Below are 144179 nucleotides of genomic sequence, written 5' to 3' on the forward strand. Positions count from 1 at the left end.
AAGTACTTTGACCGTTGGAAAGTGCAATTTGGATCCTAATGCCGAAATGAGGGATCTACATGAAGTGGGGTATTTTTTAAAGTTTTCTAATGAAATTCTAAAAGAGGTTGCTGGATACTAAGGTATGACTGGAAGTTGAATATATTGTTTGGTTTTCTTGTCGCATTACTTAGTCTCAGAGTGCATATTTTGTATTCTTATAAGAATAAAACGGCTAATCACGTCGCTTAGAAACTTTAAATACTTTCTCATTAAGGTCATACACGAACTTTTATAAATTATATTTAAACCCTTTTCTCTGATTAACTCTTTATCCTATCTTTTTATTGAGTAAGGCTCTTCTGTTAAAAGTGGTCATCAACCTTTTAAAATCAAGATAATGAATCTTTTCCTTTTTTGTTTATCAGTCGTTCCCAGGCTACTTTACTCGTATGTATGCTAATTGTGAGTCAAGGGTTGAAGAAACTTTTCACAGCCTCATTTGGATAGTGGCCACCGACAGGCTCGGATGACCTTTATTGACGAGATTGTATATTTTAACGAAATCAATTGATGGATTATATTTTTTTGTAAAATAACTTGATAGAACTTTCTGAAACTTATAACAAGTGTTTCGAGTAGCTTCAAGGTAAGAATAACACGTATATAGGGCTTTTGTTTTCTCTCTGCTAGGCCTGTGAAAGAAAAATTGTCACCTGCTAAAAGGGTTGGGGACATAAGATGTTTTTTCGCATTTGTGCAATGCAACATGCTTCATCCCACCAACCTAAAACACTTTCTCGTGTCTCCACCCCATTTTTCTTTCTACCAATAAAAGTGAAATCTCACTTTTGTCCCAGGGACAAAATCAGTGTGTCTTTTGGGTATTTCCCTCACTTTTTGTCTCATGAAACAAAAAAAGAAACCATGGAACACGCACTTTTTTTCGAGAATGTTGCATTGCACCAACGCAAAAAAAACTTCTCGTGTCCCCAAGCCTTAGTGCTCTGTTTGGTCAGGATCGGGAATTTCATAGAATGTGTGCTTTGAGTACATGATATTTTACTTCGTCATTGCAGTAATCAACATTTCACGGTTGAGCACTATATAGCTAATTAAGGTTAAAAGTTTCACAAAAGCAACAAGCTCTAGTATTGCTAGCGTATGTCTGTTGTTTTGGTTCTGTTGTTTTCGTGGTCTTTTTTCTTTAGCTCATCTTTAGTGATGCTAGCGAATGTTTGTTGTTGATCTGATCCTATAACGACGTCGTCTTTGTTCATAAAGCTCATCAATTTTCTTTTACAGACTATCCAGTCTAGCGAAAACACATTGCTCGTTTTGATCTTTACCTTCAGTATTTGTTGCCTTGTTGTTTGTCATCCTTTTTTTGCTTGTTTTGATCTTCTCTGATAGTATTGGCGTGGCTGTGATGCATTTCGCACATTCGAATCTCCTTGCTTTGTACTGAAGGTAAATCTGTATTTGGTACGCTGGAAGCTCCGAACAGGCACAATGAACAAATCTTTGACACTTCCTACACTGCAAGACATCGTTATCCCGTATTATTTCGTTTATAAAGCATTTATTTGGGGCGCAGGATCCATATTTTGTTGGAATTTCGGTGTTGAGATTTTCAGAAGTTTTCGCCATTTTGTTGCAACTTCAGGAACACCTGAATATATTTTTTAAAATATTGAAGCAGATTTCCTAGGTTTTCATTGAGGTGATAAAATTTTGACAAATCTTTGCGTGAATAGAAAAGGAGAAGATTCAAGTTGGTGATTTTTTATGGAAGAATTTTATGGGGTACGTTTAGATCAGATGATTGATCAGTGTGATTTCTTTATCATTTCCAGGCAGGCAATTTCTTAAATAAAGTCTGTCTCAAAATAATTTGCAGGTGACACAAAAAAGGCTGTAACTTTTGATAGAATTTTAATTAAGTTGAGATTTTGTGCTCGTTGAAAAGATATTTGTGAGTGGAATATTAGCAAGCAAAAAAAAATTGAAAAAAAAAGAAAATGGATACGAAAAATGAAGAATAAAAAAATCAACTCCATGTAGAAATTTGGTATAATTACCATTTTCACAGGAGTGATTCTTCAATCTTAGATCATGATCATCACTGTAAAAATTTTTTCAAAAATATTCATTCAATCAAAAGATATGAAACAAAAATTGTTATTGGTTGATCGACAGGCTGTTTTTTGTCGTTTTTTACTACTTTATAAAGTCAATTTTTAATGCAATTTTATTCTATTGAGTAAACAATAACTTTTCTTATCATTTTTAGAGAAAATTTCATTTCATGGCGACCTTGAACGTATTTAAATTCAAATCTTTTCCCCGAGGGTACTGTTTTACATACGTTTTAACTTTTCTGTTTTTCAGTTTGCACCATATCACAATGAGACAAGGGAACAAAAGAATTTTCATCATTTTCCTGCTGCTATGCTCAACATTATTACCAGGTATGTCTTTGCTTTCTTCATTTTACGCTTCACCTTGTTGTTTCTTGAAACGATGAATGAAAAAATAGATTAAAAGGCCCTAGGCTAGTGTATTAATTTTCAATGACTATTTGAGCGAGGCGTTTACAGAATTTTTTTTTCTCAAATGAGGGGTGTTTATTGGAGAAGGAGTTTAAAGGAAAGGGTTGTCTACTCGCAGTAATACTAAGGTTAAACATACAAGGATAATCACGACGACGGACGAAAAATGTAACAGGCTAGTGAAAATACGAAATTTGATTGGTTGAAACTCACTAGCCTGTTAAATTTTCGTTCGTCGTTGTGATTTTACCAATTTACTTAACTTCACTAATAACGTATGTTAACTGAAACGCTTGTCATCAGGTCGACTGAAAGTAAAGAGAACTACCCTGAATATTACAATAATTTTCTAATGACCCATAAACTTGCTATTACCTTTAAACTAATAACATATATGTACATTAATACTTAAGCTTAAACTAGATTCATGGAGACTATTACTAATATACAATAATTTCTTAGAGAACTCAGTAGAATCACTGACAACACCACCAGTGTCGACAACAAATGCACAACCGACAACAAACTGTGTATGTACAACTTATCCAACAATTATAACTGATACAACAGTATTTACGACAACTACAACATTGACGACAACTACCACAACTGCACCAACAACTACTAATCCAGGAACAACAACCACTACTGCAGCTACTCCAACAACTACTACAGCTGCACCGACAACAACTACAGCTGCACCAACAACTACTACATCAGGAACAACAACCACTACTACAGCTGTACCAACAACCACTACAGCTGCACCAATAACTACTACACCAGGAACAACAATCACTACAGCTGTACCAACAACTACTACAGCTGTTCGAACAACTACTACAGCTGCACCAATAACTACTACACCAGGAACAACAACCACTACAGTTGTACCAACAACTACTACACCAGGAACAACAACCACTGCAGCTGGACCAACAACTACTACAGCTGTACCAACAACCACTACTACAGCTCTACCAACAACTACTACAGCTGCACCTTTAACTACTACACCAGGAACAACAACCACTGCAGCTGGACCAGCAACTACTACAGCTGTACCAACAACCACTACTACAGCTGTACCAACAACTACTACACAAGGAACAACAACCACTACTACAGCTGTACCAACAACCACTACAGCTGCACCAATAACTACTACACCAGGAACAACAATCACTACAGCTGTACCAACAACTACTACAGCTGCTCCAACAACTACTACAGCTGCACCAATAACTACTACACCAGGAACAACAACCACTACAGTTGTACCAACAACTACTACACCAGGAACAACAACCACTGCAGCTGGACCAACAACTACTACAGCTGTACCAACAACTACTACACCAGGAACAACAACCACTGCAGCTGGACCAACAACTACCACAACTGCACCAACAACTACTAATCCAGGAACAACAACCACTACTGCAGCTACTCCAACAACTACTACAGCTGCACCGACAACAACTACAGCTGCACCAACAACTACTACATCAGGAACAACAACCACTACTACAGCTGTACCAACAACCACTACAGCTGCACCAATAACTACTACACCAGGAACAACAATCACTACAGCTGTACCAACAACTACTACAGCTGTTCCAACAACTACTACAGCTGCACCAATAACTACTACACCAGGAACAACAACCACTACAGTTGTACCAACAACTACTACACCAGGAACAACAACCACTCCAGCTGGACCAACAACTACTACAGCTGTACCAACAACCACTACTACAGCTCTACCAACAACTACTACAGCTGCACCTTTAACTACTACACCAGGAACAACAACCACTGCAGCTGGACCAGCAACTACTACAGCTGTACCAACAACCACTACTACAGCTGTACCAACAACTACTACACAAGGAACAACAACCACTACTACAGCTGTACCAACAACCACTACAGCTGCACCAATAACTACTACACCAGGAACAACAATCACTACAGCTGTACCAACAACTACTACAGCTGCTCCAACAACTACTACAGCTGCACCAATAACTACTACACCAGGAACAACAACCACTACAGTTGTACCAACAACTACTACACCAGGAACAACAACCACTGCAGCTGGACCAACGACTACTACAGCTGCACCAATAACTACTACACCAGGAACAACAACTACCACTACAGCTGTACCAACAACCACTACAGCTGCAACAATAACTACTACACCAGAAACAACAACCACTACTACAGCTGTACCAACAATTACTACAGCTGCACCAATAACTACTACACCAGGAACAACAACCACTACTACAGCCGTACCAACAACCACTACAGCTGAACCAATAACTACTACACCAGGAACGACAACCACTACTACAGCTGTACCAACAACTACTACATCTGTACCAACGACTACTACATCAGGAACAACAATCACTACAGCTGTATCAACAACTACTACAACTGTTCCAACAACTACTACAGCTGCACCAATAACTACTACACCAGGAACAACAACCACTACTACAGCTGTACCAACGACTACTACAGCTGCAACAACAATCACTACAGCTGCACCAACGACTACTACAGCTGCAACAACAACTACTGCCGCTGCACCAACGACTACTACAGGTGCAACAACAACCACTACAGCCACACCAACGACTACTACAGCTGCAACAACAACTACTACAGCTGTACCAACGACTACTACAGCTGCACCAACGACTACTACAGCTACAACAACGACTACTACAGCTGCACCAACGACTACTACAGCTGCAACAACAACTACTACAGCTACAACAACAACGACTACACCAGGAACAACAATCACTACAGCTGCACCAACAACTACTACAGCTACACCAACGACTACTACAGCTGCAACAACAATCACTACAGCTGCACCAACGACTACTACAGCTGCAACAACAACTACTACAGCTGTACCAACAACCACTACAGCTGCACCAATAACTACTACACCAGGAACAACAATCACTACAGCTGTACCAACAACTACTACAACTGTTCCAACAACTACTACAGCTGCACCAATAACTACTACACCAGGAACAACAACCACTACTACAGCTGTACCAACGACTACTACAGCTGCAACAACAATCACTACAGCTGCATCAACGACTACTACAGCTGCAACAACAACTACTACAGCTACAACAACAACGACTACACCAGGAACAACAATCACTACAGCTGCACCAACAACTACTACAGCTGCAACAACCACTACTACAGCTGTACCAACAACCACTACAGCTGCACCAATAACTACTACACCAGGAACAACAATCACTACTACAGCTGTACCAACAACCACTACAGCTGCACCAATAACTACTACATCAGGAACAACAATCACTACAGCTGTACCAACAACTACTACAACTGTTCCAACAACTACTACAGCTGCACCAATAACTACTACACCAGGAACAACAACCACTACTGCAGCTGTACCAACAACCACTACAGCTGCACCAATAACTACTACACCAGGAACAACAACCACTACACCAGGAACAACAATCACTACAGCTGCACCAACGACTACTACAGCTGCAACAACAACTACTACAGTTGCACCAACAACTACTACAGCTGCAATAACAACTACTACAGCTGCACCAACGACTATTACCGCTGCAACAACAACTACTACAGCCGTACCAACGACTACTACAGCTGCACCAATAACTACTACACCAGGAACAACAACCACTACTACAGCTGTACCAACAACCACTACAGCTGCACCAATAACTACTACACCAGGAACAACAACCACTACACCAGGAACAACAATCACTACAGCTGCACCAACGACTACTACAGCTGCCACAACAACTACTACAGTTGCACCAACAACTACTACAGCTGCAATAACAACTACTACAGCTGCACCAACGACTATTACCGCTGCAACAACAACTACTACAGCCGTACCAACGACTACTACAGCTGCAGCAATGACTACTACAGCCGCACCAACGACTACTACAGCTGCAACAACAACTACTACACCAGGAACAACAATCACTACTACAGCTGTACCAACAACCACTACAGCTGCACCAATAACTACTACATCAGGAACAACAATCACTACAGCTGTACCAACAACTACTACAACTGTTCCAACAACTACTACAGCTGCACCAATAACTACTACACCAGGAACAACAACCACTACTGCAGCTGTACCAACAACCACTACAGCTGCACCAATAACTACTACACCAGGAACAACAAACACTACACCAGGAACAACAATCACTACAGCTGCACCAACGACTACTACAGCTGCCACAACAACTACTACAGTTGCACCAACAACTACTACAGCTGCAATAACAACTACTACAGCTGCACCAACGACTATTACCGCTGCAACAACAACTACTACAGCCGTACCAACGACTACTACAGCTGCACCAATAACTACTACACCAGGAACAACAACCACTACTACAGCTGTACCAACAACCACTACAGCTGCACCAATAACTACTACACCAGGAACAACAATCACTACTACAGCTGTGCCAACAACCACTACAGCTGCACCAATAACTACTACACCAGGAACAACAATCACTACAGCTGTACCAACAACTACTACAGCTGCACCAATAACTACTACACCAGGAACAACAACCACTACTACAGCTGTACCAACAACTACTACATCTGTACCAACGACTACTACATCAGGAACAACAATCACTACAGCTGTATCAACAACTACTACAACTGTTCCAACAACTACTACAGCTGCACCAATAACTACTACACCAGGAACAACAACCACTACTACAGCTGTACCAACGACTACTACAGCTGCAACAACAATCACTACAGCTGCACCAACGACTTCTACAGCTGCAACAACAACTACTGCCGCTGCACCAACGACTACTACAGGTGCAACAACAACTACTACAGCCACACCAACGACTACTACAGCTGCAACAACAACTACTACAGCTGTACCAACGACTACTACAGCTGCACCAACGACTACTACAGCTACAACAACGACTACTACAGCTGCACCAACGACTACTACAGCTGCAACAACAACTACTACAGCTACAACAACAACGACTACACCAGGAACAACAATCACTACAGCTGCACCAACAACTACTACAGCTGCACCAACGACTACTACAGCTGCAACAACAATCACTACAGCTGCACCAACGACTACTACAGCTGCAACAACAACTACTACAGCTGTACCAACAACCACTACAGCTGCACCAATAACTACTACACCAGGAACAACAATCACTACAGCTGTACCAACAACTACTACAACTGTTCCAACGACTACTACAGCTGCACCAATAACTACTACACCAGGAACAACAACCACTACTACAGCTGTAACAACGACTACTACAGCTGCAACAACAATCACTACAGCTGCACCAACGACTACTACAGCTGCAACAACAACTACTACAGCTACAACAACAACGACTACACCAGGAACAACAATCACTACAGCTGCACCAACAACTACTACAGCTGCAACAACCACTACTACAGCTGTACCAACAACCACTACAGCTGCACCAATAACTACTACACCAGGAAACAAACAATCACTACTACAGCTGTACCAACCAACCACTACAGCTGCACCAATAACTACTACATCAGGAACAAACAATCACTACAGCTGTACCAACAACTACTACAACTGTTTCCAACAACTACTACAGCTGCACAATAACTACTACACCAGGAACAACAACCACTACTACAGCTGTACCAACAACCACTACAGCTGCACCAATAACTACTACACCAGGAACAACAATCACTACTACAGCTGTACCAACAACCACTACAGCTGCACCAATAACTACTACATCAGGAACAACAATCACTACAGCTGTACCAACAACTACTACAACTGTTCCAACAACTACTACAGCTGCACCAATAACTACTACACCAGGAACAACAACCACTACTGCAGCTGTACCAACAACCACTACAGCTGCACCAATAACTACTACACCAGGAACAACAACCACTACACCAGGAACAACAATCACTACAGCTGCACCAACGACTACTACAGCTGCAAACAACAACTACTACAGTTGCACCAACAACTACTACAGCTGCAATAACAACTACTACAGCTGCACCAACGACTATTACCGCTGCAACAACAAACTACTACAGCCGTACCAACGACTACTACAGCTGCACCAATAACTACTACACCAGGAACAACAACCACTACTACAGCTGTACCACAACCACTACAGCTGCACCAATAACTACTACACCAGGAACAACAACCACTACACCAGGAACAACAATCACTACAGCTGCACCAACAACTACTACAGCTGCCACAACAACTACTACAGTTGCACCAACAACTACTACAGCTGCAATAACAACTACTACAGCTGCACCAACGACTATTACCGCTGCAACAACAACAACTACTACAGCCGTACCAACGACTACTACAGCTGCAGCAATGACTACTACAGCCGCACCAACGACTACTACAGCTGCAACAACAACTACTACACCAGGAACAACAATCACTACTACAGCTGTACCAACAACCACTACAGCTGCACCAATAACTACTACATCAGGAACAACAATCACTACAGCTGTACCAACAACTACTACAACTGTTCCAACAACTACTACAGCTGCACCAATAACTACTACACCAGGAACAACAACCACTACTGCAGCTGTACCAACAACCACTACAGCTGCACCAATAACTACTACACCAGGAACAACAACCACTACACCAGGAACAACAATCACTACAGCTGCACCAACGACTACTACAGCTGCAACAACAACTACTACAGTTGCACCAACAACTACTACAGCTGCAATAACAACTACTACAGCTGCACCAACGACTATTACCGCTGCAACAACAACTACTACAGCCGTACCAACGACTACTACAGCTGCACCAATAACTACTACACCAGGAACAACAACCACTACTACAGCTGTACCAACAACCACTACAGCTGCACCAATAACTACTACACCAGGAACAACAACCACTACACCAGGAACAACAATCACTACAGCTGCACCAACGACTACTACAGCTGCCACAACAACTACTACAGTTGCACCAACAACTACTACAGCTGCAATAACAACTACTACAGCTGCATCAACGACTATTACAGCTGCACCAACGACTACTACAGCTGCAATAACGACTACTACAGCTGCACCAACGACTACTACAGCTGCAACATCAACTACTACAGCTGCACCAACGACTACTACAGCTGCACCAACGACTACTACAGCTGCACAAACCACTACTACAGCTGCACCAACGACTACTACAGCTGCAACAACAACTACTACAGCTGCTCCAACGACTACTACAGCTGCACCAACGACTACTACAGCTGCAATAACGACTACTACAGCTGCACCAACGACTATTACAGCTGCAACAACAACTACTACAGCTGCTCCAACAACTACTACAGCTGCACCAACGACTACTACACCAGGAACAACAATCACTACAGCTGCACCAACGACTACTACAGCTGCACCAACGACTACAACAGCTGCAACAACAACTACTACAGCTGCACCAACGACTACTACAGCTGCAACAACAACTACTACAGCTGCACCAACAACTACTACAGCTGCAACAACAACTACTACAGCCGCACCAACGACTACTACAGCTGCAACAACAACTACTACAGCTGCACCAACAACTACTACAGCTGCAACAACAACTACTACAGCCGCACCAACGACTACTACAGCTGCAACAACGACTACTACAGCTGCAGCAACGACTACTACAGCTGCAACAACAACTACTACAGCTGCTCCAACGACTACTACAGCTGCACCAACGACTACTACAGCTGCAATAACGACTACTACAGCTGCACCAACGACTATTACAGCTGCAACAACAACTACTACAGCTGCACCAACAACTACTACAGCTGCAACAACAACTACTACAGCCGCACCAACGACTACTACAGCTGCAACAACAACTACTACAGCTGCACCAACAATTACTACAGCTGCAACAACAACTACTACAGCCGCACCAACGACTACTACAGCTGCAACAACGACTACTACAGCTGCACCAACGACTACTACAGCTGCAACAACAACTACTACAGCTGCTCCAACGACTACTACAGCTGCACCAACGACTACTACAGCTGCAATAACGACTACTACAGCTGCACCAACGACTACTACAGCTGCAACATCAACTACTACAGAATCTGCTCGTAGAAGACGTGATTTAGGGTCTGCAGGTATTTGATATATAATATAAGCTTAAATTCATGATACAATGTTTCTCAAACCTTTCGTTTATCTTTTACAAAATCAGATTTAAGATTTATATAATACGTAACCCTTGGAGCATCTTTGAAGGGGAGACAACGCTATCGAGACCGGCTAAATATTGCCATTTTTTGCATTTTCGAGGGATGTCTGATAAAATTGGTTGCATTTATATTAGCCCACTCTTCTAGAGCTTTAAATCTTTATCGTGGTTGGCCGCCAATGCGCCATTGGAAAATCAGATAACAAGGAGCGCATAAGTACCGCACGAGATGAAAGTTCGATTGGTTCGATTGTGTTCACCGTCTTGTATTATATTTAGTTCCAAAAAATTCTTCATTTAAAATTCATATATATGTTCATTTTATGAAGGAAAATTATTTTATTCAAGGTTGACAGCATATCAGCTTTGTCAGTATCGGTGATTAAAAGTGATAAGCTGGTGGATGAATCATGTAAATGAAACGTCGTTCGTTCACTTTTTATTTTGGATGTATTGTTGACCTTTTTTGATATTAAGACTGACGTTTAGTATTAAAAGTGAACATATTATCATCAAGAATTTATTTTACGAGACTTACAATGAAAGTCATGATATTTGAGAAAAAAGGGAATTTCCCACGAAATCTTTAGGGTAGTGTTTTGGCATTAGACATAAAACTTAGCACCTTTAGAATCTTAAGATCCAAAAGTCTAAGAATGGTCCAATAGGGGTCAGAATATAGCCTGGAAATCTATAAATCCCTCCCAAATAATGTAATATTCAATTAGATTTAACAAATAGCCGAAAAGCGACTTTTTCGTTCAAACTTTAAATTGCTAAAAACGAGAGATTAAGCAAAGTTCTCAATATATTTTGACCGAGATTGTAGAGAATCTTTAACTCTTTGAGCCTGCTTGGTTTTCAGATTTTTATTAATCCAACTTTTATTTAAACAGGAGTTGGTAGTGTGACCACCACCCGTACTACCATCACCACAACGCCCTTATACACCACAACATGTGTTTGTACCACGACCACTCCCGCCCCAACCACGACTACACCAGATGTGTTTGAAGAACGCAATATTGCAGAAGAAGGTAAGTTATTGATTTTTTTTTCATTGAAAGAATTTTTCATTCCTTCTCCATTTGAGTTTAACTTTTATATGATGTTATTATCCATCAGCAAAACATTTTTGGTCGCATTATCATGGGTAGAATCTCTTCCCATAACCCTATGTTTCTTTCGCGAGAGATTAAAACACCTCTTTTTTTAAAGGTACAGCCATTTAAATTATTCTTCATATGAAGTAATTTAATGAAGCTGCTCTAGCAAGCTACTCAAAGTTAGGCTTGGTTGGATCTTCTCACGGAATTCAAATAAAATATGGGCATTTTTAATGGTTTCTATCTTCAATTTCTATTTATAACAATCTTTTAGAGCAATGTATGTCCTTATGTAACACCCAGCGTGCCACGTTTCAAGATACTAAAATGTTAGTTTTAAACGAAAGCCAAACAGCCGAGACAGAAATCAGATTGAACGCACTTAAAGATAGTCCAAATTCAATGAAGTACAACGAATTATTTTTCACAACTACCAAGCCTAAAGATTCAAATGTGACTTGTGCACAAGCACTTGACGATTGGTAAGTTTTCATTCTTCTTTTTCCTACTCCTTGCGAAATAGGATTCCCTCCTTGTTTAAGTTGGAACGCTTACACCGCTGGTTCTGAACACGCAAAACACAGATACTATGATGCATAGTGATGACACTCGAAGACCATATAACTAGTCGCAGGCGCAGAACGGGAGTGATACCACACATCACAATGTCTGGCATATCTCCCACACTCTTGTATAAGAGTAGTGGTACCCAGTTCCCCTCCCATGGTATTGGTTGACCTAAGCGAAGTGTGTTCACTTGCCTAGTAGACCGTATTACTACAGTGGGAATCAAACTCGGACCTCCCAGACGGGAGTCAAGAGCGATGACCACCACACCACTACCTTTTCGAATATATAGAGAGTTCTGCATTATTGTTTGAACAATGGAAAATGGAAAAAAAGCTTCTTTTTACAAATTGTAACTTTTTTGGTTGGAAATTTTTATTTCATTTAACTGCCGTATTTTTAGGAGGTTAAATGAATTAGATTCGAGAGTGAATTGTCCTCGTTTCACCTCAATGTCGGTGGCCACCAGTGTAGTGCTAGATCCTTCAAATGCAGCCAATGAGATCACATCTATCCTCATTGTTTTCCATGGTGATTCCATCGTCGATGACAACTGTGAATCCAATCCAATGATCGGTAGCAAAACTGAAGGTTGGTATTTTAGTTTTCGCCGACCAAAACCGGCTTAATTTTTCTACCAATAACCGACACCAAGCCGTTCGTGCTCTACATATATTTGTTGTTGGGCGGTCTTGCCCGTAGAGCAGAAAATTTTTCGTCTTGGCTAAAGCCACTAATTTATGAGAAAAAAATCTGAGAACAAGATATATTATTGTCTTTAGATGGAATTGCTTTATCGGATGAAACAGTGAATAAACCTAAACCTGACGTAACAAAGTCTGAATCAAATGGTCTGGTCTTCCAAGCATCTCAATACGTCTTAAATATCGTTTTCTTCCAAAACATCATTGTCAGGTTAGTTGCTGTTTAACACACAAAATATTATAGTAAGAATGGTAAGAAAGTCATAGAAACATCAATATAGAACATTAAACTACGCTCCTTAATAATATGGGTTGAACCTCTTCCTAAAGTCATTCTAAAGGAAAATTTCGGAAAGAGAAAAGGGAGGCCTCGGGTTTCCCGAGGCTGTGGTCACAAACTTTACTTACTTAAGAATTAGGATGCTAGATTTCTACACCTCTGTGTCAGTCTAATAAGATTTCAGTGGCCACCCTTGCCATTGACATTTATAATATTTAGATGTTGATTGACGATTTTCCCAGCTAGTGCACAAGGTTGTTTCGACGTTCTTTTAACTTTATATGGACGTTGTGAACATTAGATAAACGTCGAAAGAACTTTTTGTACCAGCTGGGTTTTAGCCCTTTCCTTCTACGGGGAAAATGTAGCTGATTTGGATTTGAGAAGAACAGACAATATGAAAACGAAAATCAATGAATTCTATTTCAGGTTTATTGATTATTATTGCTACACATTACCAAGCCCCGGTGCAAGTCCACCAAGATCATCAAATGGTTATTCCATAGCAGCTCTAAAAAATAATCCTGATGGTATTTGGCATTGCGCAAGGGTAATTATCAGCTACGAAGTCCAATTCGTCATCCCTGACATTTATATCGGTGAACATCAACAACGACAACGACGGAGAAGAAGGGATTTGTCCAGCCTTGCTGCCCAACTTGGAGGTGAGAATTATTTGGTTGTTTTTGGTCAAAGTTTCTTGGAAGAATGTTTTTTACTCTGGTCCGTGAAATACATGGCTACCCCACAACCTAGCCCAATTGGCTACCCTGCTTTTTAGACCAAATCGTATTGTTAATAAGTATCAAAACGAACATTTACATAAACACTTAAAATAAAGGTTGTCTTTTTATAATTAAGTTGGAATTTTTAGGCTATTAAGATGCATGAAAACACCTATTTAGGAGGTTTAAGGCTTAAAATTTTCTTTGTTATCCCTTTCCGAAGGCAAGAACCGCTGGGATGGAACATATTGAAACAAACCTCAGACCGTCATTTCTAAAACAAACATCTGCCTTAATGCTCGTTCCTATACTGCTCGGGAGAACAAGCCAATTTTGGGCGCCGTTCTCAAAAAATTTCTAACGTTAGTGGAAAAGGTTAAAACAACTAAAATTTTCACAAACATTTTAACTGTAAAGTAGCGTAAACGTAAGTGCAGTAGACTTCCGGTTATTTGAAGCTCCAAGGGGGATAAGAATTTACTTCGAATAACCGGGAGTTCAAATAACTGAAAAATTCATTTTCCCGCCATATATTCAACTTAGCCTTAATGGGATGGATTTTTCTAAAGTAATTGAGGCATTGTAGTTCATTTGAGCGTAATAGACACAAAGAACTTTTACTTTTTGAAGAAAGAACTTACTTTTGAGAAGGGATTGAGGTTTCCCTCTCTGTTTTAATTTTCTGAACCGAAAGAGAATATTGAACTTTTGAAGAAATAGGTTGAAGATTGTAAATAGCCATGAATATTGAACTTTATTCTTGGAAGAAAAAGGGTTTTAATCGCAAAAAAATCAATGTTCTCATTTCGACGAACTCCCAATGGAAAAGATTCGAATAACTGAGGGTGATTTAGCCTATAATTGGCCCCAAGGGGAATAGAAATCGCTTCGATAAATGAAAAAGCTCGAGTAACCGAGAGTGTTTTTGCCTGTGTTGAGTAAGCAGATCCAAGGGGAAATCCAACTCACATCGAACAACCTAATTATTTGAATAAGTTGGAATAACCGGGGGATCTACTGTAGTTTAATTTTCTATGTCCACAAACTGTTTTGTTTTGGCTTCTTTCAGACGTTGACGACAGGATGCTGGATGCGGATACGTCGTATATGATCTTTGGAGTAGCAGTAACAGAGGCGGGTGAAGCCATTACTACGCCGTGGTCTGATGAAGCTGTTACACTACCCTCTGGTGTTGAGCCTGGTATGTTAATCTTAATTCAAACGTGTAGAAATAATTTTCCAACATTATATACGCCTTACGACAAAAACGATAGTTACCTATGGTCCATTCGCTATATGCACTCATTTCTGATAACATTATTAGACTTTGTCATCGTAACAAGACTAATTTTCTTTAGGGTGGTTTCTACATGAAAATTGAAGTCGAAGTCCTCGTTTTCAAACAGATTTCATTGCTAATGAAATTGTACATTTAAACCAATTTAAATTCCCAAAAGACAAACATTAGCTCTAAAACAAAAGTACTTGAAATTCAAAATGTCTCATGAGGTGTAAACAACACAATTATCATTGTGAATATGTAATTTAATAGCAATGAAATCTGTTTGAGAACGAGGACAACAATAAATTTATGCATCTCGAGAAGAGTGTATTACCTGAGTACTGAAGGGAAACAAAAGTTTGTGTTGTTAGTTTTTTCTCGGAGGAAAGTGTTTGCATGCGTTTAGTTAACATTGTGTACCCCTTTTAAAACTGTTCGAACTTCGAACTTTCGAACTTTTTTCGAACAATCTCCCATTTTTTGGTATTGCTATCCTCAAAAAGAATATCTGAATTTCTTTATTTGCAGGTGTGATGTGTCCCAGTGTGAAAAGTTGTTCATGTTCCAATTATACCGAAGTGAACAGCACTACTTTAAGTCAAGATATCGCTTATATTGGTGTCGATAAAAATCAAGTCAATGAGACTCTCACTAACCTTGGCAAATGGGATGTGGAAGCTATCAAACTCCTCTGTAAAGGTACAATTTTGAGTTTAGGAAAACGTTTTGAAGCAAAAAAATGAGGAAATACTATAGTTAGTACAGTAAAGTCTCCATAACTCGAACGCGCTCGAGACGAGAAAACTTGTTCGAATTAAGGAGACGTTCGAGTTATAGAGGTTCAAGCTAAAGAAACTCTTCTGTAACCTTAAACAAAAGATCTGACCCTGTCAGATACAGAATCTGATATTTCTTTCCAGAATCAACCCTGAAAGTGGTCAAAATGATCACTTAAAGTCAACCCTGGTAGATATTTCTTAAAATTTAGAATTATTTTACAATGAGCACCACACGGCCTCGTACTTCATTTGACATGCCAGGAAGACAAAAAAACTTCAATGAATTTTTTAATTCCTTTTTTCTCACTGCTTTTAGATGCAAATTGTGACGCTACTGCATTGCTTGCTGCCACAACCGACATTCAAACAGATATTGATTCCGTTCAAACTAACATCGATTTGAGTCAAACAGCTCGCCTCAATTTAAGAAAAACCATTGATTGCGCCTTCAACAACGGTAAGTTGGTACTAGTATCTACGCGCCACCTTTTGTTAGATGATGGAAATGAAATTATGATTCTCTTTTACAGAACTGCGGCTGACCTTATTATTCTAAAATACTTATTCGGCCAAAACTTAGTCGGCCCTAAGTCACTAAATTTTGGCTTGGTGACTCAAATTAGGGCCGACTAATAATTAAGGCCGATTAAAATTAAGGCCGACTAAGTTTTGGCCGATAAGGTACAGTAAACTTTCCCGGTGTTATTCTAATCACTAGTGAATCAAGTCTCCACATATCTATCCGATGCCATACGGCTGTCAACGTCGTTTACTCCAAATTACCAAACATTTGATAAAATCCTAGTTATGGTTAATAAAAGTGTCGTGTGTTTCACACATTTCAATGTTTTAGTTATTTGAAGATAAAGATGATGTTTTTGTTTTTATTCAGGGACACGAGCAGAACTGTTTGAGAATTATGAGAATTTATGTGGACGGTTGATTTACATGAAACAATCTATCGAAGACTTAAAGATCAAAAAGCAAATCATCAAAAGAGAAGAAGCAAGATGCTCAAACAGAAGTAAGTTCTAACATTTAATACAGTATTTTAATGCTTCCCAATTCGGCGAAGATGGTACTCAGGCGAACATTCTTCAACCCTGCCAATAGTTTTTAGTGTCAACCAAAACATGAGAAAGTACTACTGTACTTGTTTTTATCCGCCTATGTTTCATACTTGATGTACTTGAAAGAACTCGAGTTGATTTCCGTAAATTTTGAACAAGTAAATTTATCAAACAAGTAATCGAACTGTTCGATTATTTTAGCCTCCCTTACAAACTATTCATAAAATTTTTCAAAATATATTTCCCAATGTTTTTGTAGAAAATCTTATGTTTTTTTTTCTGTACTCAGGTTGGCTTCGATCAATTTTGGATAACATGTGGCATAAAGGGTAAAAATTAAGAAGAAACGAAATCCAATTCGTCAGACATGATTTTTGGAAGGACGTTTGAGAGATTGAACCTTTACTATGTGTAGTCTATCTAAGAAAAAGGCAATAACGTTTACCAAATAAAAAGCTGGTCACGGCCTTTTCTGAAGAAATTGGATTGCAATTGGATAACATTAAGAGCAATATAATGAATGGCTGGACCATAGAATAATATTCATCTGTGTGCTTTGTTAATTATTGTCAACTTTATTGTTTTATGTCATTGATTTTGTACTGTATAAAATAACTAATCGTATAATTTAATTAGGCATTGTATATTAATATGTACTCATCGCATACAAACACACAAAAGAAGCAACAATTTCCGCGCAAACAAATTTGAAAAATTATTGATTGCTTCCGGCTTTTGTTGTGCATGTCCATAATGATAGTGGTTTTAATGTTATAGGAATTCAAAGATTCATTCACCCTGCGTTTACGATTAGATAAAGGATTTTAGTTTTGCCTGTTATTCTTCAAACTTTCTTCTAGTTTTCTGAACACGACTTCGTTTTAGGCTTTAAGAATTTGAATACTTAGAAGCAAATACACACTCAGGCAAAAATGTGACGTTTTAATAAATCAAAGCACAATTAATTGCACAACAGAATAATTTTCTCAAATGGTTGTTAATGAAAATTTTTAATAGTCTCGATCATTATGAGAATTTGCCGATTTAAGCATGTCATTTGAAAATGTCTGAATTGTTACAACATTGAAAGTTGATGTTATTATAGTGAGTGAAGGAGTGTAGAAAATCATCTTTCAGCTTCAAAACAGACAACGTGTACAAAAAGGTATATATCTTTCTTCTGTGCCTCTTCATCATTTGTATTAACGTAATTTCTTTAATTTAATACGTATTACTTGCATACTTTTGAACTAATTCAAAATCCTAATATTGTTTTTGTAATTCCCATGTTTCTACTGTTTACAGCTTTGCGTAGAGCCTCGGCGAATTCTTAGTTGCCCGTGATAATTTTTTTGACAAAGTTGTATGCACTGCTTTCTATATTACAGGTAGCCTGGTTATCCAAGCTCAAAATTTTAGAAAAAACAAAAATTACCTCAACATACAAAGTTCTAAAATTATAGTGCTTGGTCTCCCTAGAGAATGAAAGTGAAAACCCATGTTTCCTAGCCAACCCAGGGCAGCAAAACAGAAATTAATAAGAAGCAGTCTTACAAGATCTAAAACTATTTAAAACATCCAAAGATTACACCAAAGTCCATAAAAAAGTTTGCATGCATTATATAATGACCAACCATGTTTTCTTGGAAAATGAATTGCCTCTGTTTTCTTCTTTTTCATATTTTCATGTAACAGAAAGCCCTATCTTCACTAGCAACTGGAGGACTATCCTATTTTTACTTTAGAATTGCTCAACGCCGTGTAGATTGGCCCTTACGGTTTTAGCGAAGTGAGCGCAAGCAAGCGGACTGCATTCTCTTAAAGAGAATGCAAATCGCTCTAGGGAGACCAGGCTGTAAACCAGAACATAAAATATAAAAAACTAGACTGTGATCTGAAATAGTTTACAGCCTGGATATCCAGGCTATATTACAGGATGTCCGAAAAAAAGTATCGAGTCGTACCACTTCTATAGAAAGAAAGTTCTTGTGTGTGTTTCACTAAATTTGCAATGTTTATCAAAGTTTCTCTCAGTGTCATACAGGGTGTCCCGAAAGAAAGTATCGTGTCGTACCACTTCTATAGAAAGAAAGTTCTTGTGTGTGTTTCACTAAATTTGCAATGTTTATCAAAGTTTCCCTCTGTGTCATATTAATTGTCATGAGACTCACATCTTTTATGAATACCTTTTACAAAAAACAATTCTCAATAACTTTAACGTCAAGAAAGCTAATTCTTTTTAATCATACTCTTGTCTCCCGAATAGACGGGGGGGGGGGTCCGAATAAGCAGGGGGCGGAAGGGGGGTAGGAAAATTTTCTAAATTCTAATAAGCGGGGGGATAGAATAAGAGGGGGGGGAGTAATTTGAAAACAGAATTCTTTTTAACTGATATCAATTTCAACAACAAAAAAGAAACTTTAACAAATAAACACTTAAAATAAGAACCAATACTAACAAAAAAGAAAACTTTAACAAGTTTAAGGTCTATATACACTGTAATAAAATATTGAATTATTCGAATTTAAGTAGTGGGGGGGGGTCTTAATAAGAGCTGGGGGGTGGATTTTTTTCACTCTTAGCAATTAGCGGGGGGACGTCTATTCGGGAGACAAGAGTAATGATGACTGTTGTAAAAACGATTATTGGGTTGGTATATATCTTCTTACCATTTGTTAAACACGCGCAACAACCTTCTACTCAGAGTCATGTTCGAACTCGATACTTTTTTTCCGGACACCCTGAATAATGAATAATGAAAGTCGCTTTAGGAAGACCAGGCGGTAAACCAAAAACATCAAAAATGAAGAAAAAATTACAGTCAGGCTACCGTTCTTCTGGCTATCTTTCTAAAAGTTGGCTCAACATTCAAATTGTTTTTGGAGCACTGATTAGCAGTCGATGTTGAATCAATTACATCATGATTTTTTTAGATTTGACCAATCAAAACGATTTGAATGCCAAGCAAACCTTTAATAAAATCGCCTCAAGTACGATACATACTTTAGGGTGTGTGACTGCATTTTGAATTTAAATTGGACACCTTATTATCGTATATGAGCATTTTAAGGAAGTTTATTTGGAGCAGTTTTATAAAAAGAATGAGTCTCGTATGCTGAAAAATAAGAATAATGCCGAGCCTGGAGTGACTAAATTTTAAGCAAATTCAGAATGAAATAAGTAAAAAGTCGGCTGTCAGACCAAAGATAGTATAAGACTTTATATTTAGATTCAAATCTAAAAAATAAGAACAGCCTCACCAAAGATTTACTGCTTCTTATGAAAAAGAGTAGACTAAGATGATAATGATAGGAAAAAGTTCTTCAGCGTATCAGGAAAAAAGTTAACGCATACGTGTGGTGACATTTATTTGCACAATATCTAAACAGGGAAATGTATCAAAATATCAATTTACAATATCAGACTCAATATCAAATAAAATTCTCTCAAGCAGCAGAATCTGGATATGGCTTTCCGGTGTCGGCTTTCCAGAGCAAATTGATTTATATGAATGTCAAAAAATAAATTACTTAAAATGATGATAATTTCTATTGATACCAAGGAGCTCAACAGAATTTGTGAAATTTAAATAAATATATGCTTTGTCAAAATAATTGACAGTCTGTGCGTGAAACAAAAAAAATATGATTATTGAAAGATAATGCCACTCTAAATACCTTCATTTTAGCCCAGCGTCCGAGATTCAGAAAAGGCCTTAAAAATGGTTTTCGTAGGGCACCTCTTAGATCAGGGCAAATTTTTGATATTTTGCTGCTAACAGGGTGTAGAATTGACAAAAAAAATTTGCCCTTCGAATCTCCAGCAGTTTTCGAGTGAATCGATTTTTAGTTAATCGATAGAACTTATCAAGAGGGTCCCTTTACTAACGGTTTTTTCGAAGTCTGAAAATCAAATACCTGATGCTACCAACTGATTCAGCGTGAAAAGTAGATAAAGAAAATGGGGTTACTTGTTAAGTTTCGACCACCTGGTGCTGAGAAATGGCATTTTAAGGCGAAGAAAAATCTACGTTTTGGGCGTTTTCCGATGACGTCAGCATTTTCCTAGGATAGCCCTGAATTAGTAGTATTCAAAAATGGTATGGTTTGTTAACTTTCGGCGTCTAAATCTCGAGATAATTCATTTTTAAGGTGGGTAAATATGCTGAAAAACTGCTGACTCAGCAAAAAAATATCGATAATTTTCAATATTTAAACCAAAATATCTCGATATTTGGACATCGAAAGATAACAAACCATGCCATTTTTGGATATTACTAGTTCAGAGCTATCCAGCCGTAGGAATGATTTTTTCTGAAAATGCTCCAAGGAAAATGCTGACGTCATCTGAAAACGCCCAAAACGTCGATTTTTCCCCTTAAAAATGTCGTTTTTCGGCACCAGGTGGTCGAAACTTAACAAATAACCCCATTTTCTTTATCTTCTTTTCACGCTGAATCCGTCAAATCTACACCCTATTAGGAGCATAATATCAAAAATTTGCCCTGATCTAAGGGGTGCCCTACGAAGTGACACAATTCACTACCTCGGCCGCTGGTCTACTTCATTTTCGAAACTTTTTAAACTTAACTCGAAAATAATACACTCAAAATTATTTTTATAACTGGGTAATAATTGTCATTATCGCCCACCTCTAGGCAAAACGCACTGGCGAATATTTGTCATTATGTAGTTTCGTATTCAAGAGAATTGAAAGCAGTGTATCAAAATGTGCGAAATATGAAATATCAAAATGAAATAAACTTTAGCAACATTCTATATTTTTAAGAAATGCGATAGTCTATCCATAGTGTAAAGATTAATTACTGACCAAAATTTCAGGATAATAATGTTGTACCGCCTCAAACTAATCAGTTCTAATTTTTCTTGGACAAACTGTATTTTACTTCATAGTCATATGTCGCATTGCCAGAAATTTCTGACCTTCCTAAAGTACATAGATATCTGATAGAATTAGGTTTGACAGTTCCTTTGCAACCCTTGTCATCCATTGGTTTCATGTGATCTATTCTGGTGATATTAATGCTGACTTCATAGGTTCTATTGAATGAATAATTAATTGCTTCAAAGGTTGTTGAAGTCCTTGCTGTTTGATTCTGCTGCTCGTAAGCATCTCGCTTCAGAAGACTCAGGTATCCTTTGTCGATGTCAGCGATATTTTCATCCAAAAAGAAATCCTTGTTCTTGATTCTAAAAATACTGTCTGTCCTCACCGGATGCAAATTGTAAGGAGTTGACAATCGATGAAGATTCTTGCCAGATTGCAAGTTCATGTCACATATACATAACTTCAGGTCTTTGGACTTTGTGTCACTACAATTTTGATAACCGTTGTATGAAGAGATTCGTGAATAAGATATGAGTTTTGTACTTAATGTTTTCAGTTTCCAATGGTTTTCGTACCTGATATGAAAGGAAAATCTTTCTTCATTGTTACTAGATCCAGCTCCTGGGTTCGCCAATACATCAAACGAGAAGTCTGTTACAACGCCTTCTAAAAGAGAGCTTGGATTTAGAAATTCCAATGGTACTAACCTTTTGCAAAGTCCCTTAGCTGACGCATCGGAAATAATATCATTCAGCTGTCCTACTGCAAACTCAACAAAGGGCCAAAATGAAGTGTTGTTTTGTTCAGTTTTACGCCAGCCCTTGCATATACAATAGGTAGGTTTTGATAATTCGAGAGTGCTACACGTTCTGTAGGTAGGAACTTCTGTTAGGATACCTTTATTATGATAACTAGAGTTTACCAGATACTTGATAGTGTGGTGAACATCTATCAAGGTGACCATTCGAAGCCGATTTCTACGTAGTGCATCAATTGATGCTTTCCCGATTTTCTCGATAACTTTTCCTGGTAAAATTGCAAAGAAATGAGGATTGAACTGTTCATGACGTCCGTCTAACCAACCGGCGTAACGTGTATACGTGTTGCCGTGATCCGCAAATAGGAGCGTGATCGTGTTCTCAAGCTGGCTCATTTCCGTAATAAATTCCGCGAGACCGTGATCAGCACCTTGCACGCGCCATCCACCGGAATCGTGTGGAATACAAAGTATGGAGAACATGAATAAACCCGACGGCGTGGCTTTAAGTTTCTTTGCGATATGACGTACGTAATACGTATTGTAGTTCAGGCCGTTGTAACAAAAATCTCCCGTACCACTAAAAATATTACGACCCTTGGAATATATCTCACCAATCATTTTGCAGGAAGCAAACGTTAGACCTGAAATAGGAAAACAAGAAATAAATTGATAGTTTTGAGATGATTAGATCTGTGCAGAAGTATAGAGATAACTATTATATTAGCCGTTCTTTCACAGAGTAGGAATCTCTCTGTCTGTCCCTAATGTCCAGGACGAAGCAGAAGTTCTACTACATGTTTTTTATTAAGAAACACAATTTTAAAAAACACGAGGCTCAGAATGCCTAAAAACTAAGAAACATGTAAGAAACATGCTGAGGCTGAGAATGAGAAAATAACATTTTTTAATTCGTTTTTTTTTAAGAACCTTCCAATCAAATTTTCTTTGCATGAAAAATAGACTGATTATGTCAAAAAATTTAGAAACATGTAAGAAACATTTCAGGCTCATAAGGTCAATTTCTTAAGAAACATTGCTTGGTAAAACTAGCTTCTTAAAAAAAACGTGTAGCTAATTCGAAAAAGTACTCTGTAATGTCACCTGTATTATCTATGGCGAATTTCTTGATTCCTTTGACAATATTTTTCCACTTTCCATGAGATTTTGAGATGCTATTGAAACCCCATCCTCCTTTATAGCACATGTCCTCCTGGTAGATATTCCGGTAACCAGCTTGTCTTGTGAAGTTCAATAGATTGTCAAGGTGTGGTTTTCGCCCTCCTTTCCTTTCCTGAGCCTTTAAAACGCGCCCTTCAAAGAAAGCGATCAAATTATGGTGCGTGTGTCCATCGACTGCTTGCATCATTTCAAAATCTAAAATTTCAGTTTTGGTTGATTGGTCTTTGTTTATGTCGGTCATTCTCTGTATGGTTTTTTGTAACGAACGATAAAAATGGCGACGTGATAGTGAATCCATCCAAATTATATTTATGTTTATTTTACTGGTTTTTGGATGGGATTCTCTTTTGGTATTTTGATCCTTGACATCTTTGAGATATGTTGAATCAAAATGGACTAGTTGTGTTCTTGTCTTATTCTCACCGCAACTTAAGAAAGCAAAATCTTGTGCAATTTTCAATTTCTTGACATGTTCTAGTAAAGCCTCTTCCAGTGATTTAGAGTCATTAAATACTGGTCTCACGACTTCGTACCATCCTGTATCATCCTTAAAAACATGTATGAAAATACTTTGATTGCCATCGCATGCTTTAGAATTGCATTTAAATCGAACATCTTTTTCAATGAATTGGCAAATATTGACCGTTTCTGTCTCATCTTTTTCTGTCCCACATTTATGTTCTTGATATTTATAAGTATATGACCTTGACACATAACTGCAAGATTTCGTTGTTAACGTGTGAGGTTTGCAAGTGGTTTGTTCTTTATTTTGGATATCAGTTTTATGCGGGAGTGTTGGGTGAGGGCAGAGATCAGGTTGTTTTGTGCTCATTGGTTTTGATGTTTTTGAAGGTGCTGGTGTCAGGGGAATGGATTTCGTTTGTAATGGCGTGTTTTTGGATAGAGTGGGCGTTGTTTTTGGTGTTACTGGTTGAGTGGAGATTTTCGTTTTGATCTTTTGTCTTGTTGTTGCTTTTACTGATGGAGATGTTTTTGTTGCCGTAGGTTTTGTCTCTGTTACTCTTAATGTTGTAATTATTTGTGTAGGGAGAGCTGGGCTTGATGTGGGTTTTATTGTCGAAGTTGTTGTGAGAAGCTTTTTGGCGGTTGATCGTTTCTTGGTAGATGTTCCTGCTGTGATAAAGGATACAGTAGGTTTCTTGGTTGACATTGAAGTCAATTCTTTGTCTTTTGATTTCCCACTTTTAGTCCTTGTTGGTGTTGTTGAAACCAGATCTTTAGTTGCTTTTGTTGAAAATTTCGTTTTGATTGATTGCTGAGCGGGTTTTTTCTTGGATAGTTGAAGCTAACGTACTTTGAATTTGAGTCGTAGTTTTCGGTGAAGTTCGAGGAGTACTGAAAGATTTGCTGTCGATCATTAAATCTTTGTTAACTGTGGCTTTCTCTTGTGGTGGAATGAAGTGTTTCAATCTGGTAGAATCAAAAGTTTCATTTCCAGTGATGTAGACAGGAAACAAATAAAAAAATCCATAAGCGACAAACACCAGTGCCAAAAAAAAGAAATATTTCTTAACACTCATGGCTTTTTACAAGGATATCCGATCCAAATAAAAATAGGCAATCAAATTATTTGTTAATACATCTAAAAGTACAAAATTCTTTAACCATTCCTTCTATTACTTTATGATTATAAAATTTTCCCTTCCAATCTTATATGAAGGTTCATATATCATATATCCGTCTGATACCGTTAATTGATAAATAATTACGTTATTAACTCCGCCTTAGCGAAAGCATTACAATAGGCATTCTGCAGCGGTGAGAAAAAAGATTAGAAAACGAAAGTACTCGATACGGTGGACAAACTCACTAAATTTAATTTGTTTTTCGCCCTTTTCTCGGTCACACTAATGAGTTGGTTGAGATAAGCGTAATCACCTAATATGGATAATATACCTTTCGGTTTCTAGTTAGTTACTTTCGGTAATTAGTTCTTACAAAGTAGACATGGGACTACTGGATACCAGTTTTTAGTATGGCTCATCCTCGCTTATCCATTATAAAAATGACTGTGTCTAAATCATTTCTCATGACTCGACCTAAACCTTTTTTTTCTAATCCATCTCGTATTTTTCTTAACAGCTTTTTCAGAGCCGGCATTTTAGCATACTTCTTACCAATATTTGGCGAAATTTTCGACTTCAAGTCGTCTTGTTGATTTTTTAATCAAATTGATAATCGTCATTGATTTTTTTATCAAATACATTGAAATTGAGGTATAAGAAAAACAGCTGGCTTAATATTTTAGCTATATACAGCTACAGATTTTCATTAATTTAATTAATCAGGTTTTGTTTTTAAAAAAATGCTATCTTTTTTTACTCGTCAAATCAAAGATAACATGCTTTCGTATATTTTATTGACAAAAATCAGTTCGGTAAAGTGCATAGTTCCTCAGCCGTGTAGTTTGTGACCGAAAATTATGAACTCAAAGTAGTTTTTTTTGAAATTTTTCTTGAATTTTGAAATAAATCAGGCTTATTGTCAAAAGCGATTGTGAAGAAGAGAAGTCCAGGAGCAGTCTTAGTTGACAAAGTCCCTTTGGACTTCAAAAAAATCTTTGCCAAGTTGGCTAAGCAGAGAAAAGTTTACTAAGTAGTTTCAAAAAGGGTAGAGTCATTTGGCTTAGAGACCCTTAGATAATCACTTTTTAAAGTTCATTTTTACAAAAGCTAATTTGTAAAACTAACCTAACTACCTAATTTGGTTAACTTCTACCACCGAATAGAAGACAGTTTACCGTCGGGCACTTATTATCACCCACGCAATGTTATAAGAATATCTCACATAATTTTGGATGTCACTTGGTTCCTGACACCCACTGGGACACAAGCGTGTTAATTAAGAAAAATTATCGTTCTAATACTAGTTCTTAATTAACCTAAAAACCGTTATAACGACTTTCGATTCAGACGGTTCACATGGGTCACTTTAGAATACACATAGAGCTTTATTGGATTAGTTAAGCAAGAATAAGAATACGCAGGCTACTGATGATAGATAATTATTTCTGCAGATTACATATCTCCATCAATAAGATAACTCAATTAATATTGGCTTTGATGTAATTATGAGAAGTGCTTTCTTTCATTCCATTAATAGCTGATTTGAAAACACGAATTTATCATCTTTATTGCCCCACAGATGCTTAGTTCGCTTCGACATTATTAGCGAGATTAAATACCAATAGATAAAAATCATAACGCCGGACAATTTAGCTCTCGCTTTCGTCACAGCACTTTATCAAAAGGCTAATTGGGAAAGCGCTAGGAATAGGAATAGGAATCTTTTTTCTCAAGCAAGAAAAATTTTAAGCCTTAAGATTTACCCCGCATTTAGAAATTTTGTTTGAAAACCTACGATAAACGAGTTTTCATTGACATCAATGAAAGCAAGGTCACTTACCCCGCATCGTATATCCGCTATAAGTTAATAAGAAGTTAGTTTCTTCGATATACTTAACCTCGCTATAGTCGACATTCCCAAATTAAAAACTTCTTTGGAAATAGAAATTACCTCTGTCATGTGGGCCACTTAGCTTTTTTTAGTCGCCGAACGACGCGCACGGCTCGATTATTGCATAAATTAAATAAATTAAGCCTTCAAGGCTTGTCGAAATGAACGGTGTGAGCATAGTATAAGAAAGCCGCGGCTGGAATATGTACTGCATTGTTTTTTTCAGTTAATTGCTGTTCTATCTCTGTCTCCGAGCTTTATAAGAGCATCAAGATTTTCAGTTTATTATTGGTAGATAGTTTTTGAAATTTTTCCCGCATTTTCCTTCACAAAAAGTTTTTTTATTGCTAGATATCTTTGAATCTGTACCTAATAGAACACTTGAATTAATTTTGGACATATTTTAGGGATATTTTGTGGAAAAAATAGTTTTTCGCCAAAATTGAAATCATAAGAACTATATATTTAAGATGACAACTTTCCTGTCAATTTGAATGATAAATTTTGAAGGTGCTGGCTTGAAACTTTCACAGTTTTATCTTGATGTACTTTTTCATTGATTTATAAAAAGATTTCACTGAAATATTGTGAAGGCATTCGAGGCACTTTGTTTATTTTTGAGTTCTTTCAGCTCAGTCATTTTGTGCTTGTTTAAATTTCTTCTTGTTAATCTTTCCTTTAAAATGATTTTGAAATGCAAGTGTGTTATCAAGGGTATATCATTAATGTCTAAAACGCACTGAGAAGTAAGTATTAACGACAAACCAATAAAATTTACCATTAAAGATGCTACATTACTGATCTCTTGATCAAAAGATAGTCATCAAATACGACAGAGATAGAACAACAGAAGTTCAGATGTTATCATTCCAGTCGCAGCTTTCTTATACTATGGTGTGAGCTTTTTAGAAAGTTAAAAAAATTTCAACTTTGTGCGCAAAGCTGTTTGTTTCTTCTATTTCTCTTTTTGAAGTAGTCAATCAGCGAGAAAAAGGAAAATTTTTCGATTTCCAAGGTTGGAAATTCAATATTTTTGAGTTGGAAATTTTGTTTTTATAATTGAAGGTTGGAAATTCGAGCGATTACCTTAAGCTGATTTGGAAAACGTAAATTACCCATAGGTTTTTAGAATAAACCAATGCCCTTGAAAAATCAAGGGAAAAAAAACAATGTAGAAATGACAATTTCCAAGGCTGGTTGGAAAACATGACTTTTTGGGTGGGAAATTTTTATATTCCAAACAGTTTGGGAATTGAAAAAAAGGTCAAAAATCGATGTGAAAATACATATTTTTGTAAATTTGATACCTCGGGTTGAAAAAATAGACTTTTGGGTCGGAAATTTGTGTTTTTCCAAAACAGTTTGGAAAACGTTAAAAATCCATGTGGAAATTACACTTGTTTGAAATTGAAACTCCTCCTTGGAAAACTAGACCTTTTGGGTTGGAAATTTGTATTTCTCCAAACAGTTTGAAAAACGTTAAAAATCCATGTGGAAATTACATTTTTGTGAAATTGAAACTCTTTTAATTTGAAAACTAGACTTTTTGGGTTGGAAATTTGTGTTTCGGGTGTTTCTCCAAACAGTTTGGAAAACGTTAAAAATCCATGTGGATATTACATTTTTGTGAAGTTGAGACTTCTCCTTGGAAAACTAGACCTTTTTTGGTTGGAAATTTGTGTTTCTCCAAACAGTTTGGAAAACATTAAAAATCCATGTGGAAATTACATTTTTGTACCATTTTCTGCACATGTCTTTTGAGAAGACCACAAGCGATTTTTCGCACAGAACTGTTTTGATGTATAGCTAACCCAGATATTAGGCTATAATGTGAGCAGTCAAGCTGTAAGTTTCCGTCAGGTGAGGCGTCCCTTCGGCCTCAGTCAGTCACAGTGAGTTCGCACAGTGAAGCACATAGGGTACTTGTGTCATAGTTTCAAATGGAGCCCTGCTGAGCTGTGTGAGTGATCTAAGATCAACCACGTATCTATGCGAACAATAACGAGAGATCGACCGGGAGCCATTGAGCCTAGGCTAGCGAGTGACTGTTCACAAAAACAAAAACCTTGTTTAAGATCCCTTTTTCCGCCACATCTCTATTTGGATTTTGGCTTTTTTCAACCTGGAGTTTTGAAAATTCCAAGCCATGGAAAATGAAAATTTCCATCCTTGGAAAGTGTCCCAAGTTTCCAGGTCGGATTTTCCATTGGATTTCTTCTATTTTCCAATTCAGAAATCTTGTAATTTCCGACCTTGGAAATTTTTTCCTGTGTTTATCATGTACAATTGCTTTTGTTTGGATTTTCTCTTACGTGCAACTTTTTTCTGATTTTCAAGGGAAGTATCGTTCAGCAACCGAAACGCTCGAGTTGTGCACGTTGTTGGGCGACCAAAAAAGCTAAGTGGACCACGAGGTTAATACATTCACGGAGCGTTTTTTTTTACATACAGATGCCTTATAGGTCTAAGCACCACGGAAAAATCGCATAATTTCTAATTTCTAACTCTTTTACTTTCAGGTGCTGTTAGAGGAACGAAGGCTAACGGAAAGCGTCAAGACTGGGCAAACAAAAATGCGAGCTCCTAATTCTCTGCGGATATTAATCCCAATACTTGGAGTAATTTTACTTTTGAGTTTGTTTACATTCAAGGATAGCTCTTACATAAGATTCACTCCGACCAACACCCAATCGAATGATTTGAATGATGTCAAAATAATACACGAAGAAGAACTTCGGAGTATGCAAGAATTGAGAGAAATGATTGACAAAAATTCACTCTCGCTTGGTCAAATTGCAAAATCTTTGAATGTCTCACTTGACAACAAATCCAGACAGAAAAAGATGGACACCATTGACAAACAAAGCCCTCGTGTTTCTGGAAACGAAAAACCCAACGTTAAACTACTTAACGAAGAAGATTTGAAAACATTTGACGGTCAAATTTTGTTTCTTGTCTTTTCCCATATTGGAAATGTCGATAGGCGCACAGCGATTCGACGTACTTGGGGGGCACCAATGAATTTCCCTAAACAAAGAGCAATGTTTAAAAATGCAACATACAAAGTACTCTTTATAACTGGTTTTGTAGCCGACAAAATTAAAAAGGCGAAAGAAGAATCAAAAACACACAGAGACATGTTGATTACCAACCGAACTGAAAATTATTTCGATATTTCACGAAGAACACAATTTGGTATACATTGGACAATCAGAAATTGCAAATTTGACTTTTTCTTTAAAACCGATGATGATGTCTTTGTAAGTATTCCAAACACTTATAATTTTTTTTACAAAGACCCTTTTGCTGTTGAGCACAAGACTTCTTTATATGCTGGTTTAATGCATATGCGTGGTGGCCCGAATCGAAACAAAAATTCCAAATGGTATATTGACAAAAAGAGATGGGGACAGACAGTATACGCTCCATTTGCTACTGGGATGGCTATCATATTATCGAGAAATGTTGCTGAGCGTATTGAACCATATTTCCAATGGGAAAATGTTTTCCCACTTGAAGATGTCAATATTGGCTTCTATGTTTTTGTTGCAAAAGTCCCAAATATTGGAGTGAGGCCGTCCAAAGGAGCAGAATTCGTACTGGATTACACTGGGGCCGTTTGTAATCATTATAAAAGGAAAACTATCACTATGCACTCTGTGAAGACTGAAGCTTGTATGAAAAAGTTGATGCAGGAAAGCTTAAAGTATTAAGGTGATTCGTTAAAAAAATAAAATGACTCTCTTATCATTATTAGTAGATGGCCTGCCGTATTAAATCACACGCCACTAGATTGTAAGCAAAAATAAAATGGGACCCAAAAATGGGGCATTGCTGCGTTTACATTTTACCGTCAATTCACCTAAGATTTCTTAAGATTTCCGGAATGTTTTCGCTAGTTATTTTCTGGACCAGCTAGCTGGTTAAAGTAAAAGGTTACATCCAGAGACACCAGATGCAATGATTAGCACGGTCTAATCGAGAGACTGGCTAACTTTAAGTTAATTTTTCAAACTGTCGGAACTTTTTGTCTTTTTCAGCTTGGCAGAAGTGGTATTTTAGTTCGGGAGGTAGAATCCTTGTTAAAGCTTTCTATAAATTACTTCATATTGTACTCAAAGCCATCGAAAGCTGAGCCAGAAGTATACTTAGTCTAGTATTACATTGCATTCCTTTATGGTAAGCTTTAATCTTTTTCTTTTCGTGTATTGAAAGACTTACCGAAAAATGTCAATCACCGAGTCATGCAAAAACTAATTTGTTAAACATGTGTTTTAAGTAACTCTTATATGAGAAAAGTCTGTATTGACGATGTCTACTTTAAATTAAAACTTTGAATTTGAGATCTGGCGTAGAGTTTAGCCAAGGATTTATTATACACTGGATATACAAGTAACAGATTTTTGCCGATTTCTCGTGTACTAGCTATGTCCGCAGTAATGATGTTATTGTTCACTCTCCCTCCCTCATTAAATATTTTTTCGAAGCATTTTCATTGCATTTCTTATCGAAAATCACTCATCCAATTCCCAAAAGAGACTTAAAACTTTCCTGTGAGAGTCAGATTCTTCCACTTAATTGCTGATTATAAGTCGTTATGACGTTTCAAGCTGTGAGAAAGATGCAAAAGACGTGTTGTGTATAAGAAATTGAATGTTGACACCGGAAATTTTCAAACTTCAACCTCAAAAAAACCACCTTGCCACCACGTGCCTCCAGAGGATTTTCATATCACAGTGGAGCCAAGACACTCAAGTCTTATGTATGTTAATTTCAGCTCTTCTGGGGACAGTCTTGGAAAGATATTTCCAATTGAAAATTTCGTGTCACTATAAGCATTTTGTCTGGATTTCTTGTCTAATGATGTTTTTCTCACATTAGATTTCACAAATGCATCCGGCTTGGTATTCTAGCCTTACTTTCAAAGTTTTTTCCCTGCAAAGGTACGAAAAGAAAACGCTAGAGAACTTTTTTAAAATGAATTAATAAAGATTTCTCAAAATCAGATACATTTGAGCCGCCATGACAGTTGTCCTTTGCGGACATAGCTAGAACATCAATTGTTTTCTGAAACAAAGAAAAAACAATGGTCGCTCTCCACCGTTTTATGAGTCATTTATCCAGTGTCTCTTATAATTCCTTGGTTTAGCATCTTTCTTTTCATATTCACAGTGGGTCCCGAGCCCGGCTTTGGTTCAAATTTGGGAGGTTGTATTTACGAATTCATTTAGCTGCATCCTCGTTAGCATTATTTCATATTTTGACTTTGTTATTTTGACTTTTTAATATTGTATTTTGTGTTTGTGATTTTTTAGCTTTTTAGTCCAGAGAAACAAATTTACAGGTCCGTTATTGTGGCTAAAAGTGTGTTTTGTGATGTGAAATTAAAAGTCTGTTCACGATAAGTGTGCACTCTTTTTTCTTTTACCTATAACTTTTGAAGGAATTCTTCAATCTTTACAAAACTGGTATCATTGGAAAGATATTAACTAGTGGAACAATTTAGAATAAAAAAATCTTTAAAAAAATTCTAAAAATGATGATGAAAATGAAGAAGAAAAAAATGAAGATCTTGTAGAAAGGTACTACAACTATCATTTTCACTGACGGTAATTCTTGATCATTGAACGTTATCACTGGGAAAAAAATTCTCAAAAATAATCATTCAGTCAAAAGATATCAAACAACGTTATAAGCTGATTGACGTCTTAAAGCGCTGTTTTCTGCTGTTTTTGGGGATCAATCACTTATTAACTTTGTATCATAACTTTATATTGAATGAATATTTTAGTGAAATTTCTTCAGACTGATGACCTCCTAAGATCAAAGAATCTCTCCAGTGAAAATGAAAGTTATAGTACTTTTCTACAAGATCTTCATTTTCTTCTTCTTTATTTTTGTCTTCGTTTTTAGAATTCTTTTAAAGACTTTTTTATATCAAATTGTTCCACACATAAATATCTCTCCAACGATACCAAATTTGTAAAGATTGAAGAATTCCTTCAAAAGTTATAGGTAAAAGAAAAAAGAGTGCACACACACTTATCGTGAATAGACTTTAGTCAAATTGAATATAACAATCGTGACAACATACCCTGAGTATCAGAGGTTGAGCTCATTTTTTTCATTGTGATTATGATAGTAATTATTAAACTTTTAATTATGGAAATGTCACTTTAATCGAATCGAAATAATAGACAGACTTTATGTTTTGATTCTCTATCACTGACTCTTTTTAAAAAGTATTGGTGACATTTTTGTGTTGCGCTTTCAACGACGGGAATGAAAATTTCAACTTTAAACTTCATCCAAGATCTTAGATTGTCGTCATGGTTACTTTTCTTTGCGTTGCTTGCACGCTGAATAGAATCTGGATTGGTCGATACAGGTCAGTATATGATATCGGCTTGTGCTTTCCAAGGTAGTGACAACAATGTCAATTGAATATAAAAAACCTGGTCAGGAAACGCAAGCAAAAAGGTTGAATTTTTATCACGTGATCAAAACGAATTGGCAGCAATCTACAGTCTTTTTCCTGGGTGACGTCACAAAAGCCACTCCACTGCAGTGGCTTCCAAAAATTATTGACCATGAATCTCTAACGTCAATTTTGATCATGCATGTGACCAAACGAATGGGTAAAAAAATCTCAACCTCAAAAAAAAAAGACAACCTGATTTCCAAACCAGGTTTTTTTCAATTGACATTGGTGACAGTTGAATTTTTTAAAGATATTAGATGAAACGCAATTTAATTTTTCCTCCCGTTTGAGCGTCATTCTAAATAAACACAATTCAATAGATTAAATTTTTCGATTAACAAATTTTATGTGATCTTGCCGCTGTTTTTTTCTCGGGTATTCCGGCAGAATTTGGCTGTCTAACTACGTACAAAGGCCTGAATATTAAAACTATGGTCTGACCGCCTAGCCTGGTACCAGATCGTTATTGTTTTCTGTGCATTGAACCATGAACAAAACTTCGAGAATGTGTTGAAGATTTTAACTTTGACATCCCGGCATGTAGCAAGCATAACGCTTGTTTTAGAAATTGCTACCTTATTGGAGTGTTTTACTTACAACAGCCTCTTTATATCCTTATTACCCTTATCATTTGAAATTTCCCGTTTTCCTAGTTGTGCCTTTTAAGATCTTGTCTTTATAGCATAGTCTTTAATAGCGTGCTAAAACTCTCAAAAATTAATCGTCGTTTCATCCGGAACAGAGAAAAATTTACTGGCGACACATTGCACCAAAGTCTGTTGCGCCACTCGTCAAATTGGACGTGGGCGTTTTAAACGATTCAATGGGCTGAACCTAATCTGATGGGCTGTCTAATTTTGGGACTGATTCTGCGTATACCGGTTGCAAAATTATCAACAATGGCATCGTTTTTAATATAACTTGCCACGATGAAAACGGTGTTTAGTTGATATGATACCTCGAGAACGTGAACTTCTTGGACATAAACATGCTGGCAACCAAACGGAGATGCGATGAATTCGAAAACTTAAAATGTAAAATGAGAAATCAAAATATAACTTCCGTCAAAGTCGCAGATCGTGTTGGGGTCGGTTGGAAACATTGGGTACCCTATTTGGTAACCAAATTTGGGTATCTATTTAGGTACTTAAAATAATCCGAAATAAAATATAATTTGTAAAATCCAGAATAAATTAATGACCTGTAATGAGGAGACATCTGCTCTGTAATATGCGAAAGTATATATAATGTAAATGGGGTGCATCTCACTAGTCTGACACTTTTTAGTCCTACAATAAAACAGTCCGAATCCAGACAAAAAGAAATCAGCGCAGAAGTTTGTCTACTCCGACTGCTTTTTTGTCCAAAAATAGTCACACGTTGTCAAAACCTCCAAAATGAAGCCGTGACAGAGTGTTCTAGTCTGTTAACTCACCAACCCTCTCTCACCAACTTTTGCTAGTTCTCCTACGCAGCTCATATCATAGCAAACGCCCACCGCCTTTATGTTCCCGCCCTCTGACATGATTAATTAACAGACTAGTTTGCTAGCAGTCTATTCTTGACTTGGAGCTCATTTCATTTCCTTGAACAAATTTTAGTAGTGTTGAATATGTTGAAATTTATTTTTTCTTGAATGGATATATTTTTTTTGAATGAATTTCATCTATCTTGAATGATTTTCATTTTTCTTGAATGATTTTTTTTTCTTGAATATAAAAATGAGATTGTTGAATACATAGACATAGTTTACATACATAGTTTTTGTTGCATGAATATTTTTTCATTGAATATTGCTACTGAAAACCAACCATAACCAGAGTGAATTTTTTTGAGACTTTTTTTTGCTAAATTTTACCAAGGAACTTTTATTTAAGTTTCTTGATTTTACGTGTATACACAAATTATTTTTCACCCCGGGGTGAAAAAAATTGCTTGGTGCGAAAAGGTGCACTCGTTTGCACATTCTACATGTTTTGAGAAAAAGTATAAAACTTTTGTTTGGATGGTAAATATAGGAACAAGACAAATAAAAACCTGGTAAGAATTTCTCCTTCCTATTTTTAGTACCAGAACTTTTCTGATACGCAATTAGCCTCAAAGAAAGTTAAGGGCTCTGACCATAGTGATTTTTTCATAATTGCCGTGTTTAAAATGTGTTTTCTGACTGATGTAACCAACAAAACTATGGCATGTTATACATTTTCTGTTAGACAAACTATTCTTGAATCTGAAAATTCAAAAATTGCATTGAAAAAATTTCATGAAGAAGAAAATGAAGACTTTTGCGAGGAAGAGTATTTCAACTTTGAAGAGCTTAGATTCGGCGAAGAAAAAACATTTTGAAATATTTTTTGCAGTAGATGGTGTATCTTTTACCGAACAATAAAAATTTTTGCGGAAAATTTTTGTAAATACTTCTTTGTCTCGAAATCTTCAAAATAGTGGTTTTTCATCAATTTTTCATCCGGATTTTGCTTAAAAAAACAGTCATAACTTTTGACACATCTTTTTAGAAAAATTTTCCGCAAAATTTTAAATAGTTCAATTCTTTGCGGACAGTGTAAAGAAATTTTGAAACAACAAAATGATTTACCCATTAAAAATAAGTACTTTTTGTAAAAGAGGGTGGTGCAACATATTATTAACATCTTTTTAAAGTTCATAACGTCATTTTTGCAATTAAATTCTTGATTACTCTTAAGGGATTCGATTAAAAAGCAATTTATAAAGGCAATTCTTTGTTAAAAGTGTTAAGGAACCTGAAATGTAACTTTTATGTTCAAATACCAAAATCAATTTTTGGACTATGGTCAGAGCCCTTAAACTGTCAACAAAAAAAAGTAATATATTGACAGTATTGCAACCTTTCCGTCTATAGACTGACCGTCATCGGAATTAAAAATGTTGATTTCGTGAGGGCGATAAAGAGAAGTAAAGACTGAATTGTGTACAGATCGAAATTTTGAAAATCATGCATAGTACTAGATTTTCAACACACAAAAGTAAAAAACGCAAACTATACGTGTATACACGCTTTTTTATAAGAATATACTTTACTAGCCGGTACCCGGCGTCGCACGCCGGTTTAGCTGTTTGCTGAACGCATTTAAAGTCCTTTGGATGTTGGGAAGGTGGCTTAAACACCCCTTAAACACGATGAAATCAAAATTAAAGGGAAGAATTCTCTTCAAAGTTTGACTCTATCCCTCCCGGGTGACGTATCTTTTAACCATATTTTGAAAAATATTTTTGTGGCAAAAATGATCAGAAAGCAGAAAGGGCGCTATTCCCAAATTACACCATACCGACGTCCGAGACGGCTCTGCAATTAGATTTTTTTTCTCGCTTCGCTCGCGTTATATTTGCCGTATTTCTTGATGTTTAGGAAAACTTGGATGTCAAGATAAGCGGAGTGAAATAATAGACATGACACGCGATTCGTCGAAAAAAGGCAGCCCGGGGGGTGCTTAGGCAAGAGAAGGAAGGGTATTGGTATATGCCGGCCTTAAAGGTGCCTTTTTTGAGACATGGCAGTTTGAAAAATCGGAAAGTCAAACTTCAGTCCCACTAAGAATCGGAAAAATAGGAAAATTTTAACTTTTTGCCCCCAGAAAGATAGAAACTTGGTGAAATTAGTCCCAAAAAGTGAATCAAAATTCAAACAATATCCCTTGTTTCTTCTCCTCTTTATTCTGCTAAGGGTCCAAGGGGCAGGGCCGAAAGTCAGCTCGCAACCATAGTCCCCCCGGAAGGCAGCAATTTTATGGTGCTTTTTATAAAATAACTTCGTCATAACTTCGATAACTTTTCAAATTCAACAATGACTTAGATTTACAGCAAAATAATTATCGACATAGATGTTTAAAGGTCCCTTTTTACGAAGAAAGAACTCTAGTTTTTACCGCCTTTTGAATGTATTTTTAATGTTGCATGTTTACAGTTCTAACAAACTTGTCTTGTGATTCTTATGTTTTATTTTATATTTGTTCTTTTCTTTAACAGATTCTGTTTAAAAGATTTTCTTTTGTTTTGAAAAGAATTCGAATGTCTCAAATCAAATAGGTCGTTAATTACATTCTAAAATATAAAACAAAAGACAAGAAATAAAAAAAAGAGAAAGTCTAATCTATCAATCAAAACAAAGTCTTTATAAAACGGCGCGAATCTGATTTAACACATTTGTGGAGCAAGAAGCAAAAGTCATCTTTTAAAAGAACAAAAATTGCTTGCGAAATCGAAAGTGACACACAGACAGAAAACAAAATGACATACGCGTTATACTATTAATATATAGATAAGGATATGGATTTATGATGAAATTGGCCAATGTGGTAAGAATATCGCCATCATGGAATTTAGCAACTGAACCTAAGAATACATACCATTTTTAAGCATTTTTACCTGTAGATTGCCAATAATACCCCAGTGAGACCCAATACTTTCAAATTTATATCTAAATTTAGGTTGAATTTCAATCTTAACCTAAGAATACCGTAAGAATATTTTAGGATGATTTTCCCCCAAAAAGTTAAGAATTTCCATAAGAAAATGAAAAAACGCATTCTTTAAAAAAAAAGCTTGACCAAAAGAATTGTTGAACCAGATTTATTTATTTTTAAGTTCATCCCGGCTACATGTAACCTCCCCATTAGATACAGTAGCTTATTGGTAATTACAGTAAAGCAAAACTACGGATACTTTTGGACCACAGACTGTAAAATACACGATACCACCAGTTGAACAATCTACCCAGCGTCCCAAAAGTACACGTCACTTAGACTTGCCTCACAAAAGAAAAAAAAGTTAGAGGGAGTTATTAGAGTTAGAGTTAAAGTCATCATGTGGTAATAATGCCAAAGTTTTCATTTTACACCAAAGGCACTATACTAATTCACCTTCGGTGCAAACTTGCAAAATTTTTGTGTCAATCGGATAAATATTCTGAAGTACTCCCCCCTCCGTCCACACGATGCACACACTTTTTTGTGTTTTTGCAGTAATTTAAGCTGACCTGTCAGACCTGTGTTGTGACCCATAACCTGTGACCCGAACTTTTACACTCACCACTCAAAAAATGGTCAACATTTTGAGAACAGGTGCTCTTATAAAAGAGACCCCCCCCCCGGCGGATACCCAATTCACGCAATCGCGTGAATTTCAATTTCAATTTTTGAAATTACGTACTCACGCAATTTTTTCCGAAATTTATGCAAACCCGATTTTTCGGGAAATCGGGAAATTTGCCCATAATCAACGGGAAAAGAGAAAATTCACGTATTCACCAGAAAACGTTCACACAATTTCTTTTGTCAATTTACACATTCACGCTTTCAATTTTCAATTTTCACAGATTCATGCAACCGTAAAATCACATTTACGCATTCAAACAAACCGCTATAGGGGGGGGGGCACAAAAAGGTTTAGAATCTCAATTAGTTCTTTCAGGTTTTAAAAACCTCTATATGACATCACTAATTGCTTTTATTGTTAGTTCTATTCTTCTCTTACCTCCATACTTCTTATCAGCTTGATTATAAAAATGGTAATAATTAGTCTTTTGAAAAGATAATAGAGTAAACGAGATTAAAAAGATACCAACGAGAAAAAAGAGTATTGCTCAGTGAGTTAAGTGAATAATGTTACATATTAGACAGAAAAATTGAGGGAGAGTATTTTTGTGAGTTTGTCATGATAATGAAAATTGTTTGGTTTTGAGAAATTCATCTTGCTTTAAATCTTATAATCTATAGTTTGCTACTCTGTTCTTTCAAAACTTGCCTTACAAAATTTAAATTTCTTTTCAAACTGTCGCATGTCCTAAAAATGTTGCGTTTACAAATCATGTTTTATCTACACTGTTTTCCGGAAAATCTGGAGTCCCGGCTTCATTAGCGTGGTTGATCAAACAAAACTAGCACAAATTGGGGAACCAATTTTCGAAGATTGGGATTTTGGTCCCACTATGAGAAGTAAAATGCAGTATGCTCGTAAAATTTAGGCAAGCGAAGTGAGCAATTTGATTATTTTTCCCCTTTAGGCTGGAAATTACTAATATCTAATTTATAGTTTTACTTGCATACACTGAAGTATGGAGTAATTAGTTATGTATCAGACCGTCGCGTTCGCTTAAAGGAGTATTAGTAATCAGAGACGCCTTTTTGCGTGACTTGTCTTTCAGCACCCCCCTCCCAAAAAAAAAATTGGTCGCTGGGAGGGGGCATTGCACCCTCTCCCCCCTGCCACCACGCTACGGTCTGTCGTATAATCTCGTCATGGTTTAATTTTAAATTAGCAACACCGTAATTTTTGTTATTGGTTTCTCGATAACTAATATAATAATTTAAAATTTGAGTTTCGAAAACATGAAAAATTGAAGAGGAAAAAGCTATTTATCGGACAGCACAATTAAAAGCGAGCTAAAGGACTGGATTAGAGTTCGGGCAATCAATGAAACTTTGATTTCAGGCACTTATTTTCCTTCTAGAACACCGGGTTTTTCAAACAAATTTTGTAAATGCGGTGCAAAATTAAAGCTTCACTTTTTCTTTTTTAAGAAAAGTTGAAGATTCCTCTCTAGCCCCTTGGCAGCTTCAGACTCTTATGGTCAAAAAAGTGTAGATTTAGGATTCTTATCTTAGTAGTTATCACCTTTAATTACATCTTTTTACCCTTCAGGACGTAATTTTGAAATTTACAAACCTTGCAAATTAGTGAAAAGGATTCATGAGTAATAACATTAGAAATAGGTAAGGCAAATCATTGAAATAATATTTTTGATGAAGTTGAAATAAAAATTCAGAATTTTTATCAGCGAGTTGCCACCTTACCCCAACCGATCAATTCCCATGATGGAATAAAAAAACACTCTCCATATAAAAAAAGTGTGTATATACAGTGTATAAACAGGGATAATAAGTCTTTACATGAGTTTTTTTCCTTTTCAGCTTCCTAGCAGTTCTCCTGATAACATGTATATATCTCGTGTATATTGGTTGTAAAACATGGTATACAGGTAAGTTGTTATACTGCTTTACTTCCAAATCTGTTCTATTATTTAAATCTATTCAGGAGCTCCAAATAGCGTTCCGTTTTTTCTCCCATTTTGTTCACTGAATTCACCCGCCATCTTGATTTGTTTGTCTGACTTGCAATCCCACAATGCTTTGCGAAGAAAATTCAAAACATTACGTAACCTTAGATGAGCTATTTTTAGATTTGCAACGGAACGCTATTACCTGCATTTTAGCTAGAATGTCATTGTTATTGTTTTGTTATTGGTTGTGCGATGTTTTTCGATGTGCTTGAATATGAATGAATGCTCAATTGAATAAAAAAGTTACTTTCAGAAAGTGCCCAAAAACGTTAAAAATCGACCTATCAAAATTTTATTATAAAAGTAGCAGTCGCAATAGGCTTTACATGATTAAGAGCATTTTTCAGTAACAAAACACATAAATTTTGAAACTGAAGGGTCGAAAGGGTTAAAAATCTTTAGTTTTTCGGTTGTGCGATGATTTACAATACCTTCTTTCTTTCTCAGACATAAAGCCGCAAGTAAACAATTTGTCGCCAAATCTTCTGCATCCGATCTTGCAAAGACTCTCCATAAAATATGGTTAGTATTCACATAAAAGATTATCTCTGTCATTGAAAATAGAGTTCTTTTTTTCTTCACACCCGGAGAAAAATCAGAAAATTTAATCTCAGACCCATTGAGGATCGGAAAAGAGGAAAATTTCAATCTTTACCCCTAAAGTCATCGAACTTTAGTCAAATTAGTCCTATTAAGGGTTATAAAAGCCTCCTTTTCAGTCCTGGTAAGGGTAAGAGGGCGGTACACCGCCCCCTTGGACGCATAACCCAAAATCAGAGCATGTTTTTACCTCGCCCTCAAACCACTTTCGTAAAATTCTTATAAATATCCTGTTATTTGAATTGGGTCAATATGTACCAGTTTTGATGTATCCACACCTTCTTCATGTGATATGACTCGCTTACCATAAAACTTTGCATTAAAATGACAGTTGGTAAAAAATGATGCACTGAATTCTTATGAATTTTTTTCAAGTCGTACGATCCACACATATTTCGATTCGTAAGTTATAAGCAAAATGAAGTGCGTTGATGCTTTGTCACTAGTCATAATTGTAATACACCCCTGTCTCGCAGCCCCGCGGTAGAATTTTTTCCCTCAATGGGGATAAAAATTCATGTTGAAATCCCAATGGGTATAGAGATTCTATTATTCTAAGGGGATGGTTTTGGAGTGCAATTTTTAAACATTGAATTACAATTGGGGATGAAATCAAAGTCAATTTCCAAGTAAGGCTGAAATTCCAGGGTATTTTCCCACCGAGTACGAAATCTTCGCCAAATTTTCCAGTAGGGCTGGTGTTCCAGCGGGTCTGTGACACAATGGTGCTGTAATTCTATTTGTCGGTCGGCGCACAAGCGTTACTTACACCGAAATACTGACAACATTTATCAAATGGGTAATGTGCACTTTTTGTTGCAATTTTTTGTCAGAATTTTTGTTGACTTGTACCATTCTATTGTCTTTTCAGATTCGAAGCCACCCAGTAACAATTTGACATCAGAGATTGAGCAAGTACAAAAACTTCCTATAAAACAAGGTCAGTATATATAATTTGTATGAAACATGTTTTCATGTCTTTCATTTTGATGAGTGTCTCCTTTCTGTCCGATTGTGATCTTAAAATGGGGTTATGTAAAATGATTCTCCTTCTCGATGGTTCATAGTAGTTCTTAAATCGATTGAATTTTCAGGATAATATTCTCAAGCGGGACAATTTTCGGACCGACTTTTCCAGTGAGTAGAGGTCTCACTGAGTCTGTTACACACTTTGATTTACAGAAAATAAGACATTACTGACGACAAGAAAAGGCCCTCCCAATGCAGTTTCTAATCCAGCGACAGCGACCACGACTAAAACAACGCCAAAAACAACGCCAAAAACAACGCCAAAAACAAACAAAAAAGAAGAAATTAAATGGTTACCGGATGCAAACAAAGAGCACCAAGAAATTTACAGTCAATTGAAACCCATCCAATGGTATAAAGACAATTGGAAAGAAAAAGCAGATTGTCCTTATCCTTCCTATGTCGGCAAAAAATACGAGAAGCTATCTTGGTTTCCCTTGTTTTTGCACCACCAAATGAAGGTCAATTTATCTGCAGTGCCAGCTAAGCAATACTATGCAGATTGTACAAGGTAACATACTTTTATTCGAAAGATTTGACCACGTCAACGAGCCAATACTAGACCTACCGAATTTACTATCTCGGTCTATAAATTGCCACACAAAAAGATCACCAAACTTAGCAATTCGTTCATGTCTACCGTATTCTTCCTAATCTCGAAAATTTAGCTATTCCCTTTCCCACTGTATGTATTTCCTACCAATAAACCAAACCCGGAAGTTACCACTAATGCGGTGAACCTGGTGGCGACCTGGTTGTTCAGCCAAAACATTAAAAACAACGTTGAATTGCAAATGAAAGCAAGAATGACCGGGTTGTAACATTTACGTTTATGATTGATACCTGTTTTGCTGCCATCGTTTTGATTTGGCAAATTATCGCAAATATCGAATCGGTCGCCAACCTGGACGGATAGATTTTATTACAAAGCCATAGTCTGCAAGCGTGATCAGAATCTAGTCGGAGATCACTTAAAAAGTCTACTTTAGCTTTACTTGTTCCTCTTTTTGTAATAACGATAACACAACAGATAACATAATTTTTCTCGTTGTTCTTCAATATTTAGATTTTGGAGTCACCAACCGCAAACCGATTTTCTTTACCTACCCCATCGCAAACACACGTGGAAAGCACAAAAACCTCCTCTAAATTATGTGCGCCCTAATTGTACTTTTGGACAAGGTACAAAGCCATGGACACGTTGCTCAAGGAAGCATCAAGAATTGTGGAGCTTGCTTGACAAAGAAGGTATCATTTATTTCGCGCGATCAGGATCGGAGCTCGGAGTCATCAGAAATGGTTCTTATCTTTCACACGACGGCGATATGGATGTCTATGTAGACTACCCTCCAGAGAAATATATCAAACTTATTCGAGACAAGCTTACACCAAGGCCTTATGGAGATGGATCAATAGGAAGAGTTGGGGCTGAAACACATTGGAATGTAGCTGGTTGTCCTCATATCAACATGGTTTTCAGTGATTGGATGGTCAACCAGATGGCATTTTACAAACGACAACCAACGCACGATGACCTTTGCACGTGTTATTTGCAGTCTTCTAAGATGGCTTGCCATAAAGACGCAAAAGAAAGGATGTATTATCACTACGGGCCGTCCTGGTTTGTTCCACTCAATGCCAAATATGGTGATATGCCATGGAGGGCAAAAGGCAGGACCATTCAAAAGAAATTGAGACAGATGATATCTAAAGATGGAATAATTTACGAAGAAGCAGTGAGAAAGCTTGATCGTAGTATTCAGTATACAAAATATGACATGGAAATGACTTTAGCTCAAAATAATGTTCTACATGCCTTAATTTTAACCTTATAGTACCTTAGTGCATTTCACAGTAGACTCCTCTATTTATTAGCAAGTTTATGTATTTGCACTTTTGAGGACGGTAGACTGGCGTGATTCGGGAAAACCCGCACTTTTGAGGACTGACCCGCAAAATCGAGGTGCTGATTTACCGTCGTTCTCAATTGGTCATGATCTAGTCAAATTAGAACCTTACTGTCTCCGCTGCTGAAAAACACACATACATATACTCGGTATTATATACCAAAATGACGCTCTTGCTTGATGAGCTGATTTAAAAAAAAAACTCAATTTCTTTTTCAGAAGCTACTATCGACGGCCCCTGTCATTGGCTTAAGATCAGCTTTTTTAACTAAGCAATTTTTTCAGAAAATATGAGATCAATTATTTTTTTCGAAAATCTCACTTGAAAAAAAATGTTTGTCCACGTTAGTTTTAAGGCTACCAGGTACTATAAAGTTGGGTTTTAAGCACTCTTGTGAGTTAAGGAAAGAACAAAGCTTCCTACCGTTTCTACCAAGTCCTGTATACAAAGATTTATTATACACTGGATAAACGACTCATAAAACGCTGGAGAGCGATTATTATTATTATTTTCATTGTTTCAGAAAACAATTGATGTTCTAGCTTTGTCCGCAAAGGACAACTGTCATGGCGGCTAGAAAATGTCTGATTTAAAAAAATGTTAATCAGTCTTATTTTTTAAAAGTACTCTAGCTCTTTCTTTTTGTACATTTGCAGAAAAAAAGTTTGAAAGTAAGGCTAGCATTCCTAGCTGGATACATTTGTGAAATCTAATGTGACAAAAACATTATTAGACAAGAAATTCAGACAAAATGCTTATAGTGACACGAAATTTTCAATTGGAAATATCTTTCCTAGACTGTCCCCAGACGAGCTGAAATTAATATACATAAGAATTGAGTGTCTTGGCTCCACTGTGGTATGAAAATCCTTTGGAGGCACGTGGTGGCAAGGTGGTTTTTTTGAGGTTGAAGTTTGAAAATTTCCGGTGTCAACATTACATTTCTTATACACAACACGTCTTTTGCATCTTTCTCACAGCTTGAAACGTCATAACGACTTATAATTAGCAATTAAGTGAAAGAATCTGGTCGAGTTCAGACATGAAAGTTTAAGTTTAAGGTTTAAGTAGTACTTTGTTGATATGGGAATTCAATTATAATCACTTTTCTTTTGTCACATCGATTGGCGATCTCGAGGAATCTCCTTTCCTAACTTGAAATCATGTCATCTTCTCTCTTGAGATACTTTGAAACAAAAAAGATTTCAGGGAATCCCTCTGCAAAACACTAATTCGTGGTCGTTGAAGCCATTACTGCTAGAGATGCTCCGAGCGTCTCTAAGTCATAAATTTCACGTTCTTTTTTCTTCATTTACAAAAGGAGCATGCTTTTCACTTGCGAATTCTGATTTCGTCTATTCAGAAAACTGTAACGAAATCGTAAAAACTTTTTTTTCAAACCAGAGAGTGATTCTTTTTTAAACTTTGGTTTAACTAATGAGAAGCGTGCCGTTAAATACAAAAGGAATATAAAAGAAACATGTAGACCTAACTGCTTTAAACCTTGGTCTGAACACGACCTCTGACTCTCACAGGAAAGTTTTAAGTCTCTTTTGGGAATTGGATGAGTGATTTTCGATAAGAAATGCAATAAAAATGCTTCGAAGAATCATTTAATGAGGGAAGGAGAGCGAACAATAATATCATTACTGCGGACAAAGCTACACCCCTGTCTCAGTGACCCAGTGGACTCTGAAAGTTCACCGGGGTGACTTATTTTCCACCGGGGCTTAATTTTGGGCTGTTTTTGAGCATTTTTTTCACCGGGCTACTCACCGGGGTGGATCTGACCGGGCCACTGACTCAGGGGTGTATAGCTAGTACACGAGAAATCGGCAAAAATCTGTTACACGTTTTTTTTTTATAAGGAACACGTTTATAAGGAACTCGAGGCTGAAAATGGTTCAAAAAATAAGGAATTGTTAAGGAACTGCTCAGGCTGAGAATAAGTGGATTTGAAAATAGTGTACCTTATTGGGACTAATTTGACCAAATTTTGATCTTTCAAGGGGCAAAAAGTTCAAAATTTCCTATGTAGTAAGGAACTCGATAAGGAACTTTGAGACTGAAATTCTCTGTAAAGATAAGGAACTCCAGGCTCAGAGCAAAGTTAAGGTTCCTTATAAAAAATAAACATGTACTTGTATATCCAGTGTATAATAAATCCTTGCTGTATATAATAGCTTTAAAGAAGCGTATTAACGAGAGGATTTTGAAAGGTGCTGGGTCAAAAATTTAAAATAACGGCTAAAAACTAACATTGACGTTATAGAATACGTCGAAAAAAAACGTCACAAAGACGGCTTCAATAAGTTAGAAGAACGGCGATAATTTCCATTTTTTAATGCTATGAACTTTAATTGTCGAAATCCTGTCGTTACTACTCTTCTTTAAAGCTACACATAACTTGGTAAAAACTGTAGGAAGCGGTCAGCGTCACAAAAAATGTTTTGGACTTTCTTTAACTCACCCGAGCAACTCTACATGGGAGAAGCTGTGTTGATCTTGTCTAACGACATGTAAACAAACCTAGGTAAAGGTATTTGACAATTTTAAATTGTACCAGTATATTTATTTCATATCTCTTTTTATTTAGCAGAAAACTCTTGCCTGAAATCTTTCATGATTAAAGCTCAATTACATGTTCCCTGAATGACTTTCCAAAACATTTTTCACAATAAAATTGGCAAACTATTAATGATACTGTTCAATTAACTTAAAATTTTGCTATTATTCTTTAGGACGTTTCATAACAGTATTCCATTTTCTTTCGATACTGCAAGCAAAACCAAACAGCATAAAAATAAATAGTATTGACAATCATGTTACGCTATTCGGAAGAACAAAGTTGACAGCTCTTCGTTTTTGGTAAATTCCAAAAAGTAGCATCGATATGCTGGAACAGCACAAGGGTAACAGCTAGACCCTTCTTTGATAAAAGAGCAGGAGGAAGCAAGAAATTTTTCTCTTTTTTAGCTGAAGAGCATGATGATTTTTACCTAATATTTAGATTTTTTTCTCTCATTTAATCATTTCAGACCACTTAGCTTTGAAATTACCCTGAAGAGCAGTAGTATGGTGGCAGGGGTGGGCGGCTCTCCCAGCGGCCAATTTCTTGGGGGTGTCGAAAAGCAAGAGGTGCCAATAGGCGCCTCTGAACACTAATTTCGGTGCCCAATTGCCTTTTTAAGGGGGGGTTTGTAGGGGTTCGAAATACCGTTTTCCCGTCAAAATTTTTGCTGAATTCCGGAATCCCGAAAATTGAAAAAAATGATAGCACCGTCCCATTGGTTTGTACAGGTTCAAGTACCGGCATAATGACAAAAAAAAAGGCCAAGTACCGTCACCGTCTGAATTTAAAATACCGTTTTCCCGTCTTTTTTCCGTCAAATCCCGTAATACCGTACTAAAAAAGGGCCAATCCCGTCACACCGTAAGAGTACAACACCCCTTTTTACACCTTAAAATTAGCAGGTTTTATTCAAAAGTGAATCAAATACCAAAAGATTTTCGAGCTTTCTTCGCTTGCGTAATTCACAAACATATTTTACTTTTTAACAAAGGCGCCGAAATCCCAATTTTCGAAAATTGCCTCTCCAGCTTTTCTCGACACATATTGCTTTGCCGTACCTACTGTCGGTTACTAACCTTGGGGGTCTTGTTATATCATGAATAGATCAATGACCACAGTCAACGTTCTTCATTGACTTTCAACGATTTTATTGATCATCAACGGTTTTTATTGACTTTCGGAAGTGAATTAAAAACCTGCTGCAAAAAAGGATCAAAATCTTTAACATTCTTTGACAAAGCATTATGGGAATATGGAAATCACATAATAGAATGGAAAACAAACAAACAAACAAAATTTCATCAAATATTAACAGTTACGTTTACACTTGGTAAAATCTACAGAAAAGGAAATATTTGCTCGATTTTGATATCTGCATAAGTCAAGCCAGTCAATAACCAAAGTAAACATCCTGCTTACGTATCATTCATTTCGGGTAAATGAGATCCACAATTGAGATACACGTTTTTTTTTTATAAGGAACACGTTTATAAGGAACTCGAAGCTGAAAATGGTTCAAAAAATAAGGAATTGTTAAGGAACTGCTCAGGCTGAGAATAAGTGGATTTGAAAATAATGTACCTTATTGGGACTAATTTGACCAAATTTTGATCTTTCAAGGGGCAAAAAGTTCAAAATTTCCTATGTAGTAAGGAACTCATAAGGAACTTTGAGACTGAAATTCTCTGTAAAAATAAGGAACTCCAGGCTCAGAGCAAAGTTAAGGTTCCTTATAAAAAAAAAACGTGTATGATGTTATTGCATAGTGTATGGAAGCTCTGAAAGTACTAGGTTTGTGAGGTGACATGTCCAAACCAAAGTTCGAAAACGACCAAGTGAGAGACTGAAATAAAACATTTTGCCCCTTTTCGATATTTTTACAACCCCTGTGGTGAGCTTATTTTCCCAATAATTAACCAAAATTTTCAAACTTTGGTCTGAATTACGAGAATTTATGACTTTATGATTTATGATTTTTGGTATTGCGTAATTTTGAGACTATGTCAGAGACTCGATTGCTGTTTTATGGTTTTATGGTTTTAATACCCTTGTGAGAGGCTTTCGGGGGAGCAGGGGGGTTGCGTATGCTTGTTTTAAAAATTCAAAGTGCAGTATAAGAAGTTTTGGCAAAATGACGTTTATAAGATAAGATACAAATAAAATTGTGTGAGTTCGGTTGACAAAACATAACTTGGACAAGATACCCTAATGATTAATATAGATATAAGAAGATTTTGGCAGGTTAAAGAATCACACTTAATAGGCTTCCTTGAGCTTAATTTGGCTAATCTAAGCTCAAAGAACTATCATTCCATATACTATGTTCCCTAGAAAGGCAGGCCCGTCGGAAGCGGGGACTTTTGACACTGCATGAAATATATGTCTTTCCAGTTTCTTGTCCTTGAAAACTTAATGTTTTCGAACGTACGATTGCGGAAATATCGATTTTTCCTTACAGTTTTAAGAAAAGATTCTTTTTCTTTAAGTTCTTGAAAAAAGATAATCTTTAAATATTTCTTGCTTCGAAAAGGTGGATAATTTCTTTTGTCGTTTTTCATTAAAAAGGAAATCTTTCATGTTTCCAGATTGACTATCTTTTCTTCGTTTGTATTTCAAGAAAATATAAAGTTTTCGTCTTGAAATTTAAACGAAAATATTTTTCATGAAAATATCAAATTTTCATGCCAAATTTATCGAAAATACAATCATCAAATACAATAAAAAAAGGTAATAATTTCGTTTTTTAAGAACATTATAATCTCTACGTCGGGATAAAAGTAAGGAGCAGATTTTCTTGCAGCTGATTTGGCAAAAGTAAAAAAAATATTTCAATTTTATGGGAGCAAGATGAGAATGTGTTTTTTAGGATTGATCTCTTGATTGACAAGATTATTTTTTAATTAAAAAATTTTATATTGTCCAATGACCCCTGTGCCTGTTAGCGTGATGACAGGAAAAAGAAGAGGTGTCCTCTGTTGACCAAACTAGGTGCCGCTTTTCTTTTTCGCACCTTTAGTTTTAAGTTTTAAGGCGAAAGGAGAAAGAAATGTCCTACATCTTTTACTTTGTTTCGTCTCCGCTTAGAAATTGCACCGTATAAACTTTCATCCCCATAGTGGGAGAAGCTCCCCCGGGGCTGTAACACTGTGACAGGGGTGTAATTAGCTCTCTTTGTACTCTATGATTAACAGATTTTTCAAATTCTAGATTTTTCTTTTAAATCTTTAATTTTGACAATTAAGTCAGATCAACAACTGTTGAAAGTGCAAACCACACTTAGCGCAACCTCAGCATTATTTGCATTATTTGCAGGCCAATTTTGTAAAATTTGTATCACTACTTTTAAAGAAACTCAATACATCCCTGTCTCACAGCCCCTGTGGAACTTTTTCCCACATGGAACCACAACCCACTGGAAAATTTAGCAAAAACTTCATCCTCTGATGAAAAATACCCTATCATTTCAGCCCCACTGGGAAATTGACTTTGAATTCATCCCCATATAAAAATTATATTTAAGAAATTGCGTTCAAAACCATCCCACTATATTTTTGAGCTCAAAAAGTATATAAATTCTATCCCCATTGGGATTTTGAAAGAATTGTTTATCCAGCGGCGGGTCTTGAAACAGGGGTGTCTCAATGGAGTTTAGTAAATAGTTGTGTATGAAGATTCCCTCTTCAATTACTTATTGATTTTAATGCATTGTATGCAAAATTTTTTTTTTGATTTTATACGCATTAACATAAAATTATTAACTCATTAATTCATTATTAACATAAAAGTTTTAGGTGAGGCTATAGCTGATGAAAATTCGCCGGAATTTATTCTTGGAAATATTTAATCTTTACAAAAATACCGGTAAAATCTATTCATCGATACGTTTACTCGTGTTAGTTTAAAAGTTTAAAATATTTTCTATACATTTTGTCAATCTACTAAAAAAGATTTACAAATCCTCCCCTTCTTGGCTTTGAAGCATTGTGCTTTAGCATCTTCACCAGATTTTCTACAACTAGACTAATTGGAGATGTTTAGAAACGATTTTTGTTTTAAGGGCTGGAAACTGGATATGCTCAAATTAATCTTCTTCAAATTCATTATACATGACTTTAAGCTTTCATTTCATTCTATTTTGAGATTATTTTTAAAAATTTGTGTTTTTGTAAAACTTGCAAAACTTTTCAAAATCTTTCAAAGATCTTTTATTTAAGTCTTAATCTCGATTTACTTCATTATAGTTGACAAATGTAATGCGAGGTAATTTTTACTCCTTATATATTTGAATCAAATGCAAGGGTGTTTTGTAGAAGGAAAGAAGAACAATTTATTTGAGGCATTCTTTCATAAAATGAAAATAGTATAATACTTCGACAGCTACCTTTGTTTCGTTTGAGTTTTTTGAATGTATAGCGATTCACTGTTTTGGGCCTCGCAGCGTTTGTGACGCTTTGCTTACGGCTAGTAGGTTGCATTTAAGCCTGTATTTTACATTATAGATGGCATAAAATTTTTGGATGTATTAGATATTTTGCAAATCAGCCAAAATTAATTTTTATGGTCAGTGAGTTTGACGAGTTTTACATACAGAACGAATCAGGAATGTATATAAAAAGAAAACAATTTGATTTTGATATTTCATGAATACACGTTTTTTTATAAGAACATCCAAAATTTTTGCCTTCGGAAATAAGCCTAAAAAGTGTGCTTAACATGTTCTTATCCCCCCCCCATTTTATGAGTATTTATGGCCATTTTCGTAAGAAATCGGGTGTTTTTGAGTTCCCAAAGCCTTGAAATATTCTTAACTTGTTCTTAACATTTTGGCCTTTTAAGCCTTATGTTCTTATAAAGTTTGTTTTTATAAAAAAACGTGTAGTATTAAGCTTTTGCGTTAACTAATTCTCGTAAAATTGGGGCAGTGGTGTGTACGAAGAGCTCCTAAAAACAGTTCAATTAATTAAACTTGTTAAAATTAAACTCGAATGCTCTAACTTGATGGAAGAAAAGAACGATTCGTAGTTTCTCTTTTTTGGCGATATTTCAAAGGCTGAAAAATTTGTTCGGCGGTTTCATCAAAAAATTACAATTAGCTGTTTGAACTGAACAACACCATTCCCTTTGGGACCCTGTGTTAACACATTTATAATTGTGGAGAAATTACGATATTTTCAATTGCAGTCCAATTAAGTCTCTTATAGAAAAATGTTGATAAAGAGATTTTAATTGGCAGAAATTAAAAGAGGGAAAGAAATTTGATTTGTCACGAAATCTTGTAATATGCATTTCACACGAACTTTACAGTGAAACAAGTAAAGACTTGGCGATGAATATGCGCCAATAATGCTAAAGAGGCCATGCAATGATCATGTAAGTACTCACTCGTTCAAGTTATTTTTAAAGTAACCTGTCCAAAACGCGTAATTTCTTTCTTGCTATTATGTTTTTTTGTAATCTTCAAGTCATTTTGGATTTTTACTAGTTATTTTCAATTTAAAGTTCAATTCAATTTTTAATAAAAATAAATGGACAATTAATCTGTTTGATAATCCTGTTTAAAAAGTAGAGTATAATTTTTATCATTTTCTCTCTACAGAAAGTCGAAAAACGTATCGCGAACTCGGCGGTGGGAGCCGAAACATCAATTCTGTGCAATGTCAAAGACGTGTGGAGAAAACTTATCACAAAATGAACATCGTCTCATCAGAAGACCAAGAAATAAATGGTATTAAGAAAAAGAAGTAAAGATGATTGTTCGACAACACAACAAAAGAAACATCTTCAATGCTTCAATGAACGAAGAATCGGAGAACCCTCGGGAAAAGAGGAACGATATACAACTGAAGGAGTAATTGTTGTACTTCTTTTATTAATTAGTTCATCATTTTTTATACCAATACAATTTCTTGAACCGTAACCTAAATCTTATTTCTTAAATTCGAAAAATGCTTTACAATGTTAAATTTTGTCAGAATATCCCCCCAACCCTATAAGCTCCTTCTATACCATATCAATTATTGCCATTGTTTTAAAAATTATATATCATGATTTATTATCTTACATTATCTTATTAATTTATGTCATTTTATGTAAATAAGGCATACTTTAGATTTTTAGCACAAGAATTATGAGTACATAGATATTAATATGATTTTTTTAATATTGACTTTAATTTTAAAGAAGAAAATCATCCAAGAATATTTAATAATTCAATATCTTATCGAATTTAATCTCGCGTCTAATTGTCGCTACAGTAACCAGAAATTTAATGTTTCCATATTAGAAGTTTTTTACCTTTTCAATGTTATGAAATGAAGCGGATCAAGTATTTTTTTAAGCTAGAATATATATTCCCAATAACGAAACGTTGGTTATTTCTGGTCTAGACATCTGCATCTTTTCGAAAATGCGTAAATAATAAATTGTTAATCTTTCCTTTCATTAAAAGAATTTCGTTATTTTTTTTACAAAAAAGGTTCGTCTTTTCTCAATTTTGAATTTAAAATTTCCATGGACAAGAAAACAAGTAAAAGTGAATCTTCACTGCGTGGAGAAAGTCTTATATTTTCACTTCAGAGAAAAGTAGTACTTTTCGTGGCTAAAAATGTAATCATTTTGTACATCGAAAAGTTAATTATGTCGATATTTAGAAAATTTAAGCTTTTCGAGAAATAGTGAAGATTCACTGTTACTTGTTTTCGCACAAAAGAAAATTCAATGATTTCAAAACAAGAAAATTGAGAGAAAAGTTAACTTTTCGTCATATATCTTGCGTTAGAGAAGACAACTTTTCATGCAGTGTCGAACAAATGAGATTTTTTTCTCAAATTCCTACCGAATTTTATCTTATCTTGAATCTTTAGCCTCCCCCAATTTAACATTTATTCCACCAGGCCTGAAAAGTACTAAAATCTACTTCTGTTTACTGAGTGCGGTTGCCATCTTGTCTTTCTTCTTCTCACACTCTGAAAAATCCATTAATCACTATAAAAGTCCAGACTATTTTTATGATGAAAAGTAGAGAATATCTTTAGATCCCCAACATTCTAACAAAGACTCAAAAAGAAAATCAGAACAATCTGGAACAATAGGTAATCTTAACATAAAAGGATGATTTAATTTTAAGGTAAATTAATTATACCTGATTATACCTAAAGTCTATTCACGATAAGTGTGCACTCTTTTTTCCTTTACCTATAACTTTTGAAGGAATTCTTCAATCTTTATAAATTTGGTATCATTGGAAAGATATTAGTGAGTGGAACAATTTGAAATAAAAAAACCTTTAAAAAAATTCTAAAAATGAAGATGAAAATAAAGAAGAAAAAAAGAAAGATCTTGTAGAAAAGTGCTATAACTATCACTTTCACTGAAGTGAATCCTCGATCATCGAGCGTCATCACGGTGAAAAAAATTCTCAAAAATAATCATTCAGTCAAAAGATATCAAACAAAGTTATAAGCTGATTGACGTCTAAAAACGCTGTTTTCTGCAGTTTTTTGCTGTTTTTTGGGGTCAATCACTTATTAACTTTGTATCATAACTTTATATTGAATAAATATTTTAATGAAATTTTTTCACAGTGATGATCTCCTAAGATCAAAGAATCTCTCCAGTAAAAATGAAAGTTTACAAAATCTTCCTTTTTTTCTTCTTCATTTTCATCTTCATTTTTAGAATTTTTTTAAAGATTTTTTTATTTCAAATTGTTCCACTCACTAATATCTTTCCAATGATACCAAATTTATAAAGATTGAAGAATTACTTCAAAAGTTATAGGTAAAAGAAAAAAGAGTGCACACTTATCGTGAATAGACTTTAATTAGTAGGTGTAAGCCTTACATCTATCGTAACTCAGGGATTCACACCTTGTAAGGAAATTACATTTGATAATTATATTTAATCAGAAGGTTTCAGTTCAAATAGTGCAGGAAACAAGCTCTGTCTATGTGTTAAGTTAAAACTTTGAATATCTTCTGCATCATAAATGAATAGTTAGAATATCTTTTCAAAGTTTTACCCCCTGGCTCCAATGAGGATTATCACCTAATAAGTTTTTATTTCTTTACTCTAGTCTGTGAAATACACGGCTACCCAACAATCAAAGAATTGGTGACCACTGATAGCATGCTGCGAAAACAGCAACAACCTTTTATAAAATTTCCTGCTTTTTAGACTAACCTGATTCATGGTTATAGAAAGAATACCGAATGTTTTTGTTGTACTCAAAACTATGTGGTTTGATTTGGTAGTTTTTTCGGTTTATCTAGAATGTATAGTCATATGTGGTATGAGCTTGGTTGTTTCTGAGGGGTTTCTGAGTTAAAGCTTTTACTTTTATTTTTGGAAAGGTCAGTTTTGGAAGTTCACGAAAGAAAAAGATAGCGCCCAGACGCCCTGATATTGAAAATATGCAAAATTTGCTCATGGCATTGCATACACGTTTTTTTTTTATTAGAACACCAAAAATTTGGCTGACCCTGGATGTGCTTTTTTTAGCAATTTTCAGCCTTAAAACGTTCTTAAATGCGTTCTTAAGTTTTCAGACTACTCTAAATCGACAATATCATGCAAAATAAAGAGCGCTTAAAATTGGTAACATTTGGACAATATTTGACTCTCGATTTTAGAAAATCCATCCCTAAGTTCGGTTAAAACTGCTTGAAAAGAGGAAGAAATTGTAGTTTCTTGCCATTTTTTTCCAAACTGAGGTTGGGCATGTTCTTACGATGTTCTTAATTTTTCGACGAATTTCAGCCTGAATGTTCTTATAAACTAGGTTCTAATAAAAAAACGTGTAGATTACTTCAATGTATTTTTACTTTTCTTTGCAGTTTCAAAAGAAAAATATTTCCCTGCATTTTCAGGGATACACGTTTTTTTTTTTATAAGAACAAACTATATAAGAACATAAGGCTTCGAGGTCCAAAAGTTTAAGAACATTCTAAGAACATTCTAAGGCTTTGGAGACTTGAAAACATGCATTTTCTTAAGAAATTACATCAAAATGCTCAAAAAATGCTGAAAATAAGAACATTTTAAGAACATTTTTAGGCTTCAAATCCAAAAAACTAAGAACATCCGAAGGCTTCGAAAATTTTTGACGTTCTTATAAAAAAAAACGTGTATTCCTTTATTCCTTTACTGTATCTTTGGATTGGCCCTATAAAACATTTAGGTATCTTGACTGCCCCGACCACATTTTTCAAAGCAAAAAGAAAATTTACTAATCACGCCAAGTTTTGTTTAGTAACCTTAAAACAGACCTGTTTTAGGTGATCTGGAAGTGCTAAAATGTCAAAAATTGTGCGGTTCGCCTGTCAAGTAAATGCATAAAATCGTACACGTAAAAGCTCTTATTTCAACCACTCTGTGGTTTTGTCATATTTTTGTCAATTTTCATAACAAAGTCGGGTGCTTTAGAGTCTACAAAGCCTTAAAATGTTCTGAACTTGTTCTTAGTATTTTGCCAATGGAAGCCTCTGGTTGGCTACAAGAAAAGTACAATTACTCCGAGAATTCATTAAAATATTTTTTCAAATTTTGACCGGGTTGACCTAGAGATTTTCGATTAATTTTGACCAGTTTTACTCGTTATCCCACCGGGGCTTAAAAGTTCACCGGGTTATCCACCGAGGCGAATCTGATCGGGTCACTGATACAGTTATCTGATATTCCGATGGCGGATTGGCGGCCGCCCACGCTAAAGCTCTAAAGGGAGCGGGCCAATTTCCCATCGGAGAGGAATGATAGTCGGCCTTTGATGTGCCGCATCCTCAGTCGGGTTCAACAGCCCTTGCCCGTAAAGGTAGAAATATTTCGGTTGGACCCGCCAATCCCCGAAAACGAGGGCTGGGTTACCAGACCTCCCGCTGCAAAATTCTTGACGCGGTCTCGCAAAATTCCGTAATGTAAACCTTCCAGATGTTGAAAATTTTCCCGACCTTCAGAGCTTTAGCGTGTTGGATGAAAATTTCACCATCTGGGTCCCAGATAACTGATACAGGGTGTCATAGCGTAGACGATTTGAACAAGATGGCTCCTAGACTACTCAATACAAGATCTACCAACATCTCGTCCATCTAAGAGGTGAATAACTCATAATAGAAAGGTAAATTACTATCTTCATTAAAAATTTAAAAAAGTATATGAAAAAAATAAAAAGACTCCTTTGACAGACTCTTAGAGAGATTTTTTCCCCATTTAACATTTAGTGGATTGTCAACAAGTTTTGGTTCAATTTTTTGGAAATGAAGACTCTGTAAAGAAAATTTGAAAGAATTTGGATGTTTTTAATATTTGGAGGCTTTCAGAGAGTGTGTTGTTTGGCAATCCTTACAAAATCTTCAAGCCTCTTTTTCTGATGAAAGGAATTCCATAGTTGATTGTTAAAACCTCCAACAGTTTGCTTAAATTACCTGAATGGGCTTTTTCACTTGCGTGAATGTGTGTTTCAGAAAAGTTTGCGTCAATAGAAATTGTGTGAATTGCGAAAAAGAATTATGTGAATGCGTGAATTGAAGGTTGTTGGAAAACTTTTATCCATTAAAAATAGCATGAAACTTTCATGTTTTGATAATCTTTTGAATCATACCGCATTTCTAATATTTACAAACCACAGTTTATCGTCCTTAAAGGGACATTAAAGTAGTGACGAAATTTGTAAAGAAACCGTATGCAGCAGCGGCATACAAAAAAAATGCCACATGCCACATGTTTCAATTGTTTTACAAGTTTGTTTTGGACAGGCGATTGTTCTCTTTAATGACACGTGGTTCGCGCAATGTTTACATTTTATTACTTTTATGTCCCTTTAAGCACTTTTGATGGAGCACTGTTGTTGTTTGGATTTAAAGTGTCTACTTTTCGTGGCCCCCAAAACGGAGGTCGTCATTAAAATGAGGATTCTGACCTGTAGATTTATCAGAATTAGACGATTTTTGTTTATTTTGAAAGAATGATGGTCATGCTTAAAAATGAGCATGTTTTTGATGGTTTGAGACAGCTTCAAAATTACATATTTGTGCCTGAAGGAAATATTTCAACACCAAAATTAGATAAAAATTGCAAACTCACTCTAGCTCTGGATATTGAAAATAAGTTATGAAAATGGGGTATAAGAAACTTTCTACACCTAATGCCGTTCAGAAAATGCAGATACATCTGTGACTTTAGAGGATGGGTAAAAGATATAGCATCTTGAAGGTCTACCAGTACTTTGGGGCCCTAGAATCAGCATTGATAACACCGAAAATTCTAAATATGAGAAACAGTAAAAAATCTTGGAATTCCATTCCTATCAGCTTGAGTTAATAGTTTATAACAAAAAATTAACATTATGTATAAAATTTTTTCGCTGAATCAGCAAAAATGGCAAATTCTGTCATTCTTTTTGCAAAATATAGGAGAAAAATACCCCGGGGGTGGGGGTAGTCAGGCAAATTGACCGACGGGTATGTGTGGCGGTTAAGGGTATGTTTTTCAAAATATCAGAAATGCACTGTAAGGGTGGACTTTTGTTAAATGCATTGTAAGGGTGGAAATTTCAGCAAATCTGGGAAAAATTGCAAATTTTTGCTCGAAAATGTTGATTTTTTTTGCTCTAAAAGAGTTTAAAATTTGAGAAAAATGCACTGTAAGGGTATGAATTTCACCGATTTTTTTCTACACTGTAAGGGTGTGATTCTAAAAGCCATTTTTTTCGCCGCACGCCGCACATAACGTCAGTGGGTAAACCCACTCCCCCCCCCCGGGAAAAATACCTTTAAAGCTTAATATTTTCAGTCTCGGTTAAGCTGTTTTTCTAAAATTTTCACAGCATATTCCATACATGAATGGAATTATTTTCAAAAGAGATTTGTTTTCAGAAACTTGATTAAGACGTTGTTAAAATTGTCATTTTGAAAATTTCTAAATTTTCAGTTTGTACTCTGCAATATCGAAAATCTTGAAATATTTTATAAAAATCATAAATTTTACATCCATTGGGTCGTAAATTTAAGGGGAAACACAAATATGTTCATAGTTTCTCCCCCTATTACCTCTGGGCTTCATAATTTGATTTTAACTGCACCTACGTTTTGGGGGCCCCAAACCTGCGTTTTTACAACCAGGGGTATATTGTAAAAATTTTATTAAACAAATTTATGCCCAAAACCTTCTAAATCACATTTTCAAGCTATGGTCAAAATTTTGTATTCATATCTTAAAGATATCTCGAGAAATCGCTAAAATTGTAAACCTCCGTTTTGGGGGCCATTAGGAAAAAGCTACCTATCTTTAAGCGATTGAAAAATATTGTTGAAATTGAACATTTTCTAATAAACAAAACGTGTAGATAAAGTTAAAAAAACCATCGTTGCATTCTGTAATAAAATTTGAGCCAGGCAAAGCTTACGAAGAACCAATTAACTTAAAAAGGAATCGTGATGAAACAAAAAGAAATCGTGCCATTTCCATTGTATTTATTGATGAATTCTCTACTAGATGTAAACCGACCCTTAAGCTCCTTAAGCACTTTAATGACACTGATAAACGCCTTAGGGTGGGTTTACATTTAGGAGAGAATCGATTAAGAAATACAATAGAAATGCCACGATTTCTTTTGATACCATCACGATTCCTTTGTAAGTCATAATTGATTTTCTCTAAACTTTCTGATTGGTTCAAATTTTATTACAGAATGTGGTTTTAATATGGTTTTTCTATATTCAACAACCGTCTATACATTTCAACTAGACACTATACAAAGTTCACGCTGCGTAGTAAAGTTTGATCAAAAAAGTAATTTGTATAGTTGTCATCATCGTCATCGAAATCATTTTCCAAGTTTTTACTCATTTAAAATGAATTGGAAAAATCATTTACACGATTTCTTTTCAAAACTCAATGGATTTTCTCCTCGTTACGTCCTTTGTCTTAAGAGGTACCAAAACCTACCTCTTGTAACAATGGCAATAACGAGGTGAAGATCGAATATGTTTATAAAAAAATTCGTAAAAGTGATTTAGAGCTTTTGTTTCGTTTATGTTTTGAATTGTTATCGATAAAGGGAGTGTTAATCGATTCTCCCCTACAGATGTAAACCAACCCTTCGTGTTTGTATCTAAGCGTGTAATCTTTTTAAAGAGGGCATTTTGTTATTTGCAAAGAAGTTTATCGTGAACTGAGTTCATAAAATTTTGACAAGGTGTACCTCTTAAAGGCCTAGCTGGACACTTAAATAAAATTTCAAAGTAATTATAATTTGTGATTTGCTTGCACAAATTGTCAACACGCACAAAGAAATTTAAGTCATGGGAAGACTAGTCTAGCAAGCTAGACAACTAATTTATACATAGTAGAAATAAAGCAAAAAGTAATGAATGGAACAATTTTAGTCGTCTAGAAACCTTTGTGCACTAACTCCAAACAAAAGAAAAGTGTCAATATTGCAATTATAATTTTTTCCTGCTCAAAATAATTCTGGGGAAAAAAGAATATGTGTGGATTTGTGTATTGAAAGTTTTTCATTTGAGTTGATTTCGTTTTGAGAGTTTGTTGTTGCTTGATAAATTGTTTTCTCGCTACGCAAGTTTCTGCGTAGCTAGCCCCTGTATCTATAAGGCTGGAACACCGGATTCTTCCAGTCGTTTATACAAACTAAATCCCGTATTATTATTAGTAGTTATTATTAGTAGTATTGATATTATTAGTATCACACGCATTATAAACGACTCCAGTCTATGGGAAGACTAGAGAAGATTTTTGATGGTCGTTTTCTAGGAAAGCGCTTTTTCATTTCAAATATCTATCGGTCGCTTGTGGGATATGTATGATGTCATTGGTGAACACCTTTTTTCTTGGCAATAATTTCGTGATTTAGATGACGATTTTTTTAGACAGTGACAAATTGCTATAAATTTGATTAGCGAGGCGGGGATATTGCCAAAGCAAAGGTATGTAGAAGCCTTAGAATTGAACAACTAAGGGAGTGAGACAAGGCTATAAACGTAAAGACAGCAGATTAAGTCTTTTGAAATGCAATTAGACAGGGTTTCAACCAAGATACCAAAGAATCAAGAAGACCAAACTAAACTTAATTGAGATTGTGAGACAAGAATGTAGAATCATAAGCAGTACGCATTTTTTATGAGAACATCCAAAATTTTTGAAGCCTTCGGATGTTCTAAACTTTCGACTTTTAAGCCTAAAAATGTTCATGTTCTGATTTCACCATTTTGTTAGTATTTATGTTCAATTTCCTAAGTAATCGTGTTTTAGAGCCCGCAAAGCCTTAGAATGTTCTTTACTTGTTCTTAATATTCGTATTCGTATTTAGTTTTTGTTCTTTTGAAAGAATGTGTAAACCAATTAAATCATAAGACTTCAAGTTAACTATAATTTCAATCAAATTTATTTTTAAGATGGATCAAAAAGTAGAAATCATCGATGTTACCAAAGTGAATGAGAGAGTAAAAGCTGCTGTAGAGCATACTTCTCAATGGTCAGGGAAGGCTCAACCTTATGCCGAAGACCTTGTGGAACATTATGATGCGGAAGCAGAAGGCTATGAAGAGATGTATTTAACAATGGGTTACCATGACCACGAGAAAGTAAACGAGATTGCATGTGAACTTATCGGAGACCAGGCAACTAGAGGAGAAATTGAAGTTCTCGACATGGGTTGTGGAACTGGACTTGTTGGAGATCAACTCTTCAAGAATGGTGGCTTCAAGAACATCGTCGGTGTTGATGCATCAGTTGGTATGATGGCAAAGGCAAAAGCTAAGGGATCGTATAAGGATACAATCAAGCTGTTGCTTGGAAAGCCTGAGACTTTCCCGGAAATTCTTAAAAACAGGTAAGGCGGACCATAATATTTTTTTGAAACCTTTCTTGTTTGAAAGAGCTGCAAACAATCTCAAACTTAACTAAATTTTTAAAGAAAACAGTATGTATACCATTAGAACAAAAACTCGGTCGGGTAACCATTTCTCCAAATTTCCTTTACCAGGACAAAATCATTGCATCATGGTTTCAGTAAAATGAAATTCCTATTCCATATTAATTAATTGATAGTTTTTCCGAGCTTCAAACATAAGAATTTAGATCTATAAAGGTTATTTACCATCCCCAATAGTTTCCTTCAAATTACCGCCACTGGAAAATATTGCCACTGTGTCACTGATGATAATATAAATTATTCTGATCTCTCATTTTACTGTCTTTATGTCAGGTTTGGACTTGTTGTCTGCTGTGCAGTTTTGGCTGAAGGTCATTGCGACAAGAAACTCTTTGATGAGATGGTGATGTCAGCAAAGGGGCCTGGGTCCGTCATCATCTTTTCCACCAGGGATCATTACTTAACTGATTATGGATATCAAAAGAGAATGGACCAATTAGAAGCGAACGGAACCTGGAAATTAGCCAAAAGTATTTTAATTCCAAAGTATGATAAACTTGGAGATCAAAATCTTGGAAGATACAAAAAAACTGAAGCCAGAATTTCAGCATATAAAATATTATGATTAAACAACGTATTTTAAGCGACGGATAAACTCTCTTGTTAGGAAAAAGTTAAATCAAGTTGAAAGTCTTTGAAGCACACTTCTTGTTCATCTGTAAGGTTTTGAATGCAAAGCTCCTTTGAACCTTTGAAGGTCGATATTCTTTCAAACTTCAACATCATCAAAGGCTAAAAAGCAATTTTAGTTTTCGTTTTTAAACTTTTGTTATAAATGCAATCCTAACGCATGTCATCTGCCTCTTTGGCTTAACGTATAAATTGAATAGGTATGATATTTACAATTTAGTTATTCTATCTTTATATATCTGTAGTTAGTATATGTAATCACATGATAACGAGTGCAATTCGAATATAATAATTGCACGAGTGATTTTTTTGTTATTAATTTTCCGAGTCCGAAAGGACGAGGAAAATTCGAAACAAAAAAATCACGAGTGCAATTTTCGAATTGTACGAGTTATTATGTGATTACGAGCTAATCGCACAATGGCTTTCACTACTGTTTCCCAGTTAGGAAAGTAAATTACAGAAATTACACTGAGAGTTTTCCATTTTTCTCTTCTCTTTATGGCTTTCTTTTATTGTTGTTTATTGATTTTCTTTCTCACAAAATAAATTTCGAATGCAATTAAAACATTCGATGCAAAAAAAATGTAAGAAAAAACATTAAAATCAATTTTGTAAACATTGGCGCGGCATTGGAGAGTGTGATTAACGATTAATTGCTCTCTACAGGATGCAATTATTAATTGCTCTCTTTGAGGGCGTGCCAAATAAGAAAAAATAACCCATCGTGCGATTAAATTTATAATTGAAAGTTTAATTTGAATTATGAGACGCAAATATATTAAGCAGATATTCAATGGGTAAAAGTTGGTTATTGAGATTTATTAACCCGAGGTGATGTAATATTCAACGAGGCGAAGCCGAGTTGAATATACATCACCGAGGGTTAATAAATCTAATAACCAACGAAAACCTATTGAATATATGTTTTTTATTATATACCAAGAGGCAAAAATCAAAAAAAATTAATTGTGTCAATTGCCAAACGTTTCACATATAACACTCCCATAATCGAACGTTCGAATGTTTTTCTTTTTTAATGATTTTCTTAATTACTTTGAGTCATAAAATTTGTTCATGAAATTGACAATAGATTTATTTTAATGAATTTCTTTGATATAACAACAAGAGCGACAAAAAAATCAAACTTTGAAAGCAAAATTTGAAAAAAAACTTATACCGTGGTATAATAGCCATGGTATTTCAGGAATTATTCAATGGCTGTTTTTGCCTACAGGTATATAATAATGCATGTTATTGCATATGTTTTCATGTTTTGCCGAAATTATAATGTATTCTTGATCAGCTTGATGGGTGCTCCATTTATTATCAGCATGGAGGTATAAAGAAAGACAGGAGATGAATTTGTCGGTAATTGGTCGTTAAAGTCATTTGATTTCTTTTATGTAATAAATCAAAAGAAACTTTAGGCTCGCCCAATGAAATACGACTTTTTAGTAGAACTCAAGTTTGCTCCAACATTCTTACTATCAGCATCGAAGATTTCCAGCCTTCTAATATACGAGAATAAAATAAAATTTAGCTCCACGAAATAAGTTTGCGTTCAATTTTGTCATCCATTAAATTTTGTTTTGAAAAGATATTTTCTCAAGCCAGAAAATGAAAAGTTCTTTATAAGCACACACAATTTCAGACCCAATTTGTAGACAAAAAGTCGTTGGAGAATTTTGGAGGAAAGTATTAAGCAATAAAGTTCACCTTGAAGAAAATGTTGATCGAAAAATCTTGTCATTTGATGAAGGATTGCAAAGTTTACAGGCCCTTTTTTAATCCAAATATTTTCTTACACCAATGTCAGAAACAATGAATCTCGTTCCATCTTATTTCCAACACTTAAGTTAGCCAATAAGATTTTACCTATCAACAAAATAGCTCATCAAAAATGCACGATATATGAGATTATGAGCATGTATACCTCGTAATATTTTTAATCGTAGGGCGAGCATGGTTACAATAGCATACTTCTCCTGTTTCTTTATACCTCTATGTTATCAGAGAGAGTAGGTTTAATCATACTATACCTATAATAAGTCTTGTTATTGTTTTGCGAACACAATATATTCATCTACAGGGTGTCCCTAATTAAAGTATCGAGTTTGAACATGCGATTGAGTAGAAAAGTTTGTGTGTGTTATCGCTAAAATATAAGAACGCTCTCCATCACACAGGCTACAAAAGGTAGTTACAACGTATAAATTAATCGTAATGACAAAGAAAAAGAGGGAGAGCTTAAAATACAATTTTGTGAACACGCACATAAAACTTTCTACTCAATCGCATGTTCAAACTCGATACTTTAAACGAGGGGTAAATCACTGAAAAAAATCACGTACACCTTTTTGAAAAATCAAAAAGAAATCAAAAAGAAATCAAAAATCAAAAAGAAATCAAAAAGAAATCAGAAATCAAAAAGAAATCAAAAAGAAATCAAAAAGAAATCAAAAAGAAATCAGAAATCAAAAAGAAATCAAAAAGAAATCAAAAAGAAATCAAAAATAAAAAAGAAATCAAAAAAAAATCAAAAAAAAAATCAAAAATCAAAAAGAAATCAAAAATCAAAAAGAAATCAAAAAGAAATCAGAAATCAAAAGGAAATCAAAAATCAAAAAGAAATCAGAAAGAAATCAGAAATCAAAAGGAAATCAAAAATAATCCGTGACCCAAAAGTATCATTTGATTTTTGATTTAAAATCAAATCGAATTTCAGAAGAAAATTGATTTTCAATTATCCCTCACCAATTAAAAATCAATTTTCAAACCAATTCTTGATTTTTGATTTTTAAATCAAATATTGCATTTATCTGAGATGAGAGCCTGTTCTTGGGAAGCACACTTGTCCAAATGGGACTCGGTTATCTTTCCATGTCACTGACACACACACATGGTACATGAAATTTTGTCCGACTAAGTGCTACTCTGAAGCAAGTGTACAATAATGAATTTCAAAAATCAATTTAAATATATAATATTTGATTTAAGATTTTTAACCTCTGAAAAGAGGTACTTTGCGCATAGATATACCGGGTGTTTCAAAAAGTGTGATTGTAAAAAAACTAAAATGAGTACACTTTTTTTTATAAGAACAATTTTATAAGAAAAATGAGGCTCAAAATCGCCAAAAAATAAGAACAATTTAAGAACAATGCTGAGCGTGAAATACTAAATTTCAAGCAATTTAGGGGCAAAAGTGGTAACATTTGGGTATAGCGTCTAAACTAGCCATAGCTTTCACTAACTGCCACCCTCTAGTACAAATGCTTGTGAAAACTAATTAATGCTAATTAAGGCTTTTTAATGCTTTTATAATTATAACAAAAGTTTGGAAATGATCTGGAATAGTTAGAATGATTCTTCTCAACAGCATTTTCTTTCAGATATCAATGAATAAGCTAACATAAATGAAACATTTTTTTTTTCTAAAAATGTGAATTACTTTTTACAAAGAATAAAATACGAATCTTAAAACATTCATTAGGAAAAGTGTCCAGGTAGAATCAATTACAGACAGTTACATAAATACTAAACCAGTCAAAAGATATGCAACTATATTTATTTCAACCAATTTGAAATATAAATGAAACATAGTAGAACCAAACACAATAAGAAATGCTGTAGCATAAGAAATGCTATGAGCCAGAAACATAACGAGCCGCAACCAAGAATTGACAGGTAACAACGTACTTAGGAGTTTTTCCAACGATTTGACAAAGGATATCGTGATCCAAAATTGTTTACATTGAATGGATTTATCATTAATCTAGAAGCTGTAACAGCGTCGTGTAAAGGATGGAAGATGATAGGACGTAACATGGTAATAGTATCAGTAACGAGGCAATATTGATGAGCAGGAAGCAGGTATTAGCAGGAAATAACGTACATTCAGGACTTTTTCCAACGGCATGATAAGGTATCTCATGGACAAAATTGTTTACATTAAAAAGATATGCCAGTTATCTTGCAGTTTAACAGCAATATCGTGTAGAAGGATGGGAAATCATGACGTAACGTGGTAATAGTAGCAGTAACAAGAAAATATTGCGTTGTCAAGGTAAACGAATCCTCATTCATAAAAAGCTTAAAGGGAAAATAAGAAACATGAAATTAGATGATATATGGTGAGTGTACTGAAATTTCCTCAAAACTAGTTCACAAAAGTTTCTTTCAATCTTTGATAATAATTTCCCAAGTGAAAGATAGTGCCTGGTAAGGCGGTCTTCGAAAAATTGTTCTATTCGCATCACCCTCCCGCATCATATTTTCTGCTGATTTTCCGGTGCAGAGATGCAAAAAAAAATCCGGGAAAACCAATTTGTTCTTTCAAAGTATAGCTTTTTTCTCAATTGCTCCGATGGCCATTGAAAAATTGTTTTGCTCGTGGACACCACCCGCCCCTGAATTACTGACGTGATTTAAAAAAACCTGGGAATTGTATGTTTTGACCGCCCGTCCGCCCGCATGCATTTTTAACACCAGTTGCCACGCGAACAGAGCATTTTTTCGATGACCGCCTAAGTATCAACAAGAACACAGGTTAAACATAAAAGATTAATATTAATAAAACCAAGTCTTATAAAAGTACACAAAGAAAAAAATATTTGTACTCACTGTCGAAGTACCATAACACAGGATCTTTAAGCATTCTTGTTGGGAGTAGATTATGTTGAATGACGATTGTTGAATTAATTTAGTTACAGTGGAATTTCGTTGCCAATTCAACCACCAACAACAATCACTTTTGTCCATATTATTCAATCATTGTTCTACTGTACTGTTTGGATCGAAAAATGAATCAATCTGAATTTCTAAGTACTAAGACAGAAGAACAGATTGTATAATTTGACTGTCAGCAAATTCACTGATTTATATCTCAATTTTTTGAAAAAAGTGAATGCAATTCGACTGCTGGACTATTGCTCGAGAGCTTTCAGGACATCTTTTCAGATGGCCTAACTTTTCGAAAATGTGCATAGAATTACCTGCGTTTGAAACTTAATCCACAAATTAACGCACGACAGAAAAAAACAAAAAACCCCGAAAGGCAAGATAACGAAAAACGTCCGCCGCGCATTTAGCGAAATAAGCTACTTGCTAGTTTGGTAAGCTATAAACGTTGCCGGATAATTACGGAACACGAATTAACCGGAAGACCGATTACAAAACAAACAAAAATCGAGATTCCTGTCCCATCCTTGCGTGAAGCTATGTAGGCCACCCTACGCTTCGCAAGCTCGCTACGGGCGGCAAATACCTCAAATACAGGCTAAAAATAAGAATAGAATAAGAACAATTTCAGGCTCAAACTGTCAAAAAATAAGAACAGCCGAGCCTCAGAAAAGTTTTACTGGTTCTTATAAAAAAAAGTGTAGGAAACCTTTCAGATTTTTTTGAAATTACACGTTTTTACCGTGGCTGAATTGGACCTTTTAGTTTCGGTTGTGTTTCTTTTGTAACAGGCGGCCGCACGTCTTATATAACGCGGTCGCATGTTAAATGTGCGGCCGCTTTATTCAGCGAATAGACGCGGCCGGATATTAAAAGATAAAAACGCGGCTTCACGTTTTTGTCGAGAAATGCGGCCGCATGTTAAAATATGCGGGCGCGTCTAAAAAACGCGGCCGCATGTTTCTGAAAAAAGACGCGGCCGCATGTTTCTGAAAATGACGCGGCCGCGTTTTCTAAAAAATGACGGCAATTTATATTAACCCAGACCCTTGGGCGGGAAAAAGGCCGACCCTTGACTTAGTTAAATACAAGAAAGCCTAAACGGCGTTAAGGTCCAACATTGTCAGTAGTGTCGACATAGTTTCCGTTGCAGAGTCGCCATACAAATTTATAATTTATATGAGTGAATTCTTCGATACAGAGCAACTCGAATCATACAAGAAATTAATGGAGAGTTAATTAGGTGCTTTAATAACTTATTTGAGAAAATTATTTCGCAAAATTTAGAAGGAGAGATTTGAGATTTGACCATATTACTCGGATGCATTAATCGATTGTGGTTTTTTTACGCATGTGCACAATAGCAAGTTAGATAAACGCTTTTTTAGCATGGGCTCGTCAATTGATAGTTGCGCGCACAGGCCCCGAGAAAATCAAATATATTCGATCAGTTGCTTTTTAAAAGCCCATTCCGCTGCGCACGCTGGGCCAATAAAAAGCCGACCCTGTGGGTAAAAAAATATCTTTTTGAATGCCCTGACTGGGGGGGAGGCTTTTGGCGAATATTCTCTCTCGTCCTCCTTCGTCCCCTCCCGACCGGAGACTATTCTTTAAAGCAACACCTTTTTTGTATAAGAACTTATTTATAAGAGAACCTTCGACCAAAATAAGATTTAAAAAGCCTACCCTGGCCCTGGGTAAAAAAAACGCTTTAGTAGCATTTACTTATGGCCCAGAAGGCTCAAAATAGACACTGCGCACTTCTGAAAAAAATTTTTTTTGAGAGTTCTAGTGGACAAATATATTCTGCTCGTCCAACTCGAATAAAGTTGAGTTATCGAGTAATTCAATTGAAGAGTTGCATTATCAGTTCTGCATTTCTTACACGACTCATTATTGGCGTGAACATATTATTTCGCTCGCTTTGTTCCTCATTCATTCCACATTCCGCATTCATTACACATTCCTCGATTATGACGCCATAAATAATGACGTCATAATTACGTTTTCTTAGAAAAACTCAAATTTAGCTGAGAAAAAAATTAAGTTACACCGAATCCGATATTCTACATCCAAATACGCTTCCAAAAATGTATAGTTTGTTATGTTTAGGGACTGGAACTGGGGCGGCAAAATTAATGCAATTCTGGGACATGCATATATCTGGGACATGCATTAAGTTACCCGAGAAATATCGGAACATGCGTTTTCAACCGGCATTACCGTCGTTTGGTATAAGTTTCACGCGTTTCCGTACGATGGCCCCTAAAGCTCACAAGACACTTCCAGTTCTTATAAAATTTGTGTACTGGAACTGTCTAGGCTCAATGGCCCAGAAGGCTCAGGGGCGTAGGGGCCATCAGAAGGCTCAATAGACACTGCGCACTTCTGAAAAGAAATTTTCAAGCAAGTGAAAATTCTTAAACATGATCTTCATAAAAAAATTTTTTCTCGATTGGAAAATTTAGGCCGAGTTATGGTTTTTGAGTTTGCGATTTTTGAACTATTACTGAGTGATTACTTAGTCAGTAAAATACATTTTTCAAAAATCTTTATCTAGCCTGGTTACCAAACTGGGAAATAAAATTTTCACGCCAATAATAAATCATGTAGGTAAGAAATGCAGACCAGATAACGCAACTCGATAGATAACTCGATAACTCAACTCGTCTCTTGTGACTCGGACTCTAATTGAGTTGGACCAGAATATATTTTTCCGTACAGGTATGGTTAAAGCTTCACTAGAACTCTCAAAAAAAATTTTTTCAGAAGTGCGCAGTGTCTGTTTGAGCCTTCTGGGCCATTGACCCCAGGACAGTTCCAGTTCTTATAAAATTTGTGAACTGGAAGTGTGTCAGAACTGAAAGTACTCCGTGAGCCTTAGGGGCCATCGTATTTCCGCACAAAGATTCTTGTCCCCGCTCCGGAATCTTTGTAATTTATCTTTATAATATGCACTGTATTTTTGATGACGGATTGAATCTAGCAATTCCTTTGTTTTCGATAGATATTTTTTACAGAATTCGGCGGTAAATTTTAGTTTTAATCTAGTCATTTGTGAAAATCAGGGTGAATTGCTCAAAAGCACGCAACTTTGATGAGATTTGCTTGCTTCAACTCCCATTCAAGGAGATTCTAATCCTTCGGGCTTATACTTCGTTGGTGTTTACTGATGAAATAGCCTAACTTTCCAGAACTTATTTCTCATCTACCCGAAGTCCTGGTCTTTTACCGCTAGAAAGGTGTCAAAAGAATCTTAGTGCGGAAACTTATATCGAACGACGACTTATATAAAAAATGGCGAAAATAAAAACATGTTAAAAACATTTCGGCTTAAAACTCAAGAAGTTAAGAACATCCCAAGGCTTTAAATAAAAAAAAAACCTTTATACCTTGTTTCAACGATGAAAACTCAAATACACGCTGAATCTGTTTTTGTTTACTGGCATTTTTTAGCCTTATTATTCTCATAAAAATGTTCGTTAGAAAATTAGAAAATCAAAAATTAGAAATCAGCAATTGAAAGTGATTTTCGAAAATCATTACAGTATGTTTGCCTACGTACTTTTAGTCGGACAAAATTTCATGTACCATGTGTGTGTGTCGACATGGAAAGATAACCGAGTCCCATTTGGACAAGTGTGCTTCCCAAGAACAGGCTCTCATCTCAGATAAATGCAATATTTGATTTAAAAATCAAAAATCAAGAATTGGTTTGAAAATTGATTTTTAATTGTTGAGGGATAATTGAAAATCAATTTTCTTCTGAAATTCGATTTGATTTTAAATCAAAAATCAAATGATACTTTTGGGTCACGGATTAAAAATAAATCAAAAATCAAAAAGAAATCAAAAAGAAATCAAAAACAAAAAGAAATCAAAAAGAAATCAGAAATCAAAAAGAAATCAAAAAGAAATCAAACTGAAAATCAAAAAAACAATCAAAAATAAAAAAAAAAATCAAAAAAAAAATAAAAAATAAAAAAGAAATCAAAAAGAAATCAAAAGTCAAAAAGAAATCAAAAATCAAAAAGAAATCAAAAAGAAATCAGAAATCAAAAGGAAATCAAAAATAAATCAAAAATCAAAAAGAAATCAAAAAGAAATCAGAAATCAAAAAGAAATCAAAAGGAAATCAGAAATCAAAAAGAAATCAAAAAGAAATCAGAAATCAAAAAGAAATCAAAAAGAAATCAGAAATCAAAAGGAAATCAAAAAGAAATCAAAAAGAAATAAAAAAAAAAATCAAAAATCAAAAAGAAATCAAAAAGAAATCAAAAATCAAAAAGAAATCAAAAAGAAATCAAAAATCAAAAAGAAATCAAAATCTCGTACACCTAATTTTTAGTGATTTACCCCTCGACTTTAATTAGGGACACCCTGTATAGGATTTCCACATATTAACAGATCTAGAACAATCACTTTGGCGAGTCAGCAAAAAAGTACTAATAGTAAATTCTTAGAATTTTCAAAATGGCTAACACTACTTCTGTGATTTGGGTTGTTTAGATGAGATGATCTAAACTTCATTTAGCTCGTTTAGCTCTTTTTTCTTTTCGAAAAAAATTTTATTTGAATTTTTCTAATTCCAGCAGAACTATTTTCTTTTACTTTCTATAGATTCAGACAATACATCAGAAAGGGACTTAAGTTCTCCCAGCTTTTGATGACCTGGCTCACTTACATCTTCACGCCCCCTTCTCAAAGACCCGGTGGGATTCTATTAGCCAGTGGGGGTAAAAATAACGGACCAAAACTCGATGGGGATTGATATTCCCATGATTTTTATGGTCGGGGATTTGTATTCTATTGTTTTCTAGCCAGAAAATTCAGTGGGGATGGGAAAAATAGCGCAATATTTTGCAGTGCGGATTTGCTTATCTCATCATTTTCAGCGGGGAAAAAATTAGGGTATAATCTTCCACTGGGGATGATATTTTGGCCATTTTTTCCAGTGTGAAGGGTTCCCAGTGGGTCTGTGAGAAGGGCAAGCTAATTTCTTTTTGAGACTCTTATTTTCGTTTTTGAGCTCATTGGCAACATCTGTTAGATGAGCTTTCTTATCAGTTTTACGTGCTAAGATGGCTCCATTACGGACAGGAATTATAAAATCTAGATCCAAATAATTTTTCTTCTCATCTGAATTATGTTTCGACAAATTCGGTCTCTCTCAGAGCATTGAAAAGGGCTGAAACTTTCCCTCAATTTGTTTGCCACTATTTGCCCCAATTTGCTTGCTTTTTTTCTCCTCTGATTTTAAGGAGTGATACCAGTGAATTATTTCTCTATTTTTCATTTTCTGGCAGTTTTTTTTCCTTGAGGAGAGAAAAAATTAAATCCTGAACCACATCGAACAAATAACTTGTGTTTGTCTATAACATTTTACTTTGAGACTGTTGGTTAGCACAAATGCTCCAAAAAACCAAAATTTCCAACTCGATATAATCGAATAACTGATTATTGATTGGATAACGATCGCTTACAGTAACCGATATTGATAATCTAGCCTATTGTTGAGTATCGATTAATCATCAATTGTGTTCAATCAATATCTTACAGTTTTAGTAGAGCCAATCAATGAATAATCTGCAATATATAGTAAATCAAACCTTCCTGGATATCCTGATTATCAGTGCCGTTGTGGCAGGGGGGGCCGGGGGCCATGCCCCTCCCCCCAGCGGAGCTTTTTTGAAGGGGCGCCGAAGAGCAAGGGGCACCAAAAAAGATTCTTTTAAACGCCCCAATCTTAAAAATCATACCTTAAATTGCGCCCAGGACCAATTTTACTGAGATAATTTTAAAATACTTGCAATTTTTTTCGCTCGCTTCGCTCGCAATACAGTTAATTGGCTAATTCTTTGCAATCTACCTAATTTACAAGTTGTTTTGTGTACAATATAGCATTATTAAATGAAAATGTAACTGCACCCCAAGACTAATTTGCTGACAACAATATTGAAATCATAAAACATCAGTTTTTTCGCTCGCTTCGCTCGCATTACACATTGTTTCTTTAAGTTTCTTTTAACTCTAGCAAGTGTCAAATTTGTCTATTTTTATTTAGTGGTTTACGGTATCTTGGCAGTCGATTTTTAAAAATTTTCTAGTCAGCCCCAACCATGTTGGGGCCTGTATGTTCTTCCCTTTTCCATGATCATCAAAGATATATCTACTCTTCTCCACTAAATATTTCCTTCCTCATTATGCCTAGGCAATAATGAATTAGTAAAAGTTTAGAAACTGGTGGGTGGGGGGGGGGGGGGCGTCATTTAAAAAAAATTGGCTTTGGCCCCTCCAGAAAAAATTTTCCCACAACGCCACTGCTGATTATGGATCGTCTAGCGATTATCTTTTCAGAATCAATCAATATCCAATCAAACGATTGGTTATTGATTGAGTCGAGTCTTGAAGAAATGTACTCTAAACAATGTACTCCGAAAATATCAATCAAATGATACTTAAGGGAAATAATCTAGTTGACCAAGCAAGAGATTTAATCCGATGATGAGTTACAAAAATTAACCCTTCACCTATAAACATTTTATCCAGCTCAAGTCCGAAAACTGAAATTTATTTATGCACACTATTTCGAGCAAATTGGTCCCTTACATAGACCAATGTCGATTGGATATTTATTTTATTGACTATGCATTGACCAAGACTCATTTAATTTCACAACATTGACCAAATTTATTTCTTTAGAAGTCGTTTCAGCAGTTCATTTTACACTGAAATTTTGCCGCTTTTCTTCTGAGCTTCCCTCAAATCATTGGATACACTGCGCTTGAGATATCAAAATTGAGACGGGGGTCATGTTGGAAATTTGAAAATCACAACAGGGAACTTTGGCATTCTCTGCAATATATTGGATATAAAGTATTTATACATTTTGGAAAATTAAGTTATTTTTCTATAATGATCAGGGTGTGGCATATTTTTATTTAAGCTTATAGAAAAAACTTCTGATCGAAAACAGTTTTCAAAGCTCTATAGAATCTTACTGGTAAAAAACTCTAAATACAGCACGTACAGGAAAAACAAATGCAGTCCTTTTGAGCTTTGCCCAAAATCATTATTTTTCTAAAAGGTTGGTAAGAGCCCTTACCATTTTTCGATAGCAAAATGGATCATTTTTTTGGAAAAAATATAAAACCCCGTCTTTATCAGAAAGTCGCTTCCCGCTAAATCACGGGACAAGTTTTAGTCACATGACTGAAATACGGCGATTTGGACTGGGTGACTGAAGCGATTTGGAAAAACCTGCAGTTTAGACCCACAAAATTGAGGAAGGTAAAGTGCTAATTCATCCGTCGTCCTAAGTTGATCAGGGTCTAGACAAATCAGAAGCTAACCTTCTTCGATGCAGAAAAACACATATAAAGAGACTATTCATGTAACGTTATTTCCAGACAGTCAAAAAAGAACGATAGATAACTATTAAAAAGCAACAAAAAGAACGACAAATACTAACCCTAACCCTAACCCTAACCTTAACCCTGAGATATTTAGCCATCCCAAATCCCGACCTTGTTAGTTACTAGGCTAGGCTAGAGTCTACTTCTTACTTGAACTTTGCTTTGATGATTTTGATGGCCCTGAGTCCAGTGAAGTAGACACCCCCTTCTCACAGACCCACTGAGCCAATATATCGTTCCCGGTGGAAAATTATATTTCAATTTTTGTCCCCACTGAAAATAATCTATTAAATCAATCCTTACTGCTAAATATTGCCTTTTTTACCATCCCCATTGAATTTTGTGGCTTGAAACAGAAGAATTTAGATCCTCAGCCATAACAAAATATGGGAATATCAATCCCCATCGAGTTTTAGTCCGTTATTCTTACCCCCACTGGCTGAAAAAATCCCACCGGGTCTGTGAGAAGGGCTGAGGAGTGGGTGTGAGTAGATAGACTAGAGGATTTTGCCATCTTGATTTTTTTCACTTTCGTTTTCAAAAATTATGTTATATGAATACAAGAAAACAGTAATAAATATGTTCAAAAATCCCATCAAAGTTTATGAAAAGATACCCCCAATTTTGAAAACAATCCATCCCTTGGTCAAAGTTTTCTGTTTGTTTTTCGACCGGGGAGCACTGAGCTTGACGGCCGATGGGGACGTGCCGCTGGGGTTTGAAAAGTGGACCCTGTCAGATATGAAGTTTTGGTAAAATTGGAGCGCTGTCAGTACGAATATTTGAAATTTTTTCCCTTTTTCACCCTAAAAGTGGGAAAACTGACCAAAAATCAGACGAAAAGTGGAAAATTTTCTGATTTCCACCCTGAAAATTGTCCGAAATAACCAAAAGTAGACCCAATCGAATATACATTTTGAAAATTAGTAATTTTGGGACCCTGTCTAAAAAAGGGACCCTGACCACCGGCACGTCCTAGTACCCGATTTTGCCTAAGTTTCCCCTAGCCTAGTTTGATTCTAGTGGTCCACCTCAAGCAGACTAAATAATCAAGTCTACAAAATCACACCAGCCACTTATCAGCATCATCCAGTCCATCAAAAAGCTACTTTACGCTGTTTAGCAACTAGCTGTTGAAGAACTAAAAATTTCACATGCGTATAAGTCTCCATTTGGGTGAGATGGAACATTATATGAACTAACTCTAAAGGCAAAAAGGTGGGCAAAAAAAAAGACTGAAAGACTGAAAGCTTTACAAAGTATTTTTTAAAGTGAAATGTTCTAGATCATATTATGAGGTTATCGATTGTGGCTTTTTGAAAGATCGTTATTGCAGTATACATTTTTGCATAGTTCCCGCCATGTGGGGGGCATGCGGTTTTTCAGAATTGCGGAAATCGACCCTTTTTTCTTCGGAATTTCGGAAATCAGGCAAAATTCCTTGGGTATTTTGGAATTTTGAAATTGTTTCGGTATCGGAAATCCATGAATTTTTGCTTGGAAATTTCGGTATTATAAAGTTTTTACCCCCTTTTTTCGGAATTCATACATGAAAAATCAAATTTGATGAAAAATTAGTCAGAACGAGGAAAAATACCCCAAAAAATCGGTATCGGAATTGTAAGTATTTTTTTAATGAATTTTGGAAATTTTGGCAAAATTATTAGGTATTTCGGAAATCGCAAACCCCGTACGCCCCCAACCGCCATCGCAATAATGTATGTTAGTCGTTTGTTTTTATGAATTCTGGACAGGATTTTTACTCTAAATTTGCATCAAATTATTTGATTAAAGGGAAAGATAGCAAGGACGGGTCAGGTTGTTTGGCCATTTATTTGCGATCTATAAACAGAGATCAGAGAAGTTGCTCTTCAGTAAACTTTAAAAGTAATAGTTTACGTTTCGTAGGAATCAATGTTCTGGAAGTCTTATGGTTGAATTTCCACTATGCAACCTTATTAATTTTCAAAAAAAATGCTTCTTGAATATTTTGAATTAAAAGGGGGTGATAGTTTAGTTAAATTTCATATGGTAGAAAAGAATCTTTCTTGATGATTAAATTTATTTTCGTAGTAAACTTGCAAATTTTCATAATTTTTTATCTATGGTGTTTTTAAATTCTGCCATCTTGTCCAATTTTAATTGCATCGTATCCCACAATGACTTGGATTGCATTGATTTGGAATGTGCAATGTGCACATAGTCTTTTTTCTATGTTTCAAATGTAATTCAATTTGAAATAAGTTTGGATTATAATTTTGAAACAAAAAAAGTGATTCTCAAAAACATAATTCAAATACAATTCAAATTATACAATTCAAAAGTAGTTCAAGGATTGCTTTTGAAATGTCTTTTCGAGATGCATTTGAAATGCATAATTCAATTCAAATACAATCCAAATTATACAATACAAGAGCAGTTCATGAACTACCTTTGATTTAACTGCGAAATGTGTATGAATTATGAATTGAATTGTAACTCAACCTTCTTTGAAATACATTTGAATTGCACAATTCAAATACAATTCACATTCTTAAGGGTATCAATGAACGCAGAGCCTGGGCTTTTGCGAGGAAGCGTAAAATTGTTCGGGGCTCAAATAGTAGAGTAGAATGGATTAGAGTTCTTCTAACTTTATTCGGCTACATAAACTACACTAGACTTTCATTATATTTCGACTTGTTTTATTGGAACTGAAAATCATTTAATTTTCAGTTGCACTTTACTGGACAAAGACGATCTACAGTAACTTTGGTTTGTTTGTCAGCTTTATCTATTGTTCTCTTTTCAGTAGCATGGTGAGTTGACCAAAATTTGGACGATTGGGGAGGCAATTTTCCAGTTTTGGAAAATTAAAAGTAAAATACCCGTATTTTTACTATAAGGAACTTTAACTAGGCTCCTAGCCTGGAGTTACATATTTTTCTAGAGAATTTCAGCCTCGAAGTTCCTTGTCAAGTTCCTTGTTTAACAAGCTGCTAAGATGGGATTTGCTAAGTGTAAAACCATTGTATAAGTATAGCAATGGACTATAGTGCAGAAAAACGTTTATTGAATGTTTTTCGTCAATATTAATTGTCAGCTTTTTGTTTAGGATTTAGTCAATGTGAGCAAGTCCAAGTTTAACTCTCTGTTCCTTAACTTGCTTTCTTATTTTCAGCCTGACCAGTTCCTTAACAACTCCTTCCCTTGCGGACCGTTTTCAGCCTCAAGTTCATTACAAAGGTGCTTCTTATAAAAAAACGTCTAATAGGCACCAAAGCAAAGATTAATCTCATTTTTAAATGTTTTTCTGAACTCGTGTATCTTAGGGGCTTGACCAGGACTGAGTGGGAGCGAACAAAGGAATATCTATTATGTATTGAAAAAAAAAATAGTCCATTATCGAAAAACTTTTTCGTATAGCTTAGCGTAATACTTGATCAAGAAAAGCCTGAATCTTTATTAACCTTATTTACGAAATAAATAGGTCGATAATGAGGTTTGATTACATTAGATGGTTATACTGTAGTTACTAGAATGAATTTTACTTCTCGAAATATTGCTATCGCCTTCCGAAAGGGAACTAGAGAGACTTTAGAGACAATAAATTTTAGCGGGAAAAATTAGATCTTTGTAAACGTTACTACTATTTAATAGGGAGCTCGTTGTTTGTATTTTTCTCATCCTTGAAGCGGAGCTTAGGGATCCCAACCCTCAGAAAGACTAATTTGAAATTCTTAGAGTGACGTAAGAAGGACCTGTCGTCCTCGTAAACCAAAGTGTCTCTTACTACAATTTCGCTCCAATTTTTAAAAAGTAGAGTTTGAACTCTGAGTTTTAACATGAGACTTAAGACTCACCTTCCTTCAGGATCAAAAAGCTTGGGAATTGTCCAACTCGGCTGACAATATCGCTTGTAAGCCAGTGTACCCCTCCCAAATGGAAATATTCGATTAGATGAAGTACAAAACATGAAAATTTCATTCTCGCCTGACCTTTAAAAGTGATTATTTGGGGAGTTTCTAAACATCGACCACGACCGGCGACCACGACCGACGACCACGATCAACGACAAGATAAATTTAGGTTATCGAGTTTTTTCCCTTTCTTTAACGTAGAGTGTCTCTCCTTATCATTTGAAAATATTGTATTGAAGAGCAAGAGTAGAGTACCCTGTCTCATTTAATTAGAGCCATACATGCCAAATGCGTAAGACAACTATTTCCACACTCTGGGAGCTTGATTAGGGTATCAGCGACCGTAGCATGAAGGTAGAGCATCCAGCTACGGTGCGCAAGGTTGTGGGTTCAATCCCCAGCCGGGTCATACCAAAGATTCCCAAAATGGTACTTGATACCTCTCTGCTTGATGCTCAGCAACTAAAGAGACGGATCAAGGGTAAGTGGAGGAATCCAGGGAAAGGAGTGGCGCCCTCCCCTACCTTCGGGTAGACAGCTATACGAAAAGGGAGCGCTCGTGTCGCCCTTGACTGTGGTCGCAAACTTACTTACTTTTATGGTATCAATTTCTATCCTTTTGTATTATCAGCATTAAAATGATTAATGAACAAAACATTTTGAAATTGGTTTAAGAAGCTTTGTATTTGTCAAAATTAGTCATTTTGTCAACATAAAGACAATAGAATAATTGATTAGATTCATCCCATCTCCAAAACTGGCCTGACTTTTTGTTAATGAATAGCTCTGTCTATTCATACTAAAGGCATCTCATTCAGCATAATTGAAATATCCAGTGTAATAAAGTTTACAGAAATCATGAATAATGACCCTGTCAATAGTTTTGTCAAAAAGTGTCACTTTGTCAACATAATGAACACTTTTTAGAATCATGAGGACTTGATTAGGACATTCTTTACAATGGAGAGAGCAAGATAAACTCGATAAGCCATAAGTTTATTTGGTCACTGTTCGTGGTCGTGGTCGCTGGACGTGGTTTTTCAATCTGTGTTTTCCAGTCTTGATTCTTTGAAAAAGGCCGAAGGTTACTCCAAAAAATCTTGTTGACAAAAACTAGTCAATATCATTGACAACCAACAGTTACTTAATAGCTCCCCCATTCCCGAGTCTGGTTTAAAATGTTTGTCGTATTTTTCTTTCTTAGAATGTGTCAAACATTAAAAAATATTTGTAGAAACATTAGTTAAAGTTTTAACCGAATGTTTCGCGGACAAAGCTCTAAACTGATAATCATCCTAGTCCTTGGACTTATTGTACTTTTGAGTGTGTTTAACTACAAGGATGGATCTCACATTAAATTCAAAATCCAATCACCAATTAACACCCAATCAAATGATGTCAAAATAATACACGAAGAAGAACTTCGTCATGTCCAAGAATTGAGAGAAATGGTGGGAAAGAATTCACTGTCACTCGATCAAATTGCAAAATCTTTGAATGATTCATTCGGCAACAAAATCAGACAGGAAAAGATGAAATCAAATGATTTAAATAATGTCAAAATAATACACGAAGAAGAACTTCATAATGTCCAAGAATTAAGAGAAATGGTGGGAAAGAATTCACTGTCACTCGACCAAATTGCAAAGTCTTTGAATATTTCATCCGGCAACAAAGTCAGACAGGAAAAGATTGGCACGATCGAAAACCAAAGCCCAAAACTGAACACACCCAAGCCCTCACACCAATCTCAGGTTAATGAGCCAGACGTTAGATTACTAAACGAGGAAGATTTGAAACCATCTAGCAGTCAAATTTTATTCCTTGTTTTCTCTCATATTGGAAATGTGGTAAGGCGTACTACCATCAGGCGTACTTGGGGAAATCCTGATCATTTTCCTAAACAAAGAGCAATGTTTAAGAATGCAACATACAAAGTGCTCTTCATAACTGGTTTTGTAGTGGACAAGATTAAAAAAGCCAAAATAGAGTCAAAAACACACAGAGACATGTTGATTACCAACCGAACTGAAAATTATTTCGATATTTCACGAAGAACACAATTTGGTATACATTGGACAATCAGAAATTGCAAATTTGACTATTTCTTTAAAACTGATGATGACGTCTTTGTAAGTATTCCAAATACCTACAAACTTTTTTATCAAGATGCTTTTGCTGTTGAGCACAAGACTTCTTTATATGCTGGTTTTATACATATGCGTGGTGGTCCAATTCGAGACAAAAGATCTAAATGGTATATTGACAAAAAGAGATGGGGACAAACAGTATACGCTCCATTTGCTACTGGGATGGCTATCATATTATCGAGAAATGTTGCTGAGCGTATTGAACCGTATTTCGAATGGAAAAATGTCTTCCCACTTGAAGATGTCAATATTGGCTACTATGTTTTCGTTGCAAAAGTACCAAATATTGGAGTGAGGCCATCCAAAGGAAGAGAATTCGTGCTGGATTACACTGTGGCAATTTGTGATCATTATAAAAGTGGAACTATTACTATGCACCCTGTGAAGAATGAAGCTTGCATGAAAAAATTAATGCAAAAAAGCTTACAGTATATGGTTCCCAAAACAGAGACGGCCCCAAAAACAAAGACGGCCCCCAAGACGGAGACGGCCCCAAAAACGGAGACAGCCCCCAACACGGAGACGTCCACTAAAACAGAAACGGCCACCAAAACGGAGATGGCCCCTAAAACGGAGACGGCCCCTAAAACGGAGACGACCTCCAAAACAGAGGTTTTGATTAAATGAGCCATTTTTGTACTTTAAAACCTGGTAAAGCTTCAGATTCAATCCTAACACATTTCCCTGAGTCCGAAAAAAGAAAAATACCAAAATGTCATTTTTTGCATGGCTACTTTTCTTCTTCCTTTTTTTCAAAAATTAGTTTCGAAAATCCCCTTTTTTTGGACTAAAATCGTCAAAGGTCAAACAAGATTGTAAATCAACCATTAAAAACTGGGTCACTCTAAAAAGTATAAACATATACCAGCATACCAACTCAGTACTATAAAGTTTTTCAGTAAATTCGAAATATTTCACGACAAATTTAACATTAGAGACTGCTAGTTTTTTTGCACGTAATTTTACACTCAGCCAGGCCTGAAAGACTTATTGCTTTGGTATGAACTTATTTTGCAAAATTATCAAAAATCTAATTATTTCAAAGTGTCACTAATTCGAGACATGTTTAAGTGATGGGTTTTGAACAATTTCAGTTTAATTTAATCGACGTTTTGAGGACCACTAACCTTTGACAACTATTTGTATGAAGATAAAGAGAAAAGTAAATTTTGACTTTTTTAAGTCGTAAAGCATCATACCTATTGATAGTAATTTTTCAAACAGCCGGAGCTTTTTGTCTTTTTCCACTTGGGAGTAGTCAGTGGAATTTATTAAACATGCGTTTTAAGTAACTCTTATATGAGAAAAGGCTGCGTTTAGACCAACTGGCATTTGTAATTTGGCATTTGCTCATGAGGGATTCGATTTTAATAGCTTTTCCATTGTATTTTCTGTCATGGCATTTAAGGAATCGTCTTTTTAGAGTCATTACTGAAAAGGTGATTCCCTCAAGTTCAACTTTGACAGATCAAACAATGAAAAACATGGAATTTCTCAAAAACTGCAGTCATCAAGACTGAAACTTTTTGCCGTAGGGCTAGGCTATGGCAAATCTTGCAAATTTTACAATCTATAGAAAGAACTGAATAAAAAACGTCAAATATTTAAAAAAATCAAAAATGTCACTTTTTCTCTTTGTTTTGGTTCCTTTGTTTGATTTGAAATGCCAGAAAAGGGGATTCCTTTGCTCAAAATGGCATTTTAAATGCCAACGAAATGCAAACACGCTGGCATCATTAGGCATTTGACAAACCGAACAATTGCGTGGAACAATAGAATTCAAAAGAATACTGCAAGCAATTACAAATGCCAGGCTGGTCTAAACGCAGCCAAAGTCTGTATTGATGATGTGTGCTTTAAATTAAAACTTTGAATTTGAGATCTGGAGTTTAGCATCTTTCCTTTTATATTCACAGTGGGTCCCGAGCCCGCCTGTGGTTCAAATTTGGGAGGTAGTATTTACGAATTCATTTAGCTGCATCCTCGTTGGCAATATTTTATATTTTGACTTTTTAATATCGTATTTTGTGATTTTTTTTAGCTTTTTAGTCCAAAGAAATAAATTAGTCAAATAAAATATTACAATCGTGACAACAATTAAATAAAGAAAATGGGCTAATTTTTGAGTTTATGTGCTACCTAAGACAAAGGATTGCGGCACAGAAACACACAACTGTTTCACATCCCCGATGGAACTTCTTCCCACAATGGGGATAAAATTTCTATTGACATCCCAAATTATTCCTAGGTCAAAAACATCCAGTGGGATTGGTTTTGGAGTGTAGTTTTTTTCATCTGTGTTTTCCAGTCTTGATTCTTCAAGCAACAGTTACTTAATAGCTGTCCATTCCCGAGTCCTGTTTAAAATATTTGTCGTATTTTTCTTTTTTAGAATCTGTCAAACATTAAAAAATAATTGTAGAATTATCAATTAAAGTTTTAACAAAATGTTTCGTGGACATAGCTCTAAACTGATAATTATCCTAGTCCTTGGACTTATTGTACTTTTGAGTGTGCTTAGCTACAAGGATGGATCTCGCATTGAATTCAAATTCCAATCACCAATCAACACCCAATCAAATGATTTAAATGATGTCAAAATGATACACGAAGAAGGGGAGAAGAACTTCGGAGTATGCAAGAATTAAGAGAAATGATTGACAAAAATTCACTCTCGCTTGGTCAAATCGCAAAATCTGTCTCACTAGACAACAAATCCAGACGGAAGAAAATGGACACCATTGACAAACAAAGCCCTGGTGTTTCTGGAAACGAAAAACCCAACGTTAGACTACTTAACGAAGAAAATTTGAAACCATTTGACGGTCAAATTTTGTTTCTTGTTTTTCCCATATTGGAAATGTCGATAGGCGCACAGCAATTCGACGTACTTGGGGGGCACCAATGAATTTCCCTAAACAAAGAGCAATGTTTAAGAATGCGACATTCAAAGTGCTCTTCATAACTGGTTTTGTAGCCGACAAAATTAAAAAAGCCAAAATAGAGTCAAAAACACACAGAGACATGTTGATTACTAACCGAACTGAAAATTATTTCGATATTTCACGAAGAACACAATTTGGTATAAAAAAAATAAGTTAGTTTGATATTCAGTTTGATATTCGAATTTCAGTTTGATATTCGACTTTTTGCTCTACAAAGGAGAGCAGACATATGTTGAACTTCTAAACTTCAAAAGATGTTAGCCACTATTCCTAAGTATCATTTCCACCAAAAATGGTCGCTCTCCACCTCAGTGGGGGAGCTCTAAAATTAGCAACCACTTAGTTTGAAAACTCGTCTAATTGCGTTTTGAGCCCTGCAAAGGAGAGCAGACATATGTTGAACTTCTAAACTTCAAAAGATGTTAGCCACTATTCCTAAGTATCATTTCCACCAAAAATGTCGCTCTCCACCTCAGTGGGGGAGCTCTAAAATTATGCAACCACTTAGTTTGAAAATCGTCTAATTAGCGTTTTGAGCCCTGCAAAGGAGAGCAGACATATGTTGAACTTCTAAACTTCAAAAGATGTTAGCCACTATTCCTAAGTATCATTTCCACCAAAAATGGTCGCTCTCCACCTCAGTGGGGGAGCTCTAAAATTATGCAACCACTTAGTTTGAAAATCGTCTAATTAGCGTTTTGAGCCCTGCAAAGGAGAGCAGACATTGTTGAACTTCTAAACTTCAAAAGATGTTAGCCACTATTCCTAAGTATCATTTCCACCAAAAATGGTCGCTCTCCACCTCAGTGGGGGAGCTCTAAAATTATGCAACCACTTAGTTTGAAAATTGTCTAATTAGCGTTTTGAGCCCTGCAAAGGAGAGCAGACATATGTTGAACTTCTAAACTTCAAAAGATGTTAGCCACTATTCCTAAGTATCATTTCCACCAAAAATGGTCGCTCTCCACCTCAGTGGGGAGCTCTAAAATTATGCAACCACTTAGTTTGAAAATCGTCTAATTAGCGTTTTGAGCCCTGCAAAGGAGAGCAGACATAGTATCCTTTCCATCAAAAATGGTCTAAATTCCCAAGTCTTATATACTGTTCTTTTTATTTGGAATGAATACGGTTGCTAAAATTCAGGAATTCTGTTTGATTGCAGACAACTGTTTGAATATTTTTTTATGAATAATCGAATGAGAATAAATGGACAGCAAAGACTCAAAGGGTTTTGATGAAGCTTGATGGAAATGTTTCACTTAATCTTCAAAATTGTCTTTGAGTTTGACCTGGGGGTATTGAAGAATATTATAGCTTTTTGGATTTTATCATGCTATATCAAAAATATTCGCCTGCCAATTATGAGATTCTAAAATGATAGAGAAGAGCTGCGAGCGGAGCCGTGTAGTTCATTTTTTTTGAAATTTTGTTACTTTGGTTGGTCAGGTGTTTGATGGCTATGCAAGTTTACCTGAACTGATGCAAGTTACTCGATTTTACGGTAGGAGACAAAATTTACTTCCAGTGAGAGTGACCAATCTTGGCTTATTTCTGGTGTTTGTCAGGAATGATGAATTGTTGTAAAAAAGTTTTTTAGTATTTCAATTTTCAATCTGCATGAATATAAATAATCACCCAGCATTTTGATCCCAATTAAAACCAATTTACACTCGATTTGTATGGCATAACATGAAATTTGATATGAAATTTACATCTACTGTTGGTTTGCTTAAATCTGAGTTATCTATTGAGACAAAGGTGAAGCGTGACGCTGCAGTTCAAATCTGTGTTTTGACTGGACTCACCAACCTTTATGATTACTTTTTAAATTAAAAAAATTCAGTGTGTTAGTGTTTCATAGTAGAAATAGAGCAAAAAGTAATGAGGGCAACAAATTTTAGTAAAGTTTATACAAACTAAATTCCGTAACAATAATTGTATTATCATATAACGTCTATACTATATTACTGTATTACACACATTAAAACGACTCCAATCTGTGATATCTCGGGCATCTTTTGTCTTCATAATAAGGTATGAAAATGTCCCTAAAAACTCCCCAAAGGAATGAAAAACGAACTCACTGATCTGATCCCTACGCCATTTCGGTACAGCTGCAAGGTAATAACTGGTTGAGGTAGCAAGCCCCTGTAAGTTCCCTACTGACAGAATTCTTTCGATGGCCCATTTTCTTTTTGTCATGATCGTGTTTACTTTTTGTCGTGAACTTTATACTATTTGCCGTGATATTTTTCTATTCGCCGTAAAAATTGTTTTTTTGACGTGGCTTTTCTTTTTCAGCCGTGGCAGTTGTGGGCCATCGTATATATCACCGCCCAAAAGAAATTAATGGACACAGTTGTTTACAATGGGCTACAACTGGCTACAATTATTCCTACAGAAAGCAAAAAATGGATAATATTAATACATAAAAAATCCTTCTTGAAATCAGAATATACCCCAAATTCATAGCCTAAAAGATAACACAAAACCTTCAATCGACCAAGTGGGCTAGGCGAGGTTTCGATTTTTCGAAACTAAAAAATTCCACCCTGTGCGAATGTTATCTTGAAATGGAACACAAATAGGCAAGTTAAATTAATAAATAAAAAGTCATACAAATAATCTCATCATATCAATACATTAAACAAGCTTTCACTTAAACTTTAACTATTAGGTGCCCCTGATTTAATATCTATATAGATAAATGAAGTCAATAAGGCCATTTTGCTAAAAGAAATAAGTGCAAAGAAGAGGACGGGAACTAAAGTGTTATATAGAAATAGTCAATTTAGGATCAATTTATCGGGTTTAATTTTTTTTCTTATCTTAGACTTCTTCTGGAAATACTTGTTTGCATCTATGCAGCTCTTGTTATTATTAATAATCATTGTTAATAAAACGTGACAAATTTCTAGGCTTCATCTGTTAGAATGATCGACTAAAAATGGATCGTCAGTCCACGGCATCTAGTTGGTCCGTCTGCACTCACTCTGGTGCCTTAAGGGCTCTGGACAATTTTTCGATTTTACCCCAACTTAAATGGCAACTTCTGCATTTTAAAAAGATTAATATATAACTTTTTTTATATGTCCTGTTAAACCTACCTTTTCAGAATTTAAAAATCGAAAAATTAAAATTAAAAAATTAAATGAAGAAGAATACGAAGAGTTTTTCGAAGGAGAGTATTTCACCCTTCAAAGCCCTAATCTCGCACCGTGAATAGCACAGGTCAAAATCATATATTGACGCTGTGCCGACGAATCGAGATTCTATTCAGCGCGCAATCAACGAAGACAAAAGTAACCATGACGACCATCCAAGATCTTGGATGAAGTTCCAAGTTGATATTTTTATTCCCGTCGTTGAAAACACAACTTAAAAAAGTCACCAATGCTGTAAAAAGAGTCATTGATAGAGAATCATAACATAAAGTCTGTCTATTATTTCGATTCAATTAAAGTGACATTTCCATAATTAAAACTTTAGTAATTACTGTTAAACATTTGGGGATCATGTTAAAGATTTCTTTCGAAATAAACTCATTTAAATTACAGTTGGAGGTTTCTGGGGAATTCGTAAATAGTAAACTGCATACTGATACAGTCTGCTAGACATTAATATGGTAATATTTGCTCTTCATCTTTGATTCTTTTTATAGTGATTAGATTGACACATGCGCGATAAAATTTCTATTATTAGTCTTCAGAGGATATTTTTTGAAAACTTAACCTCTGAAACTCAGGGTTCTAAACTCGGTAAAAATCAAACATTTTGGAACTTTTTTTGGTTCAGGTGATGTATCTATTTAGTACCGTAAATCCTCGAATAAGCACCCGGGCGCTTATTAAAATTTTCAGGATCTAAGGGGGGATGCTTATTCAAAAGCGGGGCGCTTATTTTTTTATTTCAGAAATTCGTATATCAACAAATTCGGAATCTGCTTTAACTTAACTGTTTTAAAGAGTTGCTTTTTCAAAAAAGGATGAATAAAAGAAAAATTGGAAAAATCCAATTGAAAATTTCTATCATTTTATTCTTAATCGCTTTCTCTCTTTCTAGGTCTCTATGATCGATTTGAAAGAAATGACTTGTGAAAATCTAGAAGTATCAGTGGATACCCCTTAAAACCTACAAAGATGCACTATGGGCTCTCTTAGCTACCAAGCTTAATTTAATAATATTGTTTTGTTCACTTTTTTACAACCCCTTGCCTTCATAAAATACCTAATTTCGAGAATTTCAATTATCGCAAAGTGTTATAAAATTCAAAGTTATCTAAATTTTATCAAGATTCCCTTAAAAAAATTAAGTTTTTCGGACCTAGAAGTCACACAATTGAATTTAAGGTCATAAAACCTGTACTTTTTTGGTACCTTTACTTATAGTAGGTATGAAAATTTTTTTCTTCTTCCTCATGGTTAGACCCAAACAATTCTTAATAAGGCCCTCTAAGTTCTAAGTTAGGTTTTAAAATGTATTTTGATTTTAACGTACAGTTTTAAAAATATTTAGGTACCAAAAATCTAATTGCAACATTAGTTACTTTACAGTGAATCACTGCTCAAAATTGGAGACCAAAATGACTATTTCATAAAAATTATTGGAGAAAAATCATTTTGTAAGAACTACAGACAGCGTACTTTCAACACAAAAAGTTTCAGCCTGTTGCAGGGCTCAAAACGCTAATTAGACGATTTTCAAACTAAGTGGTTGCATAATTTTAGAGCTCCCCCACTGAGGTGGAGAGCGACCATTTTTGATGGAAATGATACTTAGGAATAGTGGCTAACATCTTTTGAAGTTTAGAAGTTCAACATATGTCTGCTCTCCTTTGCAGGGCTCAAAACGCTAATTAGACGATTTTCAAACTAAGTGGTTGCATAATTTTAGAGCTCCCCCACTGAGGTGGAGAGCAACCATTTTTGGTGGAAATGATACTTAGGAATAGTGGCTAACATCTTTTGAAGTTTAGAAGTTCAACATATGTCTGCTCTCCTTTGCAGGGCTCAAAACGCTAATTAGACGATTTTCAAACTAATTGGTTGCATAATTTTAGAGCTCCCCCACTGAGGTGGAGAGCGACCATTTTTGATGGAAATGATACTTAGGAATAGTGGCTAACATCTTTTGAAGTTTAGAAGTTCAACATATGTCTGCTCTCCTTTGCAGGGCTCAAAACGCTAATTAGACGATTTTCAAACTAAGTGGTTGCATAATTTTAGAGCTCCCCCACTGAGGTGGAGAGCGACCATTTTTGGTGGAAATGATACTTAGGAATAGTGGCTAACATCTTTTGAAGTTTAGAAGTTCAACATATGTCTGCTCTCCTTTGCAGGGCTCAAAACGCTAATTAGACGATTTTCAAACTAGTGGTTGCATAATTTTAGAGCTCCCCCACTGAGGTGGAGAGCGACCATTTTTGGTGGAAATGATACTTAGGAATAGTGGCTAACATCTTTTGAAGTTTAGAAGTTCAACATATGTCTGCTCTCCTTTGCAGGGCTCAAAACGCTAATTAGACGATTTTCAAACTAAGTGGTTGCATAATTTTAGAGCTCCCCCACTGAGGTGGAGAGCGACCATTTTTGGTGGAAATGATACTTAGGAATAGTGGCTAACATCTTTTGAAGTTTAGAAGTTCAACATATGTCTGCTCTCCTTTGCAGGGCTCAAAACGCTAATTAGACGATTTTCAAACTAAGTGGTTGCATAATTTTAGAGCTCCCCCACTGAGGTGGAGAGCGACCATTTTTGGTGGAAATGATACTTAGGAATAGTGGCTAACATCTTTTGAAGTTTAGAAGTTCAACATATGTCTGCTCTCCTTTGCAGGGCTCAAAACGCTAATTAGACGATTTTCAAACTAAGTGGTTGCATAATTTTAGAGCTCCCCACTGAGGTGGAGAGCGACCATTTTGGTGGAAATGATACTTAGGAATAGTGGCTAACATCTTTTGAAGTTAGAAGTTCAACATATGTCTGCTCTCCTTTGCAGGGCTCAAAACGCTAATTAGACGATTTTCAAACTAAGTGGTTGCATAATTTTAGAGCTCCCCCACTGAGGTGGAGAGCGACCATTTTTGGTGGAAATGATACTTAGGAATAGTGGCTAACATCTTTTGAAGTTTAGAAGTTCAACATATGTCTGCTCTCCTTTGCAGGGCTCAAAACGCTAATTAGACGATTTTCAAACTAAGTGGTTGCATAATTTTAGAGCTCCCCCACTGAGGTGGAGAGCGACCATTTGTGTGGAAATGATACTTAGGAATAGTGGCTAACATCTTTTGAAGTTTAGAAGTTCAACATATGTCTGCTCTCCTTTGCAGGGCTCAAAACGCTAATTAGACGATTTTCAAACTAAGTGGTTGCATAATTTTAGAGCTCCCCACTGAGGTGGAGAGCGACCATTTTGGTGGAAATGATACTTAGGAATAGTGGCTAACATCTTTTGAAGTTTAGAAGTTCAACATATGTCTGCTCTCCTTTGCAGGGCTCAAAACGCTAATTAGACGATTTTCAAACTAGTGGTTGCATAATTTTAGAGCTCCCCCACTGAGGTGGAGAGCGACCATTTTTGGTGGAAATGATACTTAGGAATAGTGGCTAACATCTTTTGAAGTTTAGAAGTTCAACATATGTCTGCTCTCCTTTGCAGGGCTCAAAACGCTAATTAGACGATTTTCAAACTAAGTGGTTGCATAATTTTAGAGCTCCCCACTGAGGTGGAGAGCGACCATTTTTGGTGGAAATGATACTTAGGAATAGTGGCTAACATCTTTGAAGTTTAGAAGTTCAACATATGTCTGCTCTCCTTTGCAGGGCTCAAAACGCTAATTAGACGATTTTCAAACTAAGTGGTTGCATAATTTTAGAGCTCCCCACTGAGGTGGAGAGCGACCATTTTGGTGGAAATGATACTTAGGAATAGTGGCTAACATCTTTTGAAGTTTAGAAGTTCAACATATGTCTGCTCTCCTTTGCAGGGCTCAAAACGCTAATTAGACGATTTTCAAACTAAGTGGTTGCATAATTTTAGAGCTCCCCCACTGAGGTGGAGAGCGACCATTTTTGGTGGAAATGATACTTAGGAATAGTGGCTAACATCTTTTGAAGTTTAGAAGTTCAACATATGTCTGCTCTCCTTTGCAGGGCTCAAAACGCTAATTAGACGATTTTCAAACTAAGTGGTTGCATAATTTTAGAGCTCCCCCACTGAGGTGGAGAGCGACCATTTTTGGTGGAAATGATACTTAGGAATAGTGGCTAACATCTTTTGAAGTTTAGAAGTTCAACATATGTCTGCTCTCCTTTGCAGGGCTCAAAACGCTAATTAGACGATTTTCAAACTAAGTGGTTGCATAATTTTAGAGCTCCCCCACTGAGGTGGAGAGCGACCATTTTTGGTGGAAATGATACTTAGGAATAGTGGCTAACATCTTTTGAAGTTTAGAAGTTCAACATATGTCTGCTCTCCTTTGCAGGGCTCAAAACGCTAATTAGACGATTTTCAAACTAAGTGGTTGCATAATTTTAGAGCTCCCCCACTGAGGTGGAGAGCGACCATTTTTGGTGGAAATGATACTTAGGAATAGTGGCTAACATCTTTTGAAGTTTTTCAACATATGTCTGCTCTCCTTTGCAGGGCTCAAAACGCTAATTAGACGATTTTCAAACTAAGTGGTTGCATAATTTTAGAGCTCCCCCACTGAGGTGGAGAGCGACCATTTTTGGTGGAAATGATACTTAGGAATAGTGGCTAACATCTTTTGAAGTTTAGAAGTTCAACATATGTCTGCTCTCCTTTGTAGAGCAAAAAGTCGAATATCAAACTGAAATTCGAATATCAAACTGAATATCAAACTGAATATCAAACTAACTTATTTTTAATATTTGGTATACATTTGGCAATCAGAAATTGCAAATTTGACTATTTCTTCAAAACTGATGATGATGTCTTTGTAAGTATTCCAAACACTTATAATTTTTTTTACAAAGACTCTTTTGCTGTTGAGCACAAGACTTCTTTATATGCTGGTTTAATGCATATGCGAAGTGGTCCGAATCGAAACAAAAATTCTAAATGGTATATTGACAAAAAGAGATGGGGACAAACAGTATATGCTCCATTTGCTACTGGGATGGCTATCATATTATCGAGAAATATTGCTGAGCGTATTGAACCATTTTTCGAATGGAAAAATGTTTTCCCACTTGAAGATGTCAATATTGGCTTCTATGTTTTTGTTGCAAAAGTACCAAATATTGGAGTGAGGCCATCCAAAGGAAGAGAATTTGTATTGGATTACACTGTGGCAATTTGTAATCGTTAAAGGGAATGCTATCACTATGCACCCTGTGAAGACTGAAGCTTGCATGAAAAAGTTAATGCAGGAAAGCTTAAAGTATTAAGGTGGCCCGTCAAAAAAATAAAATGACTCTCTTCTTATTAAGTAGATCGCGTACCGTCTTAAATCACACGCCACTTGATTGTAAGCCAAAATGGGACCAAGAGATGGGGCATTGTTACGTTTACCTTTTATTGTCAATTCACCTACGATTTTCAAAATAAGAATTCTTAAGATTTCAGGAATGTTTTCGCTAGTTGCTATTTTCTGGACAAATTAGCTGGTTAAAGTAGAAGGTTACATCCAGAGATACAATGGATAGCACGGTCCTTGCTAATTTTAAGTTCATTTTTCAAACAGCCGGAGCTTTTTGTCTTTTTCCACTTGGGAGTAGTCAGTGGAAAAACTAATTTATCAAACATGCGTTCTTACATGAGAAAATTCTGTACTGACGATATCTACTTTAAATTAAAACTTTGAATTTGAGATCTGGCGTAGAGTTTAGCATCTTTCTTTTTATATTCACAGTGGGTCTCGAGCCCGGCTGTGGTTCAGATTTGGGAGGTTGAATTTACAAATTCATTATCAAATTCGTTAGCTTTATTTTATATTTTAACTTTTTAATATCATATTTTGTGATTTTTTGTCACTTTTCAGTTCAGAGAAACAAATTAGCCAAATTGAACATTACAATTGTGACAACAATTGAACAAAGAACCTGGCCAGGAAAAGCAAGCAAAAAGGTTGAATTTTTATCACGTGATCAAAACGAATTGGCAGCAATCTACAGTCTTTTTGCTTTTTTTGCTTTTGGGTGACGTCACAAAAGCCACTCCACTGCAATGGCTTCCAAAAATTATTGACCAATCTCTAACGTCAATTTTGATCATGCATGTGACCAAAACGAATGGGTTTATTATCAGACCAACGATGTAAAAATAATAGATAAACAACTTGCCTTGATTCTCAAAAAACATCCGTGTTATGGTTGTAAAAATATTAATGACATTTTGCATCGTAAAAAGTGCAATTAAATAAAAACTTGCTTCATTTGCAACCTTCTATTGGACAGAATCGATCACGTGATGTATATTTTTCCAAAATTTGGGTTAGAAAAAGTGTATTTTCCTATAGGCAGCCTCACAGAAGGAATTTTTTAATTAGATATTATTGTTCTATAAACATTCATCTGTTTATTTTGTATCAGGCAACCTTCATGCACTTTTCATACGTGAGATATCGCATTTCAAATCACACATATATTTTTCAGATAACAGCATTTTATGAGCGTTTATTTATCCAGATGAAGATTAAGTGGTATCAGGCCGATCCGTAGTCAATTTGTCTAAAGATTGGTACCTTTATCTTTTGAAAAAAATTCCAAAATTTGCAGTAAATAACAATTCAAATCTTCTATCAATTCAGTGGATGTCAAAAAGTGTGTCAAAATCTAGCTAAAAGCATAACACGCACTACACACAGAGCTATTTAAAGGAGTGCTCATTTCAATAGGAAAACAATGGTTGTTCTCTTGGGAGAAGTGCCTTCTAGAGGTAGTTGGTTATCTATTATTTTTACATCGTTGATCAGACAGAGAAAGTTTTATCATACTAAATGATAAGTCAGCTTTGGTCATGTCACCTTCTTTAGTTTTAGACGTTGTCGCTGGGCACAGAGGACTTGGCCAAACAAAAATATCTTGGTTGGACATATAGGTCGTCCCCGAAAATATAATGCGTAGCTGGACAAAGGTCGTTGTTGTACATAAAGGGCTTAGCCAAATTTGGGTCTTTATTTTAGAATTTCTGGTATCGAGATTTAATTGACATACATGCTAGAGTCGCCGAACAGAAATTGTGGAGACATCAGAGTCGTAGTCAAAGATTCAAATTCAGTTCGAAAATGTTCAAAAACTTACAGTCTTAGCCCAATCAATGTCATACTATTTAGGTCACCTTCTCACCTTAATCCCTGAAAAGATAATTAGAAATTGACTCGAAAAATAATACCTTTTATAATGGGCTTCTGTTTAATGTACATATAATGGAGTTCAAATTCAATATATTGATATTGAAATAAAGTTCTCTAGATAGTGGATTTTCCTTTTGTTATATATCTAACTCAATAGCATATATATAAATAACTAATAAAAATGACCTTTCCTTATACTTTAGATAGCAAATTTATACCCAAAGGCTTCAAAGTCATCTTGGAATTTTTCATAGACTTTGTTCAAGATTTCATTTTAAAAGTCTATTCATATATTCTGGAGCAATTTCGACTGCCCCTTTTTATAATTATCCTTTGATTTTTTTAGAAACCGAAGACAATCGTACCATCCTATCAGCTTCAAAATAGTAACAGCATTGTTATATCAGGCCCGGTGGAAGCGGGGAGACTGGGGAGACTCCCCATTTTCGAGCATATGAGATTTTTTCTTGAATTCCTAGCGAATTTTTCTTTCATTTTGAGCCTTCAGCCTCGCCACGTTTACGGTTATTCCACCGGGCCTGCATATATGTAGACATATCAGCAATAAAATCATACTTTGTGTTACAAATGTGACATAGCTCTTGCATGCTCTCAAAATGTTCATCAATTTTATTCATTGGGCTCTTCCAGAATATAGTTGATGTATTCATGAAAGGTGACTCCTTTGCCTGCTCTGTATTCTTTCTCCGTTAAATTATTAAAATTCAAAAAATTCTTAAAATCTCCGTTAAAACGAAGCATGAACCTACCGAACCTTCTTTGAAAATTAACATTAAATGGTTTTTCAATCTTATTTCTGTATCCCGAGACCAATCTCTCCAAAGGATGCCTGACAATGATGAAGTTGAAATACTGTTCGGTTTTTAAATTTGCTTTTTGTATATTCAATCCCATGTGATATTGGTACTTGAGTTCGTGAACATCATCCTTGCTGACTGTGATGTCTTCTATAGTTTATAATCACCTATATAATATACAATCATATATAATCTATTTATAATCACCATAGAATACCTAAATACATACAGTAACCAAAATCAAATCTCTACAGGGTGTCCCTAATAAAAGTATCGAGTTTGAACATGCGATTGAGTAAAAAAGTTTGTGTGTGTTATCGCTAAAATATAAGAACGTTCTCCATCACATAGGCTCATTACAAAAGGTAGTTACAACGTATAAATTAATCAATAGCCCTTTTTACTATTCCGCTGTTGCATAAATGTATCTTTAAAAATCAAAATTAATAAAAAAATTTTATTGTTCCATACATTCCATTTTTATTATTTTCATAGTTTTACATACGATTCTTTACAAACATGTTTTAATTGTTGCGTTTTTCTCATGATCGTAATTTGGTTGCATTTGTAAACAGGCAGAGGGTGCGTTTAGACCAGCCTGGCATTTGTAATTGCTTGCAGTATTCTTTTGAATTCTATTGTTTCGCGCTATTGTTCGGTTTGTCAAATGCCTAATGATGCCAGCGTGTTGGCATTTGGTTTGCATTTGAAATGTCATTTTGAGCGAAGGAATCCCCTTTTCTGGCATTTCAAATCAAACAAAGGAACTAAAACAAAGAGAAAAAATTACGTTTCTGATGTTATTAAGTGTTTGCACGTTTTCTATTTTGTTTTTTCTATACGTTATAAAATTTGCAAGTTTTGCCGTAGCCTTGGCCTACGGCAAAAAGTTGAATGTTAATTATATCAATTTATAAAAAGTTCGACGAGGATTCCTTGGTATCATAACAAAGAGAGAGAGAGAGTTGTTTATGAAAAAGATTGTGCTACTTTGATTGTGTGTCAAAACAACAAAATTCAAATAAAAAAATGTATCACTTATACGAAGAAGCAGTGAAGGCATACCAGCAAATGTATGGTATTGGCTATCCTCTGCCAACTTATGAAGAATGGATGGCCAGCCAACAGCTCACCCACCATATAGCTCACCAATCACACACTATTCAGCAATCACAGCCTGGTTTCGTCCCGAATCCAAGTCAATGTCACTCAGGTTACCTTATAAATCAAAGTCAGTCTCACTCACCGTACTTTGCAGATCAAAATCGACGTCAGCCACCGTACGTTGCAGATAGTCGATCTCAAACACGGAGTGATGCTTACACGAGTAAATCTCATTCACGTGCCGTTCAAAATCCAATTCGAGCGATGCAAACATCCGCAGTGGAATCAGCTAAAGTTCATAAGCAAACAGAAAATTCTGAAAATACTGTAACGAAACCCCGCTGGCAAGATGATGAAACTCGTGCTTTGGTGCATTCTTGGAGGGAAAAACATAAACTCCTTAAAACTCACAATAGTCAGGCTGCGTGGACTTTTATCGTTAATGAAGTCAATAAAGTGAATAAAATTAATGGAGGAAAACCTAGATCAATCGACCAATGCAAAGACAAAGTCAGGCGCATGACAGACGATTACAACACTGCTAAATTGAATAACAAGAAGAGTGGTGTTGACCCTATCTTTAGCTCGTATTTCAACATTTTTGACGAGGTTCTTGGTAAAAGAGACATTACAAACATGCCTTATTTACAAGAATCACTAGAGAAGAGTGACCAAGATGGCAAATCCGAAATTGCTGGAGCAGGTGGAAAACATAAACTAGCTGAAGCAGGTGGAAATACCAAGTCGGAATCGAAATTTGATAAGTTTTTGTCAAAGACAATGAAACTGATGGAAAATGCAGAAGAGAGGCAAGGTAAATTTTTAAAAGAATTCTTTGAATCGCAAGCCGCGTCCGAGAGAGAAGAGAGAAAGAACGAACGCGAATTTCAGCTTCAAATGATGAAAATTATTGCAGGAGTTTCAACTGGGGACAAAAAGGACGGACATAAAAATGAAACAAAGAACAATGAAACTAAGAAAAGTGACACTGAAAAAAAGGGCAGTGACGATCAGTAGAAATAATTATTCTTCGTGACACTTTGTCAAAATTGTTGTTTGTATATCTTTTGAGTTAGATATTTCTAGGTTTTTCTTTTCGTGAAATAATGGTATAATTGGTTACTTTTTGGAGTTTTTGAGAGTGTTGTTGAAATATTTTTATTTTGATAAATGATATTTTAGGGGATTTTAATGGTTTTCAATACCCATTCAGTCTTTTGATTCGTGTTGAGGATTTTTAGGTGAGTCCTGCTTGTTCTGTTTTGTAACGCATTTTTAATTACATTTTTTGTCATATCAATGATTGTGTTTTTGTATTATTCTCTTGGAAACAGTTTAATAATTTGGAGCTAGTAGCGATCAAATACCTTGAAGCTTTACCATTTTCTTTTCAACTGTTGTTATAAGAACCCTGATGAATAGATATAGAATCAGTAGTTGAAAATTTTTCATTCTTTCATTTTAGTTTAAAAATGATGTCTGCAACATGCCGAGAATTATAGTAAATGGAATTATGAAAATAACACGATGTCCCCAAAAAAGGCTGGTCTATTAGGCATTGGACCATCTTAGCTTTTGCTTTGTTAAGCACATTGTAAGAGCATTTAGGTCTCAAAATTTCGAAAAATCAGAACAGCCGAGGCCGTTCCAAAATTAACTGGTTTTTATAAAAAGGGATTAATAGAACGTACTCGTTAACTTTTTTTGCATTAAAACGCAATTATTTTTAAAACTACTACAACTCATTTATACCATAAAAATATCTCTACGACGGTCTGCTGTTAAAATATGAATTGGAAATGAAATTCTTTGTAAATACCAACAGTAAAAAATATAAAATGAATAAAAGCTCAAAATCTACGGTGTACCTTTACACCGTTTTGAATTTCAAAATGTGTTTAATGCCAGACATTGCTCGTTACATAGTTAGAGAACGTGACTGATATGACTACGCACGTAATTCTAATTCCTCAGCCAAAGCATCTCTGACCAATATTCCATTCTGTCGATTCATTGGCCGTTGAATTGGATTAGCCGGTCTTTGATTTCTCTCCAATTCAATGAAAAAATCAATGTCATCCCCCTCGTAATAATCCCCACATAATTGGCAAAGATTATGCAAAATGAAGCAAGACATTATAACGTTACTAACATTCTCGATTTTATTATCAAGGCGTTTCATAAGACATCTCCAGCGGGCTTTCAAAACACCAAATCCACGCTCAACAGACGCTCTTGCTTTACTTAGCTCTCTGTTGAAATTTCTCTGGCTCGCATCAATGGGATTACTGTATGGAGCCATCAGCCATTCATTTAATCCATAAGCGCTATCTCCCAATAATAAGGGTTTCACATTGACTCTCCTGATTAGAACAGCTGGGCCATCTAACAAGATGCCATTTTCAATCTCCTGAAATGTCGTGGTAGTTCTAAATGCTCTAGCATCGTGAATGCTTCCCGGGAATCCAGTGCTTACAGAGTAGAACAAAAGCCCTGCACCAACAATAGCTTGAGTGTTAAACGAATAGCGCTGTTTTCGATTGTAGTAATCGACTTTGTGGTCAGGAGGAGCAATTATGGGTAGATGTGTCCCATCCACTGCACCGACAGCCATGGTAATTTGACAGTCGTCCATGCTTGCAAAATTTTCGATAGCGGTAAGAATATCTTCGTGGCCGCGTGGAAAAGAGATGAAACGTTCTTTAATACTTGAAAGACATTCGCAGAATTCAATGCAAATTTGACAAACGGTTCCAGGTCCGACAGATAGAGTTTCCGCTATCATTCTCATGGTACCCCCTGTACCCAGTCTCATTAGGGCAATTGCAATGCGGTGTGGTACCCTGATAGCTTTTCTGTAATTTGTATCAGCTTTTCCAATAGAATTTCTCGCGAGGTTAACTATGGTGTCGAAAGATGTTGGCCTAAGTCTGAAAATAGACATCCATCGATCCAAATAATCAGGATGATGGCGATCTCTCAACAGTTCATGAAACCAATAATCACGACGACTATGGCGCCAGAAACGTTTCTCCCTTAGTATCAAAGCTGCAAACATGGTATTCATTAGCATAATTTTTCTTTGGCTTGACCACCGGAAAAGACAAAACAACATCATTTGCTTAGCCCTTAATTTTCTCTTCAGCGCTATTTTGTCTCTCGTATAATTTGCTTGCAGCAGAGCTACAGCAGCCAATTTCTCTTTTGTCAACATGATTTACTCGCTTTGCTATTTGCATTTGACTGTTTTACACTGTTTTTTCTAACATAACATTTTTGCAGGTATCAGGGAATCCTTTCTGACAGTAATATTACGCGAAGGGAGATTCCCTATCTTATATATCTCTGCGGATTATAGACAATAGAAAGTTCATGAAAATAGTGATTAACAGTATTCCCTTATGAGCAAATGCCAAATTACAAATCAAAGTTGGTCTAAACGCAGCCAGAGTATGTTTTTATTGTTACGTAATGACAAAGAAAAAAGAGGGAGAGCTTAAAATACAATTTTGTGAATACACACTTAAAACTTTCTACTCTAATCGCATGTTCAAACTCGATACTTTTATTAGGGACACCCTGTACAACGGTAAACATACTAAGTTAATTGGTGGTTGTGTGGTATCGAGCGTGCTTTCTGATTGGAAGGTTCAAAATAGACCATTGTAGTCCCAAGTGACAGTCGGGTCATATGCAAGCCATCCTGGTGTAGTTGACAACAAAATACCTTTAATATAACTTTCTTTGAGAAAAACCCGAATTCGATAGAATGCGCGTAATAAATTTTACGTCAAGCCATACATCTCGAGCAGCAGGATATGCCGACGACATATTCGGAGGCGGTACGATTCGTGGGCTCAAACGAATGATACGATACTTCGCTGGGGCCCCAAATATGGCTACTTCCAGCGCGCAGACAAAACTTGGATCATCGTCAAACCACAACACCTAGAACAAGCCCAAAAAGAATTCAAAGACACAAATATCCACATCACTACCGAAGGAAAAAAACACCTCGGAGCTGCCATCGGTTCAGACGACTACCATGATGAGTTTGTCACTGAGAAGATCAGCACCTGGATCGGCGAAATTGAGTTATTGTCGGAGATCGCCAAAATCGCCCCTCAAGAAGCCTACACTTGCTTCACGGTAAGTTACAAACACAAATTTAACTTCACCATGAGAACCATCCCAACATTCAACAGAGGTCAAAAGCTAGATGAAACCATCACCACCAAGTTCAGCCCAGCCATCACAGGAGGAATTCATCCTAACAACGTAGAGCGCGAGTTGTTTACCCTCCCTCCAAGCCTCGGTGGTTTGGGAATTCCGAAGTTCAGCGATCTGGCCGAATCCGAATTCCGAAACTCAGAATTGCTCACCAAACAGCTCCGTAATAACATTATCAAACAAGAAGAAAACGAAATCGACAAAGATGAAATCATTCAAACTCAAACGCACACAGTCTCATCGACAGAAGTTGGAAAACATCAAGAACCAATCGCAAGACGACATGAAAAAGCTCCTCGAAATCAACCACGAGCCTGGATCATCCATCTTGCTATCGACACTCCCCATTCAAGACGAAGGTTTCCAGCTCGACAAGCAATAATTCTGATCAAGACCTGATCAAGATTCGATACGGTCACCAAGTAAATCGTTTACCAAACGTTTGTGTATGTGGATCTTCGTTCAACTTGGAGCACACGCTGACGTGCAAGAAGGGTGGCTTTGTCACTCTTCGCCACAACCAAATTCGTGACATTACTGCGTCCCTCCTGGCGCAAGTCTGCAAAGACGTGAAAGTTGAGCCAGCGTTGACTCCACTGCCAGGAGAGAACTTTGAAATGAAATCTACCGAGTTTGGATTCCTGGCCAAAAGGCATTTTTTGACGTAAGGGTTTTCAACCCAATCGCCAAACGGTTTAGGAACTCCAGCATCTCCCAAGCATGCGATGTCAACGAAAGGGAAAAGAAACGCACGTACGGCTCCTGTATCACCACCATGGGCGGCATGGGAAGAGAGACGAAATGTTTTTATAAGAGACATAGTGAAATTCTGTCTGAAAAACGTGACGAAAACCTGTCGGTCACAACACTTGGGTAAGAAGAAAGGTGAACTTTGCACTATTGAGTTCGGTCCTCTTGTGCCTCCGCGGCAGCAGAACTCCATGGAACAAAGACCACCTCTTCTTTTCACTCACGAAAAGTTCGAGTGACTGTGAGGTTATTTGCGCTTTTTAATTTCTTTATTGAAAAATTTCTAAATTATTACTATTGACTACTTACGTTTGAGATAATATCAAGATCCATACCGGGACTGGCTCCGGACTAGTATTTTTTTTACATAGATTTTCTTTTCTTTTTAAACATCTTGAAAGTATTTATGAGGTAAAATTTGTATATAAACAAAATTTTTGACTTGCCTCGTAATCAAGAAATGGCGTTTTGCGAGGGCGTAAAAAAAAGTTAAGTGGGAGAATCTAACTCTCACAGGAAAGTTTTAAGTCTCTTTTGGGAATTGGATGAGTGATTTTTGATAAGAAATGCAATAAAAATGCTTCGAAAAATCATTTAATGAGGGAAGTAGAGTGAACAATAATATCATTACTGCGGACACGAGAAATCAGCAAAAATCTGTTACTTGTATATCCAGAGTATAATAAATCCTTGATAGAAATATCGCGTTTTTATAACCAGTCAAAAGCCTTTAGTCTAAATGAGTTGCATCGGGCATGGCCATGATAAGCATTTCTAAAGTAAAATTTTCTACCCTAACCATACTCGAAATGCCATTGTAGAATAAGTTTGCATCTGATCTAACTAATAGTATCTAGTACCTGAGAGATCCATTTTTGAATTTAAAATAAATAAACGAGTTTGGGTGGTCCTCGAATTTTTGCTGACGTCTTCAATTACGTCATTTTTCAAACAACCTTCCGCAATAACCTTCATTTTCAGCTATAGGTTGTAATACTCTGAAATTTAAATCCATTTTTGACCCCTAAACTACAATTGTGCAAAGTCTCATGCTTTTACGCCTTTGTGCACAATGTTAATGACTTTTGGCACACCTAGACTGCACTATTAGAAAAAAAACATTACCACGGGAAAAAAATTTACGACGTGTCAAAATCGATTACAAAAATCAAAACGCTGCAGAGAAACTATTTTTACAAAGAGACCCAGTGACCAACGACTCTCGAGAAGAACTTTCACAGGGACCTAAAGTTGCTAATTTTTTGACATTAACTATTGGAAGGTTAAAATTTTCCATACTTCTTATCGAATTCAACTTCGTCTGCCTTTCTTTCTTGGCATGTCGTTAAGAATTTTAATCATTCTGATTTCAATATCGCCATACTTATACGAAAAAAAATTGGAAGTTATAGCCAAAAACTGAAGAATGGTTTCCAAGAACTGATTTTTCTCATTCGAATGGATTCTAACAAATTCGCCCCAAGAATTTTGTCGTTCCAGGAATTTTTTTGTAAATATTACCTTTTGGACATTTGCTTACCGTGAAAAGTGCAGTCCGAAATCTCGACCTGTGCTGACCAACCCAGATTCTATTCAACGCGCAATCAACGCAGAGAAAAGTAACCATGGCGACAATTCAAAATCTTGGATAAAGCTCAAAGTTGATCTTTTCATTCCCATCGTTGAAAACACAACTCAAAAATGTCATCAATAGGGCACTAGGGCACTTGAAGAGTTAGTGCACTAGAGGCACGTAAAAAAAGTTAAGGTACTTGGGCACGTGAGGCACGTGATTTAACAGACTTTTTTTAAAAAGGGTCAGTGATAGAGAATCATAACATAAAGATTTGTCTATTATTTCGATTCCATTGAAGTGACATTACCATAATTAATAGTTTAGTAATTTCTGTTATACATTTGGGAATCATGTAGAAGATTTATTTTGAAAAAAAACTCATTTCAAGTAGAGGTTTCTGGGGAATTTGTAAATAAGAAACTGCATACTGCTACAATCTGCTAGACATTAATATGGTAATATTTGCTCTTCATCTTTGATTCTTTCTACAGTGATTAGATTGAAACATGCACGATAAAACTTCTATTATTTTTCTTCAGAGGTTGATATTCTCTGAAAACTCAACCTCTGACACTCAGGGTAACATTTGCTTAGAGGCAGTGGTAGACATGATTTTCAGCATCCCAGCTGGCACACAACGTTGTTTCAACGTTCATCTTATGTTCCCAACGTCCATATAACGTTAGATGAACGTTGAAACAACGTTGTGTGCCAGCTGGGATGTTAAAAAATCTCACAACTTTGCCAGCAGAAGCGTAAATCAACATCAAACACAAAACTCCCAAAATAAATGTCTCCAAAAACGAACACCAGTTAGAGGGGGTTTGTACGGAAGCCGAGAGGGGACATCCAAACTTTCTTTTTTTGTCGACTTTTTTTCTTTTTTGTCAACTTTTTTTCTTTTTTTGAAAACTTTTTTTCTTTTTTTGAAAACTTTTTTCTTTTTTTCAAAAAAAGGTTTTTTTTAATTTAACTTTTCTTTTCGACTCTGCTTTCTTTTAGTTGATGAGGGCAAATTTTTGATATTATGCTCCTAATAAAGCGTAGAATTGACAAAAAGAATTGACAAGAAAAAATTGCCCTTCGAATCTCCTGCAGTTTTCGAGTGAATCGATTTTTAGCTAATCAATAGAACATATCAAGAGTCCCCCCTTAACTAACGTTTTTTTCGAGGTCTGAAAATCAAATATCTGACGCTACCAACGGATTCAGTGTGAAAAGTAGATAAAGAAAATGGGCTTATTTATTAAGTTTCCACCATCTGGTGCCGAGAAATGGCATTTTGAAGGCGAAAATGGACGTTTTTGGCGTTTTCCGATGACGTCAGCATTTTGCTGGGAGCATTTTTTTAGGAAAAATCTTTCTCACAGCTGGCGGCTGGATAGCTCTAATTTATTAGTATACATAATTGGTATTGTTTGTTAACTTTCGATGTCTAGATCTCGACAGATATTTTGGTTTAAGTATTGAAAATTATCGATATTTTCATTTGAGTCAGCAGTTTAGCACCTTAGATCAATGAAGTATAAGCCCGAAGGGCTAGAATCAAATCAACTTGGTAGGATTTGAAGCCAACAAATCCTACCAAAGTTGCGCGGCCTTGAGCGGCTCGCCTGGTTTTTACACAAATGACAGATGACAGAAATTTACCGCTAAACTTCGAAAAAAATATCAATCGTAAACAAAGGAATTGCTAGATTCAATCTGTCATCAAAAATACGGCGCTTTTTTTTTCTTGCCTGAGAAAGGTTAGATATGAATATGATATGAATTATCTCGAGATCTAGACACTAAAACATAACAAACCATACCATTTTTAAACCCGGGGGTTTTTTGAAAAAAAGAAAAAAAAGTCCGCAAAAAAAAAAAGAAAATTAAAAAAAAAAAAAAAAAAAAAGTCCGCAAAAAAAGAAAAAAAAGTCCGCAAAAAAAGAAAAAAAGTTTTCAAAAAAAGAAAAAAAGTTGACAAAAAAAAGAAAAAATTCTTCAAATCAAAAAAAGAAAAAAAGTCGGCAGAAAAAGAAAAAAAGTCAGCAAAAAAAGAAAAAAAGTCGACAAAAAAGAAAAAAAGTTGGCAAAAAAAGAAAAAAAGTCGGCCAAAAAAGAAAGAAAGTCGACAAAAAAGAAAAAAAGTCGACAAAAAAGAAAGCTTGGATGTCCCTTCTCGGCTTCCGTAGGTTTGCGATTTCCGAAATAATTTTGCTAAAATTTCTGTAATTCCCTAAAAAAATATTTACTAAGAAAGTAGAAATCATGTAGAAATCTTTCCTCGTTTTGACTAATTTTTCATCAAATTTGATTTTTCATGTACGAATTCCGAAAAAGGGGGATAAAAACTTTATAATACCGAAAATACGAAGCAGAAATTCATGAATTTACCAAACCGAAACAATTTCAGCATTCCGAAATACCAAAGAGATTTTGCCCGATTTCCGAAATTCCGAAGAAAAAAGGGTTGATTTCCGCAATTCCAAAATACTGTACGTCCCCCACTTAGAGCATATACTCCGAAAGTTTAAAAGCACGTGCAGAAATTAATTATGGATCATACTTCTTTATCAATCAGAGGTCCTTCAATCACGATAAACATTTGTATTATCAATGAATGCAGAATCTGGTCTGTTTTGAGGAAGCGTAAAATTGTTCAGTAGAATAGAGTGGATTAGAGTTCTTCCAACTTCTTTCAGCTATCATAAAGCTACACAGACTTTCATTATATTTCGACTTGATTTATTGGGAGTGATTATCATTTAATTATAAGCAGTTGCACGTTACTGGACAAAGACGATCAAAAGTAACTTTGGTTTGTTTGTCAGCTTTATCTATTGTTTCCTATTCAGTAGCAAAAATTGGACGATTGGGGAGGCAATTTTCCAACTTTGGAAAATTAAAAGTAAAATACACGTTTTTTCTACTATAAGGAACCTTAACTAGGCTCCGAGCCTGGAGCTTCATATTTTTCTAGAGAATTTCAGCCTCGAAGTTCCTTATCAAGTTCCTTATTTAATAATCTGCTAATATTGGATTTGAGTGTAAAACCATTGTATAAGTATAACAATGGACTAAAGTGCAGAAAAAACGTTTATTGAATGTTTTTCGTCAATATTAGTTGTCAGCTTTTTGTTTAGGATTTAATCAATGCCCGGGGGGGTACTAGGTTTGCGAGGTGACGGGTATGTCCGAGCCGAAAATCGAAAATCGACCCTTTGAGAGACAAAATTTTGGTGATTTTGGGACCCTTTGAGAGACTTTTTCCTAAATTTTGGTTCATTTTTTCCAAATTTTAGTTTGACTTACTTTTGAATTTGTACCCCTTTGAGAGACTTTTGAGGAATGAGAAAAGGTACCCTTATGGCTCGCACATACCCGGCACCCATTTTGCCTAAGTACCCCCCCCCCGGGAATCAATGTGAGCAAGCCAAAGTTAAATTCTCTCTTCCTTAAGGTGGGAGTCACATGAAGTTTTGAGATTTGGTGAAAAAATTATCGATTTCGAGATTTTGCGCGTTTTATGACGCTATACCCTTTCTGAACACACTCTGAAAATTTTAAGGTCGTAGCATTTATATTTCCTGAGATATAAGGTTTTTTCTAGACCCTGATCTAAAGTATTTTCCTTAGCAACGAAAAATCATACCCGTTGCTAGGGCCTGATTCCTTTATGGCTGATCTAAACATAGGATCATGACATACCAAACGAAAGATCTTTTTACCGCCCTTTCGGGCGTCTAAATCAATACCGCCTCTTTTTCGCGGGATTTCCTAATATGACGTAATCAAAGATGGTAACCAAAGAAGTGGTATTTTTAAAAACATACAAATTTTGGAGGCTGTCAGCCAGTCAGCAGTGATTTTGACTATGAAAACTGCTTTAATTTGGAAATGTTGGATTGACTGATGACATTTTTAGCTCTTTAATGTCATTCTCCTCAACTAAGAAAGCTTGAGCTAGGTGAAACCAAAGACTTGATTCTCAAACTCAACGTTTTCGATATGAACTTAGTTTGACGACACCGGAAAACTTATTGAAGGACAAAGACCAAAGGCATATTCAATGATGTATCTATTTAAAGATCCAAGTGTTAAAGAAATTGAAAGCCTGGAGGCTGGTTTAACAATTGTGTGAGATGAATTATTGAATGTCTGGGGCGCTCCCTCCGGCTCCGCCCTCTGGCTGGATTATTTACATTCATGAAGAAATCGTGCACGACTAGATGTCCAAGTGGATTCTTGTATCACAACAGATCAACTTTAGATTAACCTATAACTGGCAGAATCAGTGAGGAAATATACTAGGATGATCTATTACATTGAAAATATGGTTTTTGTTGTGAAAACACAATCATTTAAATTGACTTAAATCAATGTTGACGTGGAGTTTGGCGCAAAATTTTAGGATTGGCGCACATCACGTGAAAGTGATAATTTTGAATTTCTGGACTATTTTGATATTTCAAAGCCTTTTTTAAAGTATATAAAGTAGAACTATAGTCCATTTTTAGTCAAACAGCGAAAGAATTTTGTAAAACGGTCGATTTATTACAGAAAATAGAGATATATATCTACTTCTGACTTTGCGGTCCGTTTCTCAAAATAGGTGTTCAGGGGTTTTTCGCACACCTTGGCAACGTTTTCTCAGGATGACAAGTGCTATGACTTGAAATTTTCAGGAGAAATTCAATTTATGGTCTAGAGTGTTATGAATGGATTACATTTTTGAAAAAATACTTTTTTGATTTCTAAATTCAAAAAATGCATTTTTTAGTTTCCAGACCCCCTGGAATGAAATTCTAAAAAAAAATTCCATTCATAACACTCCTTATCCAAATATTAACAAGCTGCAAAAAAAATTTTTGTGATAGGTTTTGTAGATTTTTCTAAAACCTTGACACAATATTTTCACAGTACATTACCCCCTGGCTGATTTTACCCCCGTCTTGGCTATTTTTAGACTTTTTTTTACATTTTTGAAATCATCTATTGTTAAGTTACCTCTGTAGAAAATTTCATTTAAAAATCTCTTCAAGTTCAAAAGTTATACAGGAAAATGTAAAAAATCAACTTTCTCAATTTTTCATGTGACTCCCACCTTAACTTGCTTTCTTATTTTCAACCTGACTAGTTCTTTAACAACTCCTTCCTTTTCCTTGTAAAGGTGTTAGTTATATGTGGTTTTTTCTTACGCATGCGCACAGCAGAAAGTCAGGTAGTTCGATTTTAGCCTGGAATCGTTTTTTTTCGAACAGTTGTGTTTTAAAGGCCCATTGCGCTGCGCGCTTGGTCAATTATTATTAAAATAAATCATAAAGCTAAATATGTTAAATTATGCAGCCAACCGCGAATTTTCAAAACACGAGAATTTGAAAAAAACATTTCAAGACTCTCGACAATTCTCGGTGCATTTAGGTGATACCTGGTCGGAAAATTCGTCTGAGAGGAGTAGTTTGTAAAATGTGACCTATTTATTGAAACATGAATGGAAAGTACACTCCTCCATAATTCTCATTTTCTAAATTGCTCGTGACTTTCAAAATTGATATCTAAAAACGTATGGTCCACATCGTCACACCGGCAGTTTTACTATTGTAGCTCAGTCAACATAATGACTGTCAAAATCTACTCTCTTAGCTCGACCTAAACCTAATTTCGAATTCGCTTCATCTTATTTTGTATACATTATGCTAAGTGAAATTTTCGAGATTAGGTCATCTTGTTAGAATATACCACTTAAAAGAAAGTTAATTACCTAAACGAGGAGTGTTATATGAGTTATGAGTAACCTATAGTAACCTATTCTAAATTGATAATTACCTCCAATATCAAACTTATAATAACTTTTATTAGATTACTACAAGAAAAATGGACAAAAATATAATTTGGCTGTTTTGTTTTGTAGTGATGCAAAATGGATTATCATTTTTAGATTATAGGCATAGTATTATTATAGGCACATGTAAATAAAGAAAATTCTTTGTAATATTGAAACTTTCCTAAAAAAACCTTACCCCCTGGGAATACAGGCGCAACGAGTGGCCCTGAATAGGCTAAAAAGAAATATTCAACCTTTCTCAAGCAAGAAAAAGTGAACCCTTAATGATGGATTGATGGATTGAATCTAGCCCTTTCTTTATTTTCAAGCGACAAGCGATGGATTTTACTTTCAATCTCTGGTGGTTGTGTGAAAAGCACCTGGGTCATACATTTTGGATGGGGAATAAAAGGCTTCATTTCCCATCCAAGAGTTTCAAATCTAGCCTCTTTGGGGCTTTGAAATCAATGCCCTGGCGTTAAAATAATTCGTATATGATAAAATGACAAGTGACCAACTTTACACACTGCGGGGGCATCTACTTAGCATTCTCTACTTGTTAGTACATTTCATCCAAATCGATAAAAGCATTAATTGATCTGTTCTGATATAATTAAGATCTTTTTACCTTTCCTCCTATTCAAAAAACATTGAACAAAAAAAGTATTGAACACGTATTCAAATGATTCATAATCGCATAACATTTTCTGCTTACTTGAACTATATTTTGTCATTTCTCGTAATGATTTCTTTATACGTACACCAGCTTAATTTACAAATCGAAGACAAGAAATGTTTGATGTTTGGAGGAGGTGAGGAAAGGTAGCAAGTTCAAATGAATAAATTTCATAATATAGACCTTGTCGGCTGCACAGGTTAGGGGGTACCCTATGTCGAAAATTCTGGAAAATGTTGAATATATTTTGCAAATTTTGAAATTGTGTGAATTTTATCGTCTCCCTATTTTCTCTCTATTTTCTGCAGTGTATTTTATTTCCGATCCACTCTAAATTTCATCCAATTCCGCCATTCCGTTCGGAAGAAGGACCGATTCTGCTCAACCGGCAACCGTGAAACCTTCCCCTGCATAGGGTTTGTTGAAAAATGCAAAATGTGTCTGGAAAAAATCTATTACTGGATTTGAATAGCATACCGTCGCGAATCTAAAAATAGACATTGATTTTTATGTTTGACTGAAATTCAGTCCCATCACCCTTTGCGTTTATTACGCTTGCACGCAAATTACACTCAATTACAAAGAACAAGTAATAACTTTCACGAATTTTGAATTAAGACGAAAAGGATTGTGGGATTGAATTTCGGTTAAATGAGAGAAGTAATAATAATGACGTTTGCATGACGAAGCGCTATTTGAACCTACTGGGAAACGTCGTAAATTTTTCAAAAGTTTTAATTGCAATTTTTCTCACTGAAGCTTTTAACTTTTTAACAGTGCTTTTATTGACTTTTTTTAATGGCATTTCTAAAGTGTACCTTAATTACTTTAGACATTACTTTCAAACCACTTTCAAAGGACATTATTGGGGCTCTTTCAATCGAGATTTAAAAGGACTTTTTAGCCAAAAGCTACTGTTATAACATTTTTAAAGATTTGAGCAGTGAATTGTAATTTAAAAAAATGCAGAGGTCTTTTCTGTACAATGGTGAGTATTATTAATATTTATATATTTGGTATCAGCTGTCTGCTAAGTTATTCTAAGCATAGATTGGATCTGTACAAAGTCAGAACATCCTCTGAGCGTTAGCTACTTGCCAGTTATCTTAGTATAGGCTAACTTGAGTAAGTGAAAAAAAAACCTATATTGAGACTCAGAATGAAATACAGTCACAGTATAAATTCAAAAGCAGTCATGTTTTGACAAGGATTCCGTAAATCCGTCAACTAGAAATATTGACCTGTTTTGATGAGACAGGGGTAAAATCAGCTAATTTTGTTGTTTTTTTACGTTTCCTAGTTACCCATAGAGAGCTTAAGAGCACTTTTTTAAGGAGAGGTATAACCAAGAGCATCTAAGAAAATCCATCGACGAGTTTCTTTACCAACGATTAAAAACGATTATTTGTTACTTTGAACATTTGTTTTTTCGAAATTGAGTACTTTGGTGCTAATTTTTGGGTTTATGTGCTACATAAGACAAAGGATTGCCACAGAAACACACAAGTGTCTCACAGCCCAGGTGGAAATTCTTCCCACAATTGGGATAAAATTTCTTCGAAATCCCAAATTATATTATTTCAAGGTCCAAAAAATCCAGTGGAGTTGGTTTTGGAGTGCAGTTTTCTTCATCTGTGTTTTCCAGTCTTGATTCCTAAAAAAAGGCCGAAGGTTACTCGAAAAAAACTCGTTGACAAAAACTATTGAACATCATTGACAACCAACAGTTACTTAATACAGGGTGTCTACGGATTTTTTTTCGGGATTTTCAAGGTTTTCAAGGTTTTTTGGTCATTTTTAAGTGGTTTTTCAAGGTTTTTTGGCAAAACCTTTGGCACTTTTCAAGGTTTTTTGATACTCAGATATGGCTCTTTACAGGAATTTTTATTTTTTGGTAGGTGAAAGAAAAATAGAGGACAGCAAAAAAAATTTATTCGCTTTTGGTGCCCGGGGAATTACTTCCACAGTTAAATTCCTATCTCCCTCTCGAGAACAATACCACAAAAAGAAATACTCCAGCTCCCTAGTCTTCCAACTGTAGAAATAAAGAATTAGAAGCAAAACCAATTGTTTACAGTGACCGAGGAGGCGCAACCATGGTTTGTGCCGACGAGAGAAAGTTTTGATTTTGACTCTTTCAAATGGCTAAAAAACGCCTTGTTTTTTATTTTGTTTTTTACAAAAATCAATTGCCAAAAGAGTTGTTTTAAGGAATCCTCGAAATTTTATTGATGCACGGCCATTATTCCAAGACGCCCTGAAGCGATTTGAAAATTGGGGAACAGTCGATTTCTTAGGGCTCATGCAAACGGAAAATTAGTGACAAAAACTCAGCTAATGATAAAAGAATATGTTGCATTCGTTGCGACAGAATCGCAACAGAAACATGGAAATATGGAATTCTCTAAATGTTATAAAGGTTTAGCGCCGCAGGCGGATTTTTACTTATTCTTACTTTTCGAAAGGCTGGATAGTGCTTTTCAAGGTTTTTAACGATTTTTCAAGGTTTTTAAAGCTTTTCCCAGAAAATTGATAGTTTTCAAGGTTTTCAAGGTTGGGTGGTTCATTTTCAAGGTTTTCAAGGTTTTCAAGGTTTTCAAGGTCCCGTAGACACCCTGTAATAGCTGCCTCATTCCCGAGTCCTGTTTAAAATGTTTGTCGTATTTTTCTTTTGTAGAATCTGTCAAACATTAAAAAATAATTGTAGAAACATCAAATAAAGTTTTAACAGAATGCTTCGCGGACAAAGCTCTATACTGATAATTATCCTAGTCCTTGGACTTATTGTACTTTTGAGTGTGTTTAGCTACAAGGATGGATCTCACATTAAATTCAAAATTCAATCACCAATTAACACCCAATCAAATGATTTAAATGATGTCAAAATAATACACGAAGAAGAACTTCGTCATGTCCAAGAATTAAGAGAAATGGTGGGAAAGAATTCACTGTCGCTCGATCAAATTGCAAAGTCTTTGAATATTTCATTCAGCAACAAAGTCAGACAGGAAAAGATAGGCACGATCGACAACCAAATCCCAAAACTGAACACACCAATGCCCTCGCACCAATCTCAGATTAATGAGCCAAACGTTAAATTACTAAACGAGGAAGATTTGAAACCATCTAGCAGTCAAATTTTTTTCCTTGTCTTCTCTCATATCGGAAATGTGGAAAGGCGTACTACCATCAGGCGTACTTGGGGAAATCCTGATAATTTTCCTAAACAAAGAGCAATGTTTAAGAATGCGACATACAAAGTGCTCTTCATAACTGGTTTTGTAGCCGACAAGATTAAAAAGGCGAAAGAAGAATCAAAGAAACACGGTGATATGTTGATTACTAACCGAACTGAAAATTATTTCGATATTTCACGAAGAACACAATTTGGTATACATTGGGCAATCAGAAATTGTAAATTCGACTATTTCTTTAAAACTGATGATGACGTCTTTGTAAGTATTCCGAATACCTACAAACTTTTTTATCAAGATGCTTTTGCTGTTGAGCACAAGACTTCTTTATATGCTGGTTTAATGCATATGCGTGGTGGTCCAATTCGAGACAAAAAATCTAAATGGTATGTAGACAAAAAGCTATGGGGACAGACAATTTACGCTCCATTTGCTACTGGGATGGCTATCATATTATCGAGAAATGTTGCTGAGCGTATTGAACCATATTTCGAATGGAAAAATGTTTTCCCACTTGAAGATGTCAATATTGGCTACTATGTTTTTGTTGCAAAAGTACCAAATATTGGAGTGAGGCCATCCAAAGGAGCAGAATTTGTACTTGATTACACTATGGCAGTTTGTAATCATTATAGAAGGGAAACTATCACTATGCACCCTGTGAAGAATGAAGCTTGCATGAGAAAATTGATGGAAGCAAGTCTGAGATAATTCTTTCATGGCAGTTAGTTGATAATGTTAAGGAACACAAAATTCCAAGTCAGGGTGTTTTTTTAACGTTATTAACCCTTTCTTAATTCACCTCACTCTTGATACGCTGTATTGGGGAGGGGTGGTTTTTTTGAATTTTTCTTCTGATAACTATACTTAATTATATTATTTTCATTTAAATTTTCATACATTGACGGACATTATAAAATCTCACTGATTTTCAACGAAAAAATCCATTGGGAATTATGTAGTTATTTTTACAAAAAACATTCCTACATTTAAAATATATCACGTATAATTGTCATTGAATAATCTTGTAATATTTAATAGAATTTGTAATCGCATCTTTATAATTGACTACACCTTTAACGTTGTTTGGGGTAACATTCCACTGCAAACCTTTTAGTGGTAAAAGAAGAAGACTCTGGGTAGCTGAAAAATGAGCCTTGGAAAGTTTGATAATCTCCTTACTCAACACGACATTTTCCGTATCTTTAGAAAAGAACCCTTTCTAGTCCTATTTCGGGTCCCAGGAAAATAATGGAAATATTCCGAAGTCAGCGGAATCTGAGTCAGGGAAGTCGAATCTTACCCCTTAATGACGGTACTTTTACTTTCCGCTGTCCTAGACGCTAGAGGTCCTTTTTTGTCAGGCTAGTCGAGTAATTTTGATCGTATTACGGTTCGGGCTAGACAGAAAACCCGTCCTGTATTTTTTAAATCTGATATAGGACGGGTTAGAGCTGTGAGGCATTTTTCCGCCTGCTCAAAAAAATAACAGTAGGGAGTTCGAATTTAACGCTGTCCTTACTTACTAAAATTAAAACCAATTTCGGAACTTTCGTTAAGAAAGTGTGACCAGTGAAAGAATAACAAAATTTGATTGATTGTGTTTTCAACTGTCATCAGGATCTGAGAAATTCAAACTCTCATCCCAAACCATGCTATTCATTTCGCCATCAATATATAAAAGAAAAAATCATAGCTTGTATCTCCAGGCTAGGTTAGGACCCATTCCAAGATATATTCACAGGCTTGAAAAACTTCTTTATCTATTAAAACCCATTACCTGCCGATGTCGGCATATCCCGACATGACTTTCAATTTCTTTGCCGATGTCGGAATTTGCCGCATGAGCACTTTCCATTTCTTTGCCGCAAAATTTAACACTTCTACAAAGATTTTGTATTAGATGGTTTGAAATGAAAAAAGATAATAGTTAAAAGCTTTTCTATGTTCAAAAATAACTATTCAACAATGTTCAACTCAAAATTATAGTCCTTGGCTGATACTTCGTATATTATTCAGAAAATGAAGTCAAAATCGCTACCTTTTGCCCATGTCGGCATATACCGACATCTGGCAAATAGGTCGAACCTTCTTTTTTTCCCGTGGCAAATAGGTCGAACCTTAAAAATTACGCACGGTAGTTAAAGGGTTAAGTACCTGAATGACCATGACGATAATATAATCTTTTTTAATAGCGGAATATCAAATGGATGTGAAATGAACACGCAGCAACTAAAACATACATGCTAAATAACTTGTTGTGGTAAAGTCCCTTTTCGGGAAGGGTTTAACGGATGTTGCATTGTATAAGTACTTTAAAGCACACCTTAGATTTTACAGAAATCATTCTTTTGATTGAAAGCAACATTGTGGTAATTACAGTACAAAGCCAATGGGGCGCTGAGTAAACTTCGACATTACGTCAACAAAAAACTTTAATATCATTGTAATTTTCTCTCTTCCATTGTCATCTTTCATATGCAGCCCGAATTTGGGGCCAACGTCAAACTACTCATGCTCAACGAGTTCTTTTTCTTCAGAAGTAAGCTCTTAGAATTATTTTTTACCTGATTTGCGTGCTTATTCTTTTTCCTATTTCGGTTTCCTTTTCTCATATATCTGGTTTTTATGATTTTCGAGTTTGGTTTTGAATTTTCATTTCTTTATTGCTTTTTTATAAAAAAATTGATTCTCAATGCATCCTAGTAAGATCTTAGAAACTATTTTTTCTTGTAACAGTAGCGTGCGGCCACCTCCTAATTTAGCCTCGTCTCTATGAGTGTGATAGCTTATCAAGACAAATAGATTACTTACTTACTTACTTAAACATTGGACATTATTAGAAAAATTGATTAAAATGGACAAGAGCATGAGGTTATTTAGCCAATTCTAATTTTCGGTTTTCATATCATAGACCATTAGAAGGGGAATTTCTGGTTGCATATAATGCCAATAATTTAGTTTTTGGTTTTTGTTTGACAATGCACCTCGAACAAAGGCTATACCTTATCGGGGAAAAAAATGTCGGACGAAAATTTTGAGGGGGTGACGAAATTTTCCCCCGAAGAAACATTACTCCAACATTTTATCACCCGACCGAAACTTGTACCCGATTTTTTTATTCCCGACCAAAACATTTACCCGAAATTTTATACTGCAACCAAAATTCAAATCTAATTTCTTTACACCTTAATTTACCGAAATTAGTGCTTTAAACGTCGAATTAAAAAAACAATTTTCGAGCTAGCATTTCTTTAGGACAGTTTAGTCGGGTGAAAGTGACGAGTTTGAAATTTTGGTCGGGGGAAAGTGACGAAAATGCCTCTAGGTGACGAAATTTTTTCCCGACGAAAAAAAACCGACTAGATAAAAGTCCGACATTTTTACCCCAATAAGGTATAGCTATACGCTTTACTAAAATGATCTGTCGATGGTTCCAGAAATTACCGATCTAAGAAGAGTTAATTTACTAGTTCGACCAATTCGCTTTCACCCCATGCGTCGGAGTTAATTTTGAGATTGTTATTTTCTCATGCAGATTTCAATTCATGACAGGAATTAATATCATTTGTATCGTTTGTTTTGCCCTGCATTTTGTTGCTGAAATAAAACCTAGCTTTAAGTGAGGTAATCGAGAGAGGATTTGAAAAATCTAGATAAAGGCCTTCTCTCATTCACCGATTGTAATTTGCTGTAATTCATTTTTTTATCGCTGACCTTGTACAAATAAAGAAAACTTTTTCTCTTCCTACTTTTCTCCACTTTTCTCACAGCCCTGGTGAAAACTTTTTCCTAGAGTGGGGATAAAATAAAAATTATATTGAAATCTCAATGGGGATAAAAATTCTATCGTTCCAAGGTTAAAATTCAGTGGGATGGTTTTGGAGAGCAACTTCTAAACAATGAATTACTCAGTGGGGCTGAAATTCCAAGGTATTTTCCCCAACGGGGACGAAATTTTGTCAAATTTTCCAGCGGGGCTGAGGGTCTGTGATACAGGGGTGTTCCGACGTAATCGTCTTGTTTCGACGTTACTTATTCAGATCTAAGGGAGCGGTCATTAAGTATAGCATATACCGGGGTGGAAGGGATTTTGGTAGGGCATGAAATTTTTTTCCCTTATTTTGGGTAGGGTATGAAAAAAACTCGAGGGCTTTGAGTAGGGCACGAAAATATTTTTAGCAGAATCTTATTTCAACAAAAATTTCAATTTTGTCAATTCTAAAACTCCATTATTCTTGCGAACCCTGAAATCTGAGAAATTTTAAAGCGCCATAAAGCTGCCATCTGGTAAGGGGTAGGGTAAGAAAATTTTCATCCAATTTTTGGTAGGGTATGAAATTTATTTGAGAACTTTTGGTAGGGTATGAAAATAAGAAGTCTGCCAAAAAAACCCTTCCACCCAGGTATATATTATACTTAATGACCACTTCCTAAGCAACAGCAAAAGGTCCGCATCGTACATTTTTGTTATAAAGATTTGTTAACCGTTAGGAAAAACTTGTTAAGGTGAAAATTCTTGAATACTACAGAAAGTTCTGTACTTTTTGAAGCGATCGCCAAAAGTGCGTTTGAAACACGCTGATCTAGTATGTTAAGAACATTCGTATTGTATTAGTTTATTTGATGTGCTTAAAAAAAAGACAATTACCATTTTTCATAAAGCATTTCTCATTAAATTTGTTCAAAATCAGATTAGCTCAGAGAAAAATGACAGATTAAATCAGTCAACTTTTGTTCGGTTATGTTATGATACAATTATATATAATCTTTCTATCTTGTATCTGCATGTGGGTTTCATACAAAATGAAAGAAAGTTTTTAATGATATTATATATAGATTTATTTCGTTTGGTATTAACGTAGCCCGGGGTCCACTTAGAGCTTTTTTATGTTTTTTTTTGGCGCTGATAAGTGGCCCGGTAGTATATGGTAATATGCTTTTGCCTAGGCGGACTGTAAAACAGTCCGCCAGATTTTAGTTGTATTTGGAAGGTAAAAACAGTATGAAGCAATATTTTTATTTGAGAATAAGGGATTGCAAATCTGTTAATCGTGTTTGTTTCTCATTTTTGATTATATCCTTCAACTCCAAGTAGTTTTATTGTTATTTTGATTTTAATTTTTTTTTATTCAAAATGGCGACCTCGCCAAATGCTCCTAGTCTACTTCACTGGACTCAGCGTCATAAAAAATTATCAAAAAGCAAAGTTCAGCCAGAAGTAGGCTCTAGTCTAGTATTAACGTAGCATAGTTATAACGATAGCATGCAATGTTGTTTGGTTTGATATATTTTGAAATAAGAGAGGTTATTGGGATCGTCGACTGGGGGTGGGTGTTATGTTCCCTCCTTAGGGCGGGGGTGATTTTCCTAATCTCTAAACAGGAGAATCTTCTGTAGCTTGCATATGCAAGCTCTAAGGTTTCATCTGTCTTTTATGTTACCTACCGCTTGGTCATCATAGATGTTTGTTATTTAAAAGGTCGGCTAATTTTAGTTGTGAACAACTGAATTGACAAACATGCGTGCAATGTCTTGCGATCTTGGACAGCAAATTTATTTATCAAAACCAGGCGATTGACCAGAAACACAAAACGAAAATAACACCTTAAAGATCGGATATCAAGGTTTAAATTTTTAGTTCAAAATTATGATTTGGGCTAAAAGTTTAAATAAATAAGGAAAGGAATGTTATGATTCTTGACTTACAATAAATTCATATAGAAATGATATGATTTGGAGGATATGAATGTTAATTTATTACTTTCAGGAAATATGGCGCGTTTCATAGACTTTCAGCTGTTTTTTTTGGGGGGCTTGGTGGTAAATATGATTTCTAAAATCACTAGCAACCTTTTGAGCTGCTTTAGCGAACAAATTTACACCGCAAACCATCGAACCACCATTCACGCCCTATTACTGGGACCTTATTTCGGGTTTTCTTTGAGCACCCCTGTCTCGCAGCCCCGGTATGGAACTTCTTTCCACAGCAGGGATAAAGATTTATATCGAAATCTCAATGGGGTTGGAAATTCTATTATTCCAAGCTTAAAAAATCCATTGGGAATTGGTTTTGGAATGCAATATTTGTTCCATCGAATTTCGAATGAGGATGAAATCAAAGTCAATTTCCCAGTGGGGCTGAAATTGTATGGTATTTTTTCCTTCGGGGACCAAATTTTGGCAAGATTTTCAAGCGGGTCTCTGGGATGTCTTTGAAAATCCAATACATTAGACTTATAAAACTTGATCAGGTTCCAGATTTTCAGTTCTATCAGGAACTGAAGTTATAAAATTGTAAAAAAGATCAAAGAAAAAGTAGATACCGGTATTCCAAATTCTCTCGGGTAAATTAATGCGTGTCCAAATTTTCATTAATTTCTCGGAGGCAATTCCACCCCTCCTAGCATAAAAAATTATACATTTAAAAGAAGCGCATTATGTAGAACATGAAAATCGGTGTTACTTAAATTTAGGTTTTGCCAATTTTGCGAAAAACCGCAAAAACCAAAAAATGCTGACGTCAGCAAAATTTGTTTTTTAGATAACTCCAGTTTGGCTAATGGTATAAACATGAAATTCGGACCAAAGTTGCATATCATTGATAAAAATATTTTTGCATAATCCTTTTTTTCAAATTTTGCTGACGTCAGCAGAAATCATTTGATGTAAACGTCATAGACAAGAAAAGCATCTCACATATATAAAATATTTTCCAAATCTTTCCATTTTTAGGTCGTATCTGTCGAACAAATAAAATTAACACAAACATCGACTGATTCAGAATGTTTCGAGGACAAAACCCTTTGTTGTTGATCATTCCAGTACTTGGAGTCATTGTACTTTTGAGTTTGTTTACATTCAAGGATAGCTCTTACGTAAAATTCACTCCGACCAACACCCAATCAAATGATTTGAGTGATGTCAAAATAATACACGAAGAAGAACTTCGTCATGTTCAAGAATTGAGAGAAATGGTCGGTAGAATTGCAAGTTCATTGAATGTCTCATTCAACCACAAAGTCGCGCAAAACAAAAAGATAGATAAACCTAACATGGGTAACATGAAAACAAGTGAGTCATTCTCACAGCGTTCACAGCAAACTCAGATTAAAGAACCCAACGTTAGATTACTAAACGAGGAAGATTTGAAACCATCAAGCAGTCAAATCTTATTCCTTGTTTTCTCTCATATTGGAAATTATGAAAGGCGTACAACCATCAGGCGTACTTGGGGAAATCCTGATAATTTTCCTAAACAAAGAGCAATGTTTAAGAATGCAACATACAAAGTGCTCTTCATAACTGGTTTTGCAGCTGACAAGATTAAAAAGGCGAAAGAAGAATCAAAGAAACACGGGGATATGTTGATTACTAACCGAACTGAAAATTATTTCGATATTTCACGAAGAACACAATTTGGTATACATTGGACAATCAGAAATTGCAAATTTGACTACTTCTTTAAAACTGATGATGATGTCTTTGTAAGTATTCCGAATACCTACAAACTTTTTTATCAAGATGCTTTTGCTGTTGAGCACAAGACTTCTTTATATGCTGGTTTAATGCATATGCGTGGTGGTCCAATTCGAGACAAGAGATCTAAATGGTATATTGACAAAAAACTGTGGGGACAAACAATTTACGCTCCGTTTGCTACTGGGATGGCTATCATATTATCGAGAAATGTTGCTGAGCGTATTGAACCATATTTCGAATGGAAAAATGTTTTCCCACTTGAAGATGTCAATATTGGCTTTTATGTTTTCGTTGCAAAAGTACCAAATATTGGAGTGAGGCCGTCCAAAGGAGCAGAATTTGTGCTTGATTACACTGTGGCAGTTTGTAGTCATTATAAAAGGGAAACTATAACTATGCACCCTGTGAAGAATGAAGCGTGTATGAGAAAACTGGTGCAAGCAAGCCAGCAATAATTTCATAGACTGATGTTAAAGAATCCTGAACGCCTCTAGTATCGGCAACGTTTGGTTACACCGATATCCCAAAAACATACTATTCTTAACTGGTAATCTACATAATCCCCTGTCTCAGTAATCTGACGAAACCTCTTGTGGCCAGTTGAGTATATTTATCGAGGGCTTCTACAAGCTAAGAATTTTATAGTTTTTTAAATGTTTTTATACATGTTTTATATAGTTTTTATAGTTGCTTGAAACTTTGAGTATCAAGCAATTCTTATCTCAACTTCAATTTATTGTGTACATGTTTATATACAATATGGTGGTGTTCCACAAGGTTCTTTACTATACTAGGGAGGTTGACCATAGCCAAAAGATCGGTTACGCAAATTTGGAGATAAACTTTTGTTTTGAGTTCCTTGATACTTTTAACAAAAAATTGTCTTTATAAGTTGTTTCTGAATTGTCTGAATTTATTCTATCAAGAGTAATTTAGCAATTAAATTACAAAAATATGACGTTATGAACCTTAAAAAGACGTTAATAAAATATTATATTACCCTCTTTTACAAAAAATGCCAAGTTTTAATGGGTAATTAACCTTTTTGTTTTGAATTTTTTTTTAATATTCTGCAAAAGATTGAACTATCTAAAAATTATCAGAAATATTTTCTAAATTGATGTTTCAAAAGTTATGACTCTTTTTGTGCAAAAAATTGGGATGAAAAATTGGTCAAAAGCCACTATTTTCAAGATTTTCAGGCAAAGAAGCTTTTACAAAAATTTTCAGAAAATCTACATATATTGTTAAAGTCTATTCACGATAAGTGTGCACTCTTTTTTCTTTTACCTATAACATTTGAAGGAATTCTTCAATCTTTATAGATTTGGTATCATTGGAAAGATATTAGTGAGTTAAACAATTTGAAATAAAAAAATCTTTAAAAAAATTCTAAAAATGAAGATGACAATGAAGAAGAAAAAAATGAAGATCTTGTAGAAAAGCTATAACTATCATTTTCACTGAGGTGAATCCTTGATCATCGAACGTCATCACTGTGAAAAAAATTCTCAAAAATAATCATTCAGTCAAAAGATATAAAACAAAGTTATAAGCTGATTGGCGTCTCAAAAGGCTGTTTTCTGGAGTTTTTTGCTGTTTTTTGGGGTCAATCACTTATTAACTTTGTATCAAAATCTTTTTATTCGCTGAAAATAAGCTCCTCAAAGTTGAAATACTTGTCTTCGCAAATGTCTTTATTTTCTTCTTTATCAAATTTTTTCAATGCAATTTTTGAATTTTCATATTCAGGAATAGTTTTTCAAACAGAAAATGTATAACATGCCATAGTTTTGTTGGTTATATCAGTCAGAAAACACATTGTAAACACGACAATTATGAAAAATTCACTATGGTCAGAGCCTTTAATTAACCTCTCGACATGGTTGCAAGCCAACAAAATATCTCTAAATACAACATAATTACACATACTTTTAAACTTAAAATCGATGATCATGTCCTGACTTTCTCTTCCCAAGTTAAATATTTGAGTGTTCTTCTCGATAAATTTCTTTCGTGGAATTACTATTTTGAACTACCGGCATCTGAGCTTAGTAGAGCAAATGGTATACTAGCAAAACTAAGACACTTTATGCCTTTAACGTACCAATCTATTGGGAATCTATTATGCAATATTTCACTCGCACCTATCCTATGCATCAGCCTACCTCAAAACTCTAGAATAGGAAAACTTCAAATAAAATGCCTCCGAATACTCACTTTTTCAGACTTCAATGCTAAATCGCATCCTTTCTTCGAGTCTGCTAAATCGCGTGCCATACGTGCTAGCATGCCATCGGTTTTTAAGCGTGCCATACGTGCCTTCGTGCTTCGGCGTGCCAGTGTGCCAATGTGCCAACGTGCCAGCGTGCTAACGTGATTCGGCAGGCCAGCATGCCAACGTGTTAACGTGTCTTTGCATGCCAGCGTTTCCTTATTCCGAAATCATCCAAATTTTGGCGTGCCATCCAAATTTTGGCGTGTCATCCAAGTTTTGGCGTGACATCCAAATTTTGGTGTACTTTTTTAAATTTCAAGAGTCTATATTTTCCATTAAACATTAATTGTTGGGCGATATTTTAGAATATACACTACTACGATCTCTTACCTGGGTTAAAGTACGGCAAGTAAGGTGAGTAAGAAAAAGAAAAAGTCAAGAAAAATGATGACTTCTGAAAATTACTTTAGCCCTTGGACAACTATTTAACTAAAGTCTATTCACGATAAGTGTGTACTCTTTTTTCTTACCTATAACTCTTGAAGGAATTCTTCAATCTTTATAAGTTTGGTATCGTTGGAAAGATATCAGTGAGTGCTACAATTTGAAATAAGAAAATCCTTGAAAAAATCCTAAAAACGAAGATGAAAATGAAGAAGAAAACGATGAAGATCTTGTAGAGAAGGGCTATGACTTTCATTTTCACTGGAGAGATTCTTTGATCTTAGGAGGTCATCAGTGTGAAGAAATTTCACTGAAATATTCATTCAATATAAAGTTATGATACAAAGTTGATAAATGATTGACCCCAAAAAACAGCAGAAAACAGCAGAAACGGCGTTTTTAGACGTCAATCCGCTTATGTATGACTTTGTTTGATATCTTTTGACAAAATGATTATTTTTGAGAAAGTTTTTCACAGTGATAACGTTCGATGATCAAGGATTCACTTCCGTGAAAATGATAGTTATAGCACTTTTCTACTTTTCATTTTTTTCTTCTTCGTTTTCATTGTCATTTTTAGAATTTTTTAAAAGATTCTTTTATTTCAAATTGTTCCACTCACTGATATCTTTCCAATGATACCAAATTTATAAAGATTGAAGAATTCCTTCAAAAATTATAGGTAAAAGAAAAAAGATTGCACACTTATCGTGAATATAGACTAAGCTCCGTAAACTCATAAGCTTTTTTGCTATTTTGAAGTTTTAGGTCTAAAAAAGGTCAAGAAAAAAACTTTTTCAAAAGGCTTCAGAATGAAAAGCTTTTTCAATTTAAAAAAAAGTAGCAGTAGAAAGATCTGCGTTAGCCTGGGAATCCAAGCGTTAAACTTTTTTCACAGTCTAGTTTATGATATTTTTGCTGCTTGTTTAACGCTTGGCGCAGGTAAGTCGCCTGCAGGGAGATTTTTCCCTGCAATGCAGGTTCGGCCTGATTAGCCAGCTGTCGGCGTATTATCTAGCAGTATTTTAGCGCGCAATTTGATAATTTTTATGCGCGCGCATAATTTATGGAAAAAGCTGACTCTGCAGAAAAAAGGAAAACAAATGAAAATGAAAACATAGATTTATTTTGAAACAAAATGGCTGTTGGCTGGAAGTCTAAATACGGTGGCTGATGTTTTGATGTGGTTTTTAGTAGTTTTGAAAATCTTTGCTGCCGAAAAAATTCCAGATTCCAAAAGCACTTTTTGACGATGGTTAAGTCTTTGTATCGTTTGATGTAACCTCTTTATTCACTAACGTACCCTTATCTAAAACAATAAACATCATTATCGATCGAATTTATAACAAGAACTTGTTACAAACTAAAATCTCAAAAAACACACTCAGAAAATTAATTCAAGACACCTGTAAAAAAACAGTATTTTCAGCAAACAACATTCTCTATGAACAGTTAGATGGTGTTAGTATGGGAAGTTCACTTGGCCCTGTACTAGCAAATATCATAATGACAGAACTCGAACAATCTGTCATTAAACCTTATATTGATTCTGGTATCGTAAAGTTTTACTCAAGATACGTTGATGATACACTCCTTGTCATTCGTCCAGTAGATATCGATAAAGTTCATTGCTCCCTTAACAAATTTGATAAAAATCTTCAATTTACAGTTGACAAATTTGAAGATGAAACACCGCACTTCTTAGATCTTGAGATTTCACCAGATGGTCTATCTATATTTAGAAAAGATACAAACACTGGCTTATATACAAATTTTGATAGCTACGCTCCTTGGTCTTACCGAAAAGCATGGATTTCTAGCCTTGCCAACCGTGCCACCAAACTTTGTCATCCTGCTAAATTGAAAAATGAAATTAACCTGATCAAAAAGTTCGCTTCTTGGAATGGTTTTCCTCGCTTTGTCGTCAACAGAATCATTAAAACCGCAACCAGTCCCCGACACTCTGAAAATGACAACGCTGATAATACCATACCGACAACACTCTGGTTACGTATCCCTTACGCTGGCCCGACAGGAGAACAACTTGTTTCTGCATTAAAAAGAAAATTAAAGTTTTTTCTCAAGAAAGACACTAATGTCAGGTTTCGAGTAATCTATTCAACACACAAAATTGGCTTCTACACCAACATGAAAGACCCAACACCCTTGAAGTTCAAGTCGAACATTGTTTATCGATTTATCTGCCCTGGTTGTCGTGCCTCTTATGTCGGCAAAACGGAGAGGAATTTATTCACGCGATGCTCAGAACATGCTACAAAGAAGGAGAGTGCAGTTCTCGAACATTTGAAGGAGTGCTCTGAAGTCAAGTTTATAACTACCCTCCTGACGCTTGGTATTGAAAAGCCTAATTTTCGCCCCATCTACATAAATCTCGTAAATGATAATACGTCAGTAATTGATTCCAGTGATAATTGGTCATCACTTCTATACAAAGAAGCTTTACATATCAAAAGACTGAAACCTATTTTAAACAACGGCCTAAAAGCCTCTAGAGAATTATACCTTTTTTAACTACTTTTTATTACGACCTTGGCTGCGTTTAGACCAGCCTGGCATTTGTAATTGCTTGCAGTATTCTTTTGAATTCTATTGTTCCGCGCAATTGTTCGGTTTGTCAAATGCCTAATGATGCCAGCGTGTTGGCATTACGTTGGCATTTGAAATGCCATTTTGAGCAAAGGAATGTCCCCTTTTCTGGCATTTCAAATCAAACAAAGGAACCAAAACAAAGAGAAAAAATGACATTTTTGATTTTTTAAAGTATTTGCACGTTTTTTATTCAGTTCTTTCTATAGATTGTAAAATTTGCAAAATTTGCCATAGCCTAGCCCTACGGCAAAAAGTTTCAGTCTTAATGACTGCAGTTTTTGAGAAATTCCATGCTTATCATTGTTTGATCTGTCAAAGTTGAACTTGAGGGAATCACCTTTTCAGTAATGACTCTAAAAAGACGATTCCTTAAATGCCATGACAGAAAGACAATGGAAAAGCTATTAAAATCGAATCCCTCATGAGCAAATGCCAAATTACAAATGCCAGTTGGTCTTATAACCATTTTACAATTTTAATAGCCTTCAATTAGCGCATTGTTTTTTTATTTTTTTTCCAATTTTTCACATAAGTAGCAACTTAATTTTACATTTTACAATCCTGAAAGATGAGTGAAGTTATGCTCGAAATATAGATATTTTATCAAACATCAATTCGTTGTCAATTTTCTGATCAAGATTATGATAATGAATTCACTATTCGGAATCTCTTTCGTACTCTTTTAAAGCACTTACCTATTCGTAAATAAAAACATAATAAACCAGCTGCGCTGGAAGCTCCGGCTTAAGAGATTAAAAGATGTGAAAGATGAGCTTGTTGAGTTAGTTGTGTTAGAACGTTGTCCACAAACTGCTAATCAAAACAGATCAGAAAGCAAAGTAATAATTCTATTGCAGAGCGAGTATGAGAAATAATCTTAACGAATAAATAAACCAGCTGGAAGTTTAGCTCTTCTAAGTGATTACACATGCACTTTCTTGCCTAAAGAACCAACCCCACCCCTCGCCCACTCATCCTCGACTAAAAAGTTCAAAAGAGGAGCTAAATGAGATAAACATTTAGAAGTCAATATTTCCAAGTTCTTGATTTGATTGTCCAGATAAAATTTCGGGGAGAAAAATAGCCAAATTAGAGGCCACGGGCTTTTAGCCAAGCATTATTTTTTCTGTTGGGATAATACTTGGGGGAGAGTAGGATAAACCAAATAAAATGGTACGATAGTGTGTATGTAATAAATAGTGGTATATTTGGAAAAAACCTGTTTCGGGTTTGAAAAATCTTCAAAAGGAACGGTCGCCCCAGCCAATGAAATTACGACAAAGTCCAAAAAATATCATTTTCAGTTATAACACTGTGAAAATTTCTCCGATCTTGTTCAAATTTACACAGGAATTGTGTTTTAGTATCCTTTACTGAATTCTCATAGTGATATGTTTGTAAAAAATCTGTGTCGGGTTTGAAAAATCAAAGGAACGGTCGCCAGCCGCGATGAAATTACGACAAAGTCCAAAAACGATCGTTTTCAGCCATAACACTGTGAAAATTTCTCCAATCTTGTTCAAATTTAAACAGGAATTGTGTTTTAGTATCCTTTATTGAATTCTCATAGTGATATGTTTGTAAAATATCTGTGTCGGGTTTGAAAAATCAAAAAAAAGAACGGTTGCCAGCCACGATGAAATTACCGTCAACTGCTCCAACTTGGGACTATCTTACGCAACATGGGAGGGCCTTTCCACCAACATTTCACCGAACCTCAAAAGGCATTAGATTTGAGTTAATGAACCGCGTATTAAAAAATACACAATTTCTCTTTCGATTTTACAGTAAGTGAAAATACAGACCAGATATCAACAAGTCCCATGTTGCGTACACTCGTCCCAAGTTGGAGCAGTTGACGGTACGATACAAAGTTCAAAAACGATCATTTTCAGCCATAATACTGTGAAAATTTCTCCGATCTTGTTCAAATTTACACAGGAATTGTGTTTTAGTATCCTTTACTGAATTTTCATAGTGATATGTTTGTGAAAAATCTGTGCCAGGTTTGAAAAATCAAAAGGAACGGTCGCCAGCCGCGATGAAATTACGACAAAGTCCAAAAACGATCATTTTCAGCCATAACTGTGAAATCTTTTCCAATCACAGGAATTGTGTTTTAGTATCCTTTATTGTTTATTGAATTCTCATAGTGATATGTTTGTAAAATATCTGTGTCGGGTTTGAAAAATCAAAAGGAACGGTCGCCCACAGTCAAAAAATGATGAATACAAAACAGGATCATTTTCAGCCATACACATAACACCACAAAAACTGCTCAGATCTTTTTTGAAATTTGCACCGTAATGTTGTAATTTTAGTATTCTCTTTCGAATTCCAATAGATGTGTGTTTAAAAGTTTCATTCCATTGTCAAGTTACAGAGTTTTATGGTTTTGTGCATCCATAAAACTAGCAGAGAAGTTAGCCATATGCATATGCAAGATTTAAGCACTCGAGCAGCTTACGATTCATGGCCAAAATTTCTCCAAAGTCTTTCCACATTGTTATAGACCAGTATGCATCAAACTTCTCATAAATCGTGTCCAAAACATCATGAATAATGATTAAAATGATCACTATCTTTCACTGAGATTTGCAGCTAATCGGCAGCCATCTTTTTCTAAATACTTTCGCAATATTATCGAAATCCAGATAATCCGTTTTTATTAAATCGGAATAGATCATCGGATTAGATAAACAAAAAAAAATGTCTTGACCTTGAACGTCGTTGTTGTCGGAAGAGAGAATAAACCAGCTGCGCTGGAAGGTCGTGTGTAGATTGTAAATGACTCTCCAGGATTTTTTCTACTTTTTCTACTTCCTATCTTCCATTCTATCTCTTCGTCTTTTCTATTCTCTGACTTTCTGAGACTTGTTTTCTGATGATTTCTACTAACTGTTCTATATTTCAAACTTTCTCCAAATATCGACCCGACCGGGATTCGAACCCACCAAATGAAAGAATCTCTGATCAGAAACCCAGCGCGCTATCCGTTGAGCCACACTCGCACAGCAGAACACAAAATTTGTAAATACTTACAGGATGACAAAAAAAGACGGGGGTAATGTTATTGTAATATGGGTAAAAGTACCCCTTTTTTAACCTGACTGAAATTCGAGCCGTTACTAGCAACCCTGCGGGGCCCAAGGCGCCGAGTATGCACCCGGCACAGTGACAAGCCGTTACTAGCAACCCTGACCCTACCTAACTGATAATAACAGAACCCCCGTCTCAATGGAACCACCATACCCCCGTCTAAACGTTTCCGCAGTTTGAAAAAATTTTCGCCTTGGTAGTCATTTACAATATACCCGACACCGCGCTGGAAGCTCCGGCTTAAGAGATTACACGTTTTTTTTTATAAGAACAAACTATATAAGAACATAAGGCTTCGATGCCCAAAAACTTAAGAACATTCTAAGAACATTCTAAGGCTTTGGAGACTTAAAAACATGCATTTTCTTAAGAAATTACATCAAAATGCTCAAAAAATGCTGAAAATAAGAACATTATAAGAAAATTTTTAGGCTTCAAATCCAAAAAACTAAGAACATCCGAAGGCTTCGAAAGTTTTTGACGTTCTTATAAAAAAAAAAACGTGTAAAAGATGTGAAAGATGAGCTTGTGGAGTTAGTTGTGTTAGAATGTTGCCCACAAACTACTAATCAGAACAGATCAGAAAGCAAAGTAATAATTCTATTGCAGAGCGAGTATGAGAAATAATCTTAACAAATAAATAAACCAGCTGGAAGTTTAGCTCTTCTAAGTGATTACACATGCACTTTCTTGCCTAAAGAACCAACCCCACCCCCGCCCACTCATCCTCGACTAAAAAGTTCAAAATTGGAGCTAAAGGAGATGAACATTTAGAAGTGAATATTTCCAAGTTCTTATACTGTAAATTAATTTTTTTCTAAACTTGCCAATAGCGAAGCCATGATGCGCCGTTGATTTGATTGGTTCTGGATAAAATTTTGGGGAGAAAAATAGCCTAAATTAGAGGCCACGGCTTTGAGCTAAGCATTATTTTTTCTGTTGGGATAATACTTGGAAGAGTAGGATAAACCAAATAAAATGGTACAATAGTGTGTATGTTATAAATAGTGGTATATTTGGAAAAAACCTGTTTCCTGTTTGAAAAATCTTCAAAAGGAATGGTCGCCCCAGCCAATGAAATTACTTTATTCGTAGAAATTTTAGCGAGACTAATTTTAGCGTTTTAGCGAGTTCTCCCTATTTTCGCTAAAATAAATCTTGCTAAAACACACCAAATCGCCAGATCGCTAAAATTTAACTATTTAAATATACGCTAAAATAAGTCTCGCTAAAATTTCTACGATTAAAGTATGACAAAGTCCAAAAAATAATTTTCAGTTATAACACTGTGAAAATTTCTCCGATCTTGTTCAAATTTACACAGGAATTGTGTTTTAGTATACTTTACTGAATTCTCATAGTGATATATTTGTAAAAAATCTGTGTCGGGTTTGAAAAATCAAAAGGAACGGTCGCCAGCCGCAATGAAATTACGACAAAAAGTCCAAAAACGATCATTTCAGCCATAACACTGCGAAAATTTCTCCAATCTTGTTCAGATTTAAAAAGGAATTGTGTTTTGGTATCCTTTACTGAATTCTCATAGCGATATGTTTGTAAAAAATCTGTGTCGGGTTTGAAAAATCAAAAGGAACGGTCGCCAGCCGCAATGAAATTACGACAAAGTCCAAAAAATAATTTTCAGTTATAACACTGTGAAAATTTCTCCGATCTTGTTCAAATTTACACAGGAATTGTGTTTTAGTATACTTTACTGAATTCTCATAATGATATGTTTGTAAAAAATCTGTGTCAGGTTTGAAAAATCAAAAGGAACGGTCGCAAGCCGCGATGAAATTATAACAAAGTCCAAAAACGATCATTTTTTCAGCCATAACACTGCGAAAATTTCTCCGATCTTGTTCTAATTTTCAAAGGAATTGTGTTCAGTATCCTTTACTGAATTCTCATAGCGATATGTTTGTAAAAAATCTGTGTCGGGTTTGAAAAATCAAAAGGAACGGTCGCCAGCCGCAATGAAATTACGACAAAAAGTCCAAAAACGATCATTTTCAGCCATAAAACTGTGAAAATTTCTCCATTCTTGTTCAAATTTACACAGGAATTGTGTTTTAGTATTCTTTATTGAATTCTCATAGTGATATGTTTGTAAAAAATATGTGTCGGGTTTGAAGAATCAAAAGGAACGGTCGCCAGTCAACAATAATAATGATGAATACAAAACAGGATCATTTTCAGCCATAAACATAACACCACAAAAACTACTCAGATCGTTTTCAAATTTTCACTGTAATGTAGTAATTTTAGTATTCTCTTTTAAATTCCAATGGATGTGTGTTTGAAAGTTTCATTGTCAAGTTACCAACAGATGACAGAATTTTATAATAGCCATATGCAAGATTTTTTAAGCACTCGATCAGCTGACGATTCATGGCCAAAATTTCTCCAAAGTCTTTCCGCATTGTTAGAGAGCCAGTATGCATCAAACTTCTCATAAATCATGTCCAAAACATCATGAATAATGATGAAAATGATCAATTTTTCACTGAGATTTGCCAGTACTGCGATTCTGCGATTCTGCGTGGTCCTCTCTATCTTTTGTTTTGATAGGCACTTCTATATTGTTAATAAAAGAGTGCGAGACCTATAAATACGTCGTATTTTAGTTCCGTGATTTTCCGTAGATGGCATCGCCACCTTTTTCCTCTACCTGGAGCATCTTTTCAACCATTCTGTATCTCCTGACAACTTTCTTTAAGCTTTCTTGGTTGCCTGATTTGATTTCATCCACTGATACTACACTGATGCTACACAGTCAACTACGGCCAGTTTCGGCAGCCATCTTTTTCTTAAATACTTTCGGCCAATCAAATCACAGTATTATTTGAATCAGGTAATCCGTTTTTATTAAATCGGAATAGATCATCGGATTAGATAAACAAACAAAAAATGTCTTGAGCGTCGTCGTCGTCGGACGAGAGAGAATTTAAGGCTCCTAGGCCGGAGCAATTAAAGGCTCCTAGGCCGGAGCAATTACTATGTCGTGCTCTGTTCATATAAAAATGAAAACAATAAAATAATAATAAAAGTACTACTATTTTCATATCTCTAAAACAGCTCTTTTGGAGCATTTAATGTTTTCATTGCATGACAATCTATATCCATTTGCACCACCGGCATCCTATTGAGCATGAGAAAACATCTTGTTGTAAATTGGTGTATATACGTCATATTTCATGTAATGCCATTATTTACATAATTTAAGTGTCATTACATAATATAATCTTGAAAATGCTTCCCCGCTAATTTTGAGAGGTCCATATTGGGGTCCACAATGGGGTCCATATTGGGGGGGGTCCAAGTTATGTCATCTTCTTCCCCAAGCTTTACCGAAATTTCAGTAAAATCGGACGAGCACGCCGAAATTCGGATGGCACGCCGAAATTTTAATGGCACGCCAAAAATTCGGATGGCACACCGAAATTTTAATGGCACGCCAAATTTGGATGGCACGCCAAATGACACGTTAGCACACCAAAGCACGTTGACACACTGGCACATTGACACGCCAAAGCATGTTGGGACGCTGGCACGCTGGCATGCCAAAGCACGTTGGCACGCTGGCACGCAAGTGTTATGTTGTATTTGAATATCCAGTTTTGAAGATTTAGGACCTCTAAGTTGACAAAGAAGAGTCTGCTAAATCGTGTGCACGCATGGCACGTAGGCACGCGGCACACATAGCACGCTGGCACGCGTGGCACACGATTTAGCAGACTCTTCTTTGTCAACTTAGAGGTCCTAAATCTTCAAAACTGGATATTCAAATACAACATAACACTTGTACATATGAATCTCTTAATAATCTTTCCAATCTTTCTCCCGTTGTTCTTCAAAATACATCGAACTTTAAAAAAAAATCTCATCAACATAACACTTGAAATAGAAACCTGAAACTTTTGGAGCCCCATAAGGCAAAAAAAACTAAGTTTCGGATTAAAATCTATCCAATCATCATCATCTTTCGACCGCGGTCGAGATGATGGATTCTACCCTCTGGCGCCAAGAATCGTGGTCGCGCATGGAAGTCTTAAGGTCACTATAAAGAAGCCTGGACTACGAGGCCAATGTTTATGTTCAAGAAGAAAACCACAATGTGAGATTTTATCAACAGAAGCACGCATGGTGTAATCTACAACTAAAATAAAAAGAAACGGGGCGAGGGTATCACCTTGCAAGATACCTGCTAAGATGGGAAAAGTATCAGTCTCGCCGTCTATATTCTGGATAGAAGATTTGGTGTCTGTATAAAGAAGCTTGATGGCATATTAATGATTTTCGTGGGAATGCCATATAGTGAGAGGATATCAAACATTTTATCTCGATCTCTCAATCAAGCTTTTTTAAAGTCGACAAATACAAGTATAGCGTCGAGATTGAAATTCCTGGCTTCATCAAGTATGCGACGAAGGGATAGGATTTGTGTTAGTGTGGAGCGCCCACTACGAAAACTATTTTGGTTTTTACGAAGAATTGGTTCCACTTTAGACCGAATTCTATTAAGTAAAAGTTTGTTGTAAATCTTGGCTGCTATTGGAAGAAGAGATATACCACGATAGTTAGTAGCAAAAGTGAGGTCTCCCTTTTTCGGAACAGGAATGATATGAGATTTTAGCCAATGATTTGTGCAAACACTTTTTTCGAACGCAATATTATAAAGATTAAGAAGGAAACCGTGGAAGTTTTCATCTTTCCAGATAATAGGTGGAATGTTATCTGGACCGAAAGCTTTACAAGATTTAGTTTGGGAAATGACCTTTGTTAATTCTTTTAAAGTGAAAGGAGAAAGAGGAATTGTTGAATAACCAGATAAAAATTTATAAAACTTGAGCTAAAAAACACCAAAAATATAATGAATAATTTTACTTTTAAATTTCTTTTTACTTTGTCTACCATTTTTATTTAGCATTTTTGCAGACTACTTTTTGTTTACATTTTTGCTACCATTTTGCTAGATCCAAACCATTTCTTGTACATATATTATTTCCAAACCATTTCAAGTACATTTATGATGACATCATCAATATTTTTATATAAATATAGGATCACTTCTCACTCAGTTCATTCACTCATAAGTCCTTGAAGAGTCAATACGGGGTCAATACATGATGTTGGATCAAAACTTCAAATTTATTTAAATAATAACTCAATTTTCAATTGTCAATTCAATTTTGCACATTCAGACTTTGTCTACGTTTGGACATAGTCATTAATTTTGCATAGCGAAAGTATTACGATAGTCTATCGCGGTGCGGAATAAAATTTAGAAAACGAAAGTGGTTTTCATATTTCTAGAACATTCTCGAATATCTTAAGCATGGACTCACTCGCTAAGATTAAATCTAACGTTTTTCACTCCGCAAGTATTAGGTAGGCGTAACCAAGGATTTGTAAAACATTATTCGATTTTAGAAATGGCGGCAGGATGCTGCGCTGCAAGAACTGCATTTGGTTGTTTGTAATTTTATCATGTTTTTGCTTTTTTTTTTGAGTATTTAAAGATATTAATATTTCTTTTAGCATAGTATTTTATGTTTTTGTAGTTAGTAAATGCACCAATATAGTAATGGAAATTACAATTAAAGAGTTGCCCTTCAACATCACCACCAACTACAACCACACAGACATTGACAAGGCACAAGGTACGGTATGATCTCCGTTTTTACAGGTAGAAATAGGTGTTGATATTTGATTTAGTTGTAAAGACAGATTATCAGTTACTAAGTACTTTACAGTAGTGAATTTTACAGAGGGATTTATGGCAGGGTGTCAATCTAGTGACAAAAGTTATATACTGTAGCGCTGTCCTACCGTGTGAGATATTGGGTATAAACTTGCATCAGTCAGTGGAGGCAAACATGAATAACCCTCAAATGAATGACCTGTCTGGTCATTAAAATACAAAGTTAAATCAAAACAAAAAGATAGAGTAGATCTGCGAGCAGAGCTACGTAGTTCATTGGTTTTGAAATTTTGCCGCTTTGTTGATTGGTCAGTCATTTGATGGCTATGTAAGTTTCCCTCTACTGATGCAAGTTACCCGACTTCACGGTATACTAGATGTAATTAATCCAACATAACTAATTGAACCCTACTTTTAATCAAACTTTGTCAAACTTAGTTGTCCGATTAGTATTCAACTAAATTGGGTTCCTTGAACTTTACAGGACTACTTAAAAATTCGATTAAATTTAATTTAAAGAAATCAAACTTAATCAAACTTTTAAAAAAAGTCCTTAATAGTTGGATTATTAATTTCGCTTAGCGAAAGTATTACGATAGCCTTCCGTGTGTCTGGCTGGCGAGACATTTTTTGGGGCGCAAATTATGGCGTGGGCGTTTGGCTGCGGGCGTACTACGGCAAATATTCTAAAGGTGGACTCACTCACAAAGATAAAAAGTGATAAAAAACAGGGCTTTTCTTAATAAATAAAATACGCTAGTGCAAAAAGTGTAACCAAGCCTTTAAACAATCATTGTGAAACTTTTTAATGGCTGCTTGATTATGCCTGCACATCAGACATGCTTTTGAAATTTGCTGCTGCTGTATAAATTTTTATCATATTTTCTGGTCTTTTGTAGAGTATTTAAAGAGGTTTGATATTTGTTTACTACTAAGTATTTTGTGTAGTTAGTGAATGCACCAATAAATTGATCATGCTCAGTAAGCAGTACAAGAAGAGTTAATTTTCCACAACAAACAACAACATTATTAACCCTCTCTTCTCTTCTTCACCAAAACTACAAACAGCACAGGTATGATCTTTTTTTCCTTTTTTCACCAGATAGTTATGTGTTAATAGTGAAACTAGTTGTGACAAACAGTCAGTTTTAGCAAGTACCGTGAAGTCGGGTAACTTGCATCTCAGTGGAGGGTAACTTGCACAGCCATCAAATGACTGACCAATCAAAGCAGCAAAATTTCAAAACAAATGAACTACGCAGCTCCGCTTGCAGCTCTAGCCTACCATTTTTGTTTTGATTTAACTTTGTATTTTAATGACCAAATGGGTCATTCATTTGAGGGCTTATGCAAGTTACCCGATCTCACAGTATTTCTTAGAAATCATGTCAATTGAAATTCAGCAATCATTTTTGTATAATCGAAACGACCCTGCCTAGACACTGCCGTACATTGTCATTGTACGGTGATTTAAGGTAAGGTAAGGTAAGGTGGGGTGTACAGATAATACAGCAGATTTCAAATTAACCTATTTTCACCGCCGTACAAAGCACATTTAGATCCAGCCCCACCGTACACCACCGCACAATGTACAGCGGTCCCTCGTTAATGATGACAGTTTTTTATCAAATGAAGTTTGATTGGTGTTCGGTGAGTTTGGTTAGTAAAAGTTCCAGATTTTCCTCCCTGATGGGATGATAGATATTGGCTCGCTCTTTAAACTTTAGCGTGGGCGTCTGCTAAATAAGCCGTCGGAATGTAAAAAGAATGGAAACAAGGTAATAAATCAAACTAATCAAGCTTCAATCAAACTTCACCGATCTTGATACACATTTTGCTAATTAGGATTTTCATTTTGAATCATGCTACCGTTGTTTGTATAAGACTCCCATTTCTGCACTAAGAATCTTGTTACTTTTCTGGAATCTTTCCCCTTTATTTTTTCACGGGATAAACATCAAGAGATTGGGGAGGGTTTGTTTAATGGGATGCCGTTTAAAGCAGTTATAAAGGAGTCAAAGTTTAATCTCAATGAGTATTATTTCTTTAAAGCTTAAAGTTGGCTAGTTTTTACCCTGCCATTTTTTAGTCCAGAAGCTGGAGCTCAACTACTCAACTGATGTCTGGGGCGGGGTGGGTTAGACCAGGTTAGACCTGCTGTCCGGGGGATCAAAAGTCACAATTTCCAGGGGGGGGGGGTAAATTTCCAAAAAATGTTATATCCTTCCCCCCCCCATATTCAATTTTTTTCTGGAAAAGTCAAATGATTTTGATTGTGGTGGGCCATCATTCATATCAGAAAGTAGTATACAACAGATTTTTCTGACCAGCCATTTTTCTCAGTTTTAGATAAATTCTACTGTTTATAGAAAGAAGTTGATATAAACTTTGCGCAAGTGAATGAAGTCTTTATCACAAGTTCCTTCAAAGCACAAAATGAGGTTTCTGGCACCAAAGAATGAAAAGTTCATTTTTTCTTCTTCATTTTCAAAAAAATTTGAAATTATTTTTCTCAAGTGTATATTGCAGTTCTCTGAATTGAAAGATTTTGTTTACGCTTTATAGAATGGAATTCTTTAGTCGCATTTTTTAAGGAATCTTTTTTTAATGGATTAAGATTTTTCATAAAAAACAAGGTATCTATGACCTCGTGTAGCGCTTCATTCAAAATGCATAATGCTGCAGGAGTCACGTTTCATGCGTCTTCGTCGTTGATGTTCAAGTATTACCTTAAGGGAAGAAATTTTCGCGAGAAGAAATTTTCGCGGAAGAAATTTTCGCGGAATTTAATTTCGCGAATTTGGGCATAATTCGCGAAATTAAATTCCGCAAAACACACCAAAATGGTTAAACCGCGAAATTAAATTCCGCGAAACACAAATATTCTCACAATTAAAAAAATCACCCCTAAAATTGGTCTTTTTAGGGCAAAATAGGGCTTTTCGTAGACAAATAATTCCCTCAACCGCGAAATTAAATTCCGTGAAACTTTTGAAATCGGCTCATTCGCGAAATTAAATTCCGCGAAATTTGCCATTTTGAAACTCTGATTCGCGAAATTAAATTCCGCGAAAATTTCTTCTCGCGAAAATTTCTTCCCTTAAGGTATGCGAAATTTTCGACTTTAAGTCGTCTTGTTTTGATTACATTAATCAAACTTAATCAAACTTTGTTGAATTTAATCGAGCAGTAATTTGAGAAAAACTCTTCAAACAGAATTTCTTAAGTCGAACTTTGTTGAACACGATATGTTTTGTTGAACTTAATCGAATACTCACAATGCTACACAGGTGACTGAGATTTCGATTTACGGTTTCACATAACAATGACCAAAGTTATCCTTGCCGCAACCATTGAAACGTGGAGTTAAGTTTTTCTGATTTGTGCTGGAGTATTAATTATATATCCAACATGACATCGCACCTCTAGCAAAAGGTCCATTGGATCAAGATGATCTAACCCCATCAAAAAGCAAAATTGATTCAAGCTCAATTGAAGATTAATTTTTACTGATGAATATTTAGTTAGGAAAAGTGTGTAATTGTAATATTTTCTTGACATTATTTTAATGCTGAAGTTTGTAGATGTCTGATGGGAATATTTCTTCACGCACAAATTTCTTCCCTTAAGATTGGGCATCAACAGATGATGATGAATGATTCATCTTGTAAAATAGGCAGTTGAACTATATTAGTTTTAAAGCTATTACAGATTTGTACATATTTTTCGACTTTGAGAATATATACATTATAACATTAACATTAAGATATATAAATCATTAAAACCAATTGATTGGCCATTGATTAAAAAATGTATCAAGTGGGCGAGTCTCTGTTTTATGAGAAATGGATGTCAATCAAAGTTGATCAACCTGCTCAAATGATAACGTCAGTATAATTCCATGTCTCAATGATATGGATCCGAGGCAAACAACAGCATTTACAAAGTTCTAGTTTTAAGGAAAAAAATTTATGCAGTACTTAAGTTGGCCTTAAAATTTACTTGAAATCCAAACTTAATTTCCCAATTTAGAAAATTTCATGTACTTTCCAAATTTGTGCTCTATCGAGCTTTAAAAACAGTTATTTTTCTTATCTAATATCAATATTTTGCCAAAAATACCCCCCACAATGGCTAAAACTGAACTCTTGTTATATTTATTTTCCAAGGCTTAAGCAAAACTAATTGCCTGCCAAAGTTGATTGTGTTTGATTTTGCTTGATTGGGTTAGTATTGTATCTAATGTCATTAAAGTCTGCCATCTAAAAAGTATGTGGGGGGGATACTTTATTTTTCAAAAAATTTCTCAGCACCAAGTTATGCTAAGGTAGATAGTTAAACACCGTTGGAAAGATATATATTAGAGATGAACAATCTAAATGATTAAAGGTTTTTGAAATTTGAGATGTATACTATGAAGAAAAATGAAAGAAGATTAAAAAAATGAGGAATTTTACTTTTTGCTTGATATGACGTGACACTTACTATAATATATATACCTTATCAATTAATCTATCAAACAAGTAGCCCGTTGGGCGTGAAGGCCCAGCAAAAGCGAAAAGTAGTAAAAACGTGTTAGGGGTCATCGTACAATGCTCTACAATGTTGCATAATCAAAAAAGAAAAAATACAAAGACGGGGGTTAGCTGGGGCAACAATAAACGAGACGATGCGCATCACCTATATCAAATGCAACAACAGAGTATAATTAATTGTTCAATAGTTTTTCTTTTCTAAAATAACGTTTGGTTTTTGTAAAATAAAGTTTAGTTTTTCCTATGCAAAGTATAAAGTTAAGTATAATGATTTCGTTTGCTAACTCAGCTTTTTTAGATTACAAGCTCTTTCGTATTGAAAATAGATACAAATATGTGAAGCAATTTTTGATAGAAAACAGAAAGAAATCCAAAATATTTGTTTATCTCAGCAAAAAAGAACAATAAGCCGATATCTGGTCTGATACGAAATATGTGCTTAACATGAAACGGGAATACTTATGTTAGTACATAACCTATAGTACACAACCTTTAAATATAACGGTTTTTGTGTATATGGTTTTTCCAATGTAAAATAAAGTTTGGTTTTTCCTTAGCCTGTACCAAACCCTACTTCTTTACGTAGCTGACGATAGTAGTGTTTGTTACGTTTAGAGAGATTTTGTGTGAAGCGTGTTTTCAAAAAGCCTCTAAGTGAAGTGCAAAATTCTTATTGTCATCTGCAAAAGAAAGCCAATTAAATTCTCTTGGGACATTAATTTACAAAAAAATTAACTATTTTAGCTTTTTATGACACATGCAATAAAAGGTCTAAAAGTTGATTCTCAAGTTAATTGTTTTCAACAGAAAATGCATGTAATTAAGAAATAAAATTTTATAAACAAAGAAAAAATTTCAAACACTCCCCATTGTCTCTAAAAACCCCAGATCAAATACAGTTTGTTTTTCCTATGTAAAATAAAGTTTGTTATTCCTATTATATATAAAATAAAGTTTGTTTTTCCAATGTAAAGTAAAGTTTGGTTTTTAATTCAAATTTCTTTATTTAAATTTCGATACTAGTAGATAAATATTAAGTGAGCTGAATATGAAGAGTAAGTTAAGTAAGCTGAGTCGATTTCATAAGCTGAGCAATCTGATAATGTTGCAAGTTTTGATTAGCCGAGTAATCTAGTAATTCCGAGTAATCTAGTAATTCCATGCAATCTAGTAATGCCGAGTAATCTAGTAATGCCGAGTAATCTAGTAATGCCGAGTAATCTGCGGTTGTTCCAGGTAATCTGGTGATGCCAAGTAATCTGAGGTAGGTTGGTTGAAGGGTTTAACCCTTCAGTAGGGGTTTAGTAACCCTTTGGTCTTGAAATCTGTAAAAATAAATAAAAAAGGAGTTTAGAAAGATGTATACTATTCGTCATCATATCAATTGGAAATTAATTAGTGAAAGAAAATATTTACATGCAAAGTTATTCAAGAAAAATCACAAAAAGCCAGTCAAATTCATGGCACATGCTGATAAAAATAAATTTCATTTACGAGAAAGCTCTTGACTATTTACTTACTGGGAACTTTTTTCCATGAAAACAGTTAAAATCTGAGCAGAATTACTGTATGAAAAGTTTTCCTGGCCTTTTTTTCTTATAAAAATAGAACACTTAAAGGGTACAGAGATGGTTTCTATTATGAACAGTTAACAATAGAAAAGACAAAGATGCAGTTTCCTAAGGAGTTCTTGTTCATCATCCAGCTTCGCTATTACTGCTGCAAGCAATGAAAAATGATGTCAAGTTAGACCTATGCTTTCGATTCCCCCTCTATCTCAGTAAGTACCAACCTGAATAAATCAGCCATAATGATGGGTAAGACAGAGATGACAACTGGTCAGGAGTTGTCCACGCAGTTGGTTTTCAAGCTGAAAAGAAGAAATATTAATTTAACATCAAAGAATTTGAAAATTTACCAATTTTATAACCATTTTGAAGCAGATGAAAGGTTGTTCTAATAATATTTCTGCTATGTTTATTCTATGTACCTTAAAGGGAACTAATTTTCACGGTCCGTGAAAAAATCAGAAAAATTGCATTTTGCGGGAATTAATTTTTGCGGTTAGTTCAATTCTAAAATTTTCACAGTTGATCCTGGTGTAACACATAAAAATTACAATAATAATTTTTGAGAAAAACCGTGAAAATTAGTTCCAAAAGTTTTAAAAAAGACGCAATGAATTCCCAACATTTTGTAAGAAAAGGCAGTGCGCTGGCCAATGAAAAAAGAGTTTTTTTATCAAAGCTAATTCAAAACTGTACTTTTAAAGTTGTGAATTTGTGCGCAAAGGTGAAAGCAAGTGAAATTGTATGCTTTCAGTGAAGTTTGTGGACGAAATCAGAAAGAAATTGGCTAAAAAGATTTTCGTCACAATACTTGCTTTTTTATCGGCATGTAGTTGGAACTCCTCCCCCCCCCCCTAATCGGCAAAATGCCAATAAAAAATTTGAAAATCTTTCGTCAAAGACCCCAAAGATGTAAAAGAGAATTTTTTTTCAAAGAGGACGTCCTGTTGAATAATTATGTAGTCCAGCCATAAAAACAATGATAAAGCCATGCATAATTACTGTATCATGCATATTGTAATAATTATGCATGGTTTTATCATTGTTTTTCTGCTGGACTACTGTACATAATTATTCAACAGGGTGGCCTCTTTGAAAAAAGGTCTGTATTCAAACACAGCCAAATTGACTGTCCAAAATTTTACTAGGCAATGGTTGTGGCCGTTCTCTCCTTCATCATGCTCGTTTTCAGGATAGAGCAGAAGAAAAGGCAAGAGGAAAACCGGGCAATTAATGTCTACCCCATATCGCCCTGGAAATTTCTGGGGGTTGCCAGGGATGTGTGTTAATGATTGGTTTGATTGACTGTCAATTACATTTGATTCGTTCGATTCATGGACAATGATGTTCGATTGCGTTTGATCAGACAAGGCCGCGACCACAGAATTCCCTCTATCAAGCACCACCCTCTATTAAGCGTCACCATCTATTAAGCGTTGTTCCCTATTTAAAAAAAGCGCACCTAAAATCACAAAAATTAAATGCAGCACACTTAGTTAGAGTAAGTAATACCGTGAGATTGGGTAACTTGCATCAGTGGAGGCTAACATGCATATCCCTCAAATGAAAGACCTGGCTGGTCATTAAAATACAACTACGCAGCTCCGCTCGCAGCTCTACTCTGCCATTTTTGTTTTGATTTAATTTTGTATTTTAATGACCAGCCAGGTCTTTCATTTGAGGGCTATGCATGTTAGCCTCCACTGATGCAAGTTACCCAATCTCACGGTATAGACCTTTTTTCAAAGAGGCAACCCTGTTGAATAATTATGTAGTCCAGCCATACAAACAATGATACAGCAAAGCATAAATTACTGTTTCATGCATATTGTAATAATTATGCATGGGTGTATCATTATTTTTCTGCTGGACTACATAATTATTCAACAGGGTGGCCTCTTTGAAAAAAGGTCTATTCAATTGATTCGATTATATCTCATAATGGAACGGCATAAATCCTTGGTAATATTTGATTGTGATTAAGTTGTATTCGACAATCGAATTAATCGCATCATTCAATTGCGTTCGATTGACATTGTCTGGAAACGGGCATTGGGCTGCTCCAGTTTAAGTCTGTTATAAGACGAGACGGTTTTCCGGAGGTAAAATGCTTTTTCGAAAGTACTGGATTACCAATACAGAATCATTTTTATAGCAGAAAAATCTTGAATCTGATATTGTCAGATTGTCTAATCCTGACCACCCCTTTCTAATCCTAAATCTGTAAACAGCAACAATCAATGAAACAACAGCGTCTGAAAATGTCAGAGTTGGTCTGATATTTCAGGAGGAGAAAAAAACTTTGTCTCCACTTAATCCGCCATTTTGAGCTATAAAATGCAAAGAGCGCGAGATCTACAACAACAACAACTTAGATAGACTAGTAACTAGTCGTTGTATTTCACTCTGCAGCTCCGCTTGCAACAGACTCACTCCCTTCACTGAATACAATACGCAATACGGATACTTGCTAGTCTACAATTTAGAAGGAGCGCGGTTTTAGTAAAAACGAAAACGAAAGTGGGACGGACAAACAGACAGTTGCTTTTGAAAGGCCCGTTCGCTAACGCTGGGCCAAATAGCATATATACCTTGAGCTCTTTTATCTGATTTCGTTTAATTTTGGATATTGTATTGTATTGTTGTTTTTTTTGCTTTATCTACCAGGTGCTAACATCTTAATATTTTTTTAAACAATCAAAGATAATACGCAACTAAAGTCTATTCACGATAAGTGTGCACTCTTTTTTCATTTACCTATAACTTTTGAAGGAATTCTTCAATCTTTATAAATTTGGTATCATTGGAAAGATATTAGTGAGTGGAACAATTTGAAATAAAAAAATATTTAAAAAAATTCTAAAAATGAAGATGAAAATGAAGAAGAAAAAAATGAAGATCTTGTAGAAGAGTGCCATAACTTTCATTTTCACTGGAGAGATTCTTTGATTTTAGGAGATAATCACTGTGAAGAAATTTTATTAAAATATTTATTCAATATAAAGTTATGATACAAAGTTCATAAGTGATTGACCCCAAAAAACAGCAAAAAACTGCAGAAAACAGCGTTTTTAGACTTCAATCAGCTTATAACTTTGTTTGATATCTTTTGACTGAATGATTATTTTAGAGAATTTTTTTCACAGTGATGACGTTCGATGATTAAGGATTCACTTCAGTGAAAATGATAGTTATAGCACTTTTCTACAAGATCTTCATTTTTTTCTTCTTCATTTTCATCTTCATTTTTAGAATTTTTTTAAATATTTTTTTATTTCAAATTGTTCCACTCACTAATATCTTTCCAATGATACCAAATTTATAAAGATTGAAGAATTCCTTCAAAAGTTATAGGTAAATGAAAAAAGAGTGCACACTTATCGTGAATAGACTTTAATCCACACTGGGACCGTTCACTTTTAGGTGACAATAAAGGGGGGCAATAAAGCTTTTTCTAGCCCCGTTCTATTTATTTCACTATATTTATAACGAGGATGGGTGGTAACCTGGCATAACTAGGTGTTAAGTATGGGCTGAACCTAAGGTTCTGTTTTTGACGCTCCCAAGTCTCTGAAAAAGTCAAAAAAAAACTCTAGAAGAATCTGAGAATCACTTTTTGGCCATTTCCTCTTTAAGGTTAACTTTGCTCTCCAATCAACTTTCTTCTCTATTAGGGCCAGTTTTCTCAGGTCCGATCTGACATTCTGCAACACAGTACTTTACTTCCCGGTCGTTTAATATGATTATTTCATCTATGAATAATCGAACAATATGCGAAATTTTCGACTCTGAGTCGTCTTGTTTGGCTTTCAGCCATCTTGGTCAGCTTCCAGCTGTCACTTCTGGCCACTCTGGTACGTTGTTTTCATGTTTTCTCTCTTTCTGTTTCTTTGTTTGCATTGTGCCTCGCCTTGAATGAACTTTAGGTTAGCCTAGGGTAAGGACATGTTTG

At 35.4% G+C, this 144179-nt stretch overlaps 10 protein-coding genes and 3 long non-coding RNA genes across 16 annotated transcripts; 9 read left to right on the plus strand and 4 right to left on the minus strand.

Moving 5' to 3' along the window:
* Positions 1-438: 438 nt before the first annotated feature.
* LOC136815269 (mucin-2-like) lies at positions 439-18166 on the plus strand. Its single transcript, XM_067071711.1, is given in 15 exon segments — positions 439-628; positions 2371-2450; positions 2994-8181; positions 8288-8647; positions 8649-10888; positions 11859-11999; positions 12343-12550; positions 13039-13226; positions 13418-13550; positions 14049-14284; positions 15414-15545; positions 16155-16325; positions 16722-16862; positions 17298-17429; positions 17765-18166. Coding segments are annotated over 14 exon segments (9378 nt in total). The 5' UTR covers positions 439-628; positions 2371-2386; the 3' UTR covers positions 17809-18166.
* A 367-nt stretch (positions 18167-18533) lies between these two features.
* LOC136815240 (beta-1,3-galactosyltransferase 1-like) lies at positions 18534-33946 on the plus strand. 2 transcript variants are annotated; one of them, XM_067071686.1, is made up of 2 exons: positions 18534-18640; positions 30259-33946. In XM_067071686.1, the coding sequence occupies exon 2, from the start codon at positions 30313-30315 to the stop codon at positions 31450-31452; it is 1140 nt and encodes a 379-aa protein (XP_066927787.1). In that variant the 5' UTR covers positions 18534-18640; positions 30259-30312; the 3' UTR covers positions 31453-33946. The 2 variants fall into 2 exon arrangements, with proteins under 2 accessions (XP_066927787.1, XP_066927786.1); XM_067071685.1 differs by lacking the exon at positions 18534-18640 and adding an exon at positions 23071-23159.
* Positions 22249-25687, minus strand: LOC136815231 (uncharacterized). The gene is made up of 2 exons (XM_067071675.1): positions 24185-25687; positions 22249-23724 (listed from the first exon to the last, which is right to left on the minus strand). The coding sequence occupies exons 1-2, from the start codon at positions 25431-25433 to the stop codon at positions 22352-22354; spliced, it is 2622 nt and encodes an 873-aa protein (XP_066927776.1). The 5' UTR covers positions 25434-25687; the 3' UTR covers positions 22249-22351.
* A 20-nt stretch (positions 33947-33966) lies between the features above and the next one.
* Positions 33967-47476, plus strand: LOC136815236 (uncharacterized). Of its 3 annotated transcripts, none has more exons than XM_067071681.1 (7): positions 33967-34127; positions 40899-40969; positions 41168-41235; positions 41764-41838; positions 42788-42856; positions 43099-43456; positions 44012-47476. In XM_067071681.1, exons 2-7 carry the CDS (start codon positions 40947-40949, stop codon positions 44778-44780), a joined length of 1362 nt encoding a protein of 453 aa, XP_066927782.1. In that variant the 5' UTR covers positions 33967-34127; positions 40899-40946; the 3' UTR covers positions 44781-47476. The 3 variants fall into 3 exon arrangements, with proteins under 3 accessions (XP_066927782.1, XP_066927781.1, XP_066927780.1); XM_067071680.1 differs by lacking the exon at positions 33967-34127 and adding an exon at positions 36016-36260; XM_067071679.1 differs by lacking the exons at positions 33967-34127; positions 40899-40969 and adding an exon at positions 36016-36260.
* Positions 47477-52719: 5243 nt separating this feature from the next.
* LOC136815246 (uncharacterized) lies at positions 52720-53887 on the plus strand. Its single transcript, XR_010847701.1, has 2 exons — positions 52720-52795; positions 53022-53887. It is a non-coding gene; the product is annotated as an uncharacterized lncRNA (long non-coding RNA).
* A 7909-nt stretch (positions 53888-61796) lies between these two features.
* LOC136815242 (methyltransferase-like protein 27) lies at positions 61797-62999 on the plus strand. The gene is made up of 2 exons (XM_067071687.1): positions 61797-62267; positions 62643-62999. Exons 1-2 carry the CDS (start codon positions 61831-61833, stop codon positions 62932-62934), a joined length of 729 nt encoding a protein of 242 aa, XP_066927788.1. The 5' UTR covers positions 61797-61830; the 3' UTR covers positions 62935-62999.
* Positions 63000-66415: 3416 nt separating this feature from the next.
* On the minus strand, positions 66416-67951 carry LOC136815244 (uncharacterized). The gene is made up of 2 exons (XR_010847699.1): positions 67626-67951; positions 66416-67094 (listed from the first exon to the last, which is right to left on the minus strand). It is a non-coding gene; the product is annotated as an uncharacterized lncRNA (long non-coding RNA).
* A 12253-nt stretch (positions 67952-80204) lies between these two features.
* LOC136815235 (uncharacterized) lies at positions 80205-83230 on the plus strand. Its single transcript, XM_067071678.1, has 2 exons — positions 80205-82455; positions 82982-83230. Exon 1 carries the CDS (start codon positions 80256-80258, stop codon positions 81771-81773), a length of 1518 nt encoding a protein of 505 aa, XP_066927779.1. The 5' UTR covers positions 80205-80255; the 3' UTR covers positions 81774-82455; positions 82982-83230.
* Positions 83231-98111: 14881 nt separating this feature from the next.
* On the minus strand, positions 98112-99463 carry LOC136815238 (uncharacterized). Its single transcript, XM_067071683.1, has one exon. The coding sequence runs from the start codon at positions 99448-99450 to the stop codon at positions 98281-98283; it is 1170 nt and encodes a 389-aa protein (XP_066927784.1). The 5' UTR covers positions 99451-99463; the 3' UTR covers positions 98112-98280.
* Positions 99464-112013: 12550 nt separating this feature from the next.
* On the plus strand, positions 112014-113647 carry LOC136815237 (beta-1,3-galactosyltransferase 1-like). Its single transcript, XM_067071682.1, has one exon. It carries the CDS (start codon positions 112106-112108, stop codon positions 113276-113278), a length of 1173 nt encoding a protein of 390 aa, XP_066927783.1. The 5' UTR covers positions 112014-112105; the 3' UTR covers positions 113279-113647.
* Positions 113648-119302: 5655 nt separating this feature from the next.
* LOC136815239 (beta-1,3-galactosyltransferase 1-like) lies at positions 119303-120781 on the plus strand. Its single transcript, XM_067071684.1, has one exon. It carries the CDS (start codon positions 119353-119355, stop codon positions 120502-120504), a length of 1152 nt encoding a protein of 383 aa, XP_066927785.1. The 5' UTR covers positions 119303-119352; the 3' UTR covers positions 120505-120781.
* A 3436-nt stretch (positions 120782-124217) lies between these two features.
* LOC136815270 (uncharacterized) lies at positions 124218-125243 on the plus strand. The gene has a single exon (XM_067071712.1). The coding sequence runs from the start codon at positions 124218-124220 to the stop codon at positions 125241-125243; it is 1026 nt and encodes a 341-aa protein (XP_066927813.1).
* A 14395-nt stretch (positions 125244-139638) lies between these two features.
* Positions 139639-140927, minus strand: LOC136815245 (uncharacterized). Its single transcript, XR_010847700.1, has 2 exons — positions 140452-140927; positions 139639-139984 (listed from the first exon to the last, which is right to left on the minus strand). It is a non-coding gene; the product is annotated as an uncharacterized lncRNA (long non-coding RNA).
* Positions 140928-144179: the final 3252 nt, after the last annotated feature.

The sequence above is a fragment of the Clytia hemisphaerica genome, unplaced genomic scaffold (assembly GCF_902728285.1).
Source record: "Clytia hemisphaerica strain Z4C2 unplaced genomic scaffold, Clytia hemisphaerica genome assembly, whole genome shotgun sequence".
In the NCBI taxonomy this organism is placed as follows: Eukaryota; Metazoa; Cnidaria; class Hydrozoa; order Leptothecata; family Clytiidae; genus Clytia; species Clytia hemisphaerica.

Excerpts from the sequence above, each read along its gene's own strand:
- LOC136815239 (XM_067071684.1), top strand. The coding sequence starts at position 119,353 with ATGTTTCGAGGACAAAACCCTTTGTTGTTGATCATTCCAGTACTTGGA.
- LOC136815240 (XM_067071686.1), top strand. The coding sequence starts at position 30,313 with ATGCGAGCTCCTAATTCTCTGCGGATATTAATCCCAATACTTGGAGTA.
- LOC136815238 (XM_067071683.1), bottom strand. The coding sequence starts at position 99,450 with ATGATGTTGTTTTGTCTTTTCCGGTGGTCAAGCCAAAGAAAAATTATG.
- LOC136815236 (XM_067071679.1), top strand. The coding sequence starts at position 36,226 with ATGGTAAATATAGGAACAAGACAAATAAAAACCTG. Across the intron at positions 41,839-42,787 it reads AAGACTCTCCATAAAATATG|ATTCGAAGCCACCCAGTAAC; the intron begins GTTAGTATTCAC and ends TTGTCTTTTCAG. Across the intron at positions 43,457-44,011 it reads TACTATGCAGATTGTACAAG|ATTTTGGAGTCACCAACCGC; the intron begins GTAACATACTTT and ends TTCAATATTTAG.
- LOC136815242 (XM_067071687.1), top strand. The coding sequence starts at position 61,831 with ATGGATCAAAAAGTAGAAATCATCGATGTTACCAAAGTGAATGAGAGA. Across the intron at positions 62,268-62,642 it reads CCGGAAATTCTTAAAAACAG|GTTTGGACTTGTTGTCTGCT; the intron begins GTAAGGCGGACC and ends TCTTTATGTCAG.
- LOC136815270 (XM_067071712.1), top strand. The coding sequence starts at position 124,218 with ATGACAGAACTCGAACAATCTGTCATTAAACCTTATATTGATTCTGGT.
- LOC136815237 (XM_067071682.1), top strand. The coding sequence starts at position 112,106 with ATGCTTCGCGGACAAAGCTCTATACTGATAATTATCCTAGTCCTTGGA.
- LOC136815231 (XM_067071675.1), bottom strand. The coding sequence starts at position 25,433 with ATGTCAACCAAGAAACCTACTGTATCCTTTATCACAGCAGGAACATCT. Across the intron at positions 23,725-24,184 it reads ATTCGCCATAGATAATACAG|GTCTAACGTTTGCTTCCTGC; the intron begins GTGACATTACAG and ends TTCCTATTTCAG.
- LOC136815235 (XM_067071678.1), top strand. The coding sequence starts at position 80,256 with ATGTTTCGCGGACAAAGCTCTAAACTGATAATCATCCTAGTCCTTGGA.